Raw genomic sequence first — 144,179 nt, forward strand, 5'->3', positions numbered from 1 at the left:
AAAAGCAGTAGCAATAGTTTCTTTTAGGTATATGAGAGATTATGTTGTCTTTGGCAATTTTGTTTAGTCAAGCAGGTGTACCTGTTATTGGGTTTCCGCTGTGAAAATGTGCATAGCACAAAAGCAGAAGTGAGCCTTGTGACTCATGAGAGTGGGTTGATTTGCACTAGCCTCTGTGCTCTGTTTGGATTTTTATCAGGCCAAACTCACTGGAGCTCTCTCATGTTACTGCCAGCTTCAGAAATTATGTGGCTCTATAGACCACATGTCCTCAGTTACGGACAGGGATCCTTTTTAATGTATTATTTTGTCTGGCATCGTATGAGTGTGAGAGTGAGATCGAAGCTTGTGGTTTTTTAGGTCTCAGGGCTCTCAGTGACATTTTGAGTTGTGTTTGCACCCTCACACTCCCACCTAGCCTCCCCCATAAGCTGTCTCTGACACACATGTGCTTGACCACGGTGTTAGAATATACAGAGGGCACACATTCTCAAAGTTACATTAATCTGAGTGAGAGCAGTTTTCATCTCTACATAATCACATTCTCCTTCCAAAGTAAATAAAAAAGGCAAATGAATTGGATTTTTAATAGATTTTAATTTTCAGTGACCTGATTTGAGATTTGAGGGAAGGAAATGCAAGAGTTGAGTTATTTTTTGCCAGACTGATCTATCTCAAATAATATAAAAGTGAGTATAAAGAAAACTTTGATACAGATCAAGGGTACTATGAAGGATATAGGCAACAACTAACAAAAAGAATATGGCAGCTTTACTAAAGTTAGATTTAGTTATGTTAAAGGCTACATCAAAAACTAAATGGACTAATGGGTTATATACTAAAATGATACACATTCTGTACCAAAGTAGAGGGGAAAAAAGGAACTGCTCATGATTCAGACAAACCCATCTATGAAACATGACTGTATGCGCATGTACACCTGCCTGTGAAACTGGCTCACTTTTCCCCACTGGTAATGGGGGTGTCACAGTAGGCAGTATGTATGGAAAAACACTCAAATAAAAACATCACACTGAAAATTGCAGCAGTGCAGGTCTGGCATGTCACCACCATAGAGCCAGGTCTCATTGGACCACAAAGCTCAGATCATCACATGTAGCACATCACAACTCAATATTATCCAAATTATGATACTATTATTGAGTTCTTGTTGATAATAGCTTATATCACTGATCACTTGAATTTTATCCAAACCTCAATAATTCAACAACTGGGGGATAAGGGAATTGTGAATCATATCAACTAAATCAAATCTAATCTCTGTGAGTGGAATGGGAGGAATACAAAAACACCATGCAACATAAAACATACATATAAAACTCCTCAGGTGATTTATAAACTAAGATTTCTGTACTGATTAACAGCTCTGAAAAAAAAAATCAGCATCTCTACATGTATGGTAGCCATTCCATTCCAGTGTCTGTTGAATTCCAACAGAATTCCATTCTGCTTAATGAAGTGCTGATTAAGTAATCACCTGAATCAGTTCTTATTTAGATTAGATCTTATTTAGATATAAAAATCATGGATGTTGTCATCACTATACTCTTCCAATAGGAAGAAATGGAAACAACAGTGCTAAAGAGTTTTTGAGTGAGGAAACAAAAGGTTAAATTCTGGCTTTACTGGCACAGGGATACAGTGAAGGTCAGGTTAAGTTGTAGCCTTTAATTTGTCACATATACATTACTGCACAGTATATCCCATCCTTGGGGAGTTGGGGTCAGGGCACAGGGTCAGTCATGATACAGCACTCCTGGAGCAAGGGGGGTTGGGGGCTTTGCCCAAGGGCCCAACAATGGCAGCTTGGCAGTGCTGGGGCTTGAACCCCACTCTTACAATCAACAACCCAGAGCCTTAACCAATTGAACGACCACTGCTGTTAGTTTGCTTCCATCCTTAAAATTTAAAAGACAGCAGTTCATAAGAACAAGGTCAAGCTGCAGACATTGGGGACAACAAAGTTACAGACCTGCAGAGAGTGAAAACGACTTTCCACTCACCGAGATGACCATCAACTCATTCGAAAGTCATTCAAGAACTGTAGGATAACTTCTGGTGATCTACAAAAAAATGGCTAAAGGCAGCTGGGGTGAAGTGCACAACGAGGACGGTTCAACACAGGCTGCTAGAGGCAGTTCTGAAGTCATGCAAAGCTAGAAAAAAGCCCTTCATGAATGAGAAGCAAAGAAGAGCCATTATACACTATCATCATCATCATACCCACTGTGAAATTTTGTGGAGGATTGGTGATGGTCTGGGGGTGCTTCAGTAAGGCTGGCATCGGGCATGTTTGTCTTTGTGAGGAAGTTTGTCTTTATGAATAAAGCCACATATAAGGTTGTCCTTGAAGAAAACTCGCTTCCTTCTCCTCTGACAATGTCCTCCAACTCTGAGGTTTGTTTTTTCCAGCAGGACAATACTCCATGCCACACAGCCAGGTCAATTAAGGTGTGGATGGAGGACCACCACATCAGGACTCTGTCATGGCCAGCCCAATCTCCAGACCTGAACCCCACTGAAAAACTCTGGAATGTGATCAAGAGGAAGATGGAGTGGTGTAAAGTCACCTAACAGCAATGTGAAAGATGGAGAGAGATGGAGAGCATGCCAAGATGCTTGAAGGCTGTGATTGAAAATCAGGGTTATTACACCAAATATTGCTTTTAGAACTTTTCCTAAGTTAAAACATTGTTTTCTTTGTATTATGTGAGGTCTGAAAACACTGCAACTTTTTTTGTTAGCAACTTTGACTAGCTGTAATTTTCTGCAAATAAATGCTTTAAATGACAATATGTTTATTTGGAATTTGGGAGAAATGTTGTCAGTAGTTTATAGGATAAAACAAAAATGTTCATTTGATAAACTGATCATTTTTTCCAGAGCTTTCCATTGCAAATTCAAGATTCTGAAGTATTGAGCCTCACACTCTTTCGGGAAAAAACGTTAAATCTAGGATTAAATCTTTCAAATGTATCTGTAGAACATTACAGTATAGTGTATCCTATTAAATGGTATTTACCAGGATAAAGCAGTTACTACAGACAAATGAATGAATGAAGGAATGAGAACCCAAAGAAAGCTTGAGCAACCAGCAAGTTCATTCATTCATTGTCTATACCCGCTTATTCCTAGGACTCCTAGGGTCACAGGGGTCTGCTGGAGCCTATCTGAAAGCACACATAGGGCGAAAGGCAGGGGTACACCCTGGACAGGTCGCCAGTCCATCGCAGGGCCACACATAGACAAACAACCACACACACTCACTCTTATGGACAATTTAGAATTACCAATCAACCTAATGTACATGTCTTGGACTGTGGGAGGAAACCGGAGTACCCCCACGCAGGCATGGGGAAAACATGCAAACTCCACACAGAAAGGCCCCAGTTTGACCCCGAGATTTGAACCCAGGACCTTCTTGCTGTGAGGCAACAGTACTAACCACTAAGCCACCATGCTGCCCACCAGCAAGTTTTTAATTTTTATTTTACTCTTTTTCTTATTACGACTTTACTATAAAATTATAAGTGTAAAAATGAAAGCGTATCTTTATTTGTAATGATATATTATGTATTTATCTGGTAACTCGTAGGAAATACCAGAGAACAATGAATGTTATGCTGTACCTACATTATATAGGGATTTTCCCTGCTCTCTGAGATCTGATTCATTGTATGATGTAAGCACAAGCAGCCAGGCAGTCAGGCAATATGTAATTAAGCAATGCTCAAATAATATATATTATTTTCTACTACACTCTCTCCAGGGAATAAACAGCATAAAAGTAGCATAAAATATAAAATATTTCTTTTCCTTCAGTAAAATGAGATCAAATTTGTTAGTTAGTTTTATCAACCTGTATGTATCACTAGGTCACATCTTTAGTACATGAACTATTGAAATTTATTGAATTGAATTGGATATATTGGAATTTAGTGCTCTTTCTTAGTCATGTATTTTATATAAATTGTGAACATTAGGAATAGATCTGTAACCCGATCCTGTAACTTCCTCATTCCACCGGAGAGGGTTGAAACACACACCAAGCAGGTTTTTAAGGTGTACCATCAAAGACTGATGTGTGTGTGTGTGGGCTTGAAGGATGAAGGACATGGGAGGAGCATGACTGAAAACTGATAGAGATGATTGTAAAGATGTTTTTGCCCTGGCAATGTTCCAGGGCAGACATGGTATTCAAAACGTACACCATAAACGTACAAAAGATGCACAAAATTCAGTTGTATGTCATTTTCAAGAAATGTAATATGAGTAGCAGCCTTTTTTCCCCTTTTCTTTTAAACTCTGGTGTAATTCCTTCCTCTATCAGACATGTGTATAACACAAGAATGCTGGGGAAAAATATTAGATTTTTCATAATTACTACCACAATGAATCATTCCTGAGGCTTTACTCCTTAAACCAAGACTAATAAATAAATATTTTATCTCAATATTCAACCTCTGCAAATTCTTCAGTTAGGGTTCCTCATATACTGCAGATAATAAAATATGCTCATTCAACTAAATCGTATAGGCAAAAGACAAGAAAGGAAATCCCAAAGTGGCATCCTCATCACCAATACACGTTAATGTCTTTCTCTTTTTCTATGTGTTTGTGCACAGCACATGTTTGAATTGATTGCTGGTTGTGGTTTGTGCTACACTCTGACAGGAAGCGTCGATTGAACTGCAAGTGTTCTTGATGAAAAAAAGGGTCATGTAGCACTTGTAGTGACATCTATTTAAAGAAATGCATTCTCAACTTTTTTAGAAGAACCATATTACACAGAACGTCTATACTGTATATACCTTACATGGCATAATTCCCTATAACCGTCATGTGACAGATAATAGAACCTTGACAAAATAAGTGGTAGTAGTTCAGTGATTAAGATTCTATGCTAGTGGCTAAAAGGCTGAGTTCAAATCCAGCTCTGTCAGTGTTGGCTCAAGGGTTATTGTCTTCTTTGCCTCAAGTCAATGTACTAGTAATGTAAATAGTATCATCCATTTGTGTTTGTACCATAAATACAATAATGTACCTTGAAAACACAATATAAATACATGAAGAAATAGCTCCTTGTTCTGTGCCTCTGAAATAAAGTCATTCTCTGTCTAACTTCACAGTAAACCCTTCAGACAAGGCTTCTTAACAATTTTTGTTTTTCTTTCTTGCCTTTCCAAACAAGGCCATGTAATGTATGAAAGACAGCCTAGGTTTTGGGATAGTCTTTTAATCTAGACTAATCTAAAACCTAGAAAGGAAGAGATTGTGAGTGAGATTCACTAAACCACATACCCAAACGTGCAGCACAGAACACTGGTACATATAACATGTCGGATCCTGTTGCTGAGGGTTTGAGGAATGGGGTGTCATAAAAGAACAATCACAAAGTCTGGAAGCCTGTACTGTCTCTAAATGAGCTTGTATTTGTCCATCAGAGTTTATACAGAGTTAACAATGCTTGTCTTGAAAACATCCAGTTAAAGAAAGAAAGAGTTACTGAGAACTGGTTTGTGGCACAGCAATAATCTGGATAACCTACTAGTATTCTGTCCTTAGGAGAAGGTGTTATTTGATCAATACACTATAGTTAATTACGGCTGAAAATGTATTACCATGAAATGTGCCATCAACGGAAAAACGGCACAGGCATTGATGGTAAAATAAATATGTCTATAGAGCAGGTCAATATGAAGACTTTGGTAACAGTCATTCATATTTAGCCAAATCTGCAATAAAAGTTATAAAAAGCAATGAAAATCATATTCTTAGAACAATTGTGTTGTGTCTTCACCATTGCAAACAATGAAAAATAAAAAGGTAAAGGAACTGTGATTGCTTCAAAGTTACAAACAATCCAGAATTGCAAAAGACGTTGAGCAAACTGGCTAACCAAAATGCATCACGTGTTACATCACTTAGCACTAGACACTTGCTGTAAAGAAATAGAACAAAGTGTCAAACACATCTGCTCATTAGAGTTGCTCAAATATGAGCGTCATATTATATGTCAAACATGCTTATTTAAAAAAAAAACTATGCTCTGCACTACAGACAGTTGAGACATCACAGTAGCATGTTACAATGGCTTTTCTCAGCATAGATATCAGCATCAAAAAAACAAAACAATGTGATTCCCTTGATAGCTAATTCTTACTTTTTTTCCTGTTTGTGGGGCACAAAAATAAACTTCTAAATCAATTAAAATCTCAACAGTAGGTATTTCAAAAAAGTGAACACAACTAATATTTAATATTTTTATTGTATAAAAATACAAAACAAAAAATAGTTGCAGTAGATTGCCTTCACTGTAAAGCTGAAACAAGCAAACATACACCACAATCAACATAATCTTTTCGAGTAAATGTCTGTAAAAAAAAAAAAAAAAAAGAAGCTGAAAATATCAGCATCATGTTCTAAAGGCATAACATAACCTCAATTATTTTTCTTTAAGGAATAACCCAGTATTTTGAGAACTTTGGATAGAACGTGTGTTTAATATGACATAGCCATTACACAGGGTCTGAAGGTCCCTGAAAGTTCCAGAGAACAGAATTACTTCCTCACACTTGAGAAAGTTTTGACAGGTTTTCCAGAATTCCCAAAATATGTTTGTCAAAATCTATGTACATGTTCATTGAAATCATTGCTGCCTTTTCTAATATGACAGTGGTGCCCAGTGGTAATGGCTTTGGAGGCCCAAAAAGTTTATTGTTAAGAGTAGATTTTGCAGCAATTGTTTAGCGGTTACCTGTTCCAGCTATCCACTATAACCATAAGCTCAGTGCCTCATCAGTGATGCAACTAAATTGTAAGGGCTAAAGATTATTCCATTATTCCAGCAAAGCTATATAAACAGTAAAAAATATCTTTTCAGTTACTCACTCTCAAAACAACATACATATATTGTTATCCACAGTTTACAACAGTGTTGAACGTTTCTTTTATTCGCCACCAAATTGATTGTAGGACCAGCTGAGGGTATCAACATGGGTATCTTGGGCCATGTTGTTGAGGGAGTAGGATGGGTTCTGTGTGTTCCTCTGTCCTGATCCATTGGCTCCACTGCTGGCTGCATGTCTCATGGCCTCTTGATTGCTGCTGCTGTTCGCTGGATAGAGCATGGGGTTGGACTGTTCAAAGAAGTGGTAGTTCTCAGATTCCATCCCTGTCAAAGTACTTTGCCCTTGAGGCTCTTGTTTTAAAAGAAGACTTGTCTGAGGGCCAAGGTTGTTAAACATTTCACTTCCATCCTGATTATTTGGATATGTGTAATTTATCCCAATCATCCCCTGGTTTGCAGTCCCATTTTGTGTTCCAGGTGCTTGTGAGTAATCATAGTTTGACCAGATGCAATCACTAGCAGGCAAGGTTTCCTTCCTGCTGATAGGCTGCTGTGAATGCTGGACACTATGCTCCAGCTGCTCTAGCTGAGGCTGGTTGGCAGAAGCGCTTGGAGTGTTCAGAAAATCCAGGTCCATTGGATTTAGTAAGGGGAGGTTTCCACTCTCCCCAGTGGAGGGAGGAACTGGGTTAACTGGGTTAACCTGTGACATACCCATTCCATTACTGGCAGGGTTGTTGCTGAATGGAAGCGGAGCCCATTGACTTGGATTGTATGATATTGGAGTTGAAGTGGATGGCATCATACGTTCGGGCAGATAGGAATTGTTGTACATGTTTTGTTGACTTGACCTAGTCATACTATGAAGAGAAGTCTTTACATAGGAATTCGGCTCTGTGGAACACAAATTCAGGCACAATAAGATACACAGCAGAGAGTGATGCTTTATAACCATGAAATTATTTTGACATTTTACTGCATATCTTTCAGTTTCTCACCACATTTAATCCTTGGGTTGATCATATGAAGATTAGAAACGGCTTTTGCTCCAGGCACGAAACTGGGGAAGGACTTCATTAGATTCTCAACTTTACGCTTCTTTTCTCGACAGCCAAATGGATCTGAAAGAAAAACATACACTCTAAGCATGCAACACCTATAAGATTGGCTATCTAAGCTTAATGCCCACAGTAAAAGAAACTTTTATATCATAAAAAATATTAATTTGCAAGAAGGGCTAAGATTAATACATTTTGTGTAAATTTGTAACAGTCAAAGAACTGGCTGACATTCTGTATGATGACAAAATGTAGGCTTACCTTTGTCATCAGGCAGGTACTTAAACTCCATGGGTTCGCTCACTTCCTGGTCAGTGGGGCGGCGCAGCTGCATGTGCACAGTGACAGGGGATGTGATGGAGGTGTCACAGTAGGCAGGCGTACGGAAAACGATAGCCACTTGCCTGTGCACATCTGCCTGGGAGAAGGAACCTCTGGCCTCCCAGGTCTGGGTGAAGAAGCGCACTTCTATATCATCTAGTGTGATGAAGCAAGCATGGAAGGATGAGGTGAAAGATGACTGATGTAATTAGGTCTTACATGGTAGCATGAGGAAAGCAGGAGTGTATAATTTTCATTGAATGACTGTTACAAGCATGGCAATGAAATACAGTATAATGGAATGATATACAGATGAATGAGTATATGATGAAACTAATGGAAAATGAAACACTGTGGGGAGAGTCAAAAAGTGTGGATTGGTTCAGAAGTAAATTCTTTTGAGTGCTAATAATAAATATAGCAAATGTCCTACCTTTTTGGACTTTGTCACAGAGCAGGAAGATCTCATCTCCACCCTTCACACTGCCACTGTTTTTGTTGACACGGCAGATGCGCAATTCAGCTGTGTTTGGGGCACCTGCAGAACAGCCAGTGAGATCATCGATTAAAAATTCATGTCATTATTTAGGACACAAATGGTACACAAGACCATGAGATCATATATATAATCATGAGCTGGTATTCACTTGGCATTCTTGTTTTACTCTCTGGCTGTGTTCCATTCTGAAGTGGTCATGACATTGTCCTACTCCCTTAAAAACTCCACCATTCACAGTGGGAGCTCTGAAGTGTATCATTTTGTTCAAAAACAAAGGCTGTGCCACAGTCACTTTGAGTTATGCGAAGAAATCTCAAGCTTTTTGCTATGAAAGGAAGTGAATAAATTATTAAATTATACAACAGACTGGCAGGTCCTGTTTTAGAACATGAGGGTGGGGCTGTTTTGCACTTCCTCTTTAAGTGCTTTAAGCGTATTAAAGTATCTACTTTAGGGAAGTGTATGTCACTAACAGTGGTTCATGCGCTATCAGAGACCACAACAAAAAGAACTCACCTCACGTGTATTACACACGCATAATGCTTTTTCCTTCATTCTATCGTGCATTGGGTTACCCAATGTAACCCTGGCCCATAACGCCCTCTGAAGAGTGGCTTCCGCTTACACACTGTACTTACACTACCTAGCAACTCAGGAAGTGCTAAATGGGGCCATACTCACTTCCTGTAAGGTGATAAGTACCACTAACAGCTCTGTGACATCTGTGCATTTGAACTCAATAAACTTTGCTGTGGATGAGCCAATAAAGTTTAAAGGCATCCCCAACCATTCAGTGATCAAAAACGCAAACAAAATCAAACCTGCTTCATTTTTAACACCGATTTTATATACATACAACACTTTGTTACTGCTCTCACTAATGAATTTTGGTGAACATACCATGTTGCTTTTTTATACTCTGTACATTAAAAAATGGATTTAATAAAGACCTGTGGCATGTTTAAAGTTTGGGAAATTCTTTTTTATTTATAATCAAATCTTGACTGATACTTTTTCAAGAACCTTTGATGGCTCCTCTTCATTATGCTGCTTGTTTAGTTATATTCTCTATAAAAAACTATATTGAGATTATATGATGTTACAATTCTTCAATTCTACACACAGACAAATCATCTCATGTTGACTTAGGGCAACTGGTTGCACCAGAAATAATTTAGGAGTTTCACAACCATGTGGGTGATAAAAAATAAAATGTAAAAATAATAAAATTCAATAAAATTCAATAATTCTGCATTTTAACTATATTGATTTTTACCCTCCAGTTCAGTATTATGGATTATTCTTCGTAGATTCATGACATATAGTCCCATTTAGGTCCATTTTAAGGCGGGTGAATACTTATGCAACATGGAGGTGAATTTATTAGAGACTGCAGGTGTGTTTTGTGGCAACTCACGGTTGTCATAGATGGGATTGGAGATGATAGGTGTCAGAGCAATGCTGTAGCATCCAGTCTCATCTGGCAGAAAGACTTGGAAACATAGACGCACCACGTTCAGGTCGTATTCCTCCGTCTGTAAAAGCTGCTCCCGAGGAACTGCACATGCAAACAGACACGTGGAACAGATGTTAGTATAAATAACAATTACACTGTTGTATTATATTACTACTTTTAAAGTCAGAGGAAGGTGGAAGGAAAGATAAAGCACAGCTCCAGTCTCTCAGAATGGGTGCAGCATCACCAGTCAGAATCAGAGTGGAGTCATGTGACAGACCAAAAACCAAAAATGTTCATTCAACGCTTGATGATCTTGAAAATCTTAGAGTGACGCTATCTCTACGTCAAGCTACTCAGCGGTATCCCCGGGTAAGTCACTGACATACCCACGCACACAGTAGCTCACATCTAGAGATGTAGTCACTTTACATCCTACACAAAATGCGTGTGAAGCTGTTTCTCAGTGCGTGTATTCGCCCACACGTTCTCTCTTTGAGGAGAGTGATCGCAGTGGACTCTACCACGCACTGGCAGTGTGACGTGCAGTTGACAACTGAGGTGAGGTCACCGCAGGTGGAAATATCACAGAGAACTGAAAATCAATAGAGCTCTGAGGATAGATGACGACTCTGCAGTGAAGAGGCTGCTAACCTGACGTTCAGAGCCCTGCCTCTGCTCAAACCACAAGGCCTCAAAGAGGAAAAAAAATGAGAGGGAGAGGTGGATAGATATAGAAATGGAGAGAGCAGAACACACAGAAGAAGAAGCAGATAGAAAAACGGCTTTGTAGACACACTGATACATGAGAGAAGGTAGGAGGGGGTGAGTGGGTGTAGAGTGTGAAAATGAGGAGGTGATGTGCGTGCACAGTTTTGCATATGTGTATGTGTGTAAAGGGACACGGTAACACATCGATGAAAAGCCTGTGGGTGGTGACAGACCGAGCATTTGGGTGAATGTAGGTGGATGGGAGGATAGAACAGGGACAGGGAAACCTACACATATCTCCAGCCACTGCTGTCTACACTTTTTCTAACCTCACTGATGTTTCTTTCCTTCATCTACATAAATGTCATTTCAAATATTGTACAGATATTAGGCGAATGCTAATTGCAAACCATACATCATACCACATGAGTCAAAAAGGCCAATAACTCACGACAGCAATAGAGAAGTGAGATCATTGATGGCAACTTTCCCTTCTACGCATTATCATACTATTATCAAAAGTCATTTCACTACAATGATGCAGCCAAGAAAATTGTTTTATGAACATTTTATCTAAGTAAAAAAATATTTAGCTACTTTTAGGAAGTAAAAGGATGGACCATGTAATAGCTTTAGGAAGCACAGAGCTTTCAGCAGAAGTGAGAGTTATCTTCAAGCCAAAAGAAGTGGACAAGAGGAAGTAATAACAGGACAACCCAGTCTGTCATGAAATGTTGCTTCTACATTGTTCAAGAGTCTATACATTTACTTAAAGGGTTGTTAAAAGGTCCTAAGTGGTGTTGTCGGCTCATGGATCTAAATGCTTTTTCTGTGTCAATTCCTTACGCCTGCTTTCAGTTATAATGAACCATGTTGACAAAGCAATCCTAAAGACATCTTTGTGAAAATGTGCAACCTGATACATGAATGGACCCTCTGTTGCGCAGGTTTCTAACCCGGCTCCTGAAGTACCCAGTGCCCTGCACATTTTAGTGCTCCTAAAGCACCTGATTCAACTAACTTCAGCTAATTAACAGACCTTCCTGAGTTGAAGTGTGTGTTTGTGTGTAAGGGCAAGGAAGACACTAAAATGTGCATGACAGGGGGGACTCCAAGACCAGGTTTAGGAACCTGCACTCTCTAGGGACAAACCCGTGAGCATCATAATGGTCCTACAAATAATACTTTTGTTTAAGAGTGTGTCATCAACGACATGCAACAACATGCTACGACATTCCTTAGTAAGCTAGTTTAAATGATGTTTTTCAATTATTTTTCCTGTATAGTTAATACTTAAATCTAGTTTTTACAAGAATGTTTATAGCTGTACTTTCTCTTGATATTTCAGGCAGCATAAATGAGTCCTCTATTCCTGCACTGAATAAATTTCCCCTGGTCACATGCCATGTGACACCGCAGTCACTTGTGCAACAACATTACTAAAACGAGAAGTAACCTTTTTTTCTTTCCTAATAATACCACTGTTGCTTAAACACAACCAGTGTAGCAGTAACAGAAAGGATGTAGTGATTTACAGTGTCAGATCTGGTAAAATGCATGATCTTAGGTTCCTCTCATTTGTACTAAGAATGTTATCTTATCATTCTTCCAACACCATAAGAATCTAAAAAAATCTCACCATTGTAGGGGTTGAGACCTCGGTTCACTCTCTGTAGTATGGCATCCCTGACTTCTCTTCTCCTTACACATTGGATGCCCAGGTTCTGGAAGCTATGAAAAATAAACAGTCAAATAGCAGTCAAGGATATAGTCATGTGCAGTTAGCAATTCATATAACAGGATAAAGTGTAGTGGACAGTGGTTGGACAAAACACTGCAGGTTTAAGTTACAGATTTTGCATATCAGGGGAATCCCCTTCAATCGTTCTCGGAAACATTTTTGTATTAAACAAAAGATGGACAGACCTTCAGAAGAAATGTGTTGCAGTACATGTATGGTGGAATGTGGGGCAGTAAGTGGACATAAGGCATTTTGTTTTTAAAAATCCATACAGTGAGCAAACAGGGGAGATGGGTTGATGGAAAACCATGCATATATACATACAAAAATGTTTTAAACAGAAATAAGCAACTTAACTTTTCTAGCCTTAAAAATGTTAACCAGATATTATTCGGACTATCCTGCTTCATGAAAATGTATAAAATGAATGCTTTGTGTTTATCCACAGTGAGTGAGTATCTGTGAATGCAGTTAATTTATAATGCAGTTAATTTAGTAAGCTAAAAAATAGTTCAGACTTCAGACTTACGCAATAACTCTGCGTTCAGGTCCAAATTCTGCCTCGTAATATCCATCCTTGCAGTCTTTCCCCACCAGGTCATGGGGGTGTGGTCTGTATGGCTCATTTTTGGTTACCAGTGACACTCGCACTTTTCCTCTTCCACAGGGGTTCAGAATCTGATGGCAAGGATGAAGCAATTTAGTAAGGTTGATTGCTGCTTAATAAACATGACCAAGGAATGGAGATCTATGTCATATAACCTGTATGCTGTATACCTGGATACTTGGATAAGTTCTGTTATTGTCGGAACTTCTTTCTCCAGGTATGCTCCCCGCTGAACGGCCTTCACACTTATACCTGAAGCGCATACCTCTTTGTTTAGGTTGTTCAAAGATCTGAACACAGGGCTCTTCCACTAATCAGAGGAAAAAAGAGAACAGAGCTTAAACAGTGAGTGCTGAGTCTAGTGATCTAGTCTATATCAGTAACCTAAGAAACTGTCAAAGAAACAATAAAGACATGTACAGACCCCTTTACAAAGAAAAACAACCAGATTATAGAGATACCAGCATGCCAGAAAGCAGGAAATGTGATACATTAGCAGAATGTTCACAAGTCCCGAGAAACACCTCCAAATTGTCAACATCTAAACATCTGCAACACCACAACGTTTTTTCCTCAGAACCTGATTGTAACCACAGCCAACATCAAATAATTTCCCCATTGCTACACCTGTCTGTATACACTGCTCACAAGCCCTCTGATGTACCAGTGGACCACAGAGTACAATTATGATTACCAAGCCTTCATCACACAGCTGTTCAGGCACAGCTGTGCATGGCATGAGAAGCTCAGTTACTGTTGAAATAAGTACCAAACATCTTGTCCTGCCTTAAATAGCAACACATGGGAATATTTACACATGGGAGCTGAAGTGTGTATTTGGGATGCACTGATGCCCAGCTCTCCATCAGGCACATAAAATACTATAAAGCAGTGAGTACACACAGCTGACCACAGTCACAGCTACCTGCTCTGCATGCAACACACAGGAAGTGACCTACACTACAACATCAGCGAGCAAACCATAGTAAAATGAAAAAGAGGGAAGTAAGCAAATAAGCAAGAGTTATAAGCAAAGGAGAAACTTGGCATATCAGTAGCAGTTATTAACTTACTGTTGAGTACAGGGAAATGAGCTGTACAAGAAAAGACGAGAGGAAATCAGTACGTGAAAGAAACAAGCGCACAGTTTGATAACGACGCAGCTAATGGGAACTTGAAGTCGAAAGCAGTTGACAGATGTTCCTCATTTTGATTTCCAACTGCGGATATGTCTGCCATGAATTTCATAAACTCTTATCACAAGGGGTGGGGGGTGGGGGGGAAATCACACTTTCTGTATCTTTTGGACTAAATCAGGTTTGTTACATTTATTTTTTTCAGGTAGAAACGTCCTCTCAGGTGTGACATAAAACACTATATTTTTATTTCAAACCGGCAATTCCATTAACCATAACTGAAATCAATTAAGCTAGTTCATTACTGTAAATGAGATGCTGTAAAGATTAACGGCAATTATAATGATTATCAGATTAAAGCAGAAAAAAAAAGCGCTCGTCGATTTTAATCGGGTTATTAAATCATCTCATACTTACCATCCATTTCTGTGGACACCCTTACGACAGTTTATAGTACGTACGTCTGGCTTCCACTGAATGAGTGACGAATGAACTCAGCACTGAAGTTAAGTAGTCTGTCGGTAGCGAATGAGTCGACTCTTTTGAAGAACCGTTTTTTTTTACACAGAAGACGAGTCAATCAGATCATGTGACACTCCCACTGGTGGACACATCGTGCACACACACTATTCTGTGACGCCGTTAATCCCACAGAGTGTATAATGCACAAATCTGCACATAAATCCTCTGGTCCAGATTCATACACATTATTATTATTCATTGTTAAGTCTTACTATTTACATGTTTACTTTTCTCATGCCAGATATGTATGTATGTATGTATGTACCAAGAGCATCTTAAAAAAACCACAACAAATTGTGCCTTGTGTGTCTGCGCACACATGGAGAATAAAGCTGGTCCTGATTCTGATTCTGATTCTGACAAAGTGCTTTATCTGAAAGCATCCAAAAAAACACTCTCCAATCTGAATAAACTATGTAAGAGCCAGTTCTGGTACACCACAGGCGTATGTTTCACTCTCTCCTAAAGACAGGAACCGTATTCAATTTAATGGTGGTTAAGCACAAACACGGCAGCAAAAGCAGTTTATGTCGTTAGCCTCTTCAGTTCAGGTGTGTAGTGCAATGCTATTTATGCGTATAATTGAATAGATTTTTTTTAAAACAGATATAATCCAGTGTGTAATAAAAGTTTGAGGATCGCAAATAGACTAATACGTTTGTTGAATCTGGTCGTGAGTCTATTGGGAGCCAAAAGATTCGGTTCTTAAAGAGTCGAACGTCACGACACTGTCAAGTCTTGGGAATTCCCCAGCTAAAAGCGCACGCCTTCCATCTACAGCCAATCAGTTTAACCTAACATGACGCCTACTGATACCTCTACATTATTACAAATGCTTAACTCTAATTTTTAAGGAGTGTCAGAAAAAAAAAAACATAAGCCAAAATGTTAAGGATCATAACAGGCAACCTCAATAAACCTGTTCAAAATCAAGAAAATAGACACAAAAACACCAATGAACCCTTTAAAAAATACATATGAATACATATAAATATGACATTAAAAATAATATAAAAACTAGCAAATTTCTAGCCTATAGTTTTGACGTTAGGCAGCGTTTCAATAACGTATGCAAATGAACATAAACATCGTACAAAATCTACCAAATCGAGACGTTGTACGGCTCCTCCGTCATCTGAAGGGTAATCCCCCTGTAACGTCATAACACCTACACGGAGAAATGGGAATCTCCCAGATAAGGAGAACAAGGAAGTTTATTCGAGACAATAGAAAAATAAATAGATAGGGATTCGCTGACTATCCGAAACACAAAATGAACTAATAATTCAACACGGTTTACTATGTACGCTTCATAATATAAAACAGTGAAAATAACATTTGCCGAAGTGCTGTTATTGACCTAAATGTTGAACAACCTAAATACACTTGCTACGCCCAAAAGGTCAGACTAACGCACTAAATGGCAAGTCAAAGTAAACCACAAGCAGAGGTATGGACGAGAGACAGAGTGTATTTATACAGCCATACTATCCTAAACATGAACCCTTTGCTCCTTTAGTGAACTACAGCTACGTCAGAAGGTAAGGATAGTAAATGGAGTAGGAAATAAACGGATACAAATTGCATCTGGTCGAGACTCGCCATAAATACAAGCGCACAGGTTACTGCTACCGAGCCGTGATTCTGATATCAGGAGCCAGATTCGGTAACACTGCAGAGCATAGTGTTAGAAAGAGAGACACCATATATCGTTAGTCCGAATTACAAACACAAAGAGGTGACGCAATCATGACGAAGCCGAACATTCATACAAGTTTAATTTAAATAAACATTACATAATTCTACAAAAGGGTATTGAAGATCATTAAAAATAACACAAGTACTATACACAATTTGTTTGTACTTTGACTTCGACGAAGAAAGAAGCAAGACAGGACCATTCCACCAAACTTCCTATGAGGAAATGGATGCGTATGTGAACACCACGATGGAAATTACGGAGTATATAAACAAATAGATGAGCAGTGAAGACAGTATACGTTATGGGGTTTTGTAACTTTTTTTATGGTCTCAGTTTCAATGAGGCAGAATACATTATATACAAAAATACGTATTGAAATAGAACTTTTGCCTTACCAAAGAAAAAAGGACAAGTGTGTATATATAGTTTGTATTTTCCCCCAAAACAAATTTCAACACCAAAATGTCAAAACCTGTTTGTGGAAATGAGGTTTGAAGAAATCTCAAACTGCAATGCCTGCAATATAAAAAGTTATTCAGTACAAATAAGCAAATAAATAAAAGGTGAAGTAACCCCAAATGAGTAGCAAGCCTTGTTTTTAATACTTTTTTTTTAAACTGTACATCTATGGGGAGAGCAGTGGTTTGTGGAAAGAAAACACTGAGAATATTTTTCTCCATTTGCTGAAAGTAATATGCTGCTGCCAACAAAACCTCCATGGGAGGCGCAGGGTTGAAGCCCTAATGTCAGGGAATAAATCTCTCTCACTCACACAGACACACATACACTTACTTCACTCTGAATACATACTGCAATAATATAACCCATTTCATCAAAACACAAGCCTAATATGATCTGCTCTGTCCACCCTGGCCTTACAAACAATATCCAACCTCAGCCTTCAAATGTTGTAGGTGCAGTAAATACATATGTGCTGGTCAGTGGGTTGAGATCAGTAAATAGGTCATGTTTAGGACAAGGCTGGCCCACTACCACTTAGCCTTCAAAAATGTCCTGGTCTTAACACTATTTGAAACCATGACAGTCATAGCGGGGGGGGGGGGGGGGGGGGGGGGAACACAAAAAAACACCAAAACATCTTTACACAAAACACATTTTTTTTAAACTTTTTTTTTTGTTAGTAAAAACTACAATAGAATGGTATAGAAAGATTAACAATGACTTTAAAGACATTATATACAAACTACATCTACTGTACAAGTTACATTTCAAAACACGCTCAGATAGGTGTCCACTTAGCAAGTTTTTTGACACATTGAGGCAGTATATATATAAAAAGAACATGATCTAATACTTTATACTGATAATGTTTTACAATGTCTCAAGGAAGATCAGATGAGCACCTGTGGCAGCCTGAAAATAAAAGCACTGATGCTGTCCACAGGGTCTGGCTCTCTCAAGTAGCCTCCAAGCAGACAGTCTGACTGATGGTAAATTAAGATGAAAAGAAAAGGAAAAAAGGAAAAATCCTGGAATGGCTGCCAAAATTACCATTACACTGGAGAGCTCACTGCTATCGGTTAAGAGTGAGTCTGATTGAGTTTTTAATGACACGCAGGTTGCTTGTAGGTACTGGAGAGGAAGCATCTGGCAGTTCTTTACTGGGAAGTCTCTGAAAATACACATGCACACATAATACAACATGCATACACATCATATCTACTTTCTTCAGTATTTTACATGACAATAATCCTGACATGCCAAATACCTGTGTCCTTGATGTATCAATGGTGGGAATGGGCATAGGCTTTGTAATCGCATGACCATCCTATTCAGAAAAGATTATAATGAAAGGAAAGTTACCAATTATACATACTTCTGCCAAATATCTATACATATTAACATGCAAGATAAACATACCCCTGCTGGGTCATCTCCTGTTTCCTGTCCATTTGAGGAAGGTGGGTATGGTTCTTTAAATGTATAGTCATCAGAAAACACCTGCAGTAATCAGATAATATAGACATCAGAAATCTCTTGAAGGGTAGACAATGCAGAGAGCAGATAGTCAAGCTCAAATATTTTCCAATCATAAGACTGAGAAGAATAACTAAAGAGAGGGGATATTAAATAAATGAATAGAAACTATTAAGAGAACACATCAGCTCACTGTGTGTAAACAGAAGGAATGCTAAACCAACCTTCATACAAAAAAAATAAAAAATTACTAGTGCACTGTTTATCTGAATCCCAGTGAAGATATTACACATTATTTTGGATAGAAACAGGCTGTTTACCTGCTCTGTATCTTTCAGTTTCTTGTGTGGCTCTTCCATTGAAGGCGAGTGGGGCCTCTTAGGTGCAGCTCCATTGAGGCCGTTGGTCAGGTCAGATGAACTGGTGTTGGGTGGGCTCATACGCGGCATCACGTTTCGGCCCACTACTGTGGGAATGGTGCTACCTGCAACGGGCACAGTGGGCTTGACCACCTGGGTGACTGATGATTCTGAGGTGGGAGAGATGAAACAAGGAGGCAAGACCAAATTATATATGACCAGACTTTAGTAGTGAAAATAAGTGAAGAAATCCTCTATTAGTTCATGTATAGTTCAACTATACAAGTACTAAGTATATGGATTCATTACTACTACATAATCAAGAAAAGAAAATGTGCACAAGAAACACTCACTAGCTCCAATTACTGGAATCGACATTCCTGGCCCTTTCTTTGGAGGAGATGACTCAGAGGATGGAGAGCTGTCCACAAACATGGGAACTGAAGGCTTGGGTGAGGTAATGCTATTTAAAACAGTAGAAAAGTACAGCGGTCAAGAGAGGAAAACCAAAGGACAGTAATATTCACAGAGATAAAATATAGAAAAAGGAAAAGAAAAATCAGTTCTGACTGGAATTACCTGTCGTCAGGTGTGGATGCAGACTTGCAGCTTTTGGTGACTGGGGTAGGAGAGCTGAACGGGGTGCCTGTATCTGTGTCTCTGGAACTGTCCAGTTGACTTCCATCCAGTGAACAGCGTTTAGACCCACCACCATTTGAACTGCGATTAAGATCACCCAAACTCTGAAGAGAGAAAGGTGAGGGGGGATGGGGGGGAAGAGAGAGAGAGATCACCACACCACTTAGTGTAGGCTAAAACTAACCAGTCAACAATATTAGACTCCATATATTTCATTCAAAACAAGCAAGCAAGAAATAAAAAACCCCCAAAAGAAATCCGAAAACATTAATTTATATTTGGTTTGTTCTAATTGTCCCACTCGTTTTCAGAGAATGCCTCTACCTTCTTCTTGCCTCTGTGTACAAGCTCAGCAGGCAGGTATTGATGCAGCTGCTTCTTCCTCACATGTGTGGCTTCAATGGTCATCCCTTCCTTAAGCATGTTAATATTACTGGCTTGCCTGTAGACTGCACAGAAAGCAGCAGACAGGTAAAAAAAAAATCTTTATTTCTTTAACATTTAAATTTTATCTAAATTAAGTAGACTATAGAGAATGTATACATATAAAAGAATAGCCAAAAATAATTACCAGTGTCTGTAAAGGACTGGATGTCATAAGTAAGATCAATGTTCACACAGTCAGCATTCTCCAACTTTTTGAAAATGATTCCAATGAACCACATTGAAACAAAGTCATTTCTGTAAAAACAAGTCGACAGTAAAGAGTCACAATTAAGCCTATGATATAGCTAATATATCCAGTGCTTTGAGCCATTACTGCACAAGAGGACCTCCCAACATTTGTGGTGTGTGAACATTAAGGAAAAGATACTCACTCATTACGGCTCTCCTTTGACCAGGGAAAAGACTGTGGATTCACGTGAGCAAGAGTGATGTATTCATTTCGCTCCAAATTGCCAACCAGAACTCTAATCTTTGACTCAACCAGCCCAACCCTAAGGAAAGCAGAGGACCGCATGAATATGATAATCCACACAGTGTTCTAGTCTCTTCTGAGTGTGGATGCGTAAACATTTAAAATGTTCAAACACTAACATCTCAATATTCTTAAATTATTTTCATAACACTCCTTGCAGTACTGAAAGGACAACAATAAAGAGAACACAATTACAGCCTCAGAAAATACTAAATAATTAATGAAGTCCTGAATACTCCTTGATTGTGTATTACCATTTGCTTGCAATAACCCTTCTATCAAAGAGGTTGCCAAAATCACTACATCCTCAAATGTTACAATTTTTATACAGAAAACAAGAATTTCAGAAAATAGACATATAACCTATCCAACACAAAAAATACTAACAAAAAACTTTACATTCATTAAGTAAAATGGTAATGAAAATCAGAACATTGTTTATTAATATTTATTATTATTTTTTTTTACCATTCTAGGTGGTTCTCCTCTGTGGATGCACTGGCAGTAAGCACAATATAATGTCTGTAACAAAAACACAATTATGAAGTCTCAGGATTTGAGCAACCAAAGTGTAATACTGAAATATTAAATTATACTATTAACTGAAAGTTATTATACATACTTGTACTTTTGAAAAAAGTTTGGCGGCTCGAACAATTTGGACCATTCGGCCTTACCCTGAAGGATTTCATCTGTAACAGTAAGGCCTGAAAGAACAAGAAAGAAATGTAAATGTTATTTAAATTGCATTAGTGTTTCCAGCACAATGGTTCTCAAAGTGGGGACCAGGGGTCTGTGATACATAACCAGGGTCAAGCCAAAATATAAAATGTTAGTCACCATTAAGAAAGCTACCAAATGAATTGCTATTACCTGTTTATTACCCATTATTACATATAATGCCATCTTCACATATTTTACACATTCATACAAGTTCATTAAATAAGCCTGTATTGAACGAATTTATTTTTATTCATTAGTTAAAGGGGTCCCTGGCTTCAAAACATTTAAGAACCAATGCAGCAGTGTGTCATTCACTTAAAACGAACCATATTTAAACTCTTCACTCATGATGGTGCGGGTGGAGGTGGACACGTTGTAGGTAGAATTCTGCTGGGGATATGCAGGTGTGATAATCGGCATCAAATGGTACCTGTCTGATGGGTTTACCTATAGGCAAAACAGGTAATAATTTAAGAGGGTGGAATATGAAGAGTGTTCAAATTCCCATTCTTAGCCTCTGGGTGTTCTTGTTCATCAAAACACACTGACCCGCGGGTCCCAGACTGGCAGATTCAAGTTACTATCTTCGGGTTGCTTTAAAAGGACCGGATTTGGCCACTCCCTGATGGAGAAAAAACAGTGTGTCAAAACAATGTACATAAATATATTTACAGAGTTGATTCCTTCAAATCCAGTACCCATCTTCCCACAAATTACATATTTCATCAAGTCATGCGTGCTGGGACTGCAGTACATCAGGGAGACCAGCATTATTAGCTAAACAAGTGACCTTAGTGACTTTCACCGTGGCTCACTAAACAAAAAAATAAAAAACAAAAAAAAAAAAGACAAATTACATCAATCAACTGTTCCAGACTTTGCTTAAGTGGCCTATAGTCTATGAATCTCAACCCTATTAAGACCTATTTGATTCATGATACTGTCTTCACAATTCAAGATTCAATCCAAAACGAATTTTAGATGAGGAAACACTGATTGAAATGACTCCTGGTTTACTTATTAATAATACACAATGCAATACAATGTGCATTTTTGTCTGTATAAAAATAATCAGATATTTAACAACATTGAGCTACATAATCAGAATATCTTCTAAATACAAAAATTCTCCCCTAAATCTTCTTGACTGATCTGTGAAAATGGCTGATATATAATTAGTGTCATAGCTGTATTTGACGTATAATTTTTACCAGAATTACAGGTCAATAGGTGGATTTTGTTAATGTTTCACACACATACACGCATACAAAAAGCCCACCTACCGCGGCCTCATTCTTGGTCAATGTGGATTGTGGCATGGCTGGTATCATTTGAAAATCTCTTCAACACTGTGATTGTGTAAACAACTTATAATGTGTAATTATGGAGTATGCACAGCACATGTAACATGTCTTCTGGTCAGATCTAACTGATGCTATTTGATTGCACAGGTGCATAATGACTTTTACAGCATTAACAACATTGTTATCAATTTATGCAGTAATCACTTATTTTTTAATGTAGTTAGGAAGACTGTCATTAAATAAACATTAATAGAAAAAGAACAAACAAACAAAACAAAAAAAAACCCCAGCACATCATTAGCAAGCCCGAAAATTGTGATACATGTTGAGTAATGTGAATGCCTTCTGGTAGCATGCTCTAATTATTCTGCCATATTTTCACACTGATAGAGTGTGCCTAATAAACCCTATGTCTATATATGATATACATGTGCATTTAGTAATTTTAATAAACTATTACTCTTGGAAACTGATTTGTAATTGTAATTGAAGTGTCATACCATTTAGAGAAGACAAGGAAGAATTTGTGTACAAGTGTGGCAGCCACAGCATTTGGGTAAAGCTGACAGGTTCTGGCCACCAGCATGGCCCAGGACACACCACCCAGGAAGCCAAGCATGTTGGAGTAAATTCCACGACCTAGAACAAAAGGAAAAAAAAACAAACAAAAAGTATCAAAGCTAGAACATACACACAGTGATAAAAATCACACTTTTAGTGTGTATACATGACTCAGTACAAAGATATTAATAACTGGCCTATTGTTTGTTTATTAGGTTTTTAAATGGCATGTTATCATCAGGACTATTTACATGGCAAACACTAAGTCAACACTTCAATCCATATAATTTAAATTGTTATATAAAACATTTTAGGTCAACACAGGACAGAAAATCTAACACATAGATAACACATTCTGTAATATTCCACATATACATGTTTCTGAATAAAACCGTTTTCTGGCAGAATCATAAATAAAACAATCCAACAGAACATGTTTGACAGAACAGGGAAACTTGTTACTGATGTACAAGTTAACTGATGATCTATGGTCCAAAGGTGGCATTTCACAGTCAGATATTTCAAGCACTTTTTCAGCAGTCATGTCCGCGGTCTCAACTGTGGGGTTTTTTTTTTTTTTTTTTTTTTTTTTTTATAGCTATACTAATTATTTAATACAAATTTGCAGTATTACTCCCACAAGAAATAGAACAGTTCTGAGAATTTCAGTACAGGTCTCAGAGAAGTGATAAACATAAGCAGTGATCTGGCGCCACCTAGTGGATTGTAACAGCATTATTTCTGAAAAGGTTTCTTTTATCTGTTAAAAAGTTTGGCAAAGTAGAGTACAAGTGATACACTACACAAATCAAAAATAAAGATCAAATCTCAACACATTTCAAGGAAAATTAAGTGCTTATAAGGGCTGCTTATAAACTAGTTATGATTTGATTCACAATACTGGCTTCAAAATGTAATCCACCTCTCTTTGAACAAAAGTTTAATGAAGTAAAATTACAACTAAAACAACTGAAATCGTTTGAAAGCTACTGCAAAGCTCTTTTTAACTTATAAAGTTATAATGTGGCTGCGTAACCATAGATGCCCAATAGCTCTGAAGATGCAGGCAGTCCACAAAAATGCGCAAATACCTATAAATTCATGTAGTTTCCAGCCTGCAGACCTTCTGTTTACATGTTTATTGGTTATTTGCACCATTCTGTATAATGTAGAAGAGTGTGTGCAAAATTCCCAGACAATCAGCAATTTACAGTTTTTTAAATAATCAAACTGGGTCCATGCCATTGTCAAAGTCAGAGATCACATTTTCCCCCCATTCTGATGTTTAATGTAAACATGAACTGAAGCTCTTGACCTGTACCTGCAGGTTTCTTTTTTTGCTCTGGGTTGCTGTCATATGATTGGCTGAGTTAGTTAACTGCATGAATGTGCATGTGGTCCTAATGAAGTGGATGGTGGGTATATACTTTAACTCTATGGATTTTGCAGATTGGGACCGCTAGTGCTCAAAGAGTGCAAAAGAATGCACATTGTCAAACACCTAAGTGGTTGTCAGTGATATTCAATGCCAAAGCCACATCAATATGAGATTAATTTTACAGCAAGTCTGAAGAAAACCTGCACCGTACAGAATTAGCACAAGGAAAAAGGTCCAGTTAAGACTCACGCTTAGCCCACAGTTTGATGGCCCGTAGAGTAAGTCTGAAGTTCTCTTTGTTGGGCACCAAGTACAGGATTTCATCAGTAACGCGACAACCTGCACACACGTCATTCACAGAAAAGATGTGTCAAGCAAAAGAATGTCTAAAAATAGAGCAGTGCAAATTGGCAAGATTAAGCATATGCCAAGAGGATGAAAAGATTTACCATTTAAACTGCGAATGCATCTAATATCCAGGTTTCTGAGCAGCGCATCTCCTCGAAGGTCTAGGTTATCTGGGATTGATTGCAGAGCAAGTCTTGCAAAAAGGAGATCAATCTGTAAAAGTAGTAGTTGACATCGCTTGTTTGATATGAATTTTTACATTACACAGTTGACAATCTAATCATTGTGTATCAACTTTACCTCAATCCCATCAAACTTGAATTTGATCACTGGTACAAATGCATCCTCTACAGCCTGAAATAGAAAAATTCGGAAAAATAAAACCACACGATTCAACTTATATTTAATATACAAGGAAATAAATTTAAATATGAGGAAATAAATTAAAAGGGAGCAAAGAGGAAGATTTACCCGTAGGTCCTTGATCTCATCATGCTGTTTAAGTTTTTCAAAAAAGGATGTAAAAAAATCAGTCCTCTCAACATGGCGAGGTGCCACACATAAGGCATCTATATCAGCACCTGCAGAACACATGTGCAGAGATTCAAGGCATAGATTAATTCATTAGTCAAAAGCCACAGGTGGTGTGAAAATATGACTTAAATGCTCAAGTCACCAATCAGTCAAGTGTACCTTTTGTGTGCACTCCCAGTCTATAAGACCCGAAGGTAAAGATTTTACCACCAACATTTTCTACAGCTGAAGGTGGCAGATTCTGAAATAGTAAACAATCGTTTTAGGAGAGAAGTACTTGTTTACCTTAAGACAAACAAAAGTTGGAAGATGGGTAGGTGACTACCTTTGATTCACTGATCTCTGCAATCCACTCCTTAACAAATGAATTCAGTTTACCAAGAACTGCAAGTCTGTAGTGATTACAAAAAAGATTCCATGTCACTATCAACAAGAAAAACTCTGTACACTATAAATGCAACTCCCAATTGTGTAGCTAGTTAGAAACCCTCTAACGTACATTGACAAACAGCCTGTGAGGTGTCTACAATGAAAAAACTCAATGTCATGAAGAGAATTTTGCAAGAAAACATGGTTTCAAAACAGAAAAGCAACATGTTCAAAACATACATACAAAATGATAATAGCATGATAACCAGGTTATTACATAAATCATATCAATAAAAACAGTCCATTTTTTCTGCCACTGAATATATACACTAATCAGCTATAACATTATGACTACCTGCCTAATATTGTGTTGGTCCACCTTTTGCTGCCAAAACAGCCCTGACTCTTCGAGGCATGGACTCCCCTAGATCCCTGAAGGTGTGCTGTGGTATCTGGCACAAAGATTTTAGCAGCACATCCTTTAAGTCCTGTAAGTTAGTAACTTACAGGACTTAAAGTATACTTATAGGACTTACAGGATGTAAAGGATATTTGATAGATACTGACCACTGCAGACCGGGAACACCCCACAAGTCCTGCAGATTTGGAGGTGCTCTGATCCAGTCGTCTAGCCATAACAATCTGGCCCTTGTCAAACTTGCTCAAATCCTTACGCTTGCCCATTTTTCCTGCTTCTAACACATCAACTTTGAGGACAAAATGTTCACTTGCTGTCTAATATATCCCACCCACTAACAGGTGCCATGATCAGGAGATAATCAGTGTTATTCACTTCACCTGTCAGTGCTCATAATTTTATACCTTAACGATGTACATATTCTTAATATCCAGTGTTCATCACCATCTTACCACACTCACCTGTGATTAAGCTCATCTTCATCCTCAAACACTCCAAAAGGTTTCATGGCCTCTACAAGTTTCTGAGTGTACATGCGGTCGATTTCTCGGGGAAAGGCCAGGCTGATTGAGGATGTGATGCCATAGTGTTTCTGAGGCTGCTGCCCGCCAAGCATATTATTTCCCGAACTGCTGAGAGGGGAAAAAAAGACAAATATATTGCCAGTTTCTGAAAATGATCTGAAATTATTAAATGTAACAATTTCATTAGGTACAGCAGGAGAAAATAGTTTAAACAAATGAATATCCAATTGGTTATATGCTGATACCCACAGTAAAAGTTGTGTCACGGTTCCAATTTTAACCCATCATCGTCACCTCAAACTTTACATTTGCAGCACTTCACAACAAACAGTCTAGACTAACAAAGGCCAAGCTCTTTTGATATTCTGATTTAGAACTAAATTAGTTGTTACGGTGCCTCAGCTGAACTCCCTTCTTCTGAACTCCCATAAATCATAATACTGCAACAGAGGACATGAACTGCACTCGACAACCTGTCTAATCTGCTACTGTTGGAAGCATACTACATTGTTACCTCTGCTGAAACTCATGGCGTGTTTGTAAGTTCATCATACATGGTGGCTATCAAACACACACGACAGAACAGGACATTGGTGTTAAGAGCAAAACCAAACAACAATCTGTTTTGGATAAACGGTGCTGTACACTGCCATGTTGGTCAGTGTTTTCTTTTTATCCCAATCAGCTTAATACAACAATATGATGTATCCAAAATAAGAACTGGGTGTTTTTTTTTTCCCCTGGAATACGTACAAGGATGTCTAAAGAGACATGTGCGCAACAATGTGGCAACAAAATTCCTTCTTTTGCTTTCATCGCCGCCTTGTGAGGTTTAAACAGCAAATTAACACTACTTTTTAGTCTAGGTTAACCATCGTTTGAAACTTATGAAGCAAACAAACTGTAAGAATATTCAAGATTAATATGGCAACTTTCCATTATCTAAAACTAATGTTATGATTCCAGAGTCCCCCCCCCCAAAAAAAAAAACCATGCAAGCTCAATTCCTTGGTGCAGGGACGCAAGCACCAGAGTGCACTTGTTGAATGGTGAGAGAGGGAACCACATATCCTATGAACTTATCAATTACAATGGATGCCCATTAACTGGTCAGATGGCTATGACACTTACTGGGATCAAGTAGGCTACTTAAAAACGCCAGTGCATTAAGGCATGCTTCTTCTATCGATATAACTCCACTATAGTAATACAACCATACACTCAATACCTTTGTCTACTAAAATGGGTTTGTGTAATAAGTATGCTAGCCCAAGTCCATAGCAGGTCAAATGACCGTTTGCTGTGGCCACCAAGTCCAAACTCCATAAAACGCTGACATATACGCAATGCAAAGCTTACATTTACATATGTAAAATAGTGACTCAAAGACAGTACATGAAGCGGGTTATGTTAATTAGCTAGCTAACAACAAACACAGTATAGCCATTGGAGCGCTGCTAACCTCAGCTCCTTTATCCTGTCTTACGTTCCTCCTAACTTAGCACTTTGCCTGGTAAACAAAAGTGTACACGGTAATCGAGCCACAAAAACAACACGATAAATGTCACCCCATAGTCTATCCTAAGCCAACTTCATTTTGCAGGATCGGAGAATTTGTGAATAGAAGAAAAAACACACTATTTCTCTAAAGGACGTTTTGGTTGTTGATGTTCTACCTGCTAAGCACGTAAGCTAATACAAAATACGCTAGCTGCTAATTAGCTTAGCCACGACAATTTCAAGATCACAAACCGTACATTTCCAATGAAAAGGACGCTTCTGAGCTACAGTGACTTACGCTGACATTTCTTTCATGACCCTTCGTAGAAAATACCGTGTATTTTTAAACCACACTTGAAGAAAACATAAACTCAGCTAACAGCAGCCTCGTCTCTTTTTATAACAATAGTTGTACTCCAATATGGCGCCCACCGGCCAACGGTATCCCGACAGGCTTTGCGCAAAAAAACCCAAGTCCTCTTTGCTCAGCTACACCGGAAACGCCTCAGAGCGCTCGTATGTTTATCAGTGAAGAGCTGGAGATCATGTTGACGCTTATGCTTTATTTGTGTGACTTTAATCCTTTTGGACACGACTAAAACGGGGAAATAAAAAACATAGGGTGGATATTAAAATATATTAAAAATATCTATCTATAGCAGCTGGATAAAGGTGAAGGTCTACAAAATGCCTTATGTCTTACAAAGTCATTGCATTCATTCCTTACATCATTCCGTAAAACCTAATGGCCTTGTTCAGGTGCAATGTCAAGTAGGAAATGTGGTATTACACACTTTCCAACATCTTCACTAACTATTTTCACTTATTCACTTATACTTTCCAACATACTTCACTAATTATCCTGGTCAGAGTCACTCCAGATCTGGAGCCTATTCCAGTATCACTGGATGCCAGGCAATAATAGACCCTAGATAGGACACCAGTCTGTTGCAGGGCATCATACATATGCACATTCACCCACTCACACCTACAGTCAATATTACTTTTACTTGTTGTTTTATATTCACTGAGCTTTATTTCTAAAATGATCCAAACACTAACACTATCCAAAATCCTGCAACAGAATCATCTTGATGTCTTTCAGGTTAACTGGGAAACATATATGCAGTTATTTAGCTTCAAGGCTAACAATACAGCATAAGTATGTCATCAAAGTCGCTTTTTTGTTAAACAAAAGAACATGGTCATTTAACAGTGGTCTTCAAAAAAAAATGTGTTTAATGTGGGGAGATTTGTGTTTAAGCATAATATCCTCAGTCCTTAAAATCTAATATTTGTGGTAGTAGAGTAAAGATTCTTAAAGCAGAGAAATGGCCTTTCACATTATGTCACATTATGTCTCTTTAATGTTAGTCCTTGAGCATTCAGTGGAACAAAACTGAGATATCTTAGAAGGACAGATTCTCACTGTGGGGAAGTGACATGCAGGCTAAACCAGAACATAAAAAGTTATCAGAAATTGCCTTCCTTATTTAGCACAGAACACTGAATTTGATTTGCATAATGGCAAATTGCTCATCTATAAAACACACTGTAAAAGAATTTATGAGACCATGCTGTATTTTTTTTCTTTAGAAGAGATAGGAACTCATTTTCTCACATTGCCCATTACACTCTTGGATGTCAGAATCGGGTATTCTTGCAAATACAAGGAATTTGACTCGGCTATCAAGTGCTCATTGTGCACATATAAACATATATAATAGGGACACATACAAAATGAAAAAAAAAAAAAACCTGCAGTTTGTCTTAAACTAGACAGAAACTGTACATGTACTACAATGTCAGTAAAATTCTTAAACTTGGTATCTGCCATAAAAGTGCAAGTAATACACTGTATTATATACACTGTCATTGAATACAGGTGTTGTTTTTCAGGGGTTGGGCTTGGGGTCTTGACCCCTTAGTTCCAGTTCCAGCTTCAGTATACCAAGACATTTTGGACAATTTCATGCTTCCAACTTTGTGGGAACAGTTTGGGGACGTCCCCTTCCTGCTCCAACATGTCTGTGCACTAGTGCACAAAGCAAGGTCCATAAAGACATGGATGAGTGAGTTTGGTGTGGAGGATCTTGCCTGGCCTGCACAGAGTCCCGACCTCAACCTGATAGAACACCTTTGGGATGAATTAGAGCGGAGACTGCGAGCCAGGCCAAAACTGGGACATCTGCCTTTACAAGCACATGAATTTAATACGGAGTTGGCCCGTCTTGCAGCTATAACAGCTTCAACTCTTCTGGAAAGGCTTTCCACAAGGTTTAGGAGTGTATTTATGGGAATTTTTCCTCTAGAAGTGCATTTGTGAGGTCAGGCACTGATGTTGGACTGGAAGGCCTGGCACACAGTCTTCGCTCTAATTCATCCTAAAGGTGTTGGAAGGGGCCATCCCCAAACTGTTTCCACAAAGTTTGGAGCATGAAATTGCCCAAAATGCCTTGGTATGTTGAAGCATTAAGAGTTCCTTTCACTGGAACTAAGGGGGCAAGTCCAACCCCTGAAAAACAACACCTGAATTCAATGATTTAGAGGGGTGTCCCAAAATCTTTGGCAATACGTATAGTGTATCTACAGACCCCCCCACCACTCCACCTCCAACCACAAAGTCTAAACATGCAGTATTTTTGGTGTTTCAAATATGGCACGCAATAATGCTGCCTGTGACGCTATTCACATTTTGATTCATTTTGTTCAGATCAATTTACATGAGTCACTTAGAAACACAGATTGTGAACAATCCGAGCAGAAAAAACAAATCGGGAGTGAAGCATCGTATTGTGAATCATCACTTGCCTGAACCAGTGCTTTTTGTTCCCTCTAGTGGTCATCTGTGGTACTGCAGCAGGCGTCGAAATGTATATTTTTGAACTGTGAAATTAAATCCAGGGATTTTGGAGTTTTGTGTAAACATCTCAGTGAGCCACATTCCATTAACCTCGTAGTCTGAGTGCTCAAAGATGCTGATTGACTACATGTGAGGCAAGAGTAGAATTCTACACATTTAATTCAAGCAAAATTAATTTATTTTTTGATGGCACTGTTCTATTAGGATTTTTTTTTTTTTAAAGCACATCAACCCATAAGCATAAGCAACCCATACGCTTATAAGCATTGACATTCCATGGTGTTTTTACAAATGATTATTTCCTACAGCAAACTTTCAGTCGCCACACGAAAGATTACCTGTTGACTTTGCTGTAATTTTAACAGTTTCAGACAAGTACTGTTACAGTATGAACAACCAGCATGTTCAAACATGGAGGCATATACAGCTTAAAGTCTTAAGTACTATAAGATCTCTGGGTGTATGTCTGATGCCATGTGTCTGATTCCCGAATTCTTTTTTTTTTTAGCAGATCTGACTCTCTGTTGGTCGAGACAGGAGATCTCTAGTCACTGTAATCTCCTTAAGGGCTTAATGGTGAGAGACATATATTAGGTTTGTTTTATGTAGGTTATTATAAAAAAATAATCAATAGGTTATGTGTAAAAGACAGGATGCCTATTGATAAATCATGAAGATTATCATGATTTGCAAACAGATCATCCCCAAACTGTTCCCACAAATGTCTTGGTATGCTGAAGCATTAAGAGTTCCTTTCTCTGGAACAAAGGGGCCAAGCCCAACCCCTGAAAAACAACACCTGAATTCAATGATTTGGAGGGGTGTCCCAAAACTTTTGGCAATATAATGTAGCTTATTCACAAGGTACTGTCCAAATACATTGACACGGGTGACAGTCCATTCAAGGAATAGTAGGCATGCCCCTTGTTTTATGTAATAACCATATGTGAAGAAATACAGTTCAGATGTTCTCTGCTGTGCTTAGTGGTAGGTAGAGCTTTCACTACATTTTTAATATAGCTGATGTATAAGCTGAAATATAGTCAACATACTGTTGTGCTTGTTTGTCTAGATTGCACAATGTATTATGAATATTGTATTTTGCATTGTTTCAAGACAAAAAATTGGATTGGAACCTAGTTAAAGAAAAAAACAGTCAACCAAACAAAACATGTTGTTATTCTTTCGGCTGCTCCCTGTGTGTGAGGGGTCGCCACAGCAGACCGACTGGTCCACACAACAACTTGGCACAGGTTTTACACAGGATGCCCTTCCTCACACAACCCTCCCATTTTATCTGGGCTTGGGACCAGCTGGGGTTTGGGCATTGGCTAGGAATTGAACTCAGGCCTTCCGCATGGTAGACAAGAAACCTACCACTACTGCAGCAGTAATATGGAATAATTAAGTAACTAAAAATATTACATTCTTGACATACAGTGTAATAGGTAGTTCTTTGCCAGATTTGTTTTGTGCTGTATTCAGTTAATTTTCGTCATCACAGTACGGAACATGAAAGTCATTGCACAGAATGTGATAGTTCATACGGTAATTGCATCGTTTTTGCTCATATAGTCTCCCTGCATGTTAAGAGTGGAAAAGGCTGTTTCTCCTCCTAAAATATCAAGGCACTGTTAAGCTTTCTTGAACAGATGTCCTTCATTGACAGTTTTTGCGGTCAGGTGTCCTTCAGCATAAAGTAATAAATGGTCAATACTGAGTAAGCAAGCATAAAAATGTTTAAAAGATTCCAAAGGATCATTCATGAAGATAAGATTTTTAATATGTCTAGTGAGGTAAAAGGCAGCAAATGTAAACCAAACCTGGACAAGGCAAAAATTCTTGGTGTTTATTTTGATCCTCAGGCTCCAATATAAGAAGCAAATCAATGCTGTTGTAAAGAGTTTTTCCAATTTAGATGTATTTCCAAATTAATACACTTCATTTCTTGGAAAGACCTTGAAATTATGATCTGTGTGCTTCTTTTATCTCGGTTGGATTACTGTAATTCCCTGTATGTCAGCCTGCTCAGTCCACCGTGTCTCGGATGCAGATGGTCCAAACTGCGGCAGCCAGACTGTAAATGGGAACTAAGAAAATGGATTATATTTCCCCCATTCTCGCCTCATTGCATTGGCTCCTGATTAAATTTGGAGCTCATTTTAAGACTCTTCCATTTGTCTATAAGGCAAAAAAAAAAAACGTCTCTGTGATCTTCTTCAGCCGTATTCTAGGTTACTAAGATCATGTAGTGAACTTCTTTGATCTAGTCCTTGTTCACATTGTAAACCTAAGGCAGATTGTGTTTTTTTCTGTAGCTTGCCCTAAGCTTTGGAACAATCTACCTTTTAACATAATGACCTCTCCAACAGTGAGTGTCTTTAAAGCTAGTCTTAAGACTTATTTTTATTCTTTTTATGAATTTTGATTAGTTATTTATTGTTGTTTTTGTTGTAATTGTCTTTGGAAACTATATTTTTATTTATAAAGCACTTTGGGTACACTGTGTTAAACATGCTCTGTATAAATGAAGTTTAACTTGACTTGATTTGACCACAAAATAATTTATGGTATATTTTAGCAAACAGATTAAAGCATAATAACTTGATTGTCACCAGACTGAACTTTTATTGGTCAGTGTAAGTAAAGACATGATGGCCCAGTTGCTTGTGAGTCATTTCTTATTATATAAGCCTTATTTTATTCCTTTTTACAACATATTTTGGAAATATTGCACAAATGAGAGTTTTAGGTATGTGAATGTGACTGTATGATAGTCTTTTTGTTTTTTCAAGACATTTAAACTCACCTCCCTATCTTACCTCTTACCTTTATTCACATAATCCGTTCCAAATATGTTAAATGCCACAACCTTTAAAACGAACATTTTCATGAGGAGGCTTATATTATGCTTCAGTAATCTAATTGGTGCAGAATTTATAATTCGTGATGAATATTATTATAAGCTTTTATTCTATGTAGAAGTGAATGTTCAAATGTATAAATGCAGATTTCAGATGAAATGAAATTAAAAAAGACTGACAAATGCCAACAGATGCAAATTATATTTAATATATAATATGTATATATATATATTTTTTAACTGTACAGCATTTCTGTTAACTTTGTGTGTGTATTGGAAACATATTTGTGACCACATCTGTTTATTTCTAAATCAACAAATAAATTGTTAAATAAATTTCTGGACTTTTTTATTTAATGGCACTGTTCTGATTCTCTCCAATTGGCCATAAAACAGACAAGAAGAGAATTGTTAGCCTAAAAAGAATGGCATCTACTGATGACTGCCTAACAAAAAGCCATGCATTTCGGGTTCTGAAGTATTTATTTATTTAAAAATATATGTATTCTTTTTTTTTTTTTTTACAGAACTGCAATATATACTGTGCCCTGCAAAAGTGTGTATTTTTTATTACAAATTTTGTTATAAATGTATAACTTATGCATTACAGAAAAAAAAGATTTTTAAAGAATACTTTTCCAATGGGTGTTTGTGTTTTTTTGTTCAAAAACATTAGTGTGGCAGTCAAAGCATCCAGACGAACTGTGGCAGATTGTCTGAGATGCTCAGAATAACTAACCAGTTAATTTATCTTCCTTTTAAATGCTTAATATAAGAATATAAATGCAGATTGCACAGGATTTTCATTACATAGACCATAGTCAAGTAACTCAAAAGCATTTCTATAAAAAAATAAGGTCATGCTTTTAACCCACTGTTTGCCTGAGAATTTTATGTCCCTGTCAATGAAATCATGCTCACTTATACAACACAATCTGTATGTATCTTGACAGAATGTTGGAAATTGTGCAAAACGGCTATGATTCCTAAATGGCTTATACCTGCAAATTAAATGTATGCAGTCCAGCCCATTTCCAATGCAATTATCTGTAGTACAGAATTAAATAACCGAAGCTTGTGTCAGTGTTCAGGGATAATAGTAATATTATTTAACTGTTCTGTATTTCTCCTAATTACAATGTTACAGAAATCCTGTTCTTTACTCCAATCCTCCAAACATCATCCATGCAGTTATTCTTTTGAAGAGTAGATGCTTCTTCTTATTTTACCTCGGGTGTATGCTGCATTGATATGGTCTTCCTTTCTTGGTTGACTCTTGAGTTTTCTTCTTTTTTTCTCCTTCTTCCTTTTTTCTTCCTTTCTTTTTTTGGGAGTGATCTTGGCAAGTTTCCTGTATATCCCTTGATATAATTCTGGACTTCTTTGAGACATCTTTCAAATGATTCAGACAGCTCCTGGACTGAATTTGGTAGGATGCACTGAGATGGGAGCTTCGTAGTTGAAATATGTTGAAGTATGAAATGATGTAAGATGGATGATATTTTACACAAAGGAAAAAAAATGATGTTTGCATTGTTATGTAATGTAGACAGTGAGCCCGTAGAGTTGCAGCAACTTGCTTACAATTTAATTGTAAAGAAACATCTTTGAAATAGAGTCTAGAATCATCTAAAACCCAATGTATCCAAAAATATGTTTATTAAAGCAATCATTTCACCTTAACATAAGATATCAGATTATACAGTGATGATGAATTTACAATCCACAGTTAAAATAATAAACAGTGTGAACAACAGACAGAATCCATATGTTAGAGTCCACAGGAAAATAAAGCTAACTGTATGAAATATTTTTCTGTATAAAATATCAGAATAGTTAGCAAATGTTAGAGATCCCAATGCTAGGATGAAGATGTTAATAGAACATTATCTATTGCTGCTTAGTTTTTACCTCCTGTTTATATATGTTGTACTTACCCTATACATGGAGCATGTAGAGATACTCTAGGAAATATGACCAACAAAAAAGGCTTATAACATGAGATGACATGATACCGCTTTTCTTCTTTTACTTGTACTAAAACCGTGAGTATCAGCTGATAAAGACAACTATCTCATAGTGTTTTCTTTAAAAACTATAAAGACTTTTTCCTTTTTTTTTTGTTTTATTTCAGAGTTAACCCTTTCATATATATCAGTGATATACATTAATTACATTGTAAATGTATTGAAGTTCAAAATATAAATAAACATATTTATTATATATTTAGATATAATAGATATTCATTGAAATTAAATATTAGCCAAAGCAAAAAAGTCCAAAAATATACATTTTAGCCATTTACCATCAGTTACAGAATCTGATATCTGATTACTCCGATATCTCATTAATCTTTTTTGGTTGGTATTGGTCCGTGACTGATACAGGGTACCAGCACTGTGCTATCTCTATTTATAACACCGTTAGCTGTAACAAGTCTTGCTGATGTACATGTAGGTTTCCTTGAAGTTAGTATTTCAGCAGGATAGTGCACACTGATATGTAAACTGTTCCATAAATAAGACAGAATATAATTAATAAGTCATTGAGTCTGTGAAATGTCAAACATTTCCTGGTGCTTCAGTTATGATGATAAATATTATGAGCATTGGTGTCATGTATTATTACACTTTCTATGAGCTGAAATTTTCTTCTTCTTCTTCTTCTTCTTCTTCTTCTTATTATTATTATTATCTTTTTTGTTTGTCTTTTTTGTTCTTATTATTTTTACATTTTCTTCTTCTTTTTTTTTTTTTTTACAGAAATTACAACATACCATGGCTTACTACAACCCATCTAAGCTAATCTAATATCTCATTTTATAAAGCAAGCTGTGATAGGAACAATTGTGCTGTTAATATTTAAAATTAGTCAAAAATGTTTGGAGCGCCATCGCGTGTTTAATGACTGTACTGCATTTCGTTCGGAAATTTTGTAGACTCTAACAAAATTTCTGTCTATTCCTATATTTGGTTAATTACTAGTGTGTGGCTGTATCGGTCTTGCTGGGAAGCAGCGATATATCAGGTATCAGCTGGATTTCAGGCGGATGCAGTCACTCCGTTGTCCGGATCGTTAAGACAGACACAACAAAGGTTGTTGTCTTTGGTTGACTACCGGAGTTGTTTTGACATGGTCTGCCTGCAAGTTAATAACTGTTTCTAGCAGAGCTGCAACAATATTGCAAATTCTTGCATCAGTGTTGTCTATTGTTTCTACGAAGTGCGCCCATACTATTACTAAGACTTTGCTCTTCTTATTACATTTACATTTAGTCTGTGTTGTTCATTTGGCATCTACTTAGAGGCCTAAGTGATGCAAAATCCAATTCCAATTGTTCAGGATGCTGACGGCGATATAAGCACCGCAAGACAAAGTTTAGCCAAATCAACTGACCAGAAACAAGTACGAGAGAGAGAGAGAGAGAGAGAGAGAGAGATGGTCCCAGATCAGTCAGTCAAACTGGAAATGATGCAATCTTGTGAGTCGAAGAAAGATAACTTGCAATAAAGAGCAAGAGCCTACAGAGAATAATAAAAAAACATTATGTTGTTTATTATAGGTTTTTGAAAGTTGAATAAATTTAAGTTATTATCTTATGGCACAATACACCATATTTTTTTTTATTACGGGTTCATTTTTGTTGCGCAAAAACATTATTATTTGAAGAGAAACCGTTGCATTTTTTTTGTTCATTTAAAAAGATTATTATATCGTATATATATATATATATATATATATATATATATATATATATATATATATCAGACTTTTTATGTTTTTACCTTGACCCGCATCGCTCATAGCGGATAAAAAGCGATGATAAAATGGTTAGACACCGAAACTAATACATAGGTTCTGAAAGATCGGATCGAATTGATATATCGCAAAATTCCTTTCTAATATTAACTTAATCATGTGCTTTAAAGAAGAATTTTGTTTTCGGACAGAATAGCCTTAATCTGAACGAATGTGGCAAAAGTCTTTCATAAGTTGGTTTTTAAGCTGGCTATTAAATGTTTTTAAATTTGGTGTTTTTGTATAGCGTGTACTTAATTGCTCGTGTTCGGTCTGAACAGCGGAAGCGCTGTCTGAATTCGGAGTGGCGCTATCCATGGTACTGAATCACTGACCGGATCTCACACACAGTCCATTCCACCAAACTCTTACCCAGGATACATTTAGTGAGAAATATTCAGGAGCCATTTAGTGAAAAATCTACATTTTTAATTGAGTTGCACGGATATGTGTTAGAATATTGCTTGAGGCAGAAAACCTGGGGTTTTTTCAAGTTCATCTGGTAGGTAGTATTTATTAATTTTAATTTTAATTTTTAGAAGTCATATCTAGTTGTGAAAGCACGTATATGTGCGGAAAATATGGTAGGAAACAGTTTTATTGATAGATTGCAATTCGGTCCAAAAAAAGTTGTAAATTACTTTTTCAATAGTGTTATCAAAAACAAAAACAACAGCAATAACAATAACAATAATAATAATAATAATAATAATAATAATAATAATAATAATAATCCGTAACAGACTATGTAATAAAAGTGTCTTTTGTGCTTTTAGCAGTACAGTATATCATTAGAATAAGATCAGCTGAGGTTTAAGATAGGTTGGGGATTTAATTTAAACTGCTACAGAGAATATGTATCCTCTCTTGTATTTAGAAGAAATTTCAGACCATGAATAACTTGGTAAAAGTGGTATATGTGGTCAGCAACTGCTAAAAATAAGAATAGGCTACAGTAGCCTATTATAGAAATGTTTTTTAATCCTCAGTCGATATAAATGTTTTTATCCTCAGTTTATGCAACAGTTTTAATACTAGGACAGTATCTCTCCACGAATGTCAGTACTGTGAACGTGCTAACGGACTGCTGTGGATCCACACACGGTGTTCCTGTATTATGGGCTGAGACCAAAAGTGAAAAAAATTATGATGCTTCTTGTCATAATATATTTAGACACTAGAGGGGGCATGGATCACGGCTGATCCGTATTATAATACCACGTATCGTCAAACCCGTTTCGTTTTCCATCAGCCATTGAAAATCTATACAACCAACTATAAATTAAACTTACGTCGCTGTCGTGAAATATATAGATTCAGTTGGATTTTACGTTTAATATTTTAAGTTTTATTTATTTATTTATTATTATTTTTTTTACATTTCTTAATGATTGATAGTGTCTATCCTGCACCACTGATTGGGAAAGAATATGTCTATATTATTGCTATATCTACTGCTTACATATACAAAGGGGTGGATTCTATTTTAATGATATACATTATTTCATCTCTAAAGGATCAATCAAATATTTCGGTGTTCAATCTGAAACAAGTCGAAAGAAAATAAAGTAAAAAGCAAGCCTTCAGAGTAGGCCCACAGACAAACACCAGAGTCCCGAGTGTACCGTCTTGGTCTCCATATTCATCATCATAACTACCGTTTAGTGTAAAATTAACAACGACTTAACGATTACAGCAAATAACCATGGGCATGTATTAGCTTGTACAAGACATTTTTGAGTGCAGGACAGAGTCTACAACTGACAGACAAGTGTGTGTGTGTGTGTGTGTGTGTGTGAGAGAGAGAGACTGAGACAGACAGAGAAAGAGAGAGAGAGAGAATGCCCAAACAAACTGTTATTTCTAAATTCCAAAAAAGAAAACATTTTAAAATCCCAAATGTAACAAAACAAATGACCGATAAAACTCACATTTTGTCCGTCTAATTCTGTCTCTTGCTCTTTGTCGCTCTGTCTGTCTGTTTGTCTGTCTGTCTGTCTTTTCCATTTAAACCTTCTCATCTATCTTTCTCTCTGCCTTTCATTCCACAGACACACACACCGTTGATTTTTTTTTAAATATATAACAACCAGTGCTCACTTTTTATATTTTTTCCACAGACCCCTAATCCCTTTGATTAGATCTAATACCTGCCAAAACCCAGATGGCATGCCCACACATCGCTCCATGTGATAATGCCATTGTGGAATCTACCTATTAATATTAATTTTCAGTCTCCGAAAATGTCTGAACTGCTAAGGCTTGAAATTTCTTCAAAAAGCCATGGCATGACTTACTAGGGATTTTTAAAGATAATTCCTATCCCACCTCTTTTTCCTCCCTTTGAAGTGAGAATCACATTCACTATTTTGGCTTAAGGTGGTTAAAAGGTTTCCATTTTCTGCTCACGGTCTAAAACGAGCACCATATAGAATTTCACGTTTTCATGATTTTCACGTCTCCCATTTAACTCCCGGGATATTTGTAGGCCCTTTATCTTAATACATATTCTGCTTAATTCCTGTGCCACTGAAAATAGAACTATTAAGGTATTTGTCACGGGTTTACAAGCTGCTAAAGGTAGGCCTAATCACCATCTTCAGAAGCACACTGAAGTCCCGAAATTAAAATGGTGACGTGTTCAGGACAACCATCAAGGCCTTGTTACTTTAAATGTGTCAGTGGGTCTGTTTAAATTCTCCACCTCAGTCTTAATTTGCGTTACTCTGTTCAAGACCGGCCACAAACACTCTAAAGAGCTCTGATAGCACTAAAAAGCACAAAGCATTTGTGCAGCAAGGGAAAGAAATACGCGCTTATCTAATAAATGTCTACCCTTGCGTGAAAATGGCATCGGCTTGCATAAACTAATAATTTTGTCAGAGATGTTAAATGTACACAGTTATTTTTACGTCAAAAAGATGGCAGGACATAAATATGAAGGAATGTGGTATTTTGCCAGCCTTATGCAACTCTAAATACAATTTCGAAACAATAAAAAGCAATTGCTCTTTGTAAACAATAATGTTGGTTATAAACAAACAAACAAACAAAAACATGTATTAATTAGTTACTTATTCAATTCAGTCAGTCAATCAATCAATCAATCAATCAATCAATCAATCCCTCATACCTTTGCTCATGCTGTAAATATATATATATATATATATATATATATATATATATATATATATATATATATATATATATATATATATATATATATATGAGCAGTACACATTGCACATTAGACAGTACACACAATACACATTAGTGTATGAAAAGTACATTAAAACGTAAAGTTGTTTAAACAAAATAGTTATTGTACCGAGAAAAATGATAAAAACACCACCACCACCACCACCACCAACAACAACAATAATGATAATAATAATAATAATAATAATAATAATAATAATAATAATTATTATTATTATTATTATTATTGTTATTATTATTATTATTGTTATTATTATTAGCAGGTATACTTTAGACTACCTCAGCCTAACCGATCATATACTACCAAAACTTTACAATAAGTATTTATTTCATCATATCTAATAAAAAATGTAGGCCATCATATCGCTCATTAGGCTCCTCCCCTCGTTAAAGATGAGTTAGTTCATTTAGTCGCAGGATGAGCTGTGTCAACATTTATGCCCCGTTTACTATCAGTAACGGCATTATTTGGTTGCTGACCTGTGAAGTGTGATAAAAGATAAATGAGCTCTGCCAGTTTAGGCTCTAACGAATTGGAATGACTGAGCCTGCTATTTCATCGATTATATTATGGAACTGCTTGAGGATATGTCTTCATTTCCGACGGCACATCCAGCTCCGTTTTTTAACGCAATGTTTGTAGCATTGTCTCACTACACATGTGTTTTCTGAGTGGGCTATTATAAACAATGCCAAAACACGAAATTGTAAGCCTTGGAAAGCCATCGGACATACATTTTGAAAATTTAGTTATGTTTTAGTATGGGTTCACTTTTTTACTTAGTCCATACACAACTTGTAGAACTTTTGTACATATACCTATCCGTTCCATTTCCATCAGATAGACACATATAGGTCATGCTCAAACAAAACACGCCTGTGGGTTACATCGCTGAATGTTCACTGAATGTGAATATGCAGTAAATGGTAACAATTTCAGTGAAAGGTAGTCTCAGATTCGCTGGTGCATATGAAATGTGCATATGAAAAAGAAATGAAACATGATCAGTGTGCATTTAAAAGGCATGCAACTTAACCTGTACGTGTAGGTATTACAAGTTTTGATTGAAATATTAATTGATTCATCCCTATTGTATAGGAAACAATATATAAATATTGTTTCAGAATATAATGAAAAGTAAATCTAACTGGGCTTTTAGACTAATCTGATCATGAAAGTTGGAAGTTGCTGTAAATCTGGCTTCTAGCTGCAGCAGTTGACATTTTACGCGCAGGGCCCGGTGAATTGAGCTTTAAGTGTTTATTTATAAGCATCGGTCATTCATCTTATTCATCTCTCTCTCTCTCTCTCTCTCTCTCTCTCTCTCTCTGTCTCACACACACACACACACACAGAGTATTAACGTCTATAATGAAAGCGGCAGCTCTGAAGTGTGTCTGTCCGCGCGAGACGGATATTCCAGTATATTTACCGTCGGCTGGCTGATGTGTGATGGGATCAGTCGCACTGTCGTTTACATATTGAGATTCTTCTTTCCCATGCGGGATTTGTCTGTTCGTACCCCCTCCAAACCCCCGCAGGAGGTGTAGCGGTTGATTTACTTTGATCAGTGGTCGCTGCATACGAGCAATGGGCTCGCGTGAGAAGGAAGTATAATATAAACACTAGATGTTTTTAATTACCACTGTTGGCTGCAAGTGCAAGATGATCCGAAATGCGCAATACCAGCTATAACGTGCATGTGAAAAGCACAAAATATATAACGAAGTTCACTGTGAAACTATGTTCTGTGATGCGATTCTGCTCAACTCGATATCAGCTGTTAGAAAAAAACCCAACATTAATTCGGTTTAATGCATAATTTTTGTTTGAAATCTATGCAATATGCATCCTGCAGTTCCCGGGAGACTTTGCATTATTGCACATTTAATCGGATTCGATAGCACACTCGCGATGGGAACACTAAATATAAGTAACCACTATTCGGTTTCTGAACACGCATCGCAAAGCGCTTAAGGTAGCCAATGGTCAGACCATAAAATCTATAATATTTAAGCTTTTATACAGTCCGTAGGTCAGACAGAGATGCGTTTCGTGTTCATTACGCAAAGAAGTGAGCGCCAGTCGGACTCAGAAAGCTTACAGGAAACAAAGTCGTCTAATGTGGTCGCTGCCGACAGACCATCACACCACTCCATCACAAGATCATTGCAGCTGGGTAATGCACACGAGTAGCCAACATGAGAATCATTAAGGTAACATTAAACGGAAGTTCTTAGTCTGCCCTGCTCGTGTTTGCACGCCAGATTCATACCCATCGATATGTTAGCTATACTGGAATGATTTCTTAAAGTCCGCGGGGAAATGGATTACAAGCCTTAATCTTTTTTTGCGCATTAACAAAGTTAACTCCCGTCCACATATCACTTGGTGAGCATGACCTGTCTGTCTTGCGTGACGAGGGTCTTATCCAAACCCCGTGACACGTTCGGATGGGGCTTGACACTTATTGCTGCAGTAGATAACGCAAAGCTACCTCGCGCGCGCTCCGATCGATATTCGTCCAAAACGGAAGACACCATACATAACCTGTAAAACATTTTCACTCACTCACTGGCCACACATTATCTCGGAGATTCCCCTTCCAGCGCAGGTCCTTTGCTTTCTCAGAATCACCTAGTTATTTCTCCCCTTCCCCTGCAGACTGTCCTCGGTTATTCGTTTCCGTGATTCTCTCTGTCGCGCGCTCGCTTTAGTCTACTCATACTTGAGCTACTTCAGCATAGATGCGTGTCTCTCTCTTCCTCCCACCTCATATGGAAGCCTTTCTAGTCATCGCCTTTGTAATACGCTCTTTACGTATCATTATTTAGAAAGCTCTGGCGCTGTTTTGAGCATCTTATAACCAAAATCCGCGCGGAGTTGAAAAGCTTACATGAACCCCCCACTCCCCCTCCCTCTCCTCCAGTGCAGTCTTGACCCGAACACATCTGAAACTTATTACGGCGGCCCCCCTTTTTAGTGGGCTGCTCCCGTGATATATTCGTCACCGTGTTGTGTGTTTTAAAACTTTGCTTGTGTAGTATTTGTAGTATGCCCCACCTACAACGTTCGCAAGAAAAAAAACTCACTTCGATTTTAGGCAAGCTGACGCTTTATTTACTAGGCAATATTTTGGAGGGGTTCCTGGAGCGCATGTCTGGGTCATAACACGCCCTTTCGACATCTCGCCGTTTGCGTGGAACCTGTCTGTCCTGTTGGCGCTTACTGTTTTGTTTTGGTGTACTTCTAAGCCCTCTCGCTTTCTTTCCGTTTGAAGGAAGTGCACAGTTTGATGCACTTCATCCAGAGCAGGAGCTGAACGCGTATTTCAGCTGCACCGTACCTACTCAGTAGCCCCGATCGGTGTCCACTGAAGCCGCTTATATTAAAGGTTTCTCTTCCCCCTCCCCTTGCATATCGCATGTCCAGCCCCCCCATGTCCATTGGCTTTTCGTGGTCTGTGTGCCTACGTCCACCCCCTGCACACACACACACACAACGTGCACGCTGCTTTCATTAAACACCTCTCTCTCTCTCTCTCTCTCTCTCCCCCTCTCTCTCTCCCTCTCTCTCTCGCCTCTTGTCCGGCCCCCTGATCTCTCTGTCCATTGGCTTCTCCGGGTCTATTTTTCATGTCCAGCCCCTAATGAGTGTCCATTGGTTTTGTTATTTCCACTCCCTCCTCCCACTCCCCGGTTTTGCCCTGCCCATGTTTTGTATGTCTGTGTCCATCCATCTCCTGACGTTCAAGTTCGCAGGGACGTCACGTCCGCACTTGAACTTGCAGCTCAGGGGGGCTTTTGCCATTTTTTTCATCTCTCTCTCTCTCTCTCTCCCTCTCTCTCTCTCTTTTCAAAAAAAGCCATGACGGCTATCCCACTATCCATCTTCCCTGCGCCATCTTTGCATTATTTCTAATTTATTTTGGATGTCAAAGGCATTGATGAAGATATTTTCTCTGGAGTCTCCCCGCTAACCCGGCTCTCCCGATGTGAACCGAGCTGAAAGCCGCCGCCAACCACCATGTCTCGCCGCAAGCAAGGCAAACCCCAGCACTTAAGCAAACGGGATTTTTCGCGTAAGTATACTCTATGTGTTGTGCACGTCTTGTGCACCTTCATCTTTTCTTGGTCCGGTGTTGTAATATTCCGTAAAGAAGGAAAAAATCCCGTAACGGAGAGCGTGACACTGCGAAGGCACACCGGACGGCGGACAGCGCAGATCGCGGTCAAGTGGACTTCACCGAGGAGCGCAGCGAGCCTTTCCATTGACCAGATTACCTTTACGCGTAGCTTTTTCTCTGCTCAAAGTCAGAATAAAACTTTCGTCCAAATGCCGCTTTTTTGAAATTTGGAAAGTTTTATAGCGCTAATTTCTTTGCACGCACGTGCCACGGTCTCTCCGGCCACCTAAGAGGCGTTAAGGTATCGGACTATGGTAGGTACGCATGCTTGGGTCTGACTGTTGCGACTCTGTCGTAAGGCTGATTTAGAGTGACTACTGGCAGAATTTCCCCTCCTCGCGCGCTGTTTTTGGAAGATTTTCAAAAAAAAAAGTGGAAGTGCATTTTGATTGGGAAAAAAAATCTCGTGTCTGACTGTTTACAAGCGCCGCGTGTGCCGTAAGAAGCAGCGCTGAAGCCGGGAGGAAAGACGCTCGCTCGCTTTTAGGAAACTACACGTATTTCAGCCACAATTTCATCAACCTAACCTAGAATCAAGCGTTTTATTTATTTCCAAAGTTGAAGCATGGCAGGTATTGATCAGAAAGTAGACATTCTGTTTATTAACCAGAGTTAATATTGAGCTCTTAGTGTAAGCAACAGGAATACGACTACATTCTCACACAATCATTTCTACTTGCTCGATTACAACGCATTAACTACAAAAGTAGAATCATAGTGTAGTTCTGTTTTACTTTAGTTACACCTTGTTTTACCTGGTGACCTTAAGGCAACACGACATCGCACAGTAATTTCAACTATTTTCATAGACCTCAACAAGGAACACAATTGCAGACAATGCCACAATGTTTTTGGAAACTCGCGTGTTTTTTTTTTTTTTTTGGTGATACAGTAGAGCAATAAATCGTGCTCATTGATAAGTAATCCGTCGCACAAAGTTCCATGTTTTATAATAGAGTCATGGACATGCTCGGGACTGTGGAGCTGATGGAAAAACGCCAGGACAGAGTTTTCAGACGGTCCTGAGCTCCAAGAAGTGTTACACTACCTTTAAGGATAAACACGCTTGATACAAATCCGCGTTGTTGTAACATCGTAACGTATCGTGTAACGCTATTGGGTTTCCACACACACACACACACACACACACACACACACACACACACACACACAGCGGCGTCCCGTAGCTGCTCCGTAGTGTCTCAATGATCGGTGTGCGTATGTGTGTGTGACAACCGTCGCTAGGAGGCACACTACGATCACAAACTGGAAATGAACTTGAACCTGAGCAATTTTACCGCCACCTCTATCTACATATTTAACGACAGCGTAGAGGTAGAGGTATTATAGACACCTCTAAGCGCTTTAAAAAAATCGATCGGTTTCTCTTCCCGGACCCATGCGTGCTTTGTTCTGTTTCACAAACTGCACAAAAAGTATAATCTAACTAAAAACACACACACCCAGCCTATGCTTTCATTTAAATGAACAAACCTAATCAGCGTTTACACTGACTTTCAACGTTTTTGGGATAACCTGATTGGATCGTCTAAAACCTTTTCCGTGGTATAACTTCTTAAAAACTACTTTTAAAGAGCAAGACACTTTCCCCTTGTTTTAAACAGACACTTAAGTAACAAACACAGCAGCCATTTATCAATTTATTCGCGCTGGTGTTCGTGATCAATAGTGGAAAAAATCCAAATCAATAAAAACGCATATATTTCCTGATCATATTTAGACTGCGGTGAAATTTATTTTTTAAACGATGTAGAATTAATACTACTTAAAAGTAAATTGCGTAACAGTACTTTGCGTTTTCAGGCAATTATATTCCATATCCGGTCTCCACTCTGGTCAGTTTAATCGCTTTTAAACTGCTCTTAAAGTCGTTTATACGTGTTGAGGGTGTTACGTCTTAATATAGAAAAGATAAAGATAAAGCAATGGTGTCGTTTTATATAGCTATTAAATACATGAGAGTAATAATAAAGAGTGAAGTGAACGTATTTATCTAACATTTCTATTTATTTTAGCGCACACTATTTCTACAAAAGCATGATGGCCTGCATCAGTTAACCCATATATATCTATATATTGCCTAAATATGGAACTAAATGTATTTCTAGATTTATTTCTAGATTTATATATAGAACTGTACAGTCAAGCCTGTTAGGAAAAACGAGAATAACTTTAGGGAAAACAAAAGTAAACCCAATTTCTTTTCAAAGAAACAACTTGATTTGTCGATTTGATGTGGAATTTGTGCACAAAGAGAGCTCATGTGTTCATGGTAATCAATCCAGGACCCCAAACCACGGGGTTTTGTCGAATAACCCAAGATCTAAAGCAGCAGTCTGTGGCCACATCGCGTTTATTCCGCGCTTTAGCTTTCGCAGCTTGTAGGGAAGCTTGCGCTCACTGCACATTTTACCCCCTTTCTGTGCACTTAAAGGTGAAGGGTAAATTAATTCACCACATCCGAACACTTGAATATCATTAAAAAAAAATCTTGGCTCTGTTTGTATTTTCTAAACAAATAATAATAATAATAATAATAATAATAATAATAATAATACTTGTTTAAGGGTGGTTTGAAGTTTAATTAAAGTGTGATTCTAGAAGCTTTGAAAGCAGAGAAGATGCCTCCTGTAACCTCTATAAAAAATTGTGGGCGAGAAATACACTTTTCTGTCCAAGATATTGCATTAATCCAGCAACATTCGCTATTTAGCTTCCTGGTAAAAGAATAAAACGCTCTCCAGTGTTTCCCAGTTTTTCTCAAGTTTTTTTTTCTTTTTACAAATTGTGGAACAGCAAATATGATTAATATAACAGTTTTTTTTATTACAGTGTGAACAGCAATCTTTAAAATAATTATATTAATGATAATAATAATTTACTTGTCTCATTTGCAGAGTGCTGTTTGTGCCAAATATTCTAGAAAGATATATTTGCTATGAATTTGCTACTCAGTCATATTGTGTCCATCAGAACACCACTAATCAGTGATTTCCTGTCTGCCCCTCTCCTCTGTCTGTCTCTCTTATTTGTTGTGTCTTGAACGCCGCTGTCTCCCATGAGCAGCCGAGCCCCTGTCGTCCGTGGTCTCGGAGGAAAGGCAGGAACAGCACGGGCTGGTACAGGTCTCTCCTGAAGGGGACCAGGACCTGCTTACCTGCGGCCAGTGTCAGATGAACTTCCCTTTGGGGGATATCCTCATTTTTATTGAGCACAAAAGGAAGCAATGCAATGGCACCATGTGCATGGACAAGACAGTGGATAAGCCCCCTTCTCCCTCGCATGGCGAGCTGAGGAGAGCATCCAACCCCGTGGAGGTGGGCATCCAGGTCACGCCAGAGGACGACGATTGCTTGTCAACGTCTTCTCGAGGAATCTGTCCGAAACAGGAAAACATAACAGGTAAATATATCCCAAAAGACTGTGACAGGGACAAGAATGATACGTGCTTGGGTTGCATGCTGTATGTGTGCGTGTTTGTTCGTAGGTATGTGTTAAGAACGTTTGTGATGCACTTGTGGATGTGTAGTCTACATATCACACACACATGTTCCCTCTGTGGAGTTCTCATCCACAACTCTGGAGACACTTCTCAGTGTTGGGAGGGTAGGGATGGAGGGATGAGGGCTTATATATCATAATATTGCATGGCTCTGCTACAGCATGAAGACGAAGAAAAAAATTCTTTGTTGTGATTTATCATCAAGAGATCAGTGCAGTTTAGAGTCAGCATAGCTCTCACTCTCTGACTGGGTGGGATTTTTTTTTTTTAAATTAAACTCAGTCTTTACGCATACATCACTTGTCTAAACCACTAGCTGTATGCTTGTTTTGGCGAATGAGTGTGTCTAGTTTTACCTCCTGTCCTTTCGGTTGTCTGTGTTTCTGAGCAGCTAAGCAGTTAAACCTGCTCAGGTATTACCCCAAGATACATTATGGTTTCACGGTGGTGTTTTTTCACAGTAATTAAATCCAACCCTGACTTTAAGTTGCCATTTTGTGATCGGCAAGTGGAGCACTAAGGGTTTGTCAGGAGGAGGGTCATACCCATCAAGAGAATGAGGAAATGAGAGAGAGTGCAAGACAAAAAAGAGTAGTTTGGATGTTTTGGGGTTGGTTGGTGAAGACGTTGATGTTTCAGGAGAGCCTGTCCCCTCAGTGTGTGTCCACAGGCCCATGGGAAATCCTGCTCTGTATAGCTTATACCCTATCATGTGGTTTACTCAGATGCAGCTTGAGTTCATTGTATTTTTTATTTTTTTTAACGGCCACGTCTTATCCATATAAGTGTAACCCTGTGCTTTTCTGACTGAAAATCAAAGACCACAAGAAAGCCAGTCAGTTCTCCTTGGATGGTTGGGGACGATCTTATAACACTGCTAGTTATTTATTTAAATTAGAGCATGTTTTATTGAATATCGCCTTGCACTAAATAAGGCACAGTGAAACTTTAAATACTAGTACAGAAATAAATTACAAGTCAGTTTATCACTTTCATGGTAAACAACCTTATAAAAGATGTGTTTGGAATCCAGAGTGTTTAAATCCCAAAGTAATCCTGTGTCTTGAGAAAATAACATGAATAGTGAATATGTCATTCTTATGATCTGTGTAACATTAGAGATGACTGCACAAGTGTGTGAGTGTGAATGTGTGTGTGGATCTGCTTTAGCTGATTTAGACAGAGCATTTGCAGAGAGCAGAAAAAAGTGTGAGTGAGTCTCTCCAGCCTGCTTTTCTGCCCTGGTCATGCATCGGGCCATTCTCTGGCCATTCTCTGATTCAAAGATCAGATTCTAGGAAATGCCTGGGCTGCTCAGTCCCATGCCCAGTGATTTGGGCCTGTCACTACAGGCTTTTTATCAGCCTCATAATTCAGCCGTACAGCTGTTTCTGTTTCCAGTTCTCACTTACGTTTTAGAGTCAGTGATTCTCATCGAACACTGTGGTTAGCTGTGGTTGTTGAAGCCAGCACATACTTTAGATTGATGTAGATTTTAATATATAATTGTGGTAAGCAGGGTCAGCTATGTGTAGTTAACCCCTTTGTTTTAAAAAATGTTGATGCCATTTCTGTGCAAATTATACAACCTCTTTATATTCACTAGCTATCGCACACACGTCTCATGTTTCTGTCAGACCCTAAGCGGGTTATTAAACTCATTTACATCATAATGTAGCAGGGTTCAGCTGATATCACTGGGTCACCGGTATTATGTGTGCTTGTGATGTTTTAAAGCAGTTTTGTGGGATGGACCTTACCAACTTGTCTCTGTGTTGCTGCCATGGCAGGTCAACAGAAATATTAATTAACCATATTAATAAACACGAGTTAAGTGCATGTGTGAGCAGGTGAGCTGGAGAAATTCACCATTATTATTATTATTATTATTATTATTATTATTATTATTATTATTATTATTATTATTATTATTGCTTTGCTATTATTACTATTTTTTGTTTTATTATTTTAAGATTTGCCTTGACAGGATTTTAACTAATTAAGACTAGAGTGTTGCCCAAGCCACCAAATATGGAGCTACATGTGTGATGTAACAATTCCCATATAGAGTAACTCAGAGAGACGAAAGGCAGTCGCTGTCACAGAGGAATGGTGTGTGGACTCTGTGTGTGTGTACATAAAAAAGAGCAATGAGCAGAGGTGTGTATGTGTGTGTGTGTGTGTGCCCCAAATAGGCCATGTATCCTGGTTAAGGGGCCCAGCCAAAGACTATAGAGCTAATCGACTCTGCAGCTTTCTCTTCATGACTCCTCATGTCCCTTACCATCTCATGTCTTCTCCTTTCCTTTTCTACTTCTCTCCTCTCGTTACTCCTTCTCTCCTACTAATACCTGTCTGTGCCATTTTGTTGAACATGTATTTTAATTCTGTTAATCATTAAATGAGATTAATATATTTAATCCTGGACAAAGGGACAAACAAATAAAAGGCACTTTATTAAAAAGTAAGATTTGTTCTTTTTGTTCTTCAATGCTTAATGCATTATGTTTGATTAAAAGCAAAACAATAGATTGTCTCCTGTTTTGAGATTCATTATTAGAAATGTCTGTTCTCACTGCAGATTGAATATGCTTTGGTTCCAGATTTGAAATTGTGAACTTTTACATATTAGGCAGTCAAGACTCTTGCCATGGTGTCCTTTTAAAAATGAAGAGTCTGCTGCAATAGATACATTGATTGATTCAGTGGAATACTGAAGCCATGCAGAAAATGCTTTTTGTTGGATCTGTGTTCAATGATTTCTATTCTATGGTTAGTTTGCATATGAGCAGCCGGCAAGTTTCTGTTCTAAAAATGTGACCTGGCTGGCAGGCATTTTCTTTTTAAATTAATTTTTAAAAATAATTTATTTATTTATTTATGTTCTCATTTTCTCAGTATCATCTCTCATGGTCATAATTATCACCAGTACAACGATCGGATTTAGTAAAGAAAGCTGGTAAATGCAGTGTCTGTGTGCATCTGAACATGGCACTTCTCATGGTGTGATTTGCAGCATTCATATAACCCCATTTGCACATAACTGTGCATGCGCATGTGTGCAAGTCATCATGGCGATGACAGTTATGATGAATGGATAGTGATGTAGTTGCTGTAGTAACAGTTGAAAATGGGAAATATATAGGTGTGTGTCTACATCCAGTTACATTTACATATAGTTATGTAGGCATTACAAAAGAAAAAAAATCATTTTATTTAGGTTGAGACTGGGACTCAGACAGACACCTATTTTTATGTATGCTGCAATGCTTCACCTCTGAATGCGCACAGACACTTACACTCTGCATTTTCCTCCATGTCTTTTTTCCACTATTATATAAATGATCAGGAAGTGGCTCACCGCATGACAAAGATGCGTCTTTGCCAAGCTACGACAGCGTACAACACCTGCAAAGGTGCTCTTTATGAATATGCATCCAAACGTTAGCTTGCCTACAATTTCTTGAAGAATGCTTGTTTATTTCTTTTTCACTGCCGAGATTGCTCCACAGTGTCTTCTGCTTGATACATTTACAACTACTCCTGTTTGAGCTTTAAAAATATAAGCCAAAAATGTGTGCTGTGTGTGTGTGTGTGTGCATGAGAGAGAGTAACAGAAACATAGAAAGAGATGCATAATGCTGTCCTTAGGGATGGAGTTTAATTAATGGTGGATGATAATGTTTAATTCTCTTCTCCTGGAGCAGTTACGTGTTTGGGTGGATCTTACTCTGAGCATAGTTCACAGATGCATTGTGATATCCAGCATCCTCAGCACTGATTTGCATGATCCAGTCGGCTGTGTACTGTGGGGGTGGGTGGGCTTTGCTCGTTTGCTTTTTTCATTTAATGGACCATGGCACACACTTTTGTTGACTTGTGAATTTTTGTGCTGCCTTTAAAGAAAAATAATAATAATAATAATAATAATAATAATAATAATAATAATAATAATAATAATAATACTTCTTATTGTTGTTGTTATTATTATTATTATTATTATTATTATTATTATTATATGGGGTGAACATTTGTGAAAAATCATCACCCCATAAATGTTCTTTTCACCTGCTTTTGCAGTAAAAGCCAGCTTGTTTGGAACAAAGGTATTTAGCAGGCAGACGGGCACAGCCTGGCACAATGCCACCCTCTCTGTCTCACCACCCTGTGACGCTTCTTCCCTGCGACCCTCCCACAACGGGACAATGGCGGCTCCTCCATCACAACAGGAGAAAAGCTTGGCTCTCGTCAAGCTGCTCCCGTCTTTTCCCTCTCTTATTGTTCAATGCATGGTGTTGTTCCGCCTCAAAGCTGGAACGATCCAGAATTACAGTTTTAAGCAATTCAAAGAAATAAGAGATTCCTGTTTTCTAATGTTCGCCGAGAGCTGTGTAGTGTTTGGGGAACAGAGACTAGGGAATAGTTACCTCTGTGAAGGTACCTGAGAGATCTGCAGTTTTTCCTTCTTTTTTACATTAAACATTTTTTTAGTTGTGCTTTGGGATATCAACGCCAAACTGGAGTGTGTGTGTGTGGTTATATGTGTGCAGACCCACCGGATTCTGTCATGTTGTAGCTCTGAAATTATGTCATATGTTTTAGAGTGTGTATCCATAAAAATGTTTATGTACTGCAAAGTGTATTTATAAGTTCCAGTGGATTAGAGAGTGGGCTTTTGGGAACAGTTGATGAAGGACGCAAAATTACTGTGCTACATGTTTGAGAGTGCACTTGTGAGCTTGTGTGCAACTCGACATTTGTTTGTGGTCACTGAAAGCCATGTGTGCATGTGTGTATACGCACGAGTTGTGTATTGGGGGTGCAGAAAAACATGAAAGGCTATGTGAGTTGGCAATGTTGCAACAGGACATCCCTCAGTGGACGCTGCCAGAGGAGAATTGGCACAGAGCAGGACTGGCAGCCAAGGGTGGGCTAGGCTTTTACTACTCTGTTTACCTTTACTGTTCTACACACACACACACACACACACAGACAGAAATGTTATGTGTTGGTCTAATTTTATGGAAGCAGCCACATCCTAGATATATGACTGTCACCTTTTCAAGTTTATCGATACTTCTATTCTTCCTCTTCCTCACTCTGTCTCTCAGGTTTCAAAGGGCAGAGTGTGTGAGGTCACCTTGACCAGCAGTGCCACTCACTTTCAGCTTCTGTCATCCAAGACACTCAATGTGATCAATTCATCTGAGCTCTAATGGTTACAAATGGCAGAAGTCGACTCTCTCTAGGCACTTTCAGGGCTGTTCTTTTTTGTTTTGCGTTTCTTCTCTTCTTACGGCTCTGTTTCTTTCCAGCACACGCAGCTACACTGTGGAGATGAAGTACAGACGCTGGCTACTTGCTTAAGGTTATATCTGAGAATAAAGTAAAAATGAGCACTGGCATGGAATATACTACAAGTCACTCAAATCCATGACACACTTCTCAGACATGTGCCCGTTTAATATGGTGTGTGCCAAGACCTGACCTAGTGTGTGTATGTGTTTCTGCTTGTGTGTGTGAATTGGCTGATTGCTTGCTGTGCTCATGTTAGTATTGGAGGCTTGCCTAGTTTTAGTGACTCTTGGTGTGTGTGTGTGGTGTGTGTGTGTGTTCTCCGCTGCTCACAGTAGTGGAGATAAACACTGGAGAGGGGAAACCTGATATTTTTACTTTTGCGAAAGCATGCAGATGTTTTTTTTTCATAGTTCTGCATATTCATGGTTCCTAATGACACTTTACATCAGCACTGAATGCATGATTCTAAGTTTAATTAAGCACATTATAATGCTTGTTTGTTTGAGTTATTGGTCATGTCAATATTAAGCAAATTTAAAGTTGCTATTATGTACAAGACAGGCAAACATATGTTCTAGAAAGCAAACATTTGAAGAGAATTTTTTTTCATACTCAAATAACACAGTAACCTCATCTTAACTGTGACTATTTTCCCAAAGTCTTAACCTCCAGAATGGATACACACATTTGGGTACACATGTATTTGCGGTTTGTGAGTCAAGACAGAATGGTGTTTATCCATACTAAAGTTAGCAAGTCTTGCTGAGTGTGATGTTCAGAGCGTAATCCAGCAGCTCATAGGCCGTGTCTGGGGAGGTCAACACCCTTCACACAGAACCCCAAAGTATGTCACATCGCCTGTCTTCCTGTCAATACGTTAATGGCTTTATTTTTAGACGGTAATACATTGAAACTATGCTGCATTCATGTTTAATGAATGTTACTAATATGATTATGGAGACGTTTTCACACCTATATTTAGATTGTTTTCTGTGACCACGTATTGTACACCGCAGTGATATGAAATATCAGACTGGGATTCCCTCTTGCTGTATATAGTTCTAATGTCTCATGGCCTGCACAATAATTCTATGTTGAGCATATCTGAATTATAATATTAACACAAATTTCCTCCCTGCTGCTGTCATTCTTTCTTTATCACTGCCATAGCAAGGGTGGCTGTCATCACATATACACCTCAGTACTGTAGATCAGAATCTCACACTACTTGCAGCTGAGATTTGTGTGAGTTAAAATAAAGAATGAAAAACAGACCCCTTGATGATGGCAGCACAGATTAATTTAATGAACATAATTCAATTATTCAGTTAAAAAGCACATTCAAAAGATCCATTATATATACATACATACATATATATATATATATATATATATATATATATATATATATATATATATATATATATATAATTTTTTTCTGTTAACAAAACCTGTAAAATGGCACACTACATGCTTAGACACGCTTAAATGCTTAAACAGAAAAAATGCCTGCATCTCCACACACACACACACACACACACATACACACACACACTTGTGCTCTATAGATACACGAGCCCCTACTTCCTTACTTCCTGACTGAATCTTACTGATAATTTGCTCAGGCTCATTTGAATTTTAAGCACTTCTTTAATCTTCAAGGCCTAAATTGCTTTATGAATATGCATGGTATGGGCAGACTTTAGTTCATTACCTAGTTGTAAATTCTAATGACCATTAGATCCTCTCAGTAATTGCCAATTGTTTTGCATTTTTGATTGGCCTATTACCATGTGCATTCCGAACACATCAGCATGGCCTGTCAGACCTTCTGAGGCGTGTGTGTGTGTGCTCCTTTACACAGGGGAAGGTTACAAAAAAGAGAAAAGGTAAAAAATGTGTATGTCTCGCCTATTTTTCTAAAGAATGTAGTGCAGGATGTAAATGAAAGCAGCGTTTTGCACGTGAAGATTGAAAGTTCACCAGGAGATTTGACATATTTAATTTACATGATGACTCGGCACCCCTTCATTAAAGCACTTTGCATACGGCGCCGCAGTTAATCACTACTGATCAGCCTCAGCACGGCAACACACACGCGCACGGCAACACGTTCAAGCTCTCTCTTCTTTCTAACACACACACACACACACACACATACATACAAATGCGCTATGTTCTACATTCACACACTTCTGTCTGTGGCTGGGGGATGTGTATATGTATAAAGCTCAGCAGACAGCCAAATCTGTATGTACCCCACCTCCCCTGTGCGGAAGCAGATGTTGACCAGTCTTCACAGACACACACACACACACACACACACACACATTCAGATATACTCTCTCATAATTAGGGTTTGAGGTTTTATAAGTGAGCTGTCTCTATTAACATGCTAAGACCCTGGCTGAGTCTCTTTATATATGTGTAAATGGCTCTGAAATTGTAGTTGCATTATTAGGCATAGACACACATGCATGCACACCCCCACATGCCATACTTTGTATCTGTCTGTGCCGTTCCCTGAGAGAATGAGTTCCATATGTAATTGAAAAAAAAAAGCTGTCAGTCTGATGAGTAAAATATAATGTCCTCTAATGAGCTTGAAAAAAATGCAAATAAATAAAAATAACAACAAAACAAAGCAAAAACCCTCAAAGGAATATTTCTTTTCAATATTTTTTTTTCTGGTTGTATATATCATCTTGCCCCCCCCCCCTTTTCTGCATACCAGTGTTGTGTGAAGTGCTTCAAGGGAATGCTGAAATCTCCATTGTCATGAAACGGAATTTTTAATCTGGGGGAAAAAATAAGTTGTGTATGTTTCGGAGGAGCGCGGAGCGTTTCGCTAATGGACACGTTGGCGGAGGGAGGGAGAGCAGGAGAGAGAGCAGGAAGGAGAGAAGGAGGGAGAGAGATAGAAGGAGGAGGAGGAGTTGGAGGGGGGGGGGGGTGCCGAGGCCAGGGGGACCCAGCAGGCACTGTTTCCTCAGGACTCTTTTAGCCCTACCCTGGCTACGAGCACGCTTCAAAGTTGTTAATATTCAGCTGGGAAACCGTATCCAGAGCACAAATAAATTATTAAGTGCATGAACTTTTTAGGCAGTAAGATGAACTGATGGGGCACATCTGTGAGATCCAGGATCGAGAGTCATCTTTATTTGTGGGTGTGTGTTATTTTTGTGCCGGTGTGTTTGTGTGTGGCTTTGTTATTGTGTGTGTGTGTGTGTGTGTAAGTATGTCTTATTTGTGTGTGTGTGTGTGTGTGTGTGTGGAACTGCCTTCTCTGACTTCCCAGCCTCTGGTCTCCGGCCAAGGGCATGCATAATTGATTCCACACACGCTATCATTTTCTTGATGTAATTGCTTTAGTAAGATATGATGAAATCTAATGGATAATTTATCGTTCCAAAATGGGTAAAGAAACAGTGAAATGACGCCGGAGGTTTAGTAGACACACGGAGAGAGAGGGATGAGCGCCCCATCCAGGATGTGCCTGATCTCTGTATTAGAGGCTGATTAGTCCACTCCGCTCAGTGATTAAATGACTACGAGAAGTCATTCTCTCTCACTCACTCAATTTTTTCCCCTTTGCTCTTTCTTTCAGACTTCTAGCTCTTCTCCTTGCTCGGTGTGTTTACCTCTCATTAGTGTTCTCCGGTTTGTCTAATCCTGTCATTCAGTCTCTTTCTTTGCTTTTGTGTACAGCTCTATCACTCTTGCTGGCTGATCTCTGCTTGTTGATAGAGGCAACAGATGGGCTTAACAGAATTGTGGGGTAGAGGAGCTCTGCAGTTCTTGAGAAACATGTTTGTTTTGTCAGTGGCGTGGCCTGTTCTGCGTCCTGGATGGAACGTAGTTGTAGCTGCACAGCGATGTGTGGGTACTGTATATGTGTGCGTTCGTGAGATGGGCTTAGATCCTGGCAAAGGCACTGGGCTGTTTGTTTCACAGCGGGGGTTGTGAACTGTGTGTGTGCTGTTGTCTGTTTGTGCTCTGAACAGGAACCTATCCCCAAAGGACGCTTCTGCCTCTAGCCTGTTCTCTCAGCTCGGAGTACACACACACACACACACACAAAATAAACTTCTTCTACACATTCTTCACTTAAGCTCACAGAACACACACTACCAGTCTGGAGGACGCTTTATGTTGTTGTTTAAAGTACAAGAGGTGCTTTATGTTTTTCTCTGCTAATCCTTGTTCAGTATCAGATATCTGCTGGAACAATAGGCACAGTGCCATGTCAGTCTCTCCTTGCTGACAGTGGCCAGTAACAATACTCACTGCCATGTCTCCTGTTGAGGGCAGGGCCCTTTAGAGACTTTTTTTGAAAACTGATTTAACAAGATTTAGCAATAAATATATGTTTTACTTAAAACATTAAGATAAGGAATACAATACTACTTTAGTTGCTGATTTAAACAACAACAAAAAAAACAATGTGAAAGTAAAAACAGAAAAACAGCTCTTACTTTTCAAATCACTATAAGTGACAGCTGATTTTTTCCCTCTCCCACTCTCTATCCTTCTCTTGTTCTTTCATCTTTCCTTTCCTTTTTTTCTTTTTCTCTACTGCATGTCATTCTCTGGGAAGCTCCAGCAACCGCATGTGTCTCAACACGTCTGGAGATGATGCTAACCGTTCTTCAGCTCGCTTCCCCCAACTCCCCAACCACCCACCCCCCATCTCTCTCTTTCTCTCGGTTTCGCTGTTCTATCATAAAGTTAGTTTTGATTTGGTTGGTTTCGTTGGTTTTGGATCTCTTGCTTCTCTGAGAGAGACAAGGGGTACATCCAGACCTCAGAGGCACTGGTCGAGCACATCTGTGTGTGAATGGCCGCTGGAATGGGGATGTTGGAGCAGAAGGGGCAGCCGCACAAAGGCAAAATTGTCCGGCGGCCCCATTAGTCTCCTCGGGCTCAGTGTGGTCAGACTGGCTTAGCCAGACAGGATGATAGATGGCTTTGTCAGGGGTCCCAGGGTGTGCCCTGAACCTGAAGCACTTTGTTTATCTTGAAAAGAAAAGGGAAAGGCGCAGGAATAATCTATGTCTAGCTTTCTTCGGATAGAAAAGAGGGGAGAGAGAAAGAGAGCGAGTGTTTGGGAGAGTTAGAGCAAAAGAGGAAGGGAGGAAAGGGAGGAGGTGGGGGAGTGTGTCGGTTGGGGGGGTAGGGCCCTACGGTGGTTGTCCATTAACAGATGAACTTGGCTGAAGTCCAGGCATTTGATGAGACAGTGTCATAGCCTCTGCTCTATCTAGCCTTTTCAATCTCTCTTACCCTCCTCTCTCTTTCTCGCTCACTGTCACTCTCCGCCTCTGCTTATTCTGCCTTACTTGTTCACTTTTCCACCCTCTTTCTTTCTTTCTTTCTTTCTTTCTTTCTTTCTTTCTTTCTTTCTTTCTTTCTTTCTTTCTTTCTTTCTTTCTTTTTCTATTTCTCTCCTTTTATCCTGCTCTCCCTTCATTGCCCTTTCTTTCTGCCACCAAACCTGCTGACGATACATCAACAGTTCTTTTTTGGCTGAAGGCAAAAAACGACACTACACTTCTCACTGCCAGCACCTCCCCATGCCAGAACCAGTCTAGACCGGTTAGCTGGCCTTGTAGCCAGTGCTCTGTCAACTTGCCTTACCTTGAAGAAGAAAAACAAAAGACAAAAAAGAAAAAAGAAAGTCTCATTCTGATAACGGCAATAACCTGTCGATCCCCAACTGTAGAATTAAAAGGGGATATATTAAAAAGGTAGAATTTTTAGATGGGGGGAAAAACAATTTAGTTCATAATAATTACATTTCACCAGGACTAGAGCTTCAGTAGTTTTTTAAAAACCCTTTTAAAACCATCAGGTGGTGGTTCAAGTCTAGAGAAGAGAATCGCTTAAGATGCAGCTAAGGTGGAAGGTGCCACATATTGTGTGTGCCCTAGCTGGGACATTTCCTCTATGCTGCCTGTCACTGCCGGCTGTGCTCCAGCCTCACTGCCGAGTCTATGCTTGCTAAGCAGTGCTGGACCTCTGGACCCCTGATGTATGACCCACTTATACCCGTCAGCAGCGGATGCCATCGATTTCTCCTCTTCCTCTGAGGGATGGCTAGTGAACCCTAGGCCAGCTCTGACCGGAGCTCAGTTATTCATCACCCTACTCACCCCCCGGCTCCCTCCCCAGGTCCAGCTGGAAACCAGCTTCATGACTCAATCGTCTTTTTTCCAGCTCGCTCCCTTGCTTTATTTAGGATGGAAAGCGCTCAAAGGAACCCAGGGCCAATTTGTAGTTTGAGAAAGGTCTATGTTATTGATTGAGCGTGCCAGGTTCTTTAGCATAGGATGCTTAACCTCTTTTTCTGTCTCTCTCAGCTTGGCGGTTGTTGATTAACCATGCCTGGCTCTGACCCTTTGAGGTCCAGAGAGGCGGCGCTTTGGCCCTGACAGCCACTCTGTCTGCCTGCTGTGTGCTACAGTCGAGTGGTTATGGTTGTGCTCTTAGTGGATTGGCGGTCATATAGGGGACAGCAGGTTTCTATTATTAAGAACAGAAGTTCATAAACACAGTCCCTGTTATCAGAGACACACCCCTGATCTCCACCTGCTGCTAACTACCTGCTGTATCAAAGGTGAATGCCAGAGACAGGGCAGAGGGCAGTAATGCCCTAAATGATGGGAAACCATCTAAACCGTTGAATACACCTGCTGTAGTCCTACCTATAGAATATATGCACTCACCTACATGCAACATAGTATGTTGAGTGATAACAATCATCTTGAAAACATTCACATCATACACTATCTTCTATGATCACGGTTTTTAGAGTTCTAGTTATGATCTAATTCTGACATATACAGCTCATTAAATCATTTTATCTGACGGCTTACAGTGTGTGGATGTATTCTTTTAATTATTACTCGATTACAGTGCAGAATTTGGCCCTTTTTTCCAAATGTGTGTGTGATGGTGACCAGTAATATTTATTTTATTTTATTTTATTTATTTATTTGTGTGGGTGCTTGAGTGCAGTCTAAAAGGAAGCTCTCGGTCCAGAACATTCGATAAATTAGATAATTTTTTTTGGGCACCAACTAAATATAACTGCAGTATTCTCCAGTGACCAGAGCTGGCTGACCGACATATTAACATTTCTGTATTCAGACTGACGGTTGAGAGCTATAACAGAGCTTGTGGATGTGAAAGTGTGTGAGCTCAAAAATGGGCTGTGTATTATTAGCAAATGTTTGTGCAGAATGACACTTTGGTTTGCTCTAAGAGAAACAGTCTGTTTTTTGGAGTCACAGGGTCATGTGTATTTGTGTGAGCTATGTGAGGCAGCTGGTATTACAATGAATGTTAAATGGTGCAGTGTGAGACTGGCTACATGGCTTATTTACATGTAATGTGATTGGGGTCGAAGCACTGGACCCTGCTTCAGGAAAATCTCATCTGGCCTAGACACACTGACCTCTGGTGCAATGCCCTCTCATGGTATACCTTCGAACCCAGAATTGTAAACCATTCTAAAAAAAAAACAACAGCCAGAGATGGATTAGCTACTGTTCTAGGACCTCTGTTTTGCACAGCACTTTGTCCTATAGCTGTCCCCGAGTCCGTGGGAGCAGCAGAGGGCAGAGGAGCAGTGGGAGGCAATGATCATCATCCACTGCTCCTTTGTGGGAATGGCTATGCTGTGCTAATGCCAGGAGGGAGACCCTGCTAATGGGGTCAGCACTGGCAGAGGGTGATGTATGGATTAAGTTTACCGTGGCATATTTTGGTGTTTTTTTTGTGTGCGGGGACCAGAAGATTGGTACCGATGATTAATGCACATGCCCTCCAGTTCCACACAGCCACCTGTGGTCGCTCTTTGGCCTGAGCATCATCGTGAAACCTGCCCCCTAACTTTTCAGTGCAAGGGCATTTACTGAGGTATAATTGGCCTGGATTTTTTTTTAAAAGAGAGAGAGAAATTGGCTAGTCAATTTATTCTTGCACTTTAAAAAAACTTTTTTTTGCGTTATTTACTGCTAGTTGCTGGTTAGGTTATGGAGGTACATTGGTTTTGGCTCATTTTCTATTTAGACAGGCAGACAGACCTCTCATGCTTAATGTCCTAAATACCACATCATACCACTGCATATTTCTAATGGAGCTTCTCTTCATTCCTGGAGTGCATTAAAGTTGTGATGGGGTGAAAGAAGTTGGATGTGGCCTTTTGCTTATTTTTCCTCCCCTTTATGCCATTTCACTCTCTCTCTCTCTCTCTCTCCCTCTCTCCTATTCTTTAAGTTTGTTGTTATGAGTTTGTGGAATGGCTGAAGTATTTGCAGCACGCCTGGTTTCAGCTGCTTTCAGAGGAAGGAGGATCTGTAATGTTTGCTTTGGGTTGTGTGGGGTCTCGCTAAAGTGCCTTTTATTAACAGTTTGCCTGAAGAATGCCTGAAGAACCACTGGCCAGGATGTGCTGTGCATGTGTGTTGGTGTGTATTTGTGTGGCATTCCAGTGCTACTCTGTCTGCAGAAGCACTATCAGAAACCATATCACTGCTTTTAATAGATCTTGATAACTTTATTATAACTGCCAAAAACTCTGATTCTTTGTATGACACTGTAGGTTTTTTTTTATTGAGTGGCACTCAGGCGATGTGGGTCAAGTCAAAGTAGGAGCAGGTACCTATCTTTTTGTGGAGTGTTGCGGGTGAGTGTCTGAACTTGATCCTCCGAGCATTCTCCAGCAAGGGCCAATCAATAGAAACAGTGGCTAACTTTCTGCCTGCATCTCTCTGTAGCTCCTGAGACAATTTTGACATCTTGGCAAACTCATCCTCCCTATCCCTCTCCCTCCCTCCTTTCCTCTCTCTCTCTCTCTCTCTCTCTCTCTCTCTCTCTCACACACACACACACACACACACACACACACACACACACACACTGTGCCAGGCTAGCTGCTCTTTGTTCACTGTTTTATGACTCTGGCTTTCCAGTGAACACACACAGGGGTCTGTGTAGGAGTATTTCTCTCTCTCTTTCTTTCTCACCCTCCCTATCACACTTTTTTCTGCAACATTCCATTTTTAAAACTGTGCACTGTTAAACGCATTACTCTGCTTCCATAAGCCACGCTACTCTGTTCTCCAGAGCTGTCAGTGTGAACTCTGACCCTGCCAGACTTTTATAGCCTTTTAACAGAAACTTGTTAATGCTTTTGATAAGTTGCTGGTCAGCCTCATGTGTGAGATGGTGTGCACTGGGGGATTCTGGTTAGTTTGTGTGTGTGTGTGTGTGATCTCAACTGTATCAGTAGCCACAAAGTCACTGCCTCTATGACTATTTTTGCAGCTGCAGCAGTGCTTTTGCAGCTCTTAAATGGCTGCACTTCCAATGCTTCACTGATCTCAGACTCTGGAGCTTTCAAGCCACGCTGGCTGAAGATGTTGAGATGGCTAAAGCTGATAGACGTGGGGGGTTTTCTCTCCCTCTGTCTCGCTCTAGACTGGCGCTGCATGGCTGCTGTGTTCTCCAGTGCCCGGCTTTCCCTGGCCCTCTGTGCCTGGCGGGCTGTTTGTTTGCGTTTTGTATGGCTGAATGGTGCAGCAGCAGAGATACTGGCCCCTTTCATGTCCTTAAAGGCCAACTGGTCAACTGAGGCCCAGCTCTGAGCTAGAGAGAGTTCTGAAAGACCGACTGAAACTGACACCAGCCATCACACTGCCGCACAGCACACATTCACACAGAGGAGCAGCATTTTATACGCATCCATGTACAAAATGCTAGGGCTCTGTTTGTGTGTGTGTGTATGTGTGTGTGTGTGTGTGTGCAAATAGCTTTTGTTTTTCTAACTGTAACTTTTGGTCTTCTCTCCACTGCTTTCGCCATTTCTGGCGGTTGAAGCAGGTGTAAGGTCTCGCCGGGCTTACAGTATTTGTGTTCAAATGAAGCACACATACACACAGCTGCACAGGATGCTGTTCAGATGTTGCACATGGTTGAGTCAAGATGACCACTGGGGTTTCACCTGCTCTGAGCTTCTTCTCTGTGCTCTTCCCTTTTCTCCCTCTCCTGCAGTTTTTTTCTCTCTCGGCCATTTGTAACATAAAATACCCCTGTTGCCAGACACAGATGCACCTTTCTGCTTGACCAGTCAGTTTGGTTGTGAGCTGTGTTAGCAGAGGAGAACTCAATTCTCCAGTGACCCTTCCTGCCCTGCAGTCTAAAGGATTGGCTAATACTCTTCTTTCGCCTTTCATCTCTTTACTGCTTTTTTCGAAAAAATTTATTTATCTTTCATATAGAAATAAGGGAGAATGGTTTAATCTTTGACATTGTGTCCCCCCCCACCCCACCCCAGCCGCTGGTGCAGCTGAAATAGACAGATGGGGGAATAAGGGGATAGAGTAAGGATGAGAATAAAGGAAGTATAGTGTGTAAGGAATGGGGAATGCTGGTCCTACAGGGCCTGCTAACTGTTCAGCTGGCTGTCTGATCAATAGGCTGTGGGCCATGTCCCCTCTGCCCTTCAGAGAGGGCTGACCTCATCCATCACTCTCTCAAACACACAAACTTGCACACAGGTGTGAGCAATGGTAACATGGGCCTCTGAGGGATGTGTGCCATCATAGTACGAGAGCGGTCAAAAACAGCAAGAGCTAATATAGATTCTTCGGGTCGACACAGTTCATGATTGATTTCTCTTTCTCAGTGTGAAAGTGAGACTATGTGTGTGTGTGGACCAGAGAATTCTCCTAACCACTGAACGGCTGTAACTTTCCCCAAATGCTCTTCTGTTTATGAGCACCGTACTGTATTCATAATTTAAGTGGAGACCTTAGCGGCTCAAACGAGGGAATGCACTCATATCGTTATTCATGATTCTCATCACATAACTGCTAATAACACCCCTCGATGCTGTTCGCTCTCCCCTCTCCAATGAAATTCATTGTGTAATAGACCTAACAGCCTTAACCAAATTATCTCTGATGTATACATGCCACAAGGCCAATAAAACACAACAAATTTATAGCACGCTGAGTAGCCTGCGCCTTCTAATGCAAATAAATCTGGCCAGGCCGCTACTCATTAGCATCCGCGTAGCGCACGCTAAATCCTGCTTCTATCATGTTCTCCACCCCCCCAGTGACCATGATCTGCCAAGTTGGAGAGGCAGGCTGCCAGTATTAAGCCTGTGATTCCTCTACCGTCATGTGTCAGCACAGAGCGCTGCTGGCGAGTCCAACGCCAGCGACACGGGTTTAGACGGGGGAGGTTAATTTGCTTAACCCGTCTCCCCCACCCTGCTCACTGTACACTCCCCAGCCCTGCTGCAAACACTAGCTAGTGGTATTCTGTATACACCACACTCAAACCCGGCTAGTGTTGTGATGAGGCCGAAGACAGAGCAGAAAAATGACGGGAGCTGCATAGGGTGAGTGGGAGTAATAAAGTTGTTAGTCTGTGTATTATTATAGTATGTGTGGTATGTGTGTATGGTGTGGGTATTACTAGTGATGTAGTGCTTCATTCCTGAAACTGGACTTAAGTCTGACTTAAGTCTTGCCATTCATTGACATGACATTCAGTCATTCATCTCCTGTAGCTTCTTTATCCTGATTTCCTGTGAAATTGGAAGCACTTATGTATCGGAGATGTTGGATCGACTGAATTTTCATGTTCTGATGTGTAAATAAATAAATGCATACATAAATAAACAGTTTATATACATAATTGCACCTTCAACAATAAATCACTTTACTCAACCTATAATGTATAACATATAAAACTTCTAATGTGACGGAATAGTAGTGCAGGAGGTTGCAATGCTGCCTCAGACCTCCAGGGTCCCTGAGCTCAGGATAATTTGTGTGGAATTTCTTATAGGTTCTGTAGTTTCCTCCTACCTCCCAAATACATGCCAGAAGGTGGATTGGCTACACTATATTGTCCCTAGCTATGAATGAGTTTGTGTGTGCATGGTGCCCTTTGACGGACTGGCGTCCCATTCAGGGTGTATTCCTATCTAATCCCCAAAGTTTCCAGGTTCAGAATAAAGCAGTTATTAGAGAAAAATGAATAAATATTCATTAAAATCCACACACACACACACATATATATATAGTGTGTGTATATATATAAATAGTGTGTGTGTGTGTGTGTATAGGTGGTCTGACATTTCCGATGAATACAGAAGTGAAAATACCCCAATTCACTTCTTCTCATCCTTCACTAAACTCTCTTTGTGTGTAGAGAGGAACTGAGAGATCTCTCCTCTTTTCTCAGTCTACCTCTATCTCTGCTTTTGCCCAGTATTATAACTCATGTGTGAGTGGCATTCAGATGCTCTACCTGTTTAATTCAAAGCTAGTTTCTCTCTTCTCAGCCTCTCTGAAACCACCTTGGTGGTAAGGTTTTCCTGCCAGACACCCATTTTCCATTCCAGAGCACCTGAACAGCGGAAAGCAGAAAACAGGTAGTGAAAATCAAAACAGAGAGTGAAATGCTGGTGTCTGTGCATCCACTGAGCTGTAACCTCTTCTGTTGTTTCCTCTGTTCTGCACACTGTGTGTTTATTTTTCAGTCACTGGGTGTTTCCTTATCTCTATAAATACCTGCTGATGTGTGTATGACAGAGAAGCTGTACGTATTTGTGTGTGCTTTGTGACTACACAGCCCTTGACTTTGAAACACACGGTGGTTTTTGTGCTTCTCTGTCTTGCTCGGGGCACAGCCTTCGACCGTCCGGGCCCTGTCTCAGATTCCCACGCTGAGCGTGTTGGGACCGTGTGTAATGACACCATACTGCAAAAGCTGCTCAACCTGTCTCCCCTTCTTCCCCTCCCTCCTGTATCCCCTCTGACCCCAACCTCCCTTCCCCCATAACCCCCTTCTGCTTTTCACTGACCCTCCCTCACTCCCATAACCCCTTTCTGCCTCTTTATGACCCTCCCTCCCTTGCTCCCATAACCTTCTCTGCTTCTGTCAGCTCGGATGCAGTCTGCAGTGCATCAGTGTTATGTCTCGATCTTCCAAAGCCCCATGTCTTGTATGCAGACATCTTTTGATATACCACCTCTATATCATCCTATCCTTGTTTTCTTCTCTTGCTAGTACCTTCCCCCTCTCATGCGCTGTCTCGCTCTTTCTTTCACCCTCCTTTTCCTCCTCATCCCCCAGACTTCCAGACAAAAGCACGCAGGCCTATTGTTGTATGCCGGTTGGGTCCTGAAAGAAAGGGAAAGGGGGTCAGCAGTGGTATTAGCGCTGGCTAATCAGACCGAGGGGCAGGCGGGCAGCTCAGGCCTGGGAGAGGAGCTGAGATCGTCCACTCCCCCGTTTCCCAGGCACCCACCGTCCGTCTACGGTTACACAAAATGTCCGCCACTGTGCCGCTGTTGCCAGGGGTCTATTATTAGCAAGTGTCAGTCAGTTATCTGAGAGCAGTGCTTTTAGCTGCCATTTAAGTGGCTGACACTCAGGTTTTGCAGCAGATTAAATGAAATTTTAGGCGCAGTTTGGCTCGGCTGTGGGTGGACAAAGGAGGCAGCTGTTGTTGGGAATGTAATCTGGTACCACCGGGAAAAGGTGCCACGGCTGGTGCTGCCCACCAAATTGCTCTCCGTCTCGCTGCCGCCATGGTTCTTACAGAGTAAAAATCTCCTCGGTTCTCACCAAACAGAGCCACTCTGAGATGTTCTCCCTTCACGGTGTTCTCTATTTGGATAATGAGTGGTGGCCCACGCCCTAACGATGAGTAAGGATGTCACAAGTTGTCTTCTCCAACCGGCTTTGTGCTCCTATTTTAGTCTTTTCTGTCTGGGAGGGCCTCATGCCACCCCTGCGTGTCTCTTCAGGTGAGAGCCTGTTTTCAGTGGACACAGCCAATAGGAACAGGTGTGTGTGTATGTGTGTGTTTTGTGTGTGCGTAGCAAGGGGATTTCCTGGCCTGTTCTAAGCCCCTGCCTATGTTACACTGCCTTACCAATGACTGCTAATCCGCTGATATGCCAGTGTCATTTGCAGCCTTATATTTTTCTCTTAAATACTTCCTTGCTCCACTCTCTCTTTTCTTTTGCCTCACACACACACACACACACTTCCCAATATAACATTGCACTGCACTGATGAATGAATGTATGTATGTCAGTAAATCTCACAATATGGTATACATATTTTTACCATGCTTTGTGTGTGTGTGTGTGTGTTTGTGTGTGTGTATTAAGGCAGTTGGAGTCTGGGCTGTAGTAAGGGTTGGAATGCCCCTGTGGCCTGCTCCAGCCTTTTTCTAAAGGTGTGAAAAGTGACAGTCGTAAATGACTGTGAAGAGTGGCTGGGGTTTCAACTGTGATCGACAGCAGGTTTACACCACACACCTTGTCTAGCAGGGATGAGAGCAGTGCTTGCATGTGGCTTGAATTTGTTTTTAATGAACTATTAATTATTTTAGTATTACATTTTAGTACTTTAAATATAAATATTTATATATTATCAGCTGTACATGACGTATTTTTGCTCTACTTATAGGTTTACTTATATAACTATGTATTTTCTATGGAACAAGGAGCCAAACCCAAGTTCAGTGGGGTCATAGCACAGCTATGATTATATATGCAGACACAAAAACGTCCAGCATACACAACAAAAGAGAGCAGTATAAATAAGGTGTGTGTCATTTAAGGTGCCACATGAACTGCATTTGTTGGCTGTAAAACGTGATATCATGTTTCAGAGGAGTCTTGCCTTGTAGCTGAGATATGTGACCTATGTTTGAGATGTACTTTAGGTGCCATTTGCTATTCCAGAATCTCTCTGAATATTTATTTAAAAAGTGATCCTCAACAGTGAAAAAGAAAGAAAGTTTTTTACAAGTTTTTGATTTTAGATATGTCATATTTCAATGTATTTTCACACATAACTAACTTACAACTGAATGTAATTTTTTAATCAGCTAGTGGCTATGCAATAAGTATTTTTCTTTTTTTTTTCTAGCCAGCAATCAGCAATTAGCTGCTGGCCAAACACATAAGAGAGCTAGCTAGCTAATTTATTTCATGTAAATGGCCCAACTTTGTTATTTGACCTTAAGGAAGAAGAACTCTTCATTGTGAGTTCAGAGCCTGAAAAAGCTGAAAAGTGCTTCACAGGCTGTTCTCTAGTGCTTAGGTTACTGCTAAGGTCAAGACTTTAGCAACTGGCTTTTAAATAACACATACCTATAAAGAGAGGTTTTAAACCAAGCCAATTTCTTAGACTTTGAAGAAACAGACAAAAAATTTTATGAAACATTAGAAATAGCATTCTACTCAAATCTAATAACACGCACAAATACTGCAAGGTGGTGCTTTTTTTTTTTAAATAATCACACCTCATTAGCAGATTATAAATGTCAGAGACACTCATACACCTAGATATTATCACAGCTACTCTCCAGCTGCTTGAAAAACCTGCTGTTGTGAGTTGTGGTTTATTTTTTTTTCACCTGGGGAGTTGAGATAAGGTTCTCAGATATGCTCCTTCAACCCCAGTCACCCGGTGAACAGAAAACTCGGCCCACCCTCACTCCCGACCTCGGTGCCTCTCTCTCCCCCTATAGATCAGCCCTCTGATCTATAGGACTACGGACACATTTTTGGCAGGGTATGGAGGTAGCGTTCCAACATGCTTCGAGGTCCCGCTCTTTGCCATGTTAAGCCCTGATTTATTGACTTCAGCTGCCTATGAGGGCTTGCAGGTACAACTGCCTCAATTAACATTTTTATAACAGTTGTGCAAGTGCTTTGGACTGAAGCGGCTCATTGGCTCTGGCTCTGTAAAGTTTGTTAAGCTCTTTAGACGGAACTTGGCCTTGTGCTCTGGTCATAACACCCACTTGAAGTTAAAGCAGAAAGGCAAAACAACTGATAATATATAAAAAAATTTAAGTTTCGCTGGTACATGCACTGAGGGCAGAGTTCTTGCAGGCTGAGCGCTTCTTGGTAACGTATGATGGCATGATATGGATTGGAACACTTGTATTGAATTATGTGTGGGACTGGGAATGAATGTGGTGAGAGACTCTGCCATGAAGAATTAGAGCAAACAGCAGCCGCCACAGCCCCTCATGCACTGAATCCATCTTCCAGACCTGTTATTGATGGTAAACGTAATACTCTAGTATTAACGGCCCCAACCCATAACATTTCAGCCCTGTTCTCTTTCCATACACACTCACACATGCATGCAATCAAATGAGGTGAGCAGCAGAGGGATATTTGAAATATTCTGCTGTTTTATTCTTCTACCTTCCCTAATCTCTTTATACACAATGAGCTGTATCTCTGTCCACCTCTGTCTCAATAGCACTACTTTGTGATAATCCTGAGTGTATTGACACATAGGCTGGATTGTTATATGGGCATGTGGACACTAGTTGTTTCTTGCCCTCTATGTTTATGTCTCTGTTATCACTTTAACACCCTCTTGCTTGTGTCCCAGTTCTTTTCCTACCTTTCCACACCGCCAACATGTTTTTGGCAAGGCCAGTCCATTCTCACTTTGTACTTATGTTCACTTTCCTGGTTCTTTCTCTCTCTCTCTCTCTCTCTCTCTCTCTCTCTCTCTCTCTCGCTCTCTCTTTCCCAGTGAACTTAAGTATTTCCAATATGGATAGTATAGTGTAGAATTTAGTGTGTGAGAGCCTTTATGAGAGGTTTGAAATGAACAATATACTAAAAGCAGGCTTTTGGAGAGAAGGGGAAAGTGTATGTGGCAGGACTGAGAGCAAGTGTGCAGTAAAAGACTGTAGGACATGATGGGAAATCTACAGGGCTGGACTCGAAGCACCCGCTTTAGATTCTCCACAGCCAAGTGCCTGAAGGGAGGCATGAAATCGGACTGTCTTTCGTCGCCCTTGAAACAGTGCACTATTTGTGCTCGGCCCTGTTGTTCACACACACGGTTCTCCCTCTTAAAGGCATGGGTGTCACATGTAAGAGTCACATAGCTGGGTTTGTTTAATTGTTTCAGCACTCCGTTTACTTCATGTTGTCACGTTAGAAGACAGGACTTTACTTCATAGTCAGGAAAGCAGCGGTGTGGTGGGGTGGCAACACTCAGGGTAAAAATGTGTTTAAAACGCTAAGATTTTGTTACATTGCTGGGTATGTTTTGGCTCACTGTTGCTCTGATTGACACACACAAAAAGCCCTGCTCCTGCCCCAACACATCCAGCCTTCCATCCTCTGCTGCTGTACAGCCCCAACATTCCCTCCTAGGCCTTTTGGAAAAGCAGAAGACTAAAGACAACAAAGATGTTCACATAGTAAACATGGATCTTGGGTGGGAAGCGGACAGTAGGAAGAAACTGGGCGAGGGTGGGGAGATGCTCAGACATGAATTCCATTGAAAACTAGCGGAAACGGAAGACATTTATGTTCGAGCTTGAGCTTTAATTGTGAGGAGGAATGGCATCTTTGATAGAGTCAGTTAAGCGGTGCTAACCCACACACTATTAGCGCTGGAGTGCAAACGATATCTGAGGCAGCCTGAATTTACGTGAATAGCTATTTAATATCCCGGTTTTAATGGGCTATAAAACCCCTTCCCGGACAACTGTCCTCTAATAGGTCTTAAAAGTTGTTTGTTGGCGTTGAGATGGGGGTAATTAGTGGACCCGTAGCTTTGGGAGAGGGCGTCCGTGGTTGGGCTGGGCTCTCCCATTCGGCCATCTTTTGGGCCTGGCTAAAAGGCGCTGGCCGCTCCTCAGAGCGAAGCATTTGGAGGTCTCGCGACCACTGTGCTCCGGTGGGTGGATGGATGGGGGGATGTGTGGTGTAGCACTTAGGCTCCCTCTGATGGGAACATTAGCCACATTAGGCCGCTCTCAAAATGCCCTAATGGAGTACTCACTCTCAAGCGCACACACACACACACACACACACACACACACACACACACAAACTAGAAAAGGTTGGCAAATAGTTTTCTGGAACTTTTTAATGTGCAAATTATATATATTTTTTTAATTTGCCTGCTGCCCTGCCTCATACCCCTTAAGTAAGATAAAAACTAAACCAGGACAGGAGCTCATTTCTCTGGACGTAGAGGATAATAAGTGAAGTGGGCAGGCAGTTAAGCTAATGGATCTCCAACACCTCTCAATCTCCTTACAATCTCACTCTTTAAATCAGCTGAGATGAAATGAGGCAGTGTGTGCCGTTAAAAAGCTTCCTGCTAACTTGGTCTTTCCCCTGTTCCTGAATTTGTAGGGGGAGGTGAGGAAGCAGCAGACCGTCTTTAAAGGCCGAGTGTTTTTGGGATGTTTGTTTGGTGCTGGTGGCGAGGCCTTCATGTTTGTGTAAATGTCAGAGGCTGTGTCGTTATTGACTGCACTGCTATGGTCCCGTGCCTCTGTGTTGTGTTGCACAACTGGCCCCAGGCAGCCTTCTACTGGAAAACAGCCTTTCGTCTGCTGTTGATCAAACTTCTGCTTCTCTCTCTCTTTTTCTCTTTTAACACACACACACCCACACACATACACACACACACAGCTCTGTAGATGGGTGGCCGTCCGCTCTGAATAATTTAGAGAACTTTTTGTCCCGCTCACTCAGATGGGCCTGGGGCATGAGGGAGTGATGGAGTTGGATGTGTTTGGGCTTGTCTTCTCTTCTCCCTGCTCAGCCTTTACACAGTTTAACTTCATGGGCAAGAAGAACATTTTACAGCTCCAAGTAGCATTTTACAGTTCCAAATAAACAACCACCAATTTCACTTCATTTTCGATCCATTTTGACATAATTTTTACAATCATGTCTTATATCACTCTTAGGCTAAGCATTCTACTCTGACTGAGCCAGCGTAATCTGGTGTGTGCTGAAGAAACTTTGAGTATTCTGGTTCTGATTAAGCTTTTGTTTTGTTTATCTGGATCTATGATGACAGACATCTAAGTGAATCCTCCATCAGTGATTAGTTTGCGTTCAGAGCTTCCGCAAAAGAGACTAAAAGCTGGATAGAGCTGGATATTGCCCATGTGTTAACACTCCTAAAAACAAGCACAAACCCTTTTTTTCTCTCCCTCTTTCTCTTACTCCTGCCCTCCCCCAGTCTCGCTCTCTCTCTCTTTCTCTCTCTCTCTTCCTCTTTCTCTCTCGCTATCAGACACACTTTTCTTTCTGTCTGTCAGCTCTTCAGACCTAGAGAAGAGGGGGTCAGCAGCACCAGGAGGCAGTTCAAGGCAGCACCATGTAAAAAAACCCTATTCCGTCTTTCCCGTTCTCTGTCAAGAGAATCACACACTTGGCTTTTGTTGTTGTTGATGCTATGCGGTTTTGTTGTTGATGTGATAAATCCGTGTTAAAAATGTCCTCTTATCGATTGGTGCTCTTGGATGAAAACACTTAAAGATGGTTTCCTCATCAGAGAAAGAGCGGGAGATGGAGGTAGAGAGTGCAGGAGTTCTGACAGGGTGAGGTTGAAGTGGTGCTGCTGCCAAAAGCATGACTAGCAGTGGGTTCTCAGTGACTCAAACCCTCATCATCTTCTTCACCTCCTTCCTTTCGTGTCCTGTCCTCTGCTGCTCTCTTGTTCTCTCACTCGTTTGCTCTCTTGCGCTCCCCCCCTTTACTTACTGCTTATTTTCAGAGCTCTGGACGGCAGGAAGCCAGAGAGAGGTCTCTTGGCAATGGGGAGGTGGAGAGGTGTGTGCTTGTGTGTGTGTGTGTGTATCGGTGTGTGTGTAAGAGTGTAAAAGCTGGGGGAGTGTGGGTCTCTTTTGCAAAGAGCTTCTCCTCTTGAGACAGCAGTGCAAAGAGGCCTCTGGGTTACGGGTTGAACTTTCCCTTTAGCCCCCTCCTCTCTCTCCATCACTGTTGTGTGCAACCCTGAGGGAGAGTCAAAGTCGGCCTGCTGCCTACGAGCTGCAAACGAAAGCCTGCACAGCTCCAAAGATAGTCAGGGTCAGGAAAAACAAACACCTGTACACAGCCTCTGATGGACAGATGGAGAGCGTTGGAGGTACGAGGAAAACAAGGGAGATATAAGAACAAGGGAAGGGATCAAGACCGAGGAAAGGTGAAAGAACTGATCCGAACAGCCTTCCTTCCCACATACATGTTCACTGGAATAAAAGGAGAAATGCCTTTTTGTCAGATGGAAAGTATTTCTGCGGTTTGTGCGTGCGTTAGAGAGAGAGAGTGTGTGTGGCCAGCACCCTGTGTTTGCTCTAGGGGATGATGGTACACAGTGCTGTAAAGGTGATGAGTGATTCCCTCTGGCCGGCAGCTGCTGGGGCAAGCCAGGTCTGCAAGTCCTTGCAGGTCCTCATTCTCTACACAGCGCTTCTGCTGCAAAGCTTCTGCATGCTTGTGTGGCAGTGTGTGTGTGTGTATGTGTGTGTGTGTGTGTGTGTGTGTGTCCATATCTTTTAATTGACCTTTCCCAAGAGCAGGTAATCTAATCTAAACATTGCCTACAAGTCCTATTTTAACTATTCAGAGCTCTCACAGGACAATGAAGGGACACAAGAAATCATAAAAGTTTAGAGATGCTGTATATGTAAAACGGGCCGCGATAGTTCACCCTCCTACTGAGCACTAGCCCCACTCAAAGGCCTATAAGGAAATATATTCAAATTGAAAAAGCTCAAAAAAGGTCCTAATGGAAATATGAATTGCCAAAGCTGAATGTGGAAGGGACAAAAAGGGTGAATATGCTGAGTGAAGTGCAATTATTTGAAAGCAAATGTTATGGAGCCTTGGAACTGGCTTTGGTCTTCTAATTAAAATGGCTGAAAATGTTTTGACAGTGTCTGAAGCCATGCCCCGGGCCCCGGCTCTGCATTGCTCCAATTTTTCCCTCTTAGTGATGCAGTGATACATTTATGCAGAAACGTGCTACGAATAACTCCCTCTCACCATTTCACTCTCTTGTTCCTGTGCCGCATTTCTCTCCATGAGAGGCTTCGAAGAGCAAAGCTCTGAAAGCTCAGAACCACGCTATTGAGCAGCGTTTACAGATTGACATTTCCCCACCTTTGATCACTAACCGTTGCTGTTGAAATTTTTGTTTGACAGAAATAAGACTTGTTTTCTGGTTTAATCAGTTAAATAAGCCGTCACTCTTAATTATGGCCAGATTTGAATGTTGACGATGGTCGAGATCTTGGACGAAATAGAGGGCTAAGAGTCATTCCATAAAAATAATAATTATACTTTTTTTTTATTATTCATTTGCCTTCTCTTTGAAAATCCTTATGGTTGTCAAGGCCAAGCATTTTAGATATGCTCCTGCTTTATTACCTTTTCATGCAGTAATAGTTTAAGGTGTGGAGCCTGTGGTTTTCTGCTGAACCCTGTGCTGAGCTCTCTACATGAATAAATGATTCTTGCTCTAATTAATTGAAGCATGTGGAGCAGTGTAGTTGGTGCAGTGATTAATTAGGCTATTTATGAGTAAAAATGTCTCTCTCATCTTCTTTCTTCTGTATTATTTCATTTTTTTTTCTTTTTAGTTCCTCTCCTCTCTTCTCCTCTCCTCTCCTCTCATCTCCTCTCGATCATTTTAGAGACGGTTCCTGCCTATGTACCCTCTTTATTCACTGTGAACATGTGTATGAATGCTTGTATGTGTCTGCCAGCAGTTGTGTGTGTGTGTGTGGTGGGTTTGTGTGTGTATCTATTGAAGATGTGTTGCAGTAGTACATATCATAAATGCCGGTATATTTTACGTGGCTTTGAAAATACGAAAAAAAAAAATTGAAACGCAAGCCTTTCATGCTGTAATTTATGCTCTCTGTAATTTTGACATTTTGGTTTGGGCTTAAATGTAGACTAAAGTCGACACCACCAGTGGAATGACAGTGAGAGAGAGCAGATATACAAACACTATTATACGCTTTGGTGATTCTGTAAAAATTTGCCCATTTAACTGTAAACATATAATATCATTTATCATATTTATTATCCAAGTAGAAATTTTTCCTTTTTTTTTGGCATGTATAGATGCAGTTCTCTTTCATGTTGTCTCTCCTCACATTCCTCAGGTTGAACACACATATAGACAGTGAAGGAATTGCGTAGATGTAACTAAAAGCATTATGTTAAATTGGCGTGTCTACCAATTGCAGTCTTCCGTAAGAATCATCTGTCCCTCAAAATTCACATCACTCACTAACTCATACACACACACACACACACATACAAAGAAAAAACAAAATGCACACACTGTCTCTTCACTTCAACCTCCTTTGCATTAAGGAAGGCATTCGCATGCACATTTACTCACTTAGGGCACGGCACTTTTTTACCAAGCTTGATTTTTACTTCACTTATTACAAAAGAAACTCACTGCTGACATTTAAAGACAACATCTAAAAAGCACAAAGCAGTGATGGCACTAGAGCTCATGGAGCGGCAAATGCTCGAGAGAAATTTTGAAGATAGTTTGCTTCACTCTAAGCAGATGTTATTATTGAGTCTTGTGTGTCGTGTGAGTGGTGTGTGTTGTGCAGGTGTCAGAGCCAGTGGAGATCTGGATAACATGGAGCATTGCACTGGGTCAAACACACAGCATTGAAATTAACATTGAACTCACACATGTACAGACATATCCTTCATGGCAGATTAATTGGATATCTCTTTTACATCAGCGGTGTAGATGTTGTAATGACTTGATAATTATTCTATACATTTTAAATTGATTCTTATTATAAATATAACATTTCCACAGATTCGTAGCTATACAACTACCATGGTGTTTCTGTCAGTTACAAATAAAAAGACTGTTATAAAATAAAATGATTAAAAAAAAAAGCTGAGTAAAATCCAGGCCTTGATTCTGCTGTTGTAGGAAAGTGATGAATGCATTGATGTGTTTATCGACAAAAAGCCTGCTGGTTTCTCCGGTTATCTTTACCACGTCTGCGCAATTGAAGTGTGTGTATTTGTGATTTGAAAGAGTGCAGCTTTCCTCACCTTAATAATAAGAAGGAATGGGAGTCAGGTGTGTCTAAATCTCCTTGCTCTTAATTGCATTTGTGTTGCAGCAAGCCTGAGCACTGAGCATTGGGGGTGTATGTGCAGGATTCGGCTATCACAAGGATTACACGCATAAGACTGGAAAGAAACGGAGCTAGGACACAGATCATCCAGTGATTTCAACCCCCATTTTCCTCCTGGGCCAAGTCACACTGTTTACAATGCACAGGGATGGGTGATTCTTCCTGAGTCACAAGTTTATAAGAAAGAGAATTTGATGGGGACTTTTTATGAAATTTCTATATGCATTATTCATCTGTTTGTCTTTTTTCTTTTCTTGTGACTCTGTGGAGTAAAATCTCAGATGTGGTCACTGGGTTTGGAAAGAGAAGGATACAGTTTAAAACATTCCTTCTGTGTGGCTTCAGGAAACAGAATAGTTAAATGTAAAGTTAAATGTGATAAGCTGAGAGATTACTATGTCTTTGTCATTTTCTTTGTTTTAGAAGTACACGACGAGTAATCAGACGAGAAGCCAGTGTTTGGTTAATGGTACGAGACCACTTGCAAGTTTGCCACAGTGAATTATGCTACATTGTTTTTAGCCAATGAGGCGAAGGGTGGAGAGTGTCTGACAACAAATTCTAGTTGGAAAACATTTTCATTATATTATTTTAATTAGTAACTGTTAATTACTGCAACATAAAAATTACGTACATTTTGTTAGGTTACTCGCTAACACTATTTTTGTTAACTGGTGAAGTGGAGAACTGATGCGTTTACCTTATGATTAAGTAAAAGAGACTTGGCTACCAAATAGCAAACTGACTTTAAATTTGTTGTTTCAATATTGTTTACTTGATTTTCATAACAACTGCAATAACCAAATCTATAGTAATTCCCAACAGTGGCATAATGAGAGAGAGAGAGAGAGAGAGAGAGATAACTGTATGTAATAACTGAACTTTCTGGAAGAGGGGGAGAGAGAAATAGAGAAATGCATAATGTTTGGATTGGAGACAGACAGAGAGTGTTTCAGATGCTTGCACTGGTCTTTACAGCACTTCCTTCGTCCAGCTTTGTCTGTGAACAAGTGTTGGTCAAACAGGCCTTTGTTTGTGGTCAGTCACTCGACACATCACAAAGAGTCTGGCCTGGACAAAGAGCTGAGTGTGTGAGAGCTGCGCTGGGTCGGCTGAGTGATACTGCTCCAGAGAATACTGATGCACGTCAGGCACACACACATGCACACACAAACATACATAAACACACGTGCACAATCACACAACTGAAAAACAAAACACATGTTATACTACTCAAATGATCCGTGAACATGCATATGTAAAGACAAACACACACACACACACCCACCCACACATACACACACACATACACACACACACACATGCCTAAAAATGGGGCAGTGTGGCAGATCCCTGGAGTTTCGCAGATACGGAGGCCACCAACACATTCTATCATTAGTTTTTAAGGAACATGGTTGTAGAAGAAAATACTGACAGCGGGAAGAGTGGGAATATGAGTCATCCTCTAAATATAGAAATAACTCCACAAGAACCATCGATTTTGTCTGTTTTACCCATTTCGTTATTAATTTTATGCATAATGACTGATTAATTTTTAAAAAAATGAAATCTATTTAAGAGTTTGCGTACGTGTCCAAGGCCAATATATGCAGAAGCTCTTCAATGCACAAGCTACTGACAAAAATGTGAAATGATTTTTACATGACATTGTCATTTCTCACCCTGCATTCGCTAATCCTGTTACTGAATTGTTCCATTACCTCAATAAGTATTATCGTTGAGTGCTTTTGAATCTTAACACAACCGTCAAGGACGAAACAAAAGGAGTCTCTGTCTGTGAGTGACAGCTGGGTTCGGCACAGGAAGACTCAGCACTGAAAACAGCACACTAAATACCAACTGTCCAAATGTCCTGGACTCTTATGCATGTGTGTGGGTTTTGAATAGGTGTGTACATGTATCCACTGCTTTTGTTGGGTCTGTGTGTGTGTGTATGTGTGTGTGTAAAGGGGAACGGAGGGGGCTGGTGTGTGAGGTGGGAGGCAGATGAACAATAGCTGAATCTACATGTCATGGATACAGGGCTGCCCAAGCTGTTTTAATCTGGCATCCATCTTAGTCTGCCGCCACTATCGATCCAGACGGCGAAAGCAGCAACGTACCACGCTTTCTTAGCGAGGCCAACTGAAGACACGGCTCCAAATATACACACACTCAATTTCTGTGTCACTCACATTCGTAGAAAAATTTATCAGCGCACAATGCCTTTTTTTCTGAAGTCAAACACATACGTGCACAAACACACACTTGGCATTTACTAAAACTCATTTCACGAATGCTGATAGACAATTTCCAACAAATATTCAGAGACAGGCTTTGTGTTTTCTTCTATGGAATGAGAATTCAACGTTGTTTATGTGTCATGAGGCAGCATGTCCAAGTAACTGCCATAAAAACATTTCTTTAGAAAAAATGTTCAAAAATTCCAACTTTTCGGTTAATTTAAGACAATTTATTTATTTTTCAGTTGTAAACCTTGCTTTTTTTGTGCACTGCAGCCTCTGAGAGTGAGGAGTAGGGGTGCAGGGGTGCGAGAGAGAGGGAGGGTGTCTCACAGCATATTTCCTTCCTCCAAGTCTCTTGTTTCACCATGGGTACCGGTCGCTCTCTGCCAAGCCATCACTGCACTGTAATATGGCCTCCCTTTTTGTCAAGTGTGTTTTAGCATGCCTTTATCTAAATGCCGTTAAATGTGTGTGTGTATGTGTGTGTGTGTGTGTGTGTGAGAGAGAGATGTAGATGGATTAGTGAGTCCTTTGAGGATGTGGTTTTGCCATGGCTCTGTGCTGTAACATCGCTCTGACATTTCCTCGTGTTAAACCTGGCAGCAAGCAGTGTGGGCTTGTGTGTATGTGTGTGTGTATGTGTGTGTGTGTGTGTGTGTGTGTGTGAGAATGAGAGAGAGAGAGAGTGGCTGTGTGTGCCAGTGCCTGCAGGCCAGTCCAGAGTGTGTCACCAGCTGCCTCAGACTCCCAGCCTGTCCACGCTGACCCGCATTCGCTGCAAATTGGAGGGCTTTTTAATTAACTGAGGAATCTGCAAATTAGAGCAAGCCCGCTCTGCGACTTCCCATAAATGCTTAAAAGTGTCAAGCCACAGATTATCATTACACCGAACAAACTCCTGGAGCCAGCAGCCACTATGAGACAAAAATAGCAGGGAGAAGATCTCTCTCTCTCTCTCTCTCTCTCTTTCTCACTCTTTTCATGCATGTTAAGCAGCTGGGATGCTGTCAGTCAGTCAGTCAGTCACTCCTCAGATTTTACTGCTCAAACGTCTCAAATGCAGAGCTCTCAAACTCTAAAACAGTACAAAGAATGCTCTTTTGAGAAAATAAAATGAAGGAGGAGGTCAACTTCTTTGGCATGCCATTGCCTTTCATTCCTTCCTGTAAAATATGGGTCTAATTGCAGATTATTGGAGTACCTGTCCAATGAGGCTTATCTGACTCCTGTCATTAGGACAGGTTATGGCAGTTTTGTCAGCAGAGCAGAAGCTGCTTGTGAGAATGCCAGGCAGCATCCCAGCATGCCATGGGCTGGTGTCTGCGAGAGTCGTGCCAGTCGGCAGTACCGCTGCGTGCACAAAGCTATCAATTATTGCTGCAATTATTTGTCTAGTTGGATACTCAAAATGTCATGTGAAAAAGATGATTACACATTCTGCCGAGCCTTGCCATGTGTAATCAAATGAAGCAAGCCCTTGTTAAACATGGCGCTGCTGTAAGCCGTCCTTCAGCTGCGTCTCAGCCCGTGGCCAGAGAAGCCGCAGTTTCCATACTGCAGCATCCAACACACACATCGACACACATCTTTGTCTTACTCTCTTTGTGAGGACCTTCTACTGACATACATATATATTTACTGGCACAGCTAATTAATGTTATACCTACAACTGAATATAACTGTAACCCAAGAGTATCCCAAGGGGACTCTTTCTGACTCTTTAACTTTTTTATATTTTGTAAAAGAGCAGTTTTCCTTTTAGGGACCAGCCAAATGTCCCCACAGCCAAAACTGTCAAATATTCCTATCCTTGTGGAGACATTCAGTTCCAAACCAATGGGATAAATACAACACACACACACACACACACACAAAGATTGAAATGATTACAGTTGCTTTATTGATTTTAAAATTTTATGCATATTGATTATTGATATTGCTAACAATATAAGTAATTAAGAAGCAATTGAATCAATAAATCAGGATTGTGTTTGTGAAAAAGAACAGACTGTCCCTTAACTGAAAAAAAAAACATCACAATTTCAGTGGTGCAAAATTGTGTAAAATAGCCTTTGCATGATAATAGAAAAATGTATACTAGGTTAAACCTTTGCAGGTGGCAGCAATTAACTGTAATTTCTGCAGATTGTAATGATCCATAATTTACCGTCCATTGCTGGCCTTCACATCAACCCCCTGATATAAAGTCGTGCGCAGCCTTGATTTGGCGTGGAGCTTTCAGCTGTTGGTCTTTAGTTCGATTGTCAGGAGGCAGTTGTGGGTGGCAGAATCATTTGTGCAGCACTGTGCTGTTATTTCCCTTTGCTCCATGCCACCGCTCTTTCTGTCTGTCTAGAGGGTCCTTGAATATTCTGATCACTTTCTTTAGGAACCCTTGATGAATACAATATTGTATAGTTAGTGTAACGACATCTGGGGCCTTATCAGTTCTTGGACCTCGGGCAATTCTACTGTATATTGTGACTTAGAAAATATCTGGCCTTAAATATACCATGGTTTACCATGGTCATTCATTTTAGTCTTATGTTCTCTCTGTGGATGCAGAGTGTGAGTGCGCTATATGTACGTTCCTGCGTAGAAAAAAAGGGGCCATGATGCGGACAAAACGATGACAGCACAAAAGAGTACGGGAGTGTCTGGAAGAGGCTGTATGCCACTGTGCCGAGCCTTCCTGAACCGCCCTCATTTGTGTGCATTAACAGGATTATCCCACAAGCCCTCGGTGGCTCCGGCCTGCCTCCCTTCCACACTGCAGGCTCGCCTTGTTACATGCTTTGCTGGCTATTGAAGACTTCAGAGAAACCCCCTCTGAGGAAAACAAAGGAAGAGATGAAAGAGGGTGCGCTGCCTGTTCGGCTCCGTTCTACACTTCTCTCTCTCTCCATCTACTGTTCTTTCGACCGCACTCTCTCATTCTCTCTCTCGGGATGGGGAGAAAACTGTGTATGATAGCAGTTTAAAGACCTCTGGCTTAGGAGGAGAATTCAGTCCATCTCCCATGTCCATTTTTTTTCTCTTTGTTGTTGGGCATGTTTTTTTCCTATTATGTGGATGACTTTTTTTCTGACTATATGACCCTGCACTTTTGGGAGCAGGATCTAAAGCTGTGGAGGAGAAACATATAATGGTACTTTTAGTGGTGCTAATTTGCACCAATATTCATTATAAATCATTGCCCTTTGATTAAAATAACAATCCTTTCCTATTTGTCTGTCAACTAAAGAGGCCTTTTTGTAAACATCTAATTGTTTCCAATGGCTTTGTAATTGATGTCTGCACCACTTTATATTTTATCTGGGTAACTATGTAATGCACAATAATTAAAAAAAATTTCACGAGTCTATAAGTGTCTATTTATCCAAGAGAGTGATAACAAGACATGCCATTCTATACTTTATAGCATGCTTGTTAGCCTTTTACTCATAGAAGAATCTTTTTGGATATGTGTATTTGAGTAAGAGAGCTTCAAAACTACTATTTTTATTATTTATAACAAATCACAGATAATTGTTTTTTTTAAATCTGTCTGTACATTTTGGTAAAATTTATGCATGTATAAATGTAGGTTTAGGCTACATTTAAATAACAAATATATTATTAAGTTTAATAATGGCATTGGTCATTGCAGCTGAAAAAGAATGATAGTTTTAAATATTCTCTTATTGTCACAAGTGTCTCCAATTTCAGTGTGTGTCCTCTGAACTCTGAACAGGCTGGTATCTATTTTAGTCCTTTATGTATTTAGCTTATTTCAGAATGCTAATTTATGTTAGATTGTAGACATATGTCGGAGGAGAATACGGAAGTATACTATCTCCAAATTACTTGGAAAGGCACTTAAATGGTTCCACTTTAGCTCATGGGCAGTGCTAAGCCATTAATGCGTTGTTATTCTTACTTTCTCTAGTCCCTCCCTAACCTTCAATGGGTCTACTACTGTAGTGTTTATATATTGTGTTTGTGCCTCACGCCTGCTTATTTCTGTACATGAATGAAAGACTGCACTCAGCTGAGAAGGCGGTATTGTTTGCTTTTACAGCCCTGCTGCTGAGCAGCTGTGTGTGTAGAAATGCCTGTGCGCAGTGCAGGCGTAGGCAGGCTTGAATTCCCCACTGTGCTCTAAGACCATGATAACCCTTACTAGGGAGTCTTCAGCTGCACTGCCCTCACTTTGTTTGGACCTTCTGAAAAGCTGAGCTCTATTGGGCCTTGGCCTGTGGTGCTGTTTGGGAGCATGTTTTTAATAAGAACCATGTTTACTGCTATGTGATACTTTCATTAGGTGGCGGGGTAGCTGCTGTGGGGAGCGTTTGTACTGGCGGTGGTGCCGGGGCCTGAGGTCTGGGCTAGAGAGGAGGGAGACCTCATGAATGATTAAGTGCAAATCGGCAGTGCCTCTTTCTGCCCAGAGAAGGCCAGGGGGATGATGAGGGAGTGGGAGTATGCAGAAAGGAGCTCCATTTATGTTCAGCTTTTTAACATTTTTTTTTACTTTCTGCACTTTCTAAAAGCTATGGCCCTTTAATCATTTTAATGGACTACAGAAAGATGTTGCCTCTGGTCTAACAGGCTTTTTGTTTATCTTTATTTAGATTTTATCATGTTGTATTTCAGTGTGCAAAAATAGTTATTACTACAGATTTAGCTGTAATTCCTATCTTCAGTATCTGACAGGGTGTGCTAATTTCAGTCTCTGTCTCTGTCTCTTAAAGGTAAAGATGAGCCCAGCAGCTACACCTGTACAACCTGTAAGCAACCATTCAGCAGCGCCTGGTTCCTGCTGCAGCATGCCCAGAACACTCACGGCTTCCGCATCTACCTGGAGAGTGAACGAGGGAGTCCCCTCACACCTCGAGTTGGTGCCCCTTCTGGAATGGGTGCCGATCATGCCTCCCAACCTCCCTTACATGGCATTCACCTGCCTGAAGGCAGCCCCTTCAACTTGCTCCGGATTCCCAACTCTGGACGTGATGGCCCCCCTCTCCGGGAGGGGCGTTTTCCACCTACCCCTCCACTCTTTAGCCCACCACCTCGCCACCACCTAGACCCTCATCGCATGGAGCACCTGAGCCCAGAGGAGTTGGCCCTAGCCACCCACCACCCGAGTGCCTTTGACAGGGTGCTGCGACTCAACCCCATGCCCCTGGATCCCCCTGCTATGGACTTTTCTCGCAGGCTCAGAGAGCTGGCTGGCAACACCTCAGGGTCAACTCCCCCTCTCTCACCCAACCGGCCCAGCCCCATGCAAAGGCTCCTGCAACCATTCCAATCAGGAGCCAAGCCACCGTTTCTGTCCACCCCTCCTCTTCCATCCATGCAGTCACCCTCTGGCTCTCAATCTACTCCAACACCACTGCCCCAGCAGCCCAACACACCCATGAAGAGCAAGGCCTGCGAATTCTGTGGGAAAACCTTCAAGTTTCAGAGTAATCTTATTGTCCATCGGCGCAGCCACACAGGAGAGAAACCCTATAAGTGCCACCTCTGTGACCATGCCTGCACCCAGGCCAGCAAACTGAAACGGCACATGAAGACACACATGCAGAAAACCTCACCCACAACAGTCAAATCTGATGATGGCCTCTCCACAGCAAGTTCCCCTGAACCTGGGACCAGTGAAATAGTGGGGAGTGCCAGTAATGCCCTCAAGTCAGTAGTAGCCAAGTTTAAAAGTGAGAACGACCGCCTGATTCCAGAAAATGGAGAAGAAGAAGAGGAAGAAGAAGAGGAAGAGGAGGAGGAGGAAGAGGAAGAAGAGGAGGAAGAAGAAGGAGAGGAAGAAGAGGAGCTGGAACGAGAAGGGACTCGTAACAACTTTCATTTTGGCTTGAACCTGGAAGCCACAAGACACCATGAAAACAATGGTGGGCGCCTAGGTGTGGCTGAGGATGGAATCCCACGATCTTTACCTGAGGTGATGCAGGGCATGGGTTTGGCAGCCAGCATGCAGCACTACAGCGAGGCCTTCCACCAACATAAGCGAGGAGTGCTCAACTCCGACAGCAATGCACACAGAGACATCTGTGACGAGGACTCAGCAATGGAGTCAGACCGTGTGCAGGAAGGCTCAACTATCAATGGCCGGGGCTCATCTCCCAGTGAGTCGGCCTCTGTGGGCCTCTCTAAGAAGCTTCTGTTGGGAAGCCCCAGTTCACTTAGCCCTCTTTCCAAACGCATCAAGTTGGAGAAGGACTTTGACCTTCCCACGCCAACCATCCCCAACACTGAGAATGTTTATTCCCAGTGGCTGGCTGGCTATGCTGCCTCACGGCAGCTCAAGGACCCCTTTTTGAATTTTGGGGATTCCAGACAATCGCCTTTTGCCTCATCTTCAGAGCACTCCTCAGAGAATGGCAGTCTGCGTTTTTCTACACCCCCTGGAGAACTTGACGGCGGTGTCTCTGGCCGCAGTGGTACAGGTAGTGGGGGAAGCACGCCGCACCTCGGTCCCGGCCGGCCTAGCTCAAAAGATGGCAGGCGTAGTGATACTTGTGAATACTGTGGCAAAGTGTTTAAAAACTGCAGTAACCTGACAGTGCATCGGCGTAGTCACACAGGCGAGCGACCCTACAAGTGTGAACTCTGCAATTATGCCTGTGCTCAAAGCAGCAAGCTCACACGGCACATGAAAACACATGGTCAGGTGGGAAAGGACGTTTACAAATGTGAAATTTGTCAGATGCCTTTCAGTGTGTACAGCACCCTGGAGAAACACATGAAAAAATGGCACAGTGATCGCGCCTTGAACAACGAAATTAAAACTGAATAGTGATGGTGAGTGGAGGCACACTTGCAGCAAACCTCCTCAAAACCCACCCTTGTAGATTTTCCCTGTTTGGCTAGTCCAGTGGAAGCTAAGACAACGTGCTTGGCACCACCAGCACACCCTTCTTCATTTACCGTTGAATGCATGTTCTGTATCGGGGCAATACTATTGCATTGACGCAAACTTCGAGCCTTTCTCTTGTGCAATAATTTACATGTTGTGTATTTTTTCTTTTTCTTTCCCTTTTTTGATAATTAGACAGCATGCATGATATGTTTTGGCTATTTTAAAAAAAAGAATTGTCCCTGGCTGGTTAGTTGTTGAGTAAATGTGTTGCTGTTTTCTTGTTCTGTTTTTTATTCAAAAAATGAGAAGAGAAAAAAAGCAACCATGCTGCATACATTCTGTAAAACATATCATGTACAGTTTTGTGTTGTAACATGGAGGACAACCGTTTATTGCTTCACCCTCTTCGGAGGAGCTGGGAATCGCACTTAAACTAATCTTTCAAAAAGATATTCTGTCCACATAGGGTTAAAATATTAATTGGCCCCTATTATGGAACATAAAGTATTGACAGCCTTTGAATTTCTTTAAAAAAAAAACAAAAAAACAAGGAGTCATCAAAATTTGAATTTGTACTATCATTTGGTAAAACAAACAAAAAGAGTGCCTTGGATCTTGAAACTGCATTGGTTAATCTTCTTATCTGCTCTAAGCTTGGAATCTCAGCCAGATATTGGAAATGGATTTATTTGATTCACTTGAGGTTCTTGCATCAAGTACCTGACTTTGACACTGTCTACATGGAAATGATGATAATCAAAAAGCTAAAAGCTAATTTGTAGTTAATCATCATTAGCTACCTATTACACATGCACTCTATTCAATTATAGTATTTTTTATTGTGCATGGTACATCCAGTAATGTGTTGGATTGAACCATGTTTACTCTCCAGTTAAGGGTACTGTCCTCGGTGGTACAGGTTTTTAATCCACAGTCATAAGCTCTTTCATAGTTTGTGAAGGTTCTGTTCTCAGTAGCAAGCAGTCTAACGCGTGTATCGGGTTGTATAAACATCCACTGCATAGGTACACTTTGCAGCCTATAATACGTCATGCAGTGTTTTTGAAAATAATTTTGAAGAATATTTCATCTGTCAGTGATGATTAACTATGAATTGCTTACAGGTATGAATCACGGTCCCCAAACAAATTTCTCTTTCACTGACTGGAGTACTTAAGCCTTTGTTCCTTAAAATTATGAAGAGGGGAGAGGTGATGATCAGGACACATGACTTTTGCTTGAAATATATGTTTGGGAGGACTCTTTTCTTTTTGTTGGTTAGTTAAACATCTGCCCACTTTTGACAACCATGTTTTCAGTCTTTAGATAGCACTTGACTCTCGGCCCCTTCAGTCTGTGTCTGACGCTCTGATTGGTGGTATAGTGGTTGAGTATAAAGTATGACTGCTTGCATAGACAGTAAAGTGCACTGTTAAAGTTTCCCAGTTTACAGGTATTAACATGAGGGAAAACTTCTTTTAAGTTTAAAAAATGTGTCATTGTTGAACATAATGAAGCCAACTCTTTACCCAGTCCAGCACCCACCTTACTGAAAGTTCAACTCCAATATAATGTACAAGCTTCGGGGCATATACCTTCTGTCAAACAATGGACTATGGAAACTTGCTGCTTTCACTGCAAGATTTTTTTTTTTTTTTTGTACAAAAACATTTTTTTAAAAATATGAATATAAAGCATTTTTAAATAATTAGCAAATCATTTTTTAGGGAACCTGTATTTAAGTTTGATGTTGTTTCTCTTTCCTCTTTGTCTTGGTGGTGTTCAAGAATTGATCACAATATATATAGAATGGGAAAAAAAAATCTGTGATTTTCTGTTTATTTCCTTTTTTTCCTCCACCGTGGCTCTTCATAGCTCTTCAGGTCAAACATAACTTGCATTGGGGAAAGGTTTAAGATTATATATAAATATATAATAGAGAACTTAAATATAGGAAAATGCACACTCATGGTCAATTCCTATGCTAAAACACATTTATGACCTACTTTCTTCTGTATTTCTAGAATGGTATTTGAATTAAATGTTCACCTAGTGTAGGCACTATAGTATTTATATTGAGGCTTGTATTTTTAACTGTTGCTTGTTCTCTCAAAAGGTATTATTGTACCTTTTTTGGTAGTGGAAAAAACAACAAGCTGCCACGGTATATTTTTTTAATTTGGCAGGATAATATAGTACGAATTATTTGTATGTTTAAAAATTACATTAAAAAAATCAATAAAAAAAAAACCTAAAGTATGTGGCATTGTATAAAGGAGGCCATCTAATGGTTTCCCTGAGGAGTCTTTTGAGAATGTCCACACTAGCTAAAACAGGTGGTTGTACATATCTTTTTTCGGTTCTTTTTTTAGACTCTCCTCTTCTGCTGCCATTCTGTATGCAGTAATGCAAGCTGATGTTGGGTTCTTCTGTAGTGTGCTTCTCTGTCTTCTCACCTGAATACATTCCAGTATCATAAAGAGAACAAATGTCATATGCAGTAAATTATCCGTACAGAAATGAACATCATTTAAATAAATGAATTAAAAATAATCAATGTTTTGCAGGTTTTGTTTCATTGCCAAATACTATGGTGCTTTATATTTAGATTGGGATGACTTTCGTATGCAAAGCATATTTAAAAATGAAATGGAACTAATGGAAAAGCCCGCTTGAGTTCATACTTTTTTGTAAATGGCAATGCGAAATATTTTGTTATCAGCCTTTTCTATTCCTGTTCTGAAAGCTGTTGTTGTAACTTGAACTTGAACTTTATCTTTTACAATGGGAGTCACTATTTATTATTACTTAAATGCTCTGTTCAAAACAGAGACATGGAATGGATCTTTTTTTTGTTGTTGTTTTCTTTTTCTTTATTTTTTTTTCTTTTTTTTAAATTTTTTTGTTATGATTGTTTTCCTTTGAAAATGACCAAAGGTCATTTACAACTTTTGCTTTTTTTGTTGTATTTGTTTCTGGTCTTTGTTGAGTTTTATTGGAGAAACCACTGTCTGTGTTTTCTGGCAGTTGTCTGCATTATCCTGTTCACACACCCATTTTGTCCCTTTATTGAAACCAATTAATAAAAAAAATCAAAGTATTACATTGTGGTGCAGTTATTGTAGGACTACAAATTTAAATCTGCCGTGTGCACATGCACACACACACAAACACACTTACACACACAAGTAAGTGTGTGAGAGAAAGGGCACAGGTAGTAAGTGATGGAACAGGTAGTAAGAGTAACTTGGATGAGACCATAGGCAGATCTGCTTTTACCATTATTCAGATTTGCTTTATAGTCAAGTTGAGTGTTATAACTAGTTGGTTATAACACTGCCACCTCACATTATCGTCATCTGATAAACAGAGCAGTTTAGTGAGGCTCACTTGTCTTGCTGTCTCTCCATATACACAGATATGCGCCAGTCTAAAATTACACAGAGAATCTATTGCGTTCTAAATAACATTTGTTGATTTGAGATAAGGTTATGAAAACCTGTCTAGTATAATATTGAATAATTGACATTTGTTGAATGAAATACTGATAGCAAACCTTTCCAGTGCCAGTGCTTATTGTTTACCTTTCCTCAAAATTCATGCTCATTCTAATCAGACCAAAACATGAAATTATTTAAATTCTCCATGCACAAGTAAAGTCCACTCATATTTAGGTTCTATTGTGATTTGCTCTGTGGATGTGACCTGAAGCTCATCCTTTGCCAATCAGCACCATTTTATTCCTCCATCTAGCAGCTCTATACATTTTTACCATGTTCAATCTATATATCTCTTTACACAGATATGGAAGCAGAGACAAATAAAACAAATCAGTGGTATTTTCCTCTATTTGAAATGATTTAGCAGGCTTAAAAACTCTTGAGTCACTAGGCTCTCATCATGTTTACTGGGATTCAATACTGTGCTTATGTGTGGAGCTGAACACATTTGTCACAGTTAAAAAAAAATAACCCCACATTGCCAGAAAATGGGCTTAGTTTTTTTTTTTTTTTTTTTTTTTTTTTCGTTTTTCAGTATATTATAGTATAGAATTCTCTAGTCACTTAAAAAAAAAAAGATTGCTGTGGGTTGAGGTTTCTTTTCTGTGTGTCTGTGTAGATTTGGCCCAGAGGTGTAGTTATAGGAAAAATAAAAATCAGAAGTCATCCTGGATAACCCGCTTTATGGTTTGCAGTAAGCTCTTTTCTCCTGGCTTTGCCCAATACAGGATTAGACCACTGACAAAAAATTACCTTTATTTATTGTTGCCTTTTATTGTGTAATATTTGTGGTACAGACTACACATTAATGCTTTCTTACAAGGGCCTGAAATGGTCATGCTTCATTTCCACTATGTTAGTAATTACTGGCTTCGTTCAATTCATTCTGTGGTGTAGGAAGGTGCATATGGCAAGAGCACAAAGTAAATGCATCTTAATGGACACTGACACTGCTCGCCGAGTTAAAGTTAGAATTTACCTGTGCTGCTGGACATTTACAGAACAGTGAGTGAAATAGGCATTAATCATGCATTGCCACTGGCTGCACTCTTTTACAAGACTGCACACTCATAAAAAACCTTTGACTCTGACTTTCTAGGTTAGTAGGAATAAAGCCAAGAGTGCCTAAACTTTTTTTACTCAGGACCAGATGGAGCAAAAAAAATGGCAAATGGCCACATGCTATCTGTAATAATTACACTAAAGAAATAAACAACAGACTTGATTGCCTCCATTACATTACTTATTAATTTAAGCAAAGCTTACTAAGTGAAGAGTCTTAAGCACTTGTTGTCTACTGTGTGTTTGATTAGCGTTGTGTAAATAAAAATATAACAGACAAATTAAATAAGTAAATGTTTTCACAAACCTAGTGAAAAATATATATGTATCCAGCTTGAAGTGTTTATTCTTTTTTTATTTTTTTTATTTCTTTTGTCCTGCCACATCCTGCCACATACTTTAGTAACATTAAAGGTATAGTAAAGCCAATGATTTTAGTGGAATTTAGCTGTGGCTATTCAAACAAATAAAGCCACAGCTTTGAGTATTTCCTCCAAATCCACAGCACTAAAACTCTGCTTAGGCCAGTACACATAAATGCTAGGAGCTTTCTGAGTTGACAACCATGTAGAGAAACCTCCATGACTGGTTGGATGTTGGAGATCCACACCATTTTATTTACGTCTGTTTACACAGATTAGTTGGCAGAGAGCAAAGATTTTCCCTTTCATATAATATTTTACTGATATCTTCTGAAATGCAAGGAAACATCTGCAAAATATTGCTGATATAAAAAATGTAATATAATTTAATGTGGGTTAATTTTAAGTTAACATTTGGGCCAGCGGTAAGATTGATTGATTGATTGATTGATTGATTGATTGATTGATTTATTTATTTATTTATTTATTTATTTATTTATTTATTTATTTATTTATTTATTTATTAATTATTGTTATTATTATTATTATTAATTTTTTTTTTTTACAGTGCACTAACTGAAATGTTATTTTTAAAATAACTTTTCTGTCATTTCATAAATGGTGCACATGGCCAGTAGATTAGACACCATTCAGTCAAGTGTCATTTTGTCCTTGTTCCAGTGAGCATTTGAGATAACATCTCCTTATCCCCCTACCTACCTTGCTCCACTAACTGTAACTTTTTTTTTTTTTTGCTGTGAATTGTCAGTGCAGTCTCAGGAAGCCCATAGGGATGGACACCTGCTTTGTGAATGGGGGTCGATCTGTGCCTCTGCAACTTTGGCCCCTACTCCAATCTCATTAAAGAAGGAATCATTCACTTCACTGTTCTGTTTTTCCCCTCAAGTCCAGGACAATAGATAGATAGTTAGGAGCAGCCATGTGTGCGCCATGATTAGATTTGTGTGGGATAATTAATCACAAATGGTGCAAAGGAGGGAAACATGCACAAGGCAGCAGCATAGTTTGAATATGAGTGCTTTAATAAGCTAAGTGATTGATCCCAGGTGAACACTTTGTTGTGGAGATTGCAATGCCCTTTAGGTTTGGATAAACAAGAGTCTTAAACACACACACACACACGCATACACACACACACACACTTGCATCAAGAATTACTAGTACTTTTGAAAATAGGGAACTGATTTCTGCATGGGAAACTTTCTCTCTCTCTCTCTCTCTCGCTCTCTCTCTCTCTCTCTCTCTCGCTCTCTCTTTCTCTCTCTCTCTTTCGCTGCACTTGGACACACTTCTTGCAGGTTGAACTTGGGTTATCAGGTATCTGGGGTGGAAGTTCATAATCTTATCAGAGTTTTATAGCATTGCATGGTCATTTCTGTTGGCCTCTATGATAAACTCACACCACCCCTCCTTTTTTTCTGTCTTTCACACTACTTGGTGAAACAGACTAATTACTGGCCTCACTTTAGTCCAGGCTGTTTGCAGAGGTGAAGAGTCTAAAGTCTATAGATAGACAAGGAGGCTGGAATGCAAGGTGTGGACAACTGAGATAAAGTTCAGACTATGGAGATTGCAGGGCAAGGGGAGGGTGTGTATGTGTGTGTTTGGTGAAGATTGGGGGAGGGGTACTGCCCTGGTTTAGAGTTTAAAGGTCAGAGAGTCAGGACTGTTGCCTGAGAAGACAAAGCTCCTACTTCTTTGCTCTGTCCTCTAGGATATAACTAGATATTGACGGCAAGTCAAATTCTAGCATATATCACAAAAGAAATTTAAGTTGTTCATGTGTGTGTAGATTTGGTTTGGTACTTAAGGAAAGTGTTATCTGTTTTCTCACGACACTATCATTGATCATGTTGTTGTGATCGTGAAGTTCTCAAACACAAACACACAGTCCTTACAAACACACTCTCACACTCACACTCAGCTAAGCCTGTCTGTGGCCAATGCTAACACGTGTCGCTCCTGCTCAGCTGAGGAAAGGACATGGGGCAGCCCGGGTTAATTGCTGCTGCGGAGCCGAACCAGCAGGGTCACCTTCGCTATGGAAAAGTGGAGAAAAAACAGGTAATCATAGAGGACAGCTAAAGTTGAGCCACAGAGGTTTTTAGCCCAGTTGATAATGGCTGCAGGGGGGAGAGGGAGAGGAGCAGCATGGCCACATCTCAGCTAGGGAATGCCGGCTGCATGTTATGTCTAGTACACACACTGTTTTGTGTTAAGGTGACCCCCATGCACTTTGTCTGCAGCCTCAGACTGTTTTGGCACTTGCTCTCCAGTGTATGCATACACACACACACACACACACACACACACACAAACATGCACAAATGAAAGAATACACTAAAAATGCGCCGCGAGCATTTTCCCTGTCCTGTAACAAATTCCAAAAGGGCATTGCATCTTTATTCTACAACTTCAAGGTCTTTTCCCTCGCTCTGTCCTTTTCTCCTCCACCCCTCAGTCCCTCTTCTCCCTCTCACTCAACACCCTCTCCCTCTCTCTAAGGCTAAAGGCAGTCGGGGTGAGAGGTCAGTGGTGGCAGGGTTGCAGATTAAGTTTCACATGACTGAACACCTTTTCTGGTGCGGCCCTCTCGAAAGGAAGTGTCTGAAGGAACTTGCATGTCTGAGTCTGGGGGAAGGATTATGGAGCTCCTCCCGCCATATATCCCCTGCACCCCATCAAAAAAAACCCATCCCACACAGACAGCCCCCACCTAACATGTTTGCTCATCCAAGGGGCATGTTTTGAACTCGGCACGCTACATGATCAAGTTGAACTTAAGTCTTTCTTACCCTTTCATGCACTACAATATGTCTGGCTCAACATAAGCTTCTGAAAGAAGGTGAGGCCCCACTAACATTTGGTTTTATTGAGCCAGTTTGGATCTCGTCATTGTTACCCTTCTGAAATTCTGGAAAATTAAATTCTACAGATGCAAAAAGTCACAAATTGTCTTTAACTTACAAAATTCATTAACACATACACATGCATTAAAAGGATTTATACCCTGCCTGGATGAGTTACCACACACCATCTTCTCTTGCTTCACTAATTATATTTATTCCAACTTACTTACACCTTTCCGGCTTCCACTACAAAATACTATATGTCATATTAGGAAGTAAAATATTTCCAATACAGTCAAATTCATAAACGATGTCCTGTTATTTACTATTTTGAGACATTCATTTTCATTCATTTCAAGCTTGAAATAGTTGTTCTATTTGGAGATAATTTTGCTTCCTTTTATAAATAGATACTAAAAATGATGAGTCCAGATTTGTCATTTTTTCAGTATACTGTTTATATACACTATTCTCATTGCCAGTAACCAAAACCGCTGGTACTTGTGAATAACAATTGTCATTGAGATTCTTATTCAAATGTAATAAATGTCAACAAAAGGCAGTAAAATGTGTTGTTGATGTTTGCTGCATGATCATATTTACATTTCATGTAAAATAGAACTGCATGTAGTCTTTTTTCAATCCTTCAGTACACCTAATGTTTAATGATGCAATCATCTTTTATCGTTCAGTGATTTAAATACCGACATGCTGAATAAAGTTAGTAAAAGTAAAGTCTTCTAAAATGGCCCTTTGACAGAAGTTCTTTACAATGTCACATAAACATTGTGCTACCATGGCCACATGAATTTGACATCAATACTTCCTTCTTCACTATTTTCTGCCATTATTGTGGATTGGCAGCTAATTAGTTACATTTTCCTCAGTGTTGTCTGTGGTGTGTGGGTGTGTGTGGACAAGGGTGTAAAAGGCATGACAAAGCCAAGGTCAGGCAAGCACTGACCAGCCAGAGATCGTTGTCTGACAGGTGAGGGATATCCATCACACTGAGAAACGCTTCCCTTAAGTTTTAACCAATCAGCCACACACACACACACACACATGCATGCACGTGCATGAACACGTGTGCGTGCACACACACACACGCCTACCTACACACACACAGAGTACTGGCACTCAGGATTTATGTGTATGTGTGTTTTGTTGTGTGTTTAAATACATATATGGTCTATGCATTTACTGTTTTTTCTACTCAAGGCTACCTTTAACATTATGTCAAAGTTGTGCTTGCTCAAGGTGGTGTGTATGTATGTAAGTGTGTGTGTGTGTGTGTATGCATGTGCGTGTGGACTCTATGACCTCTGTACTCCTGCTCTGGTGAGCTGTGTTTGGAGTCAGTGATTGTATCTTTTGGTGCTCACGGCCTTGTGAGGAATGCTGGGGGTGGGCACAGGTGTCCATTACTTATCATGCTAAATGGCTTGGGTCAGTTTGGTCAACATTCCGGAACCCTGGAGGACCAGGGGGGAGAGGGAGGAGCCTCGTACCAAATTCCCCAAAGTTGGCTACATCTGCTCAGCATAGCCATTACTTCTTTGCTGTGTTATTTATTAAGACTATTAAAGTTAGAGTGAGGCTTCATCATCAGCAGCCGCTGCTCCTTGTAACCCAACAAGTGATGCTAACATTGTGTTACTCACTTTTCTGCACTGCAGCATGTTCTTCAAATCCCAGACTAGTGTTCCTCATTTTAAAAAGCTTGTTAAACTCAGGTAAGCCTTTGGGCTTACAGCTTGGGTAATTTTTAACCTTTCTATGGTGTGCCTTTTATGAGTCCTACACATCCTAATTATTTCTGTACTAAATGCTCCATCTCTCTCTTTTGTTCTCTCATCCATGTCTCTATTTTCCTGACTATGTATCACTAGTATTAGACTTAAGAGAAATCAGTCCTGACTCAAGGCTAGAAGAGTTTTGGCAGGGAAAAAGGGGAAATAAATAGAACAGAAGAGGAGAAGAAGAAAAGAATAAGGTGAGAGTGTAACTGCAATGCAGGACACTATTGGGTAATGCTAGATTCTAATATAGTTTTTGTGCATTAAGCTTTTGTAATTCCTTTTGTAATATTCAAAATGCCCAGTGTGTCTAAAAAGCGTAGAATGAGTGTGCTAAAACCTTGTGTACTCAATCTGCATGCGGAGACTCTTTGGCTAAACTGAACACACTGAGAAAGAACATTATGTGTTGCTTGAGAGAAAGAGAAATGCACCTGAAGGTGTTTGTGGTGTGTTACCTCTGGTCGTCTCCCCCCAGGCATACTTTGTACCTGACGCTGGCTCAGAGCCTTTTGGCCCCTGTTCTGCTTATCTGTCTCATGCTTTTCCCAGAATCTCTGGTTCGCTCCACACCCTCCACCTCCGGCACCGGTCACATGCTTGACCTGCTAGACTGGCCTGGACCACACCCTACCTCCTCTCATACCTGCTTTACTGCTCTTCTACACTCGAAAATTAAATAGTGGAAGACACACGCTCACACATGCATGTACCCACATGCACATAGGCCATACACAACCACTCGTCTGTTTTTTCCCCCTCTCTTTCTCACTCACCCACACACACACACACACACACACACATTAACACAAATGCACACACAAAGAACCACACATGCTCATACAACAGCCTCTCAAAGAGTCTGATTTAGGGAGAGAAGCAATCCAGCCCAGTGTGGTTTATTTGCTTTGCCTCCTGTGTGAAAAGTGAGCAGATGATTGGCTCTCATGTCATTAGAGCACATCGCCATTCCTTTTAAAGCGTCGTCCTCTAGATTAAAAACATGGCAAGCCCTTTTATGTCACTGAACTTGCACACTGGAAACAATTACCTAAAAATAACAAAATTATCATAACCCCAGTCTGCCAAGGCAAAGGCCAAATAATTAGGGAGAAAGTGTGTTTTCATTCTCTAATGCTGTAGAGCTGTCCAAATTGCCTGTATCTGCATCTCATCCAGTCAGTCAATAAACAGCAATGCTGGTGTAAAAAATCCTTCCTTTTTTTCCCCATGCCTAACACAACTCTCTCTCCATTTTACCATTTCCTCCTGCAACTAAGGCCTGATAATCTCCTGTAGGGATTAATGTTTAACAAGAACTCTAAAAGCACAGTCTTGATTAAATTTATTTCTATTTCTTTTCTCCATTTCAATCACTCTCATGTGGTTTACCCTACTGAGACAAAAGAACAAGGTGCTAGGGCAAGTAGTTGCCTGCTGTTGGCACTAGTCAGCTCTTGTCAAAGCCTGTCACTGCTGACTAAGCATGTTGAATGGGCATTGGAGGTTTGCAAAAAAGAGTTCTCTGATTGGCTGTCCAGTCTAGTTTATCACTGTGGGAGAAGATGTGGTAGCTTAGTGGTTGAGGTGTTGGCCTACTGATTGGAAGGTTGTGAGTTTGAATCCCAAGTCCACCAAGGTTCCTTTGCTGGCCCCTTAAGCCTCAGTTGTAGAAAAAGAGATAAAGTTGCTCAGGATAACAGTGTTTACCAAATGCCAGATATGTAAAGGAAAAAGGCCTCAAAACAAGCAAATGATGATCAAACTTTTTTTCTCATTATTTCTTTATTTCTTCTCATCTGATGTAACTTTCAGCAATTTCCCATCTGGATAGAGTTCTTATACACACTCAGAGTAAATAGTTGGTTTGGCTATCTCCAAATCCGCACATGACTGTACTAAATAGTATGCCAAAATAGGTCAGCACTATAGATAATGATACTGTTAGGAAGCATGCTATTTTATACTAGTATTAAGTAGCATGTGAATTGGGACAAAGGTTTTTCCGTGATGTTTTTGTAGGATGATGAATACAGGCTACTTCCAGCATGTAACACATGTAGGTCATTAGCTGTAACCTTTGCTTCTTTTTTCAAGACCAACTTTTTAAAAGAAGAACTGAAGCAACAGGAGGCAATCATCAGTCTGCCTTGGTGGTGCTAGTTCTTAAATGTCAGCTTGGTGTGTCACAGCCCATAGAGGGAAAGATTTCTGGAGAGGAAACCCCCATTAGAGATACCTAAAGCATTAACCTGCTTTGGAATTAAAATCTCTCTCATGCCAATTACATACAATTCCTTTCTATGCTGTATATAGCATAATGTGATCATTACAGTCACATGATAGTGCAAGCATTGCCCAGTTGGGCAGTAACACTCCATACATGTACTGGGAAAGCTGTAGTGCATTCTGGGAGATGGCAGGTGATTGGCATGTGGGTGCACAGTGTGGAGTAGGGGGTCATGGGTGAGCCTGGAGCGGTGGAGAGGGGGACTGGGGGACTGCCACCGCAACTCTCTGTCCTTTGGGCTTGGGGTTTGAATGTCAGTTTCTCTAATAACGGCATTCGGTGAAAAGGTCAGCTCCAGTTGTCTGACCAGGAGAGGGAATGAGAGAGAGAGAGGGAGAGAGAGAAGGAGAGAGAGAGAGAGAGGTACGCTGTGCTATGCCTGAGGCGGAAATTGATTGTCTGGTAGAGGGAAAGGAAATGAAGAGAAAAAGAAAAATGGGTGTGCATATAGTGAGAGGGAGGGAGAGAGTTAAAGAGAGAGTTAAAGAGAGAGAGAGAGAGAGAGAGAGAGAGGGCTAGAGGACAGAGGGGTGTCATAGCCAGCCCAAGATATGCATGCCTGCTTTTTAAATTACCATCAGCTCTTTATTAATCTTTCCTCTCTCCACAGCCAGCAGAAAGAGAGAGACAACACACTCCACCAATCAACATGAAAGCTTTACTCAATAAAACCAAGAAATACAAGAAACAAGAAATCATCCATGGCCTCCACCGAACGACCCTGCTCTTCAACATGTGAATCTTATCACTGCTAATGAGAAGTTGTATTCATTTTTGGAGAAGAAGTTGTATTTTTTTCTAAGATTGTACCATTTAAATTTGTAATGTATTGAATGCCAATTTTTGCCCACTAGCTAGTTCTTGACTATTGCATGACAGCTACCACTAACTACTCCTTTCCGTATATTTGAGCTAACAGATGCCCAGAATTAGCTAGTGTTCCTCCCATCCAGACAGCAATGCCAATTATGCTCTTGGACTCCAGGCCATGTATGGCTGTGGAATCATTGGGATTCAAACTTGCATTCTCTCGACAGTATGGCAAGTGCTTGGAGAGTTGCACAACTCAGGAGCCCCAAATCATTTTAAAAGAAACCCAAAAATACAAAAATGCAGCTGAGTCCTCTGAGATTTGTAGCTGTGCTCATATCAGTGTAGTCCTGCTGATCACAGTTCTCTTGAATGGCAATTGACACCACAGCACCAGTAGTGTGCATGCCCACAATGTGAAGCCCAGGAGCTACATGGAGCATTGTGTTGGCTTTGCCTTGATCCTTGAGCTCTCCAGCTATATTAATTGGCACAAACTTTTCTCATAGTCTCAGCCACCGCAAAGCAAAGGACAAGTAAATTGGAAAAAAACCCAACAAAAAACGAAAAACAACTTAACAAACACAGATCATGTTCTAGAAGACAAAAAGCAGGTAAATCAATTTCTTGAGCTTGGGACTGTATTAGCCCTTCCAGCAAAAACAGAAACAACAACACAATAATAACAAAAACCTGCATAAAACTGAGAATGTGCATCACAGGTGAGCATGGTGTACTCAAAACTGTATGCATAGCAAAATGCATGCTTGGGGATTAAAGCAATAATGTACTTTTCATGTATTACTTAATTCGATGAAGCTCTGTTGGCTAGAAAGTGTGAAAAATTCTGGAAGTGAGTTGCATACTCTGCTAACATCCTGTCCCTTTTTTTCTGTTAAGAACAACAAACTTTCTGTGAAAACCCCGCACTTTTTTTCAGTGGCCTTGGCATCAACTATCCTGACCAAGATTATGAAGAGAAAGTTTGTGAGGAGAGAGAGCCGAGAACGAATGTCCAATTTGATCCCAGACTCGGTATCATGGGAGCCATTTTGAACCATATGGTATGTTGTTTATTACATAACGCCACAAACGATGCCAAGTGAGAGACGTCAAGCTTATCTTTGTTATAATGCAATTTCTTCTGTTTTCAATATCTAATTATGAAAGTATGCTGTAAACAATGATATGTTATTGATCTTTTTAAATCAGCGTACTATCTTACCTATAAAGCTAAAGATGATTACTGATTATAATATAACCTTCTATTGCACTTACTCTGCAGAGACCTGATTCCTTCAGAAAGGAAGCATGAATGGACTGGAAGAATGCCATGTTCAAACACTCCCACTCTCTCAACAGCATGACCCCCATGTGCAGTTGCTTCAAATATGTACTGCGATTGTGTCAAACAGGCTGAAATACCACACTGATTACTAACCTAGCCACTAAGCTAGGATCTACTCAGAAGCTCAGTGACAACCCTTTACTTTGACACTCTGACAGACGGTTAGAAGACCAGCAAACAGGTTTTAAGAACCAGTTTGCATTTCCACCAGTTGAATAGTGAAACTATTACATAAATCATATGGACATTTGCTAGTACCATAATAACAACGATGGGGAGTTGCACAAGGTGTACCTCTGGCATTCAGAATGTACTGTATTTTGTGAAATCCCTCAGATACGATCCTTGCATTTCCATCTAATGCTGTTTCTGTTGTGTCCACCATATTTGCAACCGAATTTTTGGCTTGTCTGGGCCTACTCTGAACCAACTAGATTCTAGGTGATTAAAATTACTCACCTTACTTGGGAAGAGCATGAATAGTGTCTCAACAAACTGGCAGCAAACGACCAAACAAGACAAAAAATCTGTCACTATAGGGAAAGGAAGTTTATATCAGCTAAGCTTTACTAATGCTTGAAATACTTGCTGCTAAGATACATTTACAACATAGCTAGCTATCATTGGTATCATTGGGACACTCCCCAGTTTGTGTGGAGATTTAAATATTGTTTGAGCTTTGTGTTGGAGTGCAGTTGTCCCTCTTTATGGTGGCGATCCACTAATTATGATGCCGTGGTTTCTTGGGAATTTTATGAAATGTTAATCCGTCACATCCTTTACAGTTATTGCAACCAAAAGCAAACTGAAGGCATCTTGTTAGTGGAGTCTGTTATTCCCAACTATGTCTTTAAAATAGAATCAATTGCACTATGTGATGTCACATGAAACATCAGAATCCACAGATCAGAGATTTTGTCAGCATGAGAGATGCCTGTTATTATTGCTTTTACCTGCTTTTTCCTCACATAGCATAAACAACATAAAAAGCTTTTATTTCTGCAGTTACTTCTTACAATTCACTTGAAAAAGAAGAGTGCAGCATAATGTTTTAATGACCAATATCATATACAAAGTCAGCACAAAGCACCAACATCCTGGCAATGATAATGCACAATATAATAATTGTTTAATTGTGTTTAATTGTGTTTAATTGTTCAAGTGTGTAGATCCTGAAAGGGTGCATAGTATTAACCCTATAATTAGCAATGAAGGTTCTATTCAGTTTGTTGCAATTACTGTTAAAACATTGTTTCTTCCTCAGGCCACTGATTCATAATTGTATACTTGTTCGCTATTGCTCAGATTGTTGTGAGTGTTCATACTAAATAATGGCAGCATGGTAGTGCAGTGACTAGAGTTGCTGCCTCTGGTAAGTCCAGTCACCCCATCCCAAAAGATGTCAGTTACTCTAAATTGTTATTTGGTTATTTGTTAGTTATTTGTTAATTGTAAAATGGTTATGAATTAGTGTGTAAATGTGTGTTTGAATTGATTGACAGGCATCACATCCAAAAAATGTCCAGTGTTTCCAGAACAGACTCTAGATCATGAGCCACCAAGACCAGGATAAGACACTTACTAAAGATGAATGTTTAAGCTCTTCTTATGGTGATTAAATGATGCTGGCCCCAACACTCAACATCACTAGTTCTTGGTTTCAGACCAGTAGTATTTTAATGTTAGAATCAGTTTTTTTTTTGGTGGAAACACTGGAAACACTGTTGGTATGAAAGAGTTAAGCATGTGTGCAAATGTATCTAGTGGGTCAGGTGTGAGTCTGTGTTAAAAGTCAAGGCACACATTAGTCAGGACTTAGCTCAGTAGAAAGGTCTGCCTGACCATAGGGCCAAAAAGGGAATGAATAAGATATGAGAGAGAAGACAGTGAACTAAAGTAAAAATGTGACAAAATGACTAACGCTTCACCATACGCATGTTACGGACAGGATATTAGAGTTGGGGAAATAATTAAACTAACAAGAGAGCAGGTCTGGCTAAGCTGTCTCCTCAGGTCCGATATCGATACATTAGCTAAGACAAGCGCAATGCATTTTGCATGGGACCATCGGTGGATGATTGATCAGGCTATAATAGCAGCCTGCAGTGCTCTTCCGTCATTAGTTGGGTCAAGCTGGCAGGCCGGGCCGTCTGGGCTCGGGTCAGAGTCATGCTGGAATTGTACAGTCATCATTACTACTGAACTAGTGTGAGAGACCATTATTAATTAGTATTACACTCATCTCTGCCTCTCATCTCATCTCTCTCTCTCTCTCTCTCTCTCATGTATATTGAGCTTGCTCACTGACTACAACATTGCCAGAGCTTCGGCCCTCATCTGTAGGTGCCAAACACAGGCACACAGCCATCTTCTCATTTGGACGGAGAAAGAGAGAGTCACTGGAAGACACAGAGAGGAAGAGAAAAATAAAAAGAGAAAGAGACCCTGGGTCTGCTTGCCTGTGTGTGTGTTACTCCTGTTGGTTTCACTGGTTAATTGAATTGGCTTGTCAACAAAGCCGTTGTCATTCAGTAAGTGAATTTGTTGAATTATTGTGTGTCACAGCTGCTGCAAATCGCCCGCTATTTCCTGGAGGCAAAGGCAGCCCCGTGCCCTGTCACAATATGAAAACAAGAGAGAAAGGAAAAGTGACTAACGACGGACAGACATAAAAGCAAATAAGGATAAAAGCTAAAAAAGAAGGGTGGCAGTCCATCAGCGTCTATAATTGTGGTCACGTTTTCTTTTGGAATTGGAGCCAAAACAGCAGTGCTACCTCAATGATAGACCTGTCCCTACAGCAATATTAACACACACACACACACACACAGGGTGCCTTTCAATACTTTTTTACTTAAGTATTACTGTTAATCAGGAAGAAGGAAACACATCTGAAGTCTAGGTTAATGGGGCAAGACATTATTTAACTTACCTGACTCAGCAGTTTGATAGGAACATTGTGGTGTCACACCACTATAGAGCCCTTTAGCAAGATCCATAACCTTTATCTGCGCGGCTCAAGTGTGAGAGTCACTTGGATACAGGTGTCAGATGATTAAATGTAAATGTTTGTACATGCATGTGAGTTGTATAATTTGAAATTTCATTCACATTTATGGCATTTGGCAGATGCCCTTATCCAGAGCGATGTGCAAAAATGCTTTGAACTCTCTATCAGTGAATACATCTATACTAGGTCACAGATTGAAAATACTTCAGTTTCCTTTGTTATAGGGTGGCTTTTTATCTTATTTTTGTTGTTGTTGTTGTTGATAATAATAATAATAATAATAATAATAATAATAATAATAATAATAATAATAATAATAATAATAATAATAATTTATTTAATTTTTAGAGACATATTTATCTAATGGGCAATTTAGAGTAACCATCAGCATTTCAGAAGGAAACATATTTTATGAGTAAGGAAAGCAGAGAACCTGGAGAAGACCCTTGACAACCTTGAGGAGAACATGCTAAACTCCACACAAACAGCAACCTGAGCTGAGAATCAAAATGGGGACTGTGCTAACATGCCATTCAGGTATAATAATTATTATTATTTTTTCTATATTTCAGTGTCTGTATTAAATTGACATATCTTTAAAAAAATACAAAATTATTTAGTTGCATTTGATTCTGTTTTTTAGAAGGGAGTGTATAATATACAATGCACATTGCAATGAACTGTCACTCTTATGCAGCCATCTATGATTTTTCTCACTAAACTAGAACTCAAAGTAAAGTTGCAGAGAAAATAGAAAACTGACATAAATGAATGCCTGATATAATTTTTTTTGGAGAAAAAATATACAAGTTTTTATTATTATTATTATTATTATTATTATTATTATTATTATTATTAAATAATATTTTATTGTGTTGCTTGTTTCAATTAATGAAAATGTTTCCCTAATTTTAGTTTTATGTTAACTGCAATAACCCTGAAAGCTTGTATACAAGTGTGTGAGTGGACAAGTGGCAGGCGGTTGGAAGACAGGGCTCTAAGATGTCCTCAGGTCTGTGTGTGTTGACCCGCAACGATCTGTAAAGCTGAAAACGGCCTGACTGACATGGTCAGCTGGGTCAAAATCAGTGCGCCTGGCACCAGCGCTGGCCTCTTTCTTTCACCCCACACAAATTCTGGACATGTGCTCACGTCTGTTCCAGTGGCACCTAAGGACTAGGTCATGAGGGCCATGCAACCCAACTCTTCTGTGCTCTGTGCTATAAGGTTGCTGTGACAGAAGTTTGTGTGTGAAGATGTTTACATGTTAGAGGACAACTAACTTGGACTATGCTTACAGCAGCATCCTGAATTTTTTTTTCTTTTCTCTGACATTGATTTCTGTCTCTGTGTGTGTGTATTTGTGCGTGTCCTATGCTCCTTGGATTTTAATAGTATGGTTGTTTCAGGTTGTACTGTATGAGTGTGTACGTGTGTGTCATGGGATCAGTGGGCTGCACTACTGTGGTCACTGTCAGATGAGCCGCTTCAATAGATGGCTTTTAAAAAGCCTGTAAGACCATGATTACTGGCCACTCAGACGCTAAGCTGCTGTGGGTGGCCACATGACACTACTCTCCTCCATTGTCACCCCACTACTTTCCTTCCTCCACTCGCTTCCCATTTCTTCCCCTTCTCTCTGCCTCTCTCTTTCTCTTTTCTCCTTCCTGCTATTTTAGCCAGTATACCTTTGCTCAGCCCTGACAAGGTTATGCCACTGTGTTCTGAGTATCTATTGATTTCCACCATCAAAGATCCCTGCAGCCAGAGAGGGCTTTGCTGCTTCAGATAACACTCTGTCTTTCTTCTTTAGTTCCTTCCCTGTCACATACACGTCTCACTGCTGTCTCAGGTCTCCCGCTTGTGTCTCGCTCTGGTCTTGGTCTTGTTGCCTTGTCTCTGGTGTCTCACCACCACTGTAGATAGGTGACACTTTTTTTCCACAGCGCCATATTAACACTTTCATGTCTCATGATCAGTTCAAAACAAAAGAAAGCACAAACAATCACTGAAAAAAAGAAAAAGACACAAAGTGACACAAAAAATATTAAGTGAAAGTTGTATTGTGATCACTTTCAGCAAAGTGATTGTTAGACTTTCACTGTCCCAGTTTGGAGCACACAAAAGGTAGAGTGTTTCCATATTTAGAAATTATTCATAAGATTTGAAGTCATGGCATCATTTGCTTTTAGGAGGGAAAATGAGATTTTATTATGCGGTTGCTTATGAGTGACTCCCATCCCAGACAGAGGAATGAATGGCTTAATGCCAAGGCCAATTGAGAGGCGCTGTTGAGAGCCAGGGGGAAGATTTTCATAAATTATTCATCATTATACAAAATAATCCTTAGTAGGATTGGGAAGGGGGCTGGGCGTCGGTTAGGAATGGGAATTGGGGGGGGGTATGTTGGGGAGACGGGAACGTTAGTTTGTGTTTGAGGATTTGACATAAATATATCTTTCATAACGTTCACAGCGACTCTGCTCCACTGCAAACATGCATCTAACTGCATTATGGTCATGGTCATGGTGGTAGTTGAGGGGTAAGGAGTTAGTATCAAGAATGTGTGGTGCGAGACAGTGGGGGAGGTTGACCTGGCTAGTCTGGGTGCACTCTCTCCCTGGGCCAAGGGAGAGATGGAATGGATGGAAACAACCCCCCTTCTAGACCAGACTCATATACAGACGCACAGCCTGAGAGACCAGACACTTCATCATGACCCAGGGTGAGACCCAGACACACCCCATCACACAATCGCATGGACACAGACACACTCAGAGACACACACACCAGGACGCACCCTCACACACAATCACACTTGCACAGACATGCAGGAGGAGGGGGTTTTGAAGAGGAAAGAAAAAAAAGAAAGAAAATCCTGATGCCAGTGGCTTGAGTTGGAGGCCAACTGATAGAAAGGCAGACTTAGACGAGGTCACCCATTAAAATCAGTTTAAGGATGTTTTTTTTTTTTAAAGGTGGAATGTTAAGGTGGAATTCTCCAGACTGTCCCTCCCCAAGGACACAGAGGAAAAGTTATTCTTATTAACACTGCAATTTAATTCAATTTAGAGCCATCTGCCACTGCAAATATGCACACCAACACAGTGCTGTCTCTCATCCTTTGACAGGTCCCTGAGTGGCGACACAAAACGATATCTTAAATGTCCTTCAGCTTTGACTCTAGAGCTAATGGACTATAACTCATCAACGGTGTCTACTTGGATGAAAAACTTTCTCAATGGTTTATCCAAGTGTCCTGTTTGAGGACAAAGCAGCAGAAGAGGAGAGAAAAACCTCCCTACAGGATTTATGCTCAGTATCAATCCTTAAAAAAAAGAGTTTGCAGAGGCATAATCATATCTGTTTTACTATCCTGTCGGCATATCCATGCACTTCATGAAATGTATTTTGAAATCATGCCCCATGGTTTATGGGACATCTATAAAGAAGGCTCCATTAAATCCAGGTGCAGCTCTGTGAGAAGCAGTCTAGATCGGAGAGTAGTCATTGCTAGCAAAAGTCTGTCTGAATTTTCTGTATCTTCACTCACATCAAGCGCTGGACTCCAGACAAGACACTTGACATCTGGCTTTCCACTCATCTTTGACATGTATGCTGAAAAAAGAATAGCTGATATAGACTTTGGTGTAGAAACAATGGTAATTTGGCATTGAATTACACAAGTTTCTCCTTTGTTCCAAGTCTCAGTGAGTTATAATTTAAGTCCCTCTTATTAGGAGAAAAAACTGGGCCTTCCCCTGTTGACTCACCTTCTTCGTACTGAGTACAAATGCCCTTAGAGAATCAGGAGCTCTGTCGGTTTGCAAAAGAGCTCTTGATTTAGGAAATTATTGCAAACATGATTGAGGTAGTGGTGATGATTATTGTAATAATACAGCCGCTTGATGAAATAGAGGCAGCTCTGGAGCAAGCATACCTAATGAGGACTTGCAGAAAAGGAGGCCTAATGTGAAAAGCGTTTAACATGAGAATGAGAGGGTCCCTGCCCCTGTCTCCCCCTCACTGTGAGGGAGCTGGGCCCAGCCTGGTCGCTGTTGCTCCAGCTGACCATCCTGCATAAATCTGTTGGGCTAGACAGGGTACAAGGTGGGAAACCTTGCCATTCCTTTATGTCTTCCTCCATTGTAAAAGTACAGTCTATAGTCTACTCTAGACCATGATCTCCTGATGACTGCGTCCTTTAACTACATCTACATGACATTTTGGTCAAATTTAGACATTCGTAATCACTCTCTACTGCTAATGTTGCACCAGAAGACCTTTAAAGTCTAGAACAATAATAAATGAACAATCTTCAGTGGATATTATTCCTCTATATCTTGCTTGAAAATAACCAGCTGAAAAACATATCTAAAACTTTAAAAACCCAAAGTCACCCCCCACAACCTCCCCAGCAGAAAAAATAGCACCCCAGTCTTTTCCCTGAAGTCTGTCCATGCCCAATTTCCAATGCTCCGACTCTCCCCATCCCCCTCCATAATGGGTGGCTGGCTGGCTCGGCCGGCAGTGTGTTAAGTGCTGTTGAATACTAGTGACCTTTAATAAAGAAGGGGATCCCGAGACTTCTTTCCCAGACATGAACTGACCTTTCAAACCAGACGAGGGGCCAGCAAGGGAGGGTACGAGGGGCCTTGAGGGTGTGGGGGTTCTTGGAGGGGGGGGTTCACACTGTGGACTTTGAACCGGCCAGTTCCCGCTGTCCTGCTGGGTGTCTCGCCCAGCCAGAGGACTCTTTTTTCCCTCTTTTCTTTCTCCTTCCTCCACTTTTTTCATTGTGTCAGAGGGAGCATTCCATATGCAAAGAGGCCCAAGCTGCCAGGCCTGAACCTTTGCAAATCAATTTGTCTGTGAAGGCGAGGTATGCACCTCACATTCTCTGACATCATTGCTTTTGGCACTCTTGTCCATTTAAAACAACACTAATGGAAATCCCACCCCCCTCACCCTCTACACAAATATGAAGAAAAATATGAAGACTCACCCTGCAAATAAAAATAGAGAAGGTGGTGACACCTTTGAATGCATAACTGCCATTCTGCCCTTGCTGTTCATTTAGAGCATGCAGAAGTGGGTTGCCATGTTCCTTTGTTATCTTTTCCTGCAGACAAAACAGCTCGGCACACTGTATACTGGCACTTAATGAATACCTATTGTCCAAACACCTCAGCCAGCGCAAACAGCCCTTTAAATGTCCATGAAAACTGTGCTGAAGATGAAGACTTAGGTTTGTGTGACATTCCATACAAAAAGAAAAAAATGAGTCTAAGCAGATGCTGAAGGTCAGGAGAGGGATTTTACATGAGTGTCTGTCCATGCTTATCAGTGGTTGTACATGTGTAGCATGCTAGATGTCCATTTTGCTAGTTTATTTTTCTTGGTAATAAAATAATAATATTGAAATATTCTGTTAATTAAATATGAGCATGTAAATATCAGTAAGTGTTATAGCTGTATATGTAATATTCACTCCTGGATTAAACTCAGTGTTTGGTACAGAACACTGCAGTGTGTATGAGTGGCCTTGGTTTTTACTGTGTAGGCTATGCAGACTGCAGTAAATGTGTATAAGAGGCTGACCTTCAACATGCTTTAAATACTCATTGTTGCTGTTAAAATATTCTAAAGACTGACTTCATTCTAATAACTGTATAGCCCGGCATGCGCAAAATATATGACAAATTAAGAAATGAAACATATGTGAATGTGTGCCAAATTGTTTGTCTATAAAAAAAAGTAAATGAGTCAATACGTGTGTTGTAATGTGTGTGGCCTTGTCATTCACTATCCCTCTGAATGTGACAGGTGAAGAACTTCACTTCCAAAGTGTGTGTGTGTGTGTGTGCATGCATATCAATGTGTGCTTGTGCATGCTTTTGTATTTACAGCAGACCTGTTTGTTATGATGTAAACAACCATGAACTCTCCATCTCTCTATCTGTCTCTCTCTTTGACCTGCCCTCAGCCCTGCTGTCAGACCAAGGACAATTTTTATACTCAGCTTTATTTATATATAAAAAAAGAAGAAAAAAATTCATGGGCATCTTTTATCTTACTGAGTTCTGTTTTATAATGCTTGAAAATCTGGCCCAATATTTCTACACAAGCTGGTGGCTCATTTAATTGCATGACAATTGAAAAGGAGAAAGGAGAAAATCTTGGGAAGTATTGATCCCATACAGTCTTCCATTTCATTAAACAACCCTCTCTCTGTCTTGATTTTGCCCTCTTTCCCCAATTTACAACCCTTAATTCAGATTTCATTCTTTGTGTGTGCATATGTGTGTGTGTGTGTGTAAGTATGTTTGATTCCTGATCAATATCAGTCCCCCTGTGAGGCCCTGTCTAGCCAGTTTCCTCCTGCCCCTTTGAGTCTAATGAGTGGCCTTGACCGTGGAGGGACGGGGCAGACAGCCAGCACCAGATCTGTGCCTGAGACACACGAAGAGACAGCCCCATGACCTTAGGCCCCATCAGCTGCAGACTCGATCAATCACACACACACACACACACACACACACACCAACACACTGTGACCTACACATTACATGGCCTATGTCACTATCATCACAAAGGTGAAGTCTGCCACATTGTTTTTTTTTTCCAGACGAAAAATTTAAGCTGTCTATTTTTTAGCTGTCTAACTTTATTCCGTACTTAAAAAAGCTTGCTGTGGAGGGCAACTTTAAAGGATCAGTTGGGCCAAGATTAAAATTTACACAATTTTCTACTTACTATGATACATTTAACCATGACATATTTTGTGTTTAATATTATTCTAGTCTGGCACTAAAACATCTTGATACTAAATGATCATTTACACAATACAATGTGTGTATTTGATTTTTGGACGAATCCAAAAATCCAAAACAGACAAAAAAAAAAGCAACAGTGCCAGACAGGTGTTTTTGTCAGTTTCTTTCTTTCTTTCTTTCTTTCTTTCTTTCTTTCTTTCTTTCTTTCTTTCTTTCTTTCTTTCTTTCTTTCTAGTTTATAACTAGCAATTCATTATAAAGCCAATTGTCTTGATACTTTTCCTTTGCTTGGGCTTGACTTATGAGCCAGTGGATTAACTCCATCCACTGCCCCCCATTTTTTTTACTCTTTTGCTTTTGCCAGAGCAATCCAAGAATGCATTTCTAATCAGACAGTGGGAAAAGGAGAAGTTGAGAAGAGAGCGAAAGGCAGAGAATGCCTAATTGAAGCAGGGGATTTCTCCTGATCTGTGCTCGGGCTGCCTGTACTTACAGCTCTGTCGACTTGCCCTTCATTTCCATGCCTTTATCTGCGAGCAGAGGCTCAGAATTCACCAGAGAATGTCCTGCTTTCTTACTGCTCACTCTGCGTCCCATTTTATTCTCATATTCTACCACAATTCTGACTAGTATCAAGCTGTTTATTTTCTGTATTTGAGAAAAGGAGCTCGTATATGAGATATGCGTGTTTATATATGTGTCAGGGGAAAGAGAGGAAGTTCTATGAGGCTCATAGTACTGTCAGGAAGAGGTTATTTGTGGTTCAAAGAGGACAGGGATAGAAAGAGTATCAAGGAGGAGGTGGTAAAGGGGAAGATTTGGTCATTCCTGAGCTGTGTGGTGGAGGGTGGAAGGTCAGCCGGTCTCTTCAGATAAGGCGTTTCGTGGAAGTCTGAGGGTTAGCCGTTTGTAACTCTTTTACTTCACCATTTCCTTCAGCACACTTACTCAAGAGGCCATGGTCAGCCATGACAGGCCGATAAGGAAATAAGGGCCTAGTTCAGTGGCCCTGATAAGACTATGTGAGGGGCCTCAGGGAGGAGAAAAAGGAAGAGAGGCACGAGTGGAATAAACAAAGAGACGCCCTGCTCTCTGTTAAAGAGATTAATTGTGGCACTGACACCTTTTGCCATTGACAGGCACCAGGCAGGAGAGTTTGCCTCATTGTGGGGAGGAGAGAGGCATCCAGGAGCACCATCACCCTGCCCTTGGAACAGATGTAGCCTGTTGGCAGCCTTTCAAGCCTTTTATGAAGGTTAAAACTCACATTTCAAAAGAGCCCGAAGACAGCTTGACAAGACTTACAAAGGTCCCAGGGATTAAAAATTAATATTCGTTATTGACTGAAAATGATTGAATTATGGTTGAGAGTGTTCAGAGGCTCCAGGATATATCATCTCCTATTGTTGGTTTCTGAGGTTGACACACAACAGCTTAGGAGTGGCAGTGTGTGAAGCATCCTATGAGAAACAGTAAAATGTTAAGAACCAGTGACAGTGTTCTTAAATATATTCACTTGCACATTTCACCAAATTCTTTGCACTACTGCAGACTTTCATCACTGTGCCTGTGCAGAGGTGAGCCGTACTGCAGGATTCATATTTGAATTTCAGCGGTGTTGCGTGCTGTGTGTGGGTGGGCACCCTTCACAACGCATCTGGCTGCATTCGCATTGTGGAAAAGATTGACAGGGTCCCTTTGTCGCTCACTACTCAGGGATGTACTGGCAAATCAAGCATCTGCTTAATCATGCTGCACAGTGAGAGGCTCAGCTTTTGCGTCTGTACAGAATGTACAGAGATGCTCTATAAGAGCATCAGTATGCGCTGCAGTTCTATCAACGTCTAGTAGCAAGCATGACAGCGTCCAGACTGAGGCACTGTAGCATTAAGCAACTCCCCATACCAGGGGGTGGCAGTAGTCTGTATTAATAATCAGATTAAGAAAATCCAGGTACTGTGGAAAGACAAAATATACTGTATGTATCAATTCTGCTAGTACTGTGTGTCAAAATATCTTTCTACCTCTGGTGTATCAGCGTCATACAATTTTACATCCTTTTTAGGGATTTAGGAAACAAAGGGAAACAAAACTAGTATAATCATGATAATGCAAGCCTGTGTAAACATTTTGTTCAGAATTGCCTATTGCCCAAATATAGCTAGATACAACAGCTGTTCAGAAGTTGAAAAATGCTGAGGAGATGTGTAGAAAATGAGAAAAGTTGATAAAAGTGTCATTTTCTTGCTTTTCTCACTTTGGTTTTCCTTCTCCTGTGTTAATTCTCTGAACAGGAATTTCTCTTTCACCATCATCCTCCAACACAGATTTAACACACACAATCGGTGCTAACAGACACTCTTCAACAACTATGGCCCTCAGCTACGGTAAGCTTGGTATAAGGGGCTCTACATTAACCTTAAAGTGTAAGGAAAATACATGGAAAGGTCACGTTATTTTGTCCACTGAAATAGCAGAAACAAATCTGCTATTTTATTTTCAACTTTTATAATCTTGTTTCTAGAGCAATGTTTAGAAGAGAAATGCTTCCATGAGCAAAGTACAAAGAATGACTTATGTTATTGGACAGGCCTTAGTTCACCCACTGTACTGTTCAGCAGCCTCTTGAAACACTTTGCCTTCATTAAATAATATGCAAGCTGGACTCAGTGTACTCTATTTATTTTACTTTGCAGGCATGTGAGAGCACGAGTGTGAGAACTCTGTGCTGGAGGGGGATGATGTGGACATAGCTGTGTATATGTGTGTGTGTGGAGAGAGAAAGAGAGAGAGCAAACCCTAAGCTGAGAGGCTGGCTGTTTGATGGAACCACTGATCCTTATTTCCTTCCTTCCCTTTTCTAGGGGAGCCTGCATGGTTGCTCCTCTAGACACCCCACTAGCACCCTCCCCACCCTCCCCCTTCATCCTTCCCGCACCCATTTCCCACTGCCAGTATCAGCTTGGGGGCCAGTTTCACTCGAGCACTCCTCTTGACGCTTGACTGAGCATGGTGGTCGGCGCAAGGCGCTCTAGTTCCTAATTCTCAGAAAAGAAAGCACCTGTGTCACAGAGTAAACGTCCTAAAATAAACCTCAAGCCCTTACACGTCCACCAGCACAACACCACCCGCATGGTATCACATGCAAAAGAGCCCTCAGATTAGTTTCACAGCTTCCCTTCCGAAAAAAGGTCATGTTTCACAAGAAGTGGGTGACCTTAATATCTTCACGAAGAGCCTTGAAATGTCTCCTTTGACTTAATAACATTTTGAAGTCTTGTCTGTAAGTAACCCCCCCCCCCCGCCCCCCACCACCAAGATAAAATCTAAGTACAAGCATGAAACTCAATATCTTGGGCTTTGGGTTCAGCGGGCGCATTTTGGGTCAGAGCGCTATCAAGTATCACCAATCAACATGAGGATCTTCATCAGATTTTGATCACATTTACAGTGGCTAATTAAATAAAATATGACATTATGTAAATGAGTCTGCCATATGGTCTTGGGTACAAGCAGTAAGGCATTAGATGAGGTGTTTGGGTGTCTCATCTCGGGGTATGTGTCAATGCCCTAGGCATACAGTTTGCCTTACAGCAGAAGTGACCAATCTCTGCACGCACAACCAAGCTTCTCATATAGACACACATACACAAAACATCAGCCAGGATACATACACAGCGATTCGGTCCTGGCAGCGATGTCTGTCCTCAGGCACAAGCAGTGTCAGAAATACACTCTTAGCAAGATGTTGCCCATAAGCACTTTGAGGATGAATCTTATCTGCTGTTATCTGCTCCTCAGACTGGCCTCTGAACAGTGTGGCTGCTCCACCAGGCCCTTATCTGGCACACCACCTCTCTCCCAGCCCCTGGTTACACTAACTCCATCTGTGTGTGTGTATGTGTCTCGCTGTTAACTCTCAAGAAAGCAGAGGCAGATAAGATACGGGGCATATAGCTGCATATCTTGCCCATCTGAACCGTTTCTCCTGTCCTTCTTCTGCTAAGGGGGGAAAAGAGAGAAAGAGGAAGAGAGAAAGAGGAAGGCAGCTCAAAAGAAAACAAACACCCTTCACCCTCATCCTGTCCTCCACACTCCGTGCCTCACAGACCATCATCCTGAGAGACAGTCATCTCCCAGAGCCATTTTCTCTCTCTTCCTCTATACGTATAATGCATTCACCTACATGCTGAATTCATCATGCAAGAATAAATTACACAAGCCTCTTTCAGTCTGTCTGTTAGCCACATTCATACCCAGCAGGAGAGAGTGCTGTCAGCTCAGTGGCCCCACATCTGGGGCTTCCTGCTGGGTTTGATTGGACCCTCCATCCCTAAAGTCCCCTCCCCCCAAGCCCTGCTCCCTTAACCACGGTGCCACCAAGCTGGGTATTATCGTCCACCACAGCCAGCTCTGAAGTGGAGCCTGGCACTCTCCACCTCCTTCCAGCCAAAGTCCCTTTCATTTAAATGAGATTAAATACAAATGTGGAGTAGGGGCACATACTGGCTGGGCTGGGAGTTAAAGTGATGTTTCTGAGCACTAATCTATTCCATGGCCAAACACTAAGAGAGAGAAATAGAGAGAAAGGGAGAGAGGGCTATGGTGATGCTGGAATGCTGATGGCTCATCCTTCAGTGGCCGTACTCGGCATGGCACGGCTGCTGACTATTGATCTCACACTGTTAGGTGGAATAAAAAGGGATTGATCTGAAGTCATAGGAAAACATCTTGAGAGGAGCAAAGATCTACCTCACAGTATGAGCAATAGCACTTAACTGGGCACTCACTGATGCGCACACACACACACACACACACACACACACACACACTTTTTCAATCCTTCACTGTTCCAATGGACAAATTATAATCCAAATACCTATGCATAATATACATAGGAAGAGTTTTTCTGTAGTTATTGGTCACTTCGTGGAGGAGTTTTCTGTGTGGAGGCGATCATTTCAGTCCCATCACAAATCATTTCCCTTCTATTGCTAGTGTTAACAATAGACATAAACAACAGTAGCTGCAATGGACAAGATTTAGTGTCTGACTGACCTTTCAGCCAGTATGCTGTATGTGGGTGCAGTTGAACAAACAAAACTTTCCACACTTTTTGTGCTTGATGGGAATGTTATCAGACAGAACTGAAAATTGGTATACCATGTTGTCTGATTAAAAGAAAAGTGATTCTAGTTAGTTAAGCAGCATTGCATACAAAATACTAAAAGGACTGTCAGAATAGTTGTTGTGTACTATGTAACATCATGGTATAAGTATTTTGGCATTCAGTCATCTACATTAACAGCATTATACTGGTCAGGAGGCCTTTTTACTCTTATAAAATCCATACACTAGACTGTAGAGTACATAGTGCATAATATGGGATGCAGCCAGGGTCATGGTGGATTCAGAGCATCCCGGAGTGCAAGGCAGTGCAGCACATTGCATCATGTATAAACACATTCACAGTCTCACTAACCAGAGGCAATCCACTTACTGGCATGATTCTGGGAGGAAACCAGAGAACCTGAAGGAAACCCACACAGTTAAATGGAGAATGCAAGAAAATCCACACAGACAGTAACCAGAGCGCAGGATTGAACAGAGAACTTGGAACTTGGAAGCTGGCTTGAGTGATGATTGTGTTGTGATATTTCTAGCTCTACTGACAGGAAGGCTAACCACATTCAGCCTGAGTACTCAGTTATCATACGGGTCACCTGGCAGAGAAAATAATGCCAAAATGTCGATTGTGCTGTGTCCACTGGAAAAGCACTATTTGTCTTTTTTTTTTTTAATATCTTGCACACAGGCATTAGGCTTAGCATGGAAACATCTTCTCAGCAAAAAAGAACAAATAAATAGAAATAAAATGACTTGAACACAGTTGCCATATGATCAAAATAATTACCACTTCCTTTACAGTATAGTGCACTCCGAGCAAAGCTGGCCCTCCTCCCTGCGGAGGAGGCCTTGTTCTGCATATTCTGCATGTGAAATGTTGCATTCTAATGCAAGCAAACAATGCGCAATGGCGCCCTGATGCTAATGACGAAGGGGTCAGCGGGAGCAGGCGAGAGCGTTGCGAGATTCCAGATGAGCGGGTCAGGAGCACAGCACTCGGGCTATAGGAATGCTCCTGCTAACTCCCCCGAGGGCCCAACCATCACTGATTTGCATGGTCATGTCCGAGTGTACGAGTGTGTGTGTTTGCACAGTGGAGTCAGGGTGCAGGAGGTTATTCTAATAAGCCTGCAGCTGGCGAATGCATACAAAGGTCAAGCTGCCCTGGTCAGCATCATCAACTTTTTTAAAATTATTAATATTTTAGATGGAGACAGCTTGGTGTGGTTGACTCTTCTGATTCTTTGGGACAATGACAGCCTTGTGTGTGTGTGTGTGTGTGTGCATATTTGTCCAAGATCAGCTTTGTGTGTATAGGACTTCTGAAGCAGTGGACAGAGCTGAGTAAAACACACTGCTCACGATGGGACAAATCTCATCTCATCTCCACTACAGAGGATCGGTACTGTTGTTGCATTAATAAGCAACAATGGGTTTTACACATCATTTCTACAGTTAACAATATTCCTGCAGAAGGAAAGAAAGAAAGAAGAAAGAAATGTTTGCACTCTTAATTGCTCAACACAAAAGCAGCCGCTTTCCAAACAAACACACAGACGGGGTGATATGTATTTGCATATTCATGCAGTTGAAAGTTTTTTTTTTCTCTCTCAGTAGGCAATGGGCTGTGAAGTTATTTATTCCCGTTGACAGCGCACATCTTTCAGGAGGAGGCCACCTTATATTGTTTTTGCTCATTTATTACACACACACATGCACGCACACACACACACTTGCATGCATGTATGCACACATACAAACATGCCCACACGCACGTGCACAAACATCTATTCTTTTACTTCCTTACTTCTTTATTTATCAGCTTTAATAATCTAGGCATGTAATATCATTTAAACAAAAATGGAAAAAAATGCAGAAATGCAAATCAAAAGACAAACAAACATATTTGTCTTATTATCCAATATAATTAAGAATAATTAATAATTTAAATTATTAATCCTATGCCTACACTTAACCCTAACCTTAGACCTGAACTTCAATCTCCAAAAGGTGATTTTTTTAAAATAAAAGCTGAAGGAAAAAACCCCTCACAATTTTTCTGCCATGTACATTCCTATTCTTATCCTAACATGGTCCACACCAGTATTTAAAACCACACAGTGATCATCATCATCATGAGTTGCTTACTCTGATCTTGCTGCTGCCACCAGTGCAGTGTATTAAGATGTCCACTAGGGTGTGTGTGAACAGACTCACAACACCCTCAGTGCGTGCACACACACACACACACACACAACAAACCTGCTGATGCTTTTTAAGCCAAGTAACACAAGAAGATTTTTATTCTCAATGTTACCATTTATTCTTATAACCTTTTTAAAATAATAATAATAATAATACAAAAATAAATAAATAAATAAATCACAGATTGATTTAGGAGTGAATTTTAAAGCATTCTGATCTTTTAGAGCATTTTAGTAATACTGTGATAGGAATGTACTGATTGTACACCTGTACCTTTGGCCTTACTTGTCTAGTATGTATGTCTCCGATGCAAAATGATCAGCCTCTCTGAGCCCTTATTTACTAAGTGACTTGTACGTTAGCATGTCTCCAACAAAATGTTTAGACTTTTAGCAAGCTAGAGATCCAGAAAAGTTATAAACTAACTCCACCAAGTCCCTCTCAGAACACCTTTCATTAAACAACCCATCCTGATACCTCTTGAAGTTGGAAGTCAATTTAAATGAACCTGAAAGTGTACGCGATTTTCAGTACTGATTGCAGTCCCGGAGATTCTGTGACATATTTATGTTATGCATGCTGATGGTTGTACTGTCAGAACATTGACAAACAATGACAAAAAATCTTCCCAAAGCAATGAGGCTGAGAGATGCTAAGAGTTACAGAAGACTAGTTTTAGAGATAACTCAGTGGAAAACAGAAGCAATAGAAATTCATTATCTATTACAACTGATAGAATAATACATAGTTTTGCACTTAGGTAAACAAAGCGGTATAAACATGATGTCATTGTCCAAACCCTCAAAAGGGGGGGTTGATGGCCACACACACACACACACACAATGATTTATTCTGCTTATTTACAATGTCTTTGTTGGTGTTTGAGGGATCAGGGCAGTCTGCTCTGGCAGAAGGAAGGAGAGACTAACACACAAACATTACAAACTTCTGTGTTGTTGCCCAATTACCATGTGGACTTTGCAAATGAGATTTTGCTCTCTCTTTCTCTGTGGACAGTGCCTTCTGTTGAGTCTAAAACCTCCTCTTTTCTTTTACGTTGGTACACTGAAACATTCACGCAGACAAATACAGACACCGACGAGCCATTCACATCAATGACACACTCAAGTTCAGACACATCACAGACCTGCTGTAAAAGAGCCCAAGCTCACGAAAATGCACAGTTTCTTGGAGTGTTGCCAGGTGGACTTGTTTGAAAAGCTTTCAGTTCGGAGTCACTTTTTGGTGTCAGTCGGTGAGGCAAAGCCAATGCAACAGATCAGAACTGCTCAACAGAATAGCAAACCAGTGAGAGCAAGGCAGGCCTGTAATTATAGCTGTCAAATGACACTGAGCCACCCTAACCACCTCTCTGCCTTTCCCTGGCTCTTTTCTCTCTCAAGTTCAGTCCTGACTCACTTTCTCTCTCAAGCTCAGTTCACTAACTCTGTTGGCCTGAATGTCACAGGTTAGCATATTGGCAATGCAATGAATATTAACAGTGAAGCATTAGTATTTATACCAGTGAGATATATAATTGAGAATAAGGGCAATCAAATCATTTGATATTAATACAGTACAGTAGTCACCCCAGTCAAAAGATAACTAATGTTCTGGTATAGGTACATCTTTTATTCTAGATTTAAGTAGCTACAAAAATAAATTAAACTCCAAAGACAGTGAATATTACAGGAGAAGCACGACACATGGCATTCTTACTACACGTAACATGTAAGCAAGGGCGTAAGCTCTCATTGCTGGAACTAACACACTTGTTGAGTGTCTATTCTGGTGTATAAACAATATAAAATTCAAAAGGCAAACATACATTTAACAGGAATAAATTTGGACCATTACTAAACAAATGACCCAGCAAAAAAAAAAAAAATCAAAGTTGCACATCAGACATTGTCTCAAAAACTCCAGCAGTCCTTGAACCTGGTAAAAGTCTGAGATGCAGGCTACTAGTACTAGCTACTGTATGAATGCTACTGTAGTTACATTTAAAAAAATGTATGAAATGTATATACAGTAAATGTATTTGCATATAAATAGACAAAAGGACAGAGAAGATACAAAACACTCCGTCAGCGCAGAAATCCAACGAGAGAAGTTTCATTAAGGAACAACAAATCCTATGTTATCTTACTGTGCATTCAGTCCTCCCGGAGAGTATTTACGAGTTGGGAAGTGGTAATTACGATGTCAGGTGTGCTCAAGTCACTTTGGAGCAAGTCACAGAGCAGGATGAAGATGTACCTTCTTTTAATTAACTACAAAAAATGCAGAAAGTTTTTTACATCTAGAAAATGCAGAAATGTGCATCAGGTGTTTTGCTGTTTTATTCAATTTATGAATCCAATGTAAACTTCACATCATAATTGTACAATGCTATCAAATTTTGTGCAAGCAATACTGTAAATAAAAATTCACTAAGAAAATGTTAAATACCCTTAAGTATCATGGTGTTTATTTTTTATTTTCCTTTTATTATCTTTTTTAAATATTAACCAATTTGCTTGTATTTTAACAATGTGCTAAACAGATCACAATAACACATGAGTAAACATTCAATTAAAAAAAAATGATCATCAAATAGTTGCATCCACTGATTCCACCATGTTTTCGAACTGACATGCCACTAACTTGGAAACTGCTGAGCTGAACAAAAACCCCACATGTAACATTGCAGTGATGTTCCTGTACATTCAACCTGTAAAATACGATTTTTCCGACATGACCTCAACGCACCATTAAGCCTTACAAGAACATGTGTATTTATATTGAGCTCATGTGACACTTTAATTACATGCAGGTGAACAGCATTCAGCTAATTATGTGACTCCTGATGGACACTCATTGCACAAGAACTAATTCAGGGGTTTCACAGAAACAAGACAACAAACTAGATTGACTCTCCTTCTTCAATATTATAGGCTATTTCCCCCAATCAAGATTGTTTCAGTTCCAAGTTGTAACGCTGCAAAATGTAGAAAAGTTCAAGAGAGAAGGGTCAAAACTTCAAGAGAGAAGGGCCAATATGTGAACTGCTATTTCAAAGCCAGTGCAATGTATAATATAATTCATTTCTTATAAATTAATCACACAAATCTGAAAACCATATGGAATAAGAGTGATTTTCTGATTATAATGCAAGAATCAGATGAGATGTTGACCCTCTACATGTGTTTGGAACTGGATTTTCTATCTACGTGTGCACTGATGTATTTTCCTACCTAGGAAATTGAGTCGGAAATCGAAAGTTCATGTTCAGCTGCTCAGTCCATGAATTTATTCCCTGGACCTCACACAAGTGAACCAGCAAAATGGCAACAGCAGCAAATCAAAGTGAAAACAAAGCCAAACCAAGCAGGGGCCTTGGTATTAATGGATTTTTCCTGGAGTGTTTATTTTCAACACATGTGCTTGTTACACTTTCAAACGCGCTTTAAACACATTCTTATTGTACAACAGCAACCTCATCATGCTTAGAGACCAAAGTAGGAAAGTAATGAGGGTACTGTCTTCTTCTCTTATTTGTAAGTACTTCATAGCGTATGTGATGGACACCAGGCAAGTGGTGGGTTTTTGATGTGAAAACAAACTAAGGAACGTAAAAAGAAAAGAAAGCTAATAGGCTGCATGATGAACTTCTAATGGAATCCAGGACTTGTATGGCGTTTGCTCTTCCTTGCAGAGCATGCCACTTTTTGTGAATACAGACCACACTTTCAACTGTGTATTATGGAGTGGTTGTGGAAATGTAAAAGGATGAGAACTTGGAGAACTTGAGCTGAAGTTCTGGGTTGCTTGAATAGGATTTGTTGAACCGTATGAAAGGTGTCAAAAATTCTGTCAAATGGAGTGAAAGGGTGAGATGGCAATTTATACATGTTATGTTAGTGAGAAAGAAGGTAAAGTTTCGACATGGTCCTTCTCCCAAACTTTAGTTGTTTTATAATTCCATGAAAGACGCATGAGAAGGAAAAAAAAAGCTGGCAGGTAAAGGTGATTAGTATAACTGTCACAGGGTAGGATAACAAAAATATGTGTGTAGTCCCTCACTCACATTTGTTCACACACCTTCTCACTCACTCACTCACTCACTCACTCACTATCTCACTACCTCACTATCTTCCCTCTCTCTCTCTCTCTCTCTTACACACCTCAGAGTCCTTCAGAGGTAGGGTCCCTGGCGAGGTAGTGAAGCGGGCAAAATTAAACAGGGGTGAAAAGTTTTAAGCCTTATCACTGTTTATTCTTAGATTTCAAACGTGCAGGGAGAGGGAGGCCATAGCGAAACCCAAATCCCTGCTGCGCACACTACCCTCAGGGTCTCACTCCTGCTCCCCCCACCTGCCAATCACGCATCTGCCCAGGGCCAGAGCAGGCCTCTCCAAAGGGGAAGCTTTAGCAATCTAACTCCACCTCTTTTGTTCATACTTGTTTGTTCCTGTCTGATGCAAAATGATGCATTTTAATATGATGTTTTTTTTGCAATCAGTTTTGCCCTTAAAATACTCCAGCGGACTGTAATCTCGTCCTTGGTTGAAAAGCTTTTACCTAACTTTTGATTGGTTCTGGAGTGACCTATATGGAGCCTTTGAATTTGACTTCGAAAAACGCCTAAAAGGCACATGCAAATGTGCGAGCGTGTGTGTGAGTCTGTGTGTGATGTCCAGATTTGCTCTTTAATATCAGAAGTAAGTAGCAAGCCCTTTCTTAGTGTCGTTTTCTTCTTTTTTTCCCCAGTGATGCTTTTATAGCCCAATTATATCACTATTTCCCTTCATAGTTCATTTTCTGAGGCATACAACTTATGTCAGAAGAAATCATGCCTGTTTTACTCTTTACTTTATAGCAGCCCTCACTCGCTCAATGACATAAAGCTCACATTTAGAGAAGGAGTACTAGGCCTTATTTCTCTGTTCAAACCCTGTTACTATGGGGACTTTAAAAAGATTTTGTGGTCTGATGGCACTAAAGTTGACCCATTTGATCGAATATTTGGCACAGTACAAATATAGCCCAACATCCAGGTAACACCATTCCTGTGATCCTGCATGCTGGTGGTAGCATCATGCTCTAGGGTTGCTTTTCAGCAGGAGGAAATGAAAGCTTGTTGCTATCACAGACAACATGGATAGAGACAAGTATAAGTGAATTGTTGAACAGAATCTGTTCCAGTTAGTCTGAAGGTTGAAGTAGATTTTCTGACAAGACAATGAGCCAAACCATAGGGCAAAAACTATAAAGCAGCGAGTTGAAGAAAAGAGGAGGTTTGTGTTTTGGAATAGGCAAGTTAAAGCCCAGACTTAAATCTGATTGAAAATCTGTGGCATGACCTGAAAATTGCTGTCTACCAACAGAAAATGCTGTGAATGTACAGTGCATGAATCAGTGAACTGGACACACACTGAACCGGACTCCTGGCTCATCTCTCTGCTCACATCAGACTGTTAAGAGTCATTGCAAATGGGAAAGTTTACTGGGGCTTCATCAGTGCTAGTGTTCAGTATCACAGAGGCTGACAGTCACTGGAAAAGGCTCAGTATTAATGTGAGAGTAGTGGTAGTGCAGACCTTGTTCTTCCCTCATCTCTCCACCCTCCCCTTACTTCACCTCAGCCAAGCAGCTAAAATAGCACTGTGGTGGAATGGACTGTGACCCCTTCACCCTACAGTGTCTCAGTTATGGTGCAGATGCCTTTTTTCCCCTTCAAAGGTTTGCTAATGCTTCCCTGAGGATCAGGGCCAAAGTGTGTGCAGAGTGCCCCCTCTTTCTCTCCATCTCTCCATGGCAGCCAAGGGGAAAAGAAATAATTCAAACTTAATGCATATTGCAAACATATTGGTCAGTGCCTCAGCCGGCAAGTATTGACACATTAGTTTTGCAAAATGACCCAGGCTGCCTCACAACTGAGACAAACTTCATCTGAGCCTGCTATGCATGCCTTCGGAGCACAGCTTGCTATAAAGGAACTTTCAGCACAAAGAGAAACAGATGAGGGAAAAAAAAGAGGCTGAAGTGGGGGAAAAGAAGAAAAAGAAATAGCATCCCTTTAGGTAACAGAATTTCTGCATTGTTTAATATTTAATCACTATGCCTTCCAACATTGTGATTTCTTTTTGCATATTCTATATATAAATATATAATTAATGTCTGAGAAGCACATAAAAGAAAAAAAAATCTCAAAAGAGCTGAAAAAATCATTTGTTGTTCTGGAGAGCAAATTAATGCAGCTGATAAAAGGAGATGCCGAGGCGATGTTTTTTTTTTCAGACTACTTGCCTACTCTCAGATCATAGATTCTTTTGTTTCAAAGGGGAGATTGTTGGTCATTTTGCTATGTTTTGATGGAGTATTTTACTTTTCCCTTTAGGTGTCTCTTCCTGTCTAAGCTGTCCCTGGGACTATAAGTTTTCCATTCAGTATCTCATCAACACAAGGCTGCCAAGCACTCCTCCGCTTGCCTGTCTCTACTATTCTATCACTTTTTTTTTGTCCTTACACTGCCACAGACACCTAAAACACAGACCCCACTGCTCTCTCATTGCAAAAAAAAGCTTGCAATTCCACACACAAGGCCTGTGCTGAATTTATTGCCAGGGAATGAGAGTTTCATTGTTGCTATAGTCAGTGTGACTTTACTGAGCTTCTCACCAAGGCTAAAATGCTTTCCTCATTGTCCACTGTTGTCCTGGTTTTGCCCAATACCTACCACCACTGTTCCCTACTCTGGTGGATAGGGGCCACTGTCGCTAATCTGCCCTATAAAGTTTTAATCTCTCTCAGCTCACCTGCTTCTGTATTATTGGCACAGCTGCCTGGCTCAAATTTAAAAATTTTTTTTTTTCCAGTATAGCTCAATATTCCATTCAGCACTGGTCACTAATGGCTCACTGTGTGTGCAGAGCACTGACCCCCCTAAGCAGTTCCTCGTTCTCAATATGCTGGTCAGCCAATTATCCCCAGCATGCCCCCTGGCGTAGGCTGACGTCCCCTCCAACGCTGCTGCTCTCTAATACTTACTAGTGTGAAGAAATCCTGCATCTGACAAGAGTGTTGGCTCATTTTAGACAGCGCTCACAAGGTGTATGCACACAACACGAGTCATTTGTCACTTCGAGGTAATTGTTAGCAATGTTTTGGTTTTGTTTCCGGGTAGAGTACCTGTACACTACTTCCCACCTGCAATTTTATATTTGAGTCCATGGATTGTCTGGATTGTCTGGATTGTGTTTTTACAGATTTTTAAAAATATTCGGAATGGTTTGTTTGGCCTGCTTGTTGGCTGATTGCTTCTCCAGTCCTGCAAAGATTTTCTGGTGCAGGTTGTGTTTGGCACTCGCTGAACTGTAAGGGTGGCTCTGGCTGTGGAATGGCATCAGAGCTGGCTTCTTCACCATAAACAACAGCAGTGCATCTGTGTCAGCTCTGGTGATGTTTTAGATGATTCTAGGGCTTTACAGCATGTTGCTGGTGCCCAGTGGCACTGTGGATATGCAGACTGTGGGTGGCACTGGTTCTTAACAGGACTGTGACTGGACCTGTAAATAAATCTTTTACTTTTAAATGTGGTGTATTAAACATAGACATGTAAGTGATCACCTTAATCATGAGTTTACCTCAGAGAGAAACATGATGAGCATAGAGCTATCTTTCCATCTACCTAAACTGCCTATCCTTCCTGCAGCAGAAAACGGCCAAACAATCTGTTCTTTCCTTTTTTTCCTCCCTCACTTTGAAGCTCAGACGAGGACGAGCTCATAGCAGGTAGCAGGGAATTTGTTCAGCTTTGACACCACAAATGCATTTTTTCCCTGCTTTGAGCGGAGCCTTATCAATATGAACACTAAGCCGTGACTGCTCTGAACTCCTGCTCTTTAGAACTGCGCCCACACTGATGCTAACAGATGCAAATTTGACCAAAACAGCCGCCTGATAATACTGACATTTGGGGCCTGTAGACATTGTGGCTATGTGAAAGATGGATGTGAGAGAGAGTGTAGACACACACTACACACCCACACATATGAAACTCCACACAGTACATACATACAATATATATACACTCTAAGTACATTTATATACATTAAACTATTATGCACTGAACCGAGACAGAATCATTGGGGACAATTTTAGGTAGAGTCCTGAAGCATATCTTTCTTCCAAGACTAATGCTTGTGTACTTCTGCATCAACTAGCATGAGAACCATCTTAAGACTTTATGGGTGAAGATTTTTAACACTACTGAGTACAGAACATGCATTAAAGGGTGTGTGAAGAAGGTAAAGTGGTCTTTCTGCACCTCTGTAATCTTCAGTGTAGGCAGTAGGAAAACCCAGTGATTTTGTCTAGGGCTTTAGCCTGAACTGAGGCAGCAAGACTTGGCTGCATAGGACTAACTGTTTCTGGCATAAAAGTACTAAAGCAGATTAAACTCATGGCTAAATTTAAAAAAAAAAGAAACGCTGTATAATATCAGCTAAAAAGAGACTGAGGTTTATAAAGGGGTTATTAAAGAAAGATATCTTAAGACTGATGCAGCAGGACAAGTTGTTAAATGTAACTCTTCAAAGTGATGGCCTTGAAGGGCAAGTCATCTTTTAAAATGTGAGCTGACTTTTAATAAATAAATTTAAAGAACAAACAAACAACAACAAAAACAATTAAAGAGAAAAAAAGGTTCAAATGAAACAAGACCTGAAACAAAAACATGTCTGATTAAAAAAAGCAGCAACTCCCCAAGCAGAAAAAAATCCCCCAAACTGTCTTGTTTAAAAATAGGCTTTGAATAAAAATGAAAAGCAATAGCAAAGAAATAGACTGCACTTTTACAACAGAAATAAATTTAAATAAAGCAATTATTATATATAAAAAAAGTAACTGTAAAGATGTGACTTTACCCAAAATAGTAAAAAAAAAATCTCATTTCTTTTCCAATAGAAGAAATCTAAAATGAAAGAGAGATCAGAATCTTTAAAATAGAATCAATTTACAGTAAACACAATCAAAGCCATGTTCAATAGAATCTGTCAAGTTTACATAAATAAAAATTAACTTATAAGACAAAGAGTAATTTAGAGAAGTGGTAAAAACAAACCAACCAACTTCATAAAAATCCAACAACTTGAAAAAATTAAAAACTTTATAAATAAATACATAGAAAAGCAAAATACAGAAGCTACTGTAGCTTCAAAGCACAAACAAAGCAACAACAAACATGGCTGTTTTCCAAAATGGGCCCAGCATAGAATTTAACTTTTAGATGTTTGTAATTTCTACAAAAAATGCAGTTATGTAAAACTACACAAGGTTTAAATAAGGCCAGGATACACTATATTGCCAAAAGTTTTGGGAATATAGGTGTTATTTTTCAGGGGTTCCAGTGAAAGGAACTCTTAATGCTTTCAGACAATTTCATGCTCCCAACTTTGTGAGAACAGTTTGGGGATGACCCCTTCCTGTTCCAACATGACTGCACACCAGTGCACAAAGCAAGGTCCTGGATGATCGAATTTGGTGTGGTGGAGCTTGACTGCACAGAGTCCTGACCTCAACCTGATAGAACACCTTTGGGATGAATTAGAGTGGAGACTGTGAGCAAGGCCTTCCTGTCCAAGATCAGTGCCTGACCTCACAAATGTGCTTCTAGAGGAATGGTCAAAAATTCCCATAAACACACTCCTAAACCTTGTGGAAAGCCTTCCCAGAAGAGCTGAAGCTGTTATAGCTGCAAAGGGAGGGCCAACTCCATATTAAATTCATGTGCATGTAAAGGCAGACAGCTCAGTTTTGGCCTGACTCGCAGTCTCCGCTCTAATTCATCCCGAAGGTGTTCTATTGGGTTGAGGTCAGGACTCCTCCACACCAAATTCGATCACTAGTGCGCAGTCATGTTGGAACAGAAAGGGGCCATCCCCAAACTGTTCTTTGGTATGCTGAAGCATTAAGATTTCCTTTCACTGGAACTAAGGGGCCAAGCCCAACCCCTGAAAAACAACACCTGAATTAAATGATTTGGAGGGGGTGTCCCAAAACTTTTGCCAATATAGTGTATGTATTAGATAGATAGATAGATAGATAGATAGATAGATAGATAGATAGATAGATAGATAGATAGATAGATCTATCAAACTAGTTGTTACAAATTGCACTGGTCATCATAGCCTTCTTGCTAGTTGTTCTGCTAGTTGTGGGCCTGGAAAAAAGCTATAGATGCTAATAGTTGGTGTAGCAACTTTGGAGTACATTTACAGCTTATGATTTATAGACCAACAACTACAGCCATTTCTCCAAACCTTCCGCAAAAGAAGTCAAATGAATTACTGTATTGCAGCTTTATAAGGCATTGAGTCTTACAGGACTTAAGGAATTAAGTGCATTTAATGATGTTAGGATCATAAGATTTATAATGTATTTCTGCCTACTGGCTACACTAAGATGTTAATCACTAAGTAAATCGACTCTTTGAGATCTTATGAAATTGTATTCAAATTCATTTTACAGTCAGTGTGATGAAAATGATGCCGCTTTAAATTTTCTTCTCTATACTCACTGTAAAAGCAGCTGAAGGAATATTTTGACTGTTTTTAGTAAATACTCATGTAAAACATTTTCCTATACCCCACTGCCCCTTGTGTGCAAACCTTGTCTGCACCTTTATATTAGTAACTGGTCAATTAAATTAAAATCAGTTCAGTGCATCTAGGAGTTACATTCACATATAGAACATTTTGCAATACATGTTTTTATACTGTTGGAATCACAAAAGTATTTGATTCTACTCAGACATAATTTATACTGATAGGGCTTGATATTAAGCTAAATTTTCCACTGTAAATGTTGGTGGATATAGGATAGTAATGTTTTGGCTAACTGTGGTATTCCCTTCTTTCTCCTCCCTCCCTCCCTCCCTCCCTCCCTCTTTCATTTGGTCACCCCTTCGAATTTAGCAGGCTGGAGATTTTCACAAGGGGGTGCTGTGTAAGAGTGGTGCTTCACATCAGTGATGCTGTGCAAACTAATTCTGAAATAACTGTGGCAGCAGGGTTCAAAGTATAACTTAATTATACAATGCAAAGCATGAGATTAATTCTGGTCAATTTCTACACAAGCTTCTAAATAGAAGACATACAAGCTGAGTTTCCTAAAAGCATCGACATAAACAAACATCATCATATGGTCTCATACAGTTAAAATGATCTTTATTTTCCAGTTCTTTTGGGAAAACTGTAATCTGTTTTTTCCATACTTGACCAAAGTAACCTAATTTATTAGTCATTTACAGGCATGTAACTTCCATCTGTTTTGTGTACCACTTATCCTACACAGGGTCTTGGGGATCCTGGAGCGTATCATAGCTTGTCAGGAACCTGGAGAATTGGGGCACAAAGCAGGGGACACCCTGGACTCCAGTTCATCACAAAGCACACACACTCACACACACAATGGAACAATTTAGAGATGCCAGTCAGACAACAACATGTCTTTGGACCGGGGAGGAAACCAGAGTTCCTGGAGGAAACCCCCAATCGTACAGGGATGCAAACTCCACACACAGGGCAGAGGTGGGAATCAAACCCCAAATCCTGACTCCTGTGCTAACCACTAACCCCCTGATTTATCTTCAGGACAATAAATTTAAAAAATCTGTTAGTACTTCTATCATACACAATTAATTAAAATGGCTGTTAGTTATATTATTTTGGTGAAGGGAATGAGGGGTCAGTGCCTTGAGGAAAAATAACTCCAAGCCCAGAGTTGCATTTCATTGAAAATCCAGATCATTTAGCAGATTCAGGAGTTAACATGGGACAGTGAGGGGAAACCACTCAACCACATTAGGGCACCTAGCCACAGGCCTGCTAGCTGGCAAGACGGCGGTGGGTAGGGCATTTCTCGAAAAAATGAGAAATTTTCAGGGAAACAAAATACAGAGTGAAAGTTTGTAGAGAACAAAGTGAAAAAAAGGGTGGATAACTGCTAACAAAGCTAGACACGCTAATAAGAAAAGTAGAAAATGGGCTTATTTTATTTAAAGTATGTCATGGTTTAAGTAAAGTCAGTATTATATTTTTTTAAGTCAGGTGGTAAGTGAGGTGGGGTTTATAATTCTGATAAATAGAGAAAGTATGTATTAGACAAAATATACCTACTGGTGTGACACCAAAATCTCACACAGTCCAACATTGCAGTACAGATTGTTTCATGTGCCATGTGCTGCAATTTGTAATTAAGTCTACTGTTTCATTCTGCAGCCAAAGCTACCAGTGAGTTGTAGTTATGCAGAGAGAGAGAGAGAGAGAGAGAGAGAGAGAGCGAGAGAGAAAGTTAGCCCTTGTAAAACAGACAGACGTTTGCCCAGACTCACCAGTCTGTCACTGACCCATTTCATTAAATGCTGATTAACAGTTACATTTTTCTCTCTCTCCCTGTGAATGTGGTAACTGTTACAAAGGCAGACATAAAATAATACCATCCATGTACAAAAACGATGAAGAAATTGTTATCTATGCTAGAAATACCCAATTAGAACATTTTACAAAATTAATGAAATCTAATGAATAATAAATTGAGGCAAAAAGAATTCTAAATGAGTAAAAAGTGCTGCTACAATAAAACAGCACTAAAAGAGCATGCAATACTCAACAAGCTTGAAGAAATGGGGTCAGGTTCAAGTCATGCTAAACCAAAATAAAGGTTTCTGTACTGTTCCACTTTGAAGATAATTGAAGCGACGGCACTTGAAAGGACTCCTGATCCTGCATAAGCCAATTGTTGTTTTTATTTTTTTCTGACAAACATCAGTGGGGTTTATTTGTGTGGAAATGCTCTTTTCACCAAAAATCACATCAAATACACACTTGCATTTGATCAAGTTCTTTGGTAATTAAAAAGTTCTCTGAAACTATAAAAAAACAGAAAAGGTTGTGAGGAGATATGACAGGTATCTCATACCGCAGGAAGCTAGAACAATTGGTTGTACTGAAATGAACTGTAAAGCAAACTTTGTTTTAAAAATCTATAATATGGAAATTACATTATAGCAAAAAACATATGTTTACACCTGACTGTTATACCCTTATATGCTTGTTGCATGGCAAACATCCTGTTTGAAAGTTGGTGTCCCTTTTGCTGCTGTAACAGCCACCGCTATTGTGCAAAGTCTTTCCACTAGATTTTGGATTGTGTTTGTTGGAATTTGTGCCCATTCAGCCAGAAGAGCATTACTGAGGTCGGGCACTGATGTTGGGTGAGGAGGCCTGGCACACAGTTGGTGTTCCAATTTATGCCAAAGGTGTTCTCGTGTTCTTCCCCACCAACCAGGCAAACCATGTCTTTATGGACCTGGCTGTGTACACAGGGGTATTGTCATTGCCCTCCTAGTTTCAGTTAAGGGAAATCTTTGACAAAAAAGATGTTCCATCCCCAACATTTGACCATATAGTTTATAATTTGATTCAACAAAAAGTTCAATTTATTTGTACTACAGTGCTATTGAATTCTCAAAACACAAAGCATGGATTAATTTTTGATGGCTCTAACCGTAGTTCTGGCTTTAACATGAACAGTAGGTTTACTTTAATGTAATATGTTCTTGTTTCTATAGTAAAAGTTCATTCACAGGGACTTACAGGGCAAGTATTTTACAGAATCAAAGGCTAATAATAAAGTGATTTAAAAAATGTCCCAAAGTTTGCAACAGCAAGGTCAATTGTTTTGTTTTTGTTGTACACTGATGACATTTGGATTTGAGATCATAAGATAATTATGAGATGACAAATTAAAATTTCATCTAGATATGTTAAACAACTTGGCCCATTTTGTCTGAACCCACCCATTTTTTTAAGTGATATTAAAACACGTGACTGACAGGTGTTTCTTGTTGCCCCGGAGTGCCCTGTTAGACTAATTCATAGCTGGGAATGTCTACTCCAATGTCCACTTTGAGGGTTTGAGCCCTGGGAAGACTGAATTAGTTGTAGTAATGGAAAACCAACATGGTGACCACAGAGTTGTATATAGGAGGAAATCAAGCCATTCTGAAGTCTTTTTTGAGTCTCTTCACATTCTGAAGAGGGAAAATCAGTCAGAGATATTGCACAAGCATTGGGCATAGCCAATACAACAACTTGGAATTTAACAACCAGACATCAAACCAGTCAGCCAAAGAAAACAACAGCAGTCAATGACAGATACTGTGACAGCTTTGAGCTGCAAAGAAAAAAAACCCCAAACAACAGTCAATGACATCAGCAACAACCACCACAGTGCAAGGGTGAAGGTCTCACAATACACAATTTGAAGAAGACTTTGAGAACAGAAATATAGGGGCCATACATCAAGATGCAAACATCAGCAGTAAGATTCAGAAGACCAGACTGTAATTCACAAAGAAATACAGAGATGAGCCACAAACATTCTTAACCTCTACCAAAGCGATGGAAAGTGTGAAAGAAAGAAAGGACCGGCTCATGATCCAAAACCTACAAGCTAATTTATTATAATTTATGGAAGGAGTCTCTAGTCAGAGTGTTGCAGCAGTCAGTAAGTTTCTGCTTTGAAAGAAATAATTTTCTGGTTTCATGTTAACATGGCAAGCTACATTTTTTTTGTTTTATTAAACTCAAAAAGGAAGAACAACGGTTTAAAGCTGCTATGATGTAAGTGATAACAGGAACTAACTTGCTTCATGGATACCATTAAAGCATGAAAAGTATCTATAAACGGTTAAAAAGAGCAATGTGTCTTTCATGAATGAATTCAGCAAACCTGTGCAATGATTTGCCAATGCTTACAATATTTATTTTTTAGTAAATGACACATCACACATTTTTGAAGTCTGCTTATACTTACATATAATTGTTTGGAACATCTGTCATGTGTTATTTTTATTATTTTTTTTTTACATTAAATTACATACTTTGCAACAGGTACAAGGATATTGAAAGAAGATATGAATTTTCACTTTTTTGCACTTCTAATACTGTGTTTGCAACACAACAGTTAAAGAATAGTTAAGTATAGACACATCGGCCACTGCTATAATAACATTATCGCTAAGCACTCACTCTGTCATGCCTGAATTATAGCCTTCTGCTCTTTTCTGGGGAACACACACTTTTATTAGGACCAATAAAAAAAGCCATTGGAGGGTTGGGCAAATGAAGACTGGTGGTCTTACTGAAGTGTAGTAAATGGCCTACTGGCATGTGGTCGTGGATGTGGTAAAGGATGCTTTGCTCATTCTCAGGGTCAAAGGTCATTGACCAAAACAAATAAATGATATGCTAATCAAAGGTTAGTTATTCTTTAGAATAGAAAGTCCATTGAGGGAGAGTTTTACAGGAGCCATGTGGAGCAGTGTTTGTTAAACCCATGCTTAATTCAGCACCAGCTCATCTAACACAATAGCTTACGAGTCATTTAACTGTTGCACATAGTCATTTATGCACACAGAGGGCAGTGATTGAATGGTGAAGGCCTTTAAAGTCTGAGACTTCAAGAAGAAGTGCAGAGGATCTTTCTGCATGTAGTGCAATGTGTTTTTGAGAAGAATGTTTGGTTGAATCATTTCACCCCTTAAAGTGTACTGGCTGCTCTGAAGTATTCTGTACAGACACAGGGTTGTTTCTGGAATGCAATAGATCAGGAATGACTGTCTGGTTGATGCTATTGTGACTGTAGCTGATAAACAATGGCTTGTCCAGATGCCTGACATGCTTCAGAAAACCTTCAGCATCAAGAACCCTGAAACCAGACATTGTTTTATGAGATGAGCTCACCAAATACATTCCCAAAATGAACAGACACACAAGCAGTTTAAACAGAAAGGCATGTATGCTTACACACACACACACACACACACACACATCCTTTTCAGTACAGTTTTGATGGCCAAGATGCCCTCGTTGATGACTCAGAGGTGTGTAACACAAAGGTCACACGAATGGACCCTTGCTGAACAAGGCGACAATTAAAACAGGAAAACACTTACCCTTGGTAGTAAGCATAAACATGCCTGAAGCTATTTATTTGGTGATTTGCATACTAGTTAATGTGCAAATTTTACATTGTTAAAATAGTGTTAATTATTAAATATTATTTTGCTCTGGCTTATAAACAGCTAACACAGATTTAAAGATTTAATTATAGCAGATTGCTCCTGAAGTCTACATTTTACAATCCTGATTGATCCCTTGTTCCACAGAAGCAAAAAAAATTACTCAAACCCAAACTTTACTCGCATTGTCAGGACAGCCCCCAAAACAGCCAAACAGCAGAGACATTAATTAAAATTCTATAGCAGGATTGTTTAAATAGCAGGGGCAAAAAAACAGGAAACAATGAAACACAATATTGAAAAGGTACAACAGTGCCTGCCATTTATTCTGGTCTGATCAGTGTGTGTGGGTATGTGCAATAATAGGGTTAAATATAGACAACTGCAAACAGGAGGAAGTCATCCTTACAACAGGCATCCACAGGCTCACAGCTTGTTACCAAAAGGGCTTTAATAATTAATGCAGTTCCCTTCCCTGTTCAACACTCTGTCTTTGATATAAGGTTACTGTGCTTGGGGTCTTGCTAAAGGAGCAGGCTATGCAGTTGAACCTTTTTCAAGTCCTTCTTCTTTTTCTCTAGTGTCCAAACATATGCTTTAGCCTGTGCTTTTTCAACAGTAATAGCAATCACATGCAAAAAAAAAAAAAAAACACTGCCATTTTTTTGTCAGCATCAGCACATTTTCATTTGAAGTCTGATAATTGGCTCTGCTTAGCTACTTATTCTTGACTCTGTAAGTTGCCTCTACTTGTGGTAAATTATAAGAGCACCGATGTTAGCTGGTGAGAGGTCAGAGGTGTGTAATACTGGGCCATCATTAGCTCTGTATTACGCGTACATGTTGTGCACTGTGGCCCTCAGTAGGAGGACGAGTACATAGTGAAAAAAATTCAACTGTAAATACATAATTACATTCAGAGATGTTTTTCCTTTTCCTTTCACAAACACCAGGGACGCAAGCTGTATGGTTATTTTTGTGTCACTCGTTTTAAAGGCTTTGATTGAATTGAGTTCTTTGGTATGATACTCCAAGAATGATTTTAATTTTTAAGGTCATGTATTCAGTATCTGTGCTCAGGTAATCCACTTGAAGTCTGTGTTTATAGTTTCTTATTGCTGCAGCACAGTGTGATCATGAGTTTTATGTCCAATCGGGAATATAGGTGTTGTTCCTTGTGCTGAGTCATATGCAGGCCCATGCATGGGGCTTTGTCAGTCAAAGTGGGCCTCAGATGTGGCCAGGCATGGGAGCATTAGCCCCCTACTGCGCCCCCTCTCTGCACCCCCTCCTTCCCACACTACCCCCCGGAGCGTGGCCATGCTCTTACCTGTCCGCCTAATCTGGGATTTTCTCAAGATAATGCTGTGATTTCAGAGCAGAGACAGGATTCCCACAAGAAAAAGCCCAGTGTAGCCGTTTTCTCTTCTTTGCCTGAATGTCACTCTAATCTGGTGTGATATACTGGGGATTTTGGGGTGTGTGCAGTGCATGCACAGAATTTTGACAATATCAATTAATGCTGCAGGAAATATTTAATTCAAACTGTCCTGAAAAGATCTCTAAAATATTACCCAACTAAGATTTTTTTTTAATGAGAATCTGAACCACAGACAGATCAACTACCATGAATCGAACAGATAAATTGTGTTTTCTCAACACTATGAGTTTGTGAGATTTGCATTTATATGTGCACTGGATAACCTCACTGACTGTTTCCTCTGTATCTTTATCTTAAGGTTCATCAAAAGCATTCTTATTCAATAAAGATAATTCAACCAAATAATTAAATGTGCTTTTTTTGTGTTTAGCTATTTCTGTTTTCTATATGTAACACAATATAATATGCACTTTTCAAAATTGAGTGTGTGTGTGTGTGTGTGTCATGTGCATGTAGGTCCTGTGATTCTAAGGCTGATTATATGTCTTTGTGAATGAAACGTTTTCTTTCATGTTTTTTCTTTTACTGCAGCACAAACCACAAACCTGCTCCTTTAAACTATTAAAGTAAACAGAGAGATTGTAGCCTGGTGCTTCCCTTTGAAATGGTTTTGGGTCTCAAATACAGCCAGAAGATCTCACTAACATTTACAGGGCCTTAATAGGCTACAGTTTTTACCACACTGATCATTCCTATCTTTTATATACCTTTATCTGGGAAAATAAAGTTTACTGGTTAAATCAGAAAGGAATGTCAGAAATCTCAAACAGGTAACTCCATCATAACAAACAAGATCTTTCAGACAGACCACACGGCGCTTTGATATAAAGGAGAAAACACATGAAAAGGTTTCTTTAAAATACAAGACATGAATAAACCAGGACCACACTCTGTATACCACGCTCTTTATACCAAAGAAACTAATAATGCAAAATGATATTGTGCGACTTGACAACGTGGTCTCCAGCTATTCTGGCCTGAACGTTTACTGTCACTCTATACTAACTGTAAATAACATGCTAGTGCTGCAGACTTGGGACTTGTTGCTTGGTGCAAGTGCAACTCGTGGGTTTGTCATCTGTCATTAGTGGGCAGCACAGACCTCCAAAATCTTAGGCCAGATTTAAATTGATATTTAGTGACATACAAACTTCAGTCAAACTTTGATCTTTTTGTTCAGCCAAAATCCTGCAATACAAATGAAATACTTTAAAGTATATATTTTAAATAATACAATTAAATATACTTTTGTTTAAATACGATTCAGTATATAAGAAAGTATAAAGCATTAACTTGTATTAAAGAAAGATGTTGCTTTATAATATACCTTTTAATTAATACATTTCATTTGTATTGTATTTCATCTGTATTAATATACAGTATCTTTGTAAGTATGTATTTCCAAAATGTTTTTTTTAAAGGAATTACTTTAAAATATATATTACAAATGACAGGAAAGTACTTTTTAGGTATATTTAAAAAAATACATGAAATGAAAATAATGCATTTTTAATAGCGTTTAAAATATCTTACATAAATGCAGTATACTATTTATGCAGCTAAGAATGCTTTGTTGTTTCAAAGGAGAAATCCATTTTCCCAGATCCTTAGTGGGTAAAAAAACAAAAAAACAAATTATTACACCTTTTATTTTTTTAAAGAATAAATTCTAGCAAATTAAGAACAGTAAAGAAAAAACTTGATTTCGGTAATGTTTCATATACACATCAGTCTACGGTTCTAAAGTCTGTACCTTTTAAAATATGAACTGCTGCATTTTCTCCATTCAAATCTCACAGCTGATAGTTAGTCAGTAATGCCTGTTGATATTTCCATTTTAGATTTCTTTTATAAGCTCAGCTTTAATGCTAAACATGTAGATAACTTTTAGATTAAATCTAGTAACACAATGAAATAATAATAAAAAATCTTTTGTGGAGAAAAAAAAAATCTAAATTGATATCACTGCCCCAACTGCTCTGTGCATGCTAGAGACAGATTGCACCCAACCAATTAGTACGTCTTTTGTTGGGCCCGAGTTAAATACGCAGTCCTCCAAAGAAAACTAGCATCTTTTGATTTCTTTGAGTACTACTGATGATTGCTCTGGAAGGCTCTGCGCACAAAGACAGTCTTGGTGACATTGCACCAGGCTCTGCCCAGATGGCTCGGAGGCACTCTGACCTTGTTAGCACCTGCTCTGAAGGCCTTTTGTGTGGGCATGGCCGCGGGCACCGAGACGGGCACGCACCGGAGCCTTCGCTCCACCCAGTCTCCATCAGCCTTAATGAAGCAGCATTCTGCTGTCATTATTGCTGCCTCCTCACCCCCTCACACTCCGTCTGGACAGCCCCCAAAACAGCCAAACGGCAGAGACATGAATTAAAATGAATCAACCATCACAGGGCCCCTGAAATGTCATTATAATTAGATATGTAAATCTCCTTATCATCCCCCAGTGCCATGTATTAGAATGGCTGCTATAAGCCCTAAGGTTGCACTAAAAATATACAATTAATAAATGAATGGGTTTTGATGAACTTTGATTATTTTGGGCTGTCTTCCAAGTTTACCTTATCGGGAAATGTCACCTTGATCCAGCCCTCAGTGGTCTGTTAAATGGTGTCAACCCAACCGCCCCCATCTTCTTTATTTCTGTTTTAAAGAGCTCTCTGCATCACCGGGCTGCGTGTGAGATGGTGAGACGACTGTGTTTACACCTGATTAAGCTCCTCTCCATGACGCACACTCGTTTGCCTCAGAAAAGCAATAAATCATTAAGGTTTTATTAAAATCAAATCAAGGCATACTGCATGTGATGAAATTGCTGCATTTAAAGTATTACCCATAGATTGAGTATACAATTTCTCTCCTTGGGGACCTTAGGCTCTCTTTCTTTCTTACACACATATCAACTGTACACATAAAAAATCCATATACTTATGTATACAAGTGGTAAACATGTAGGAAAATACATATGGCCTATGCACAAAAAGGAAGTGGCCCTTTAAGACTGTCATCCAGAAATGAAGGGGAAAAAAAGCAAATGAAAGCCCCGAGTGCTGGAGCTAATGTGCAAACTTGTTTCTGTCCTCTACGGCTCCATCATTTATTCAGGAGGTAGGAGCACAAGACGGCCGACTCGCATTTGCTTGATACTCAATTATACATTAGTGTACATCACTTGGCAATCTGTTCATATCAATTTAATTGGATTTTAATATTGCCTCTGATCTTGTTGTCCAATTAACAGTACTGGCTGGCAATAAAACAGAACCACACACTATGTGACACCTTTGATCCCTGCCATATGGAGCTCCTCCATTGATTACCACATTTTCAGAAATTTCACTCTTTCAGTATGGCCTGTGATGAATGGGAGGAAAAGCGCATCCCCGATGTGATAGAAATTTCACTTCCACTTGCAACTTCATTTATTTTGTTGACATTCTGCACTGATTAAAAACAATAAAAAAGGAGCGCCATGCCCTGAATATGGTATGCAAATAGAACCCTGGGCAGGCATCTTGTGATGCCAGGGGACTGTTGCAGTCACTGGCTTGGCTTCGCCTCAAGAATTCCCTTAAAGTGACAGCACCTTTTTTTCCCGTCATCCATCCCTCCTCTCATTCTCGCGTTCTCTCTCTCTTTTTCTTGCTCTGAAGGATGCTATGCTTGTAATGGCTGTCAAAACATGGCGATGGTGGGGAGTAGAAGAAAAGAGCGTTGCAGATCATTTTCCCTTTTTATGGGGGGCAGAAATATGGTGCAAATTCATTTTTCACAGTGGCTTACACGATTTTAGAACTACGTCACACAAAAGATTAAGAAGAAAGAAAATGAGTGAAAATGGATCCTGTTTATGTACAACTGAAAATGGCAACTGTTTATACCGATCTCAGACTATAGAGAGACAGATGCTATTAAGCGGCAACAGTTGTGGCACATTTCACACTGCAATTTGCAGGCATTGTACATGCTGAGGGTAAGTATGGAGCGAACATTAAAAATAGAAAAGAAAAAAAGAAACAGCACAAAATGGTGACAGAGTTCAAACTTCACTGAGGGTTGGACCCTCAACCTTCAGTCCACTCTTTTGCTCACCAAAGGGACAGGATCATTTGGGTATTCAGTATTCACTGTATTCTACACTTTGCACCATTTAATTTCTACCCAAGAGAATCAAATGCATGACTAAACAGCAAAATCTTCTCTCTAATTTTAAAAAAACCTAATATGTCGATCTTTAATCACACATCACATTAAGATGGTTGGAAGTTACTCGTGTGCAGTGTTAAAACAGCAAAAGCATGAGCAGGGAAAAAGGAAACTTCTCTCCGAGCTTTACTGGAAAAGAACTCTTGCCCCAGTGCCTGCTTTGTAGCTTTATACACTACATCCCTGTGTGAAAACAGCTCACCTCAAATACAAGTCATATATGTGTCACTTCTTACACCACAGGGATTGACTGTAGTCTCTCTCTCTCTCTCTGTCTCATTCTCATCCACACAAGTCTAAAAAGCACTGTTGAATACTGGCCTATCATTACAATAATTAATTGTTCAGTGAAGTGGCATTTTCACAGGGAAGTGCTCCAGCGGATGCTGTACTACAGGCATTAGCAGCAGCCAAGTCATTTGTGTGAGAGACATTGCAGCTCAGTTTATTTCACTGGAGCAATTAAAAAGGAAATAAAGACAAACAAAGCAAAAAAGAAATCATCAATGACAAAAACAAAACAAAACAAAAAAGCTTTGTGTAACAGCTTGGTACATACAATATATACTATTATCAAGATAATAAATAAATAAATAGTCTATAAGAATGTAGCAAACAAATGGCTGTGTTCTGATGCCAGCCTTGTTTTAGCCTACCTATTAGTCATGTGGTATATGATTTCTTGACCATTAACAGTTTTCAGCTTCATAGCTGTTCCCGAGGCATGTGTGTGTGTGTGTGTGTGTGTGTGGAGGGGGCCATGATAGGACATCTGCGGCTGCCAGATAATTCAGTTAATTTCTATTCCCTTGAACCTGGAGGTGTTAATTTGGAAGCGAGGCAGCCGAGTCTGAAGAATGCCAATACGTCATTTGAATGATTAATGCAGATGTGGGAATTGGGCCCCTTTGTTTACTCTTTCATTTTGACACGGCACAGCAAGGAGGAGGCACCATGCATGACGCCTAAAGTTAAGGGCAACTTCAGCAGTGTGCATGCGAATGTCTGTGAAAAGGTACAGTATGGTGATGAATGTGTTCAGGTGTGATTTTATCTGTGTGCACTCCATGAAATCTAAAAAATCTGACATAGTGACAGTTTTTCTTTCTTTGTCTTTTTTTTTTTTTAACCTGAGTTATTTTGGTTAGGTTAAAGCAAGGGATAAACTTTGGTGTAGACATAACAGTATGTAGCACTAATGATGCATAATTGTCTTTAATGTTCTGTAAATGCACTATTACAAGACTATGTGTGCATATTTATGTGTCAGTGCTTTTCAAAGTGGGGTCTCTGGAACATAGCCACATAGAACATTTTTTTTTATTTACTTACGGTGGTGAAATCACAAACCACCATTTACAAAGAGATTAAATTTATTATTGAGTTCTTAGAGTTATTATAGATATCACTTGGAGTGAACGGGTTTAATGTAAAGAATTGAAAAAGAAGTAATGCTATAAATAATGTCAACTTATATGAAGGTGTTTAAAGGGGTCACTTGTTAGAAAAACTCATGCATGTGTGACAAAGATATCTGGTGTTGCTATGGAAGCTTGACAGACAAACAATCCGAATACTTCTTTCAGTGTATAAACAAGTTTTTATTTAAAGAACAAACAGTACACTTTTTTTTAAATCATTCATTTAATATATATATATATCTATATATATCTATATCTATATCTATATCTATCTATCTATCTATCTATCTATCTATCTATCTATATATATATATATATATATATATATGTTGCAGAGAGGGCAACATACGGCAGCAGAGGCTAGGTTTGTATGTCTAGGTTTTATTTTGGAATTAGAAAAGTATTTCTTGTTACATCATTTCGAGTGCTAAAAGAAAGTCATCACCTGATCATGACCTCATGTGTTTAGCCTATAAAAGTCACCTGCTATGTCATGATAGTTTTCTAGCAATTCTTGCCAACCTGAGTGACCCAGTTAGCTCTGCTGATCCTCCACTCAGCCCTTAGAATCACAGTTACACAACTTACTATTCTAGATCCTTTCATTCCAGACCAGCAGAAGTAGTGCAGATCATGTATCCAGTTCATCAAAATGAATTCATAACACTTTTCCACATCATTTTCACTCACAATTCTAATACTGATTATTGTTGAAGTATAAAAATCATTTAAGCTGCTACTTAATATTGTTTAGCTAGTTTCATGATACTTTTTTAGCTAAATAAAAAATCACTCCAGGTGCTGATTCTGTGTATTGAGGGTTTAGTTTTTTGACTAAACAACCTTTTTAATCCTCTATTGTATTAAGGGTGAAGATTGCTCATACTCATCACAGAGTACATGGGTTGCAATTTTTGCAAGAAAGCAATATTCATCCTGTAAAAATCGGATAAAACTAGCCAAATCTGTGTCACTGCTTTATGAGCTAATAGCCATATTGTGCTTTGATTGCCCTTTAATGAAAGACGACACCTCAGGACCTGTGTGCAGTGGACTGACCTGTCTTTATACAGCTGAGCCCCTTTATGATGCCCCCCACTGCACGTAAACAGCTGGCCAGTGACCCACCAGCTGGTATCCACCTCTGTATATTACTTGACAGCCCTCCCCTCACTGGACACAGAGCTGGCTTGGGCACATTCTCATTACTGATTTACTGTGGCGTCAGAATCTTTAACAGAAATGCTGGGTTTGGTTTCAGTGTAACATATTTGTACTCCAGTCCCCATAACAGTTATTGTGTACTGCCTGATAGCATAGACAATTTGCCTACACATCTGGCTGTAGTGATGACCAATAACAGAGTAAATGAAGTGGATTCTACTTTATATAGAACGTTTTCCAGTGGTTTAGATGGCGAGTTGTCTACATTGCTTGATTCCACTGTGAGCCCTGTGTTTTGTGTCTAGCTTGGAGTAGTTTTTGAGTAGTTTATGTAGTGAACCTTGGCCTTTCTCCTGTGCCCCTGAAGATAAATAAATGAATAAAATCAGCAATACAAAAACAGAATATATATATATATATACAGGTCTGGAAAAAAATAAGAGACCACTGCCCAATCTCCAGATTTGAACCCTATTGAAAACCTCTGGAATGTCATCAAGAGGAAGATGGATGATCTCAAACCATCAAGCAAAGCTGAGCTGTGTGCTTTTTTGCAAAAAGAGTGGTATAAAGTTCCCCAACATCAATGTGAAAAACTGGTGGAGAGCATGGAGACTATTTGCATTTTGTTTTATTTGAGTTATTAAAGCTCTGCAAATACTGCATGATCTTGGGTTATTTTTATGTGTTGTCATTTCCTTTAAATATACACTCTAAATAACAATAGTTATATTTTTAATTTAGGAGAAATATTGTGAGCAGTTCACAAAAAATGAAACAAAACTGTTCATCTCACCAATACATGAACCTGTAAGAAAATAACATAAGAAACTGATTATTTTGCAGTGCTCTCTTAATTATTAATATTAGCCTATATAATTCATGCTAATCCATCTCAAGCCACCATAAGTATCCATACACTAATGTGCTGAAAAATAGTAAAAAGATCCACTGATTCACAGAACCACATTTATCTGAGGATTGACCGGATTACAGAGAGCAAACAAAAAACTGCCGAATCAAATAAGCTCACAAGTAATTGCTGTTATACTTTGAGTAGAACATAGATGTCTTCTTAGTGGTCCTCTGCAGGCCACTGGCAGGCAGTTAGAGGGTAACATGTGTCAGGGTGATTTCCCTGGGCAAGAGCTCTTGGCCGGTTTGTCCCTGCAGGCCGCGCCCTGGAACCTTTCGAGATGAACTCATCTTCATAGTACAGAGTGGTTTCAGCATGCTCTGCTGCAGATAGAATGGCCAGATGTCCTCATTCCACATCTACCTTTTTGCCTGATGGAGTGGATCAAGCACTGACAGGTTCCTACTCTCTCTTCCCATCATCCTGCTCTCCCTCCCGCTTGCCCTGTCCCTATCCTTTTCCCAGCCCCATCACTTATTCATGGAACACAGTCAGCTGCCTCTACTGATGGCAGGAAATGACACGTGGACACAGAAGTGGCAGTGGGTGGTTTCAACTCATCAGCTTGGCACAGAACAGTCAGCCTGGGCATCAGCATCAGCTCTTTGCCAGCTGAGGTGCGCAGGGTTAATTAACACAGGACAGTGTGATCAAAATGCTTGGCTTCTTCTTCGATATATTTGTGTCAAGATTTGGTACATTAAACATCTTATGAACATAAATTTTCTGAATAAAATAATTGTTCTTCTCAACGAACAAAAAAGTGCAAGTTGAATTGCAAAGACAAATCACAATCATGTGGCATCAGGATTTATTTATTTATATTTTAATACTTTTACGTACTACATGTTTTGTATTTATTTAGATTTGAATCATTTTCTATAGTGTTTATTATTATAGATTTAATTAGCATCAATATACTTAAAAATGTGACTCTAAATATAACTAATATCATTCTTTTAATTGCATTCTGCATAATTCATAATAAATCCAAACTTAATCTTGACACACAATGAAGAAACAGAGCTGTGATCTAATATCATGGTGATCATTTGTAAATTTGTCTACACAAATTGAATAAATTGTCAACACTATTTTTAATAGTGTTTACACAACGTGTTTTTATAAAATTATTTTTTCAAAACTTAACTTGAACCAAATTTGATGATTATTTCTTTAATTCCTTATGGACTAGGACCAGTGTGGAGTATTATCTGTTGGCTCGGTGTCACTATGTGTGTGTGTGTGTGTGTGTGTGTGTGTGTGAATGGGTGGACGGGGGTTTATTAAAGAGGAGGGCTGGGGGATGTGCTTCTCCGCCTCCCTTATCAGTAATGTCTTGCGATCAATAAATAGGACATCTAGATAAGGCGGACACACATGCAGGCACTATGGTAGAAACTGAAGGACACACACACACACACACACACATAGCGCTGAAGAGAGCCGATGTAAAGAGAGCAAAATCTAAAACACACAGAAGACACAAATCCACAAAAAAAAAGATAGATACAAAGATACATATGTAGATACGACACACAGCATCCCTGTAGGAAGTGGAAGACACATTTATCTATATACAATAAATTAAAAAAAACAACTAGAATAAATAAATAATAAATAGAATATGATTAAATACATGTTAAAGTGCTCAATACTCTGTAATAATCTGTAAATTTGTTCTAAAAAAAGATCATCTCTAAGCAATCTGCCCAGTGTCAAAATGCACAAATTTAGCTAGACGTTTAACACTTTATTAGCAGATCTCTAAGGAATTTTGCAGCAC

The 144,179-nt window shown here is 39.8% G+C and overlaps 3 protein-coding genes across 10 annotated transcripts; 1 reads left to right on the top strand and 2 right to left on the bottom strand.

Annotated features, from left to right (window-relative positions):
• Positions 1-6,270: 6,270 nt before the first annotated feature.
• rel (v-rel avian reticuloendotheliosis viral oncogene homolog) lies at positions 6,271-14,954 on the bottom strand. 2 transcript variants are annotated; one of them, XM_058386382.1, is made up of 10 exons: positions 14,818-14,929; positions 14,338-14,358; positions 13,435-13,574; positions 13,187-13,335; positions 12,556-12,647; positions 10,167-10,307; positions 8,684-8,788; positions 8,191-8,406; positions 7,870-7,992; positions 6,271-7,765 (listed from the first exon to the last, which is right to left on the bottom strand). In XM_058386382.1, exons 1-10 carry the CDS (start codon positions 14,822-14,824, stop codon positions 6,972-6,974), a joined length of 1,788 nt encoding a protein of 595 aa, XP_058242365.1. In that variant the 5' UTR covers positions 14,825-14,929; the 3' UTR covers positions 6,271-6,971. The 2 variants fall into 2 exon arrangements, with proteins under 2 accessions (XP_058242365.1, XP_058242366.1); XM_058386383.1 differs by lacking the exon at positions 14,338-14,358 and having other exon boundaries at positions 14,818-14,954.
• Positions 14,955-17,724: 2,770 nt separating this feature from the next.
• Positions 17,725-43,684, bottom strand: papolg (poly(A) polymerase gamma). 7 transcript variants are annotated; one of them, XM_058385679.1, is made up of 23 exons: positions 43,458-43,684; positions 26,576-26,746; positions 25,827-25,850; positions 25,653-25,719; positions 25,487-25,568; positions 25,265-25,374; positions 25,094-25,147; positions 24,895-25,006; positions 24,695-24,784; positions 23,007-23,145; positions 21,752-21,824; positions 21,529-21,649; positions 21,102-21,186; positions 20,948-21,001; positions 20,379-20,498; positions 20,132-20,241; positions 19,885-20,009; positions 19,501-19,664; positions 19,275-19,384; positions 18,883-19,091; positions 18,506-18,586; positions 18,354-18,413; positions 17,725-18,257 (listed from the first exon to the last, which is right to left on the bottom strand). In XM_058385679.1, the coding sequence occupies exons 1-23, from the start codon at positions 43,466-43,468 to the stop codon at positions 18,159-18,161; spliced, it is 2,271 nt and encodes a 756-aa protein (XP_058241662.1). In that variant the 5' UTR covers positions 43,469-43,684; the 3' UTR covers positions 17,725-18,158. The 7 variants fall into 7 exon arrangements, with proteins under 7 accessions (XP_058241662.1, XP_058241661.1, XP_058241660.1 ...); XM_058385678.1 differs by lacking the exon at positions 43,458-43,684 and adding an exon at positions 28,437-28,597 and having other exon boundaries at positions 26,576-26,743; XM_058385677.1 differs by lacking the exon at positions 43,458-43,684 and adding an exon at positions 28,437-28,597.
• Positions 43,685-44,461: 777 nt separating this feature from the next.
• Positions 44,462-88,258, top strand: bcl11aa (BCL11 transcription factor A a). The gene is made up of 3 exons (XM_058386344.1): positions 44,462-44,963; positions 48,156-48,491; positions 83,889-88,258. Exons 1-3 carry the CDS (start codon positions 44,909-44,911, stop codon positions 85,943-85,945), a joined length of 2,448 nt encoding a protein of 815 aa, XP_058242327.1. The 5' UTR covers positions 44,462-44,908; the 3' UTR covers positions 85,946-88,258.
• The last annotated feature ends 55,921 nt before the right edge of the window (positions 88,259-144,179 follow it).

The sequence above is a fragment of the Hemibagrus wyckioides genome, linkage group LG03 (assembly GCF_019097595.1).
Source record: "Hemibagrus wyckioides isolate EC202008001 linkage group LG03, SWU_Hwy_1.0, whole genome shotgun sequence".
NCBI classification, from domain to species: domain Eukaryota; kingdom Metazoa; phylum Chordata; class Actinopteri; order Siluriformes; family Bagridae; genus Hemibagrus; species Hemibagrus wyckioides.

What these genes read in the sequence shown, in the direction of transcription:
- rel (XM_058386382.1), bottom strand. An exon ending in CAATCCCATCTATGACAACC is followed by an intron (nt 8,789 to 10,166) that starts GTGAGTTGCCAC and finishes GCTGTTCTGCAG; the next exon opens with GTGCCCCAAACACAGCTGAA. An exon ending in CAACCCAAGGATTAAATGTG is followed by an intron (nt 7,766 to 7,869) that starts GTGAGAAACTGA and finishes TGTGTTCCACAG; the next exon opens with AGCCGAATTCCTATGTAAAG.
- papolg (XM_058385677.1), bottom strand. An exon ending in GATTCCAGTAATTGGAGCTA is followed by an intron (nt 19,092 to 19,274) that starts GTGAGTGTTTCT and finishes CTCCCACCTCAG; the next exon opens with AATCATCAGTCACCCAGGTG. An exon ending in CAGGAGATGACCCAGCAGGG is followed by an intron (nt 18,414 to 18,505) that starts GTATGTTTATCT and finishes TTTTCTGAATAG; the next exon opens with GATGGTCATGCGATTACAAA.
- bcl11aa (XM_058386344.1), top strand. Translation starts at nt 44,909, where the DNA reads ATGTCTCGCCGCAAGCAAGGCAAACCCCAGCACTTAAGCAAACGGGAT. An exon ending in AAGCAAACGGGATTTTTCGC is followed by an intron (nt 44,964 to 48,155) that starts GTAAGTATACTC and finishes TCCCATGAGCAG; the next exon opens with CCGAGCCCCTGTCGTCCGTG. An exon ending in GAAACAGGAAAACATAACAG is followed by an intron (nt 48,492 to 83,888) that starts GTAAATATATCC and finishes TGTCTCTTAAAG; the next exon opens with GTAAAGATGAGCCCAGCAGC.